This window comes from Alligator mississippiensis, chromosome 6 (genome assembly GCF_030867095.1).
Source record: "Alligator mississippiensis isolate rAllMis1 chromosome 6, rAllMis1, whole genome shotgun sequence".
NCBI lineage: Eukaryota > Metazoa > Chordata > Crocodylia > Alligatoridae > Alligator > Alligator mississippiensis.
In genome coordinates this window covers 22,163,172-22,307,350 of record NC_081829.1, presented here as the reverse complement: position 1 = coordinate 22,307,350, position 144,179 = coordinate 22,163,172, and the positions used below count along the sequence as shown (strand labels likewise).

Genomic DNA, 144,179 nt, shown 5'->3' with positions numbered 1-144,179 from the left:
GAAGCAGGAGGGTGCACAGTAGTGGTACTCACCTCCTCGGCCTGGGGTCATGCTAACTTTTCTCCAGCCAGAGCTTGCTCATAGAGGTCATTGCCATATATAGCACAACCAAAGGGGAATGCAACCACACCTCCAAACCCTCCTGGATCTGCCCTTGCCAGAGAATGCCCTAACCACCAGACTATAAAACAGGCAAGGGGGCTGCCTTCTACCCTTCCTGTGGAGGTTGGGTGACTCTACAGCCAGGAATGCAAGAATTCTAGCACTGGATTGTGAACAGAGGGCTTGATTGCAATCCAGTGAGAACAGCACTCTCACTTTCCTTGGAGGAGGGAAGTCCTAGCTTTCGGAAACTGTTTTCAGGATTATTTCTGGTTTTTAAAACAATTACCATCTAAAAAAATACATGAACATACAGGGATTAGGAAACAACGCAGGACTTTCCCCTCCTAGTGAAGGGCCCTTATCAATGAGCTACAGTGTCATGTTCCTTGTTGCATAGGCAGTCAGCCTGATATTAACCATACGTACCTGTTCACTAGAAAATAAATTCATCTGGTTAGCAGGGCCAAACCTTAAAAATTTGCCTCACTACATTGTAATGTTTTTTATCCAGTTAGGAGCTTTTAACAGTAGCTATGTAAATTAGCATTTCTATAGCAACCAGTATATCACAGTAACTATGCTTTTAATATTTAAGATCTCTGAGTATTTTATTTGGTTTAGGTCAGTGGTGCTCAAACTTCCAGCCTGCAGGCTGGATCCCATATAGCGTCAGCAAGTGGGGTCATCAGCAGGGATGATCCAGTAAGCCTGACATCACATGCTGACCTGAGGCCACATCCTTAGCCATCCTGGCATACCAGATCTGCATGCCAGGTCCAACTGTTTGCCAGATCAGACTGCCTGAATCCAGCTGTGGAGGAACCCTGTGCACCAGGCCTACTATGCGCTGGCAGGCATGATCTAACATGCAGGGTCACTTTATCTGGCCTGTGGGGCTCCCCACAGGTCCAGAAATTTGGCAGCAGGGGAGCAGCAACACCGTCAGATTTCTGGACCTCTGAGGAGTTCCGTCGCCCAGACAACAGGTCTCTGAGGGCTGGACCTGGCAACATGGTCTGAATTTTGAGCACCAAGGGATTAGATTAAACCAGTTATAAACCAAGTTCAGTCAGACTAAAATAAATCATTATTCAGCCTATACAAAGATGTGCACTAATTTAACAAAACCAATTTTAAAAAATCACACCTTTAGATAAACAGGTGCCACTTTCTTTTATAGACAAGTACTATGGTTCAGAGAAATTAGATCCCAAGGTCACAAAGGGAACATATGGTGAAAACAGGAATGGAAGTTTTTCTAACTTCCAGGGCTTTATCATGCCAAACCAGTCATCAGACTACACAAAAAGCTCCAGAGGAAGATTAGCACATTTTATCTACTACAAATTGTACTGGGCTTATTATAGGTTTATTCTGTGTCAGAGGTGACTTTTATGATGCCCTTCGAGAAGAAAAGGTAATATAACCAGAATAATAAAGGTTCTTCTGTCTGCTGCCTCACCCAGACTCATTGGCAACACGTAGCAGGTGCGTGCAGGAGCACGCACATCCCCTGAGATCAGCCGCGCCCCCTGGAAGCACCAGCCGCAAAACCAAAAGTACCAGCGGGTGTGCACTCCTGGTTTCACTGCTGGCTCTGTGATCGGCCACTAGGGGACCCCCCCTCTCCCTATTGGAGATCTAGTGCCCCCCCAGACTCAGGAAGCACCAGTCACCCATGCCCAAACTGTCTCCTGTGATCATAGAATCATAAAAAATTAGGGTTGGAAGGGACCTCTGGAGGTCATCTAGTCCAAACCCCTGTTCAAGGCAGGACCATCCTTAATTAGATCATCCCAGCCAAAGTGTTGTCTAGCCAGGTCTTAAAAACCTCCAAGGATGGAGATTCCACACCTCTCTGGGTAACCTGTTCTAGTGTTTTACTATCCTCCTAGTAAGAAAATTCTTCCTAATATCTAACCTAAACTACTTGTAACTTCGCATGCCATTAACCGGTGCGTCTTGTCCATATGGGTTTTAGGGGCTTTGCTATTGCTTGGGGAAGGGACAGCCTATTATTGGGTTAGATTCCAAAGGGTTTTCAGAGGTTCTCACCTGCTATGTCTTGCTGTAATAAATTTGTTTAGTTGGGAAGAAGATAATATATCCTGTCCTTCCTGGTCCCCTCCTTCAATCTTCCTGTCCTTCTTCCCATTTGGGGCTCTGCCTCCCCTCCACCCCACCTAACGCCAAACAACAATGTTGAAACCCGATCTTCTGGGTGTGGTTCTGGTATGGTTCAATTTATCTTGGCCTTTCAAAATGTGGTAGACACGTTTGGATGTCAGTTCGTCCTGCTTTGCTTAGGCCACAGTGGGACTGGCCTAGACTCTTGCCTGACCCTGGGTTACCTTGCTTCCCAGTGCCATTTCTTCTCTCACTGGTTTGTAGTCATCATGGTTCAGACCACTGTCTCTCCCTCTCTCCTTAGGTGCCTGGTGGATACAATCCAGTTCAGAGACATCGGAGATCCACAGCTCTATATCAGGTGAGTATTTTAGCCCTCTTGGGCTCGGTTCTTCTCAGAAGCCGCTTCCTGGGGCTGTCACCACTTTCCTTCAGTGAGGCTTTGCTCCTCTTCCAGCCACTCTGTGCCCACCAGGGAATCCACTTCTGGACCCCCCTGCCCGTCAGGGTGGAAAGCCCTGCCCACGGAAAGCCCTGCCCGTCAGGACTTTTAGTCCCCCTTCAAGGGGTCACCCAGAAAATCAGCACCGGCATGCTGTTATGATACGCACCCATGCCAGCATAGGAGCTGGTCCCAGATTCTCTCAGGCTGGCTGCTCTCTTTTTTTTTTCTTTTTCCAGCACAGCATTTTTCCCAGCTGCAGCTCCATTCCTGCTGTTCTTTTGGCTCAGCATGGCCTCTGGTTGGCTCCGTTTGTCTTTCTCTTTAGGTGAGTCTTCCCCCGTGGCCTTGTTCCTGCCACACTACCCTTGCTGCAATTTCAGACCATTGCTCCTTGTTCTGTCATCTGCCACAGTTTAGCTCCATCCTCTTTTGAACCCCCTTTCAGGTAGTTGAAGGCTGCTGTTAAATCCCTTCAGTCTCCTCTTCTCTAGACTAAATAAGCCCAGTTCCCTCAGTCTTTCCTCATAAGTCATGACCCCCAGCACCCTCACCATTTTTGTTGCCCTCTGCTGGAACCTCTCCAATTTGTCCATATCCTTTCTGTAGTGGCCAGTAGGCCTGTGTGAATAGGGAAGTATTCGATTTGAATTTGGCTGATTCAGAGGACAGCGATTCAATTCAGAGATTCAGATCACTGGCCTGAATTGATTCAGCCAAATCAGCTTCAAAAGATTTGGCACTGATTCGGACAGATTCGGTGATTCGGGTCAGCCAGGGAGAGGCAGGCATAGCTAGGTGGCTCCTCCAACTGTGCCTGCCTCTCCCTGGGTGGGGGGAGCTGTGGGAGAAGCCCCCATGGCTGCCCTGCCCAGCCCCATCTCACACTTGGCCCTAGCCTAGACCCAGCACTTAAAAAAAAAAAGCCCCACACTCACTGGCTGCAGAAGTGGTGATGGGGACCTCTGGCCACTCATGGCAGAGCACCCACACACAGCACGGGGCAGTGGGGGGGCAGCAGGGATTGCCCCCCGCCACTTGACACCTGCATGGCAGCTGCCCCATGGTGTGGGTGCAGCATAACTTGGCAGGGTGTGGAGTGCTGCCTGGGAACTGGGTCTGCTGGATCTGAGCAGTGCCAGGCTCTGGCTGATGGCTGGAGCCGCCCCAGCTCCCAGACAGCGGGCAGTGCCCTGCTAAGCCATGCACCCACATCATGCGGCAGCTGCCATGCAGGTGCCAAGCGGGGGGGTGATCCCCACTGCCCCCACTGCCCCATGCTGCATGGGGGGGCTCTGCCACAAGCTCTCAGAGACTCCAATCCCTGCTGCCAAAGCTGGTAAATATGGGGCTTTTTTTTTTAAGGTGCTGGGACTAGGCTGGGGCTGGGCAAGGGATGGGGCCAGGCAGGGCAGCCATGGGAGTTTCTCCCATGGCTCCTCTGGCTATGCTTGCCTCTGCCCCGGTGTGGGGAGCCACAGGGGTTATGCCCTGCTTCTGCTTCCCAGCTGGGTGGCAGCTGGGTATAGCCCCTGTTCTGAGTGCTGTTGCGCCCATATCAGTGCTGGGACCAGGGGCTCTGTCCTGTTGCTGCTTGCCAGCCAGCACAGAAAGCACAGGATGCGGGCATGGCAGCACTGGGAGCAGGGGCTATGTCCTGCTGCCATTTGCCCCCTTCCTCCTGGAGTGAGCTGCGCCCAAATCCTGGCCCCACTTTGCCCTGGCTGGGCGAGTGGCACCAGGGCAGAGCCCCTACTCCCAGTGCTGTTGTGCCCACATCCCACACCCCCCACCCCCTTCCCCAAGTAATGCATCCACCGCAGCTGGGCAGCAGCCCCATCCCCAATCCCTCCCTCCCCCATGCCCCTTCCCGCTCCCCTCCTGGAACTTTTACTTGGTCTCCCAATTCAATTAGAATTTGGAGATTCGGTCTCTGAATCAGGCTAAATCTCCTCCAGATGGAATCAGCTACCGAAGCTTCACACAGCCCTAGTGGCCAGACCAAAACTGAACACAGTACTGCAGATGTGGCCTCACCAGCGCTGAACAGAGGGGAAGAATCACTTCCCTTGACCTGCTGGCAACACAGATACCAATGCAGCCCAGTATGCTGTTAGACTTCTTGACAGCAAGGGCACATTGCTGGCTTATATTCAGCTTATTGTCCACTATAACCCCCAAGTCCTTTTCTGTAGATCTTCTGCCCAGCCAGTCACCACCCAGCCTGTACTGGTGCCCAGGACTGTTCCATCCTAAGGGCAGGACTTTGCACTTGTCCTTATTGAACCTCATGAGATTTCTTTTGGCCCTCCAACATCCTCCAACTTGCCTAGGTCACTCTGAATCCTAGCCTGCCCTCCAGAATATCTACTGCACCCCCCAGGTTGGTGTCATCTGCAAACTTGCTGAGGGTGCACACTATGCCATCTTCCAGGTCATTGATGAAAAAATTAAACAAAACCGGCCTCAGGACCAACCCTTGGGGCACGCCACTTGATATCAGCTGCCAACTAGACATTGAGTCATTGATCACTACCCTCTCAGCCTGATGCTCCAGCCAGTTTTCTACCCACCTTATAGTCCATTCATCCAGTTTGTACTTCCTTAGCTTGTCTGTGAGCATGTCGTGGGAGACCATATCAAAAGCCTTGCTGAAATCAAGGTATACCACATCTACTGGTCTCCCTGCATCCATAGAGCCAGTCATCTCATCCTAGAAGGCAATCAGGTTGGTCAGGCATGACTTGCCCTGGTGAATCCATGCTGACTGTTCCTAATCATCTTCTCTTCCTCCAAGTGCTTACAAATGGATTCCTTGACGATTTGCGGCATGATTTTTCTAGGGACTGAAGCTGACTGGTCTGTAGTTCCCTGGATCCTCCCTTTTCCCTTTCTTACATATATGCACTATGTTTGAGAGATCCAGGACCTCTCCTGATTGCCATGAGTTTTCAAAGATGATGGCCAATGGCTCTACAATTTCATCAGCCAACTCTCTCAGCGCCCTTGGGTGCATCCTGTCTGTCCCCAGAGACTTTCATAGATTCATAGATGTTAGGGGTTGGAAGGAACCTCATGAGATCATCAGGTCCAGGCCCGCTGCACTTAGGCAGGAAAGACTGCTGGGGTCAGATAACCCCAGCAAGGTCAGAGTCCAGACATTTTTTGATTTCCAGAGTAGGTAATTGTACCACCTCTGAGGGAGTCTGTTCCAGACCCTGAATACTCAAACCATAAAGAAGTTTTTCCTTATGTCCAATCTAAAGCAATCCTCTAGCAATTTGTGACCATTATTCTTTGTCTTCCCCTGGGGTGCCTTGATGAACAGTTGCCCTCCCAGGCCTTGATGTGCGTCCCTCATATACTTACAGGCTGCCATCAAGTTCGCTCTAAGTCTTCTCTTCTCCAGGATGAACAGTCCCATGTCTTTCAACCTCTCCTCATATAGCCTGCTCTCCAGATCTCTAATCATATGTATAGCTTTCCTTTGAACTCTCTCTAGCTTCTCAACATCCTTCTTGAAGTGTGGTGCCCAGAACTGGACGCAGTACTCCAGCTGCAGCCTCACCAAAGCTAAGTAGAGCAGGAGGATGACTGACACCTTTAGTCTTGTTTGAGATGCATTGATAGATGCATGCCAGTGTCTTATTCGCTTTGCTGGCTACAGCATCACATTGGTGGCTCATGTTCATTCTGTGATCTATCATGACCCCCAGGTCTCTTTCAGTTGTGGTGCTATCAAATGTAGCACCACGGAGCCTGTAAGTGTATTGCAGATTATTTTCCCCGATGGAGCATTTCTCGGTGTTAAACATCATCAGGTTTTGATCCGCCAACCTGGCAAGCCTGTCCGTGTCAGTCTGTATCCTCAGCCTGTCCTTCAGCGTGTCTGCACTCCCGCATAATTTGGTGTCATCCGTGACTTGTATTTGTCCAGCTTTTCACAGATTCACAGAAGTTTAGGGCTGGAAGGGACCTCATGAGATCATCAGGTCCAGCCCCTTTGCTCTCAGGAAAGACTGGTGGTGTCAAATAACCCCAGCAAGGTGTGAGTCCAGTCTCCTTTTGAAAATTTCCAGGGTAGGTGCCTGCACCACCCCTGCTGGGAGTCTATTCCAGAGTCTGGTCACATGAACTGTGAAGTTTTTCCTTATATCTAGTCTGAAACCTTCTTCTAGGAGTTTATGACCATCGCTCCTGGTTTTTCCCTGGAACACTTTGGTGAAAAGTTGTATGCCTAGCCCATGATGCTCTCCCCTGATATATTTGTAAGCTGCCACCAAATCCCCCCTGAAGTCTTCTCTTTTCTAGGCTGAACAGTCTCATATCTGTCAGCCTCTTCTTGTATGGCTTGCTCTTCAGGCCTCTAATCATAAGAGCAGCTCTTCTCTGGACTCTCTCAAGCTTCTCCACATCTTTCTTGAAATGCAGCACCCAGAACTGGATCCAGTACTCCAGCTGAGGCCTCACCAATGCTGAGTAGAGCAGAAGAATAACTTCCTTAGTTTTGCTTGAGATGCATCAGTTGATGCATGCCAGCATATTGTTTGCTCTGTTAACTGTAGCATCACACTAGTGACTCCTATTCATTGTATGGCCAATTATGACCCCCACATCCCTTTTGAACGTGGCACTTGCTAGAGTAGCACCACCAAGCCTGTACATTTGTTGCAGATTTTTCCTCCCCAGATGGAGCACTTTACACTTCTCAATGTTGAACAGCATCTGGTTCTGGTCCACCCAACTAACTAATCTGTCTAGGTCCACCTGCAATGTCAGTCTACCCTGATGCATGGCTGCACTTCCCCAGAACTTAGTGTCATCAGCGAACTTTGCCAGTGCACTTTTCACCCCCACATCCAGATCATTGATGAAGATATTGAAAAGCACTGGTCCAAGTACTGAACGCTGGGGCTCCCTAGTGGCTACCTTCCGCCAGGTCAACACAGATCCATCTGTTAGTATTCTCTGGGTCTGACCCTGCAGCCAGTTTCCCACCCATCTGACTGTTGAATCAGTGAGCCCATAGTTCCCTAGTTTTACCCTGAGAGCCTCATGGGACACCAAGTCAAAGGCCTTCCTAAATTCAAAGTAAATGAGATCAACCGCATCTCCCTTATCCAGGTGGTGAGTAACCTGGTCATAGAAGGAGATAAGGTTAGTCAGACATGACCTACCCATGACAAAACTGTGTTGGCTGTTGTTCAGAATTTTGCCTTCTACTAGCTTATCATGTATGGACTCCTTGAGAAATTTTTGAGGATTTTTCCTGAGTTTGAGGTCAGGCTGATCAACCTGTAGTTCCCTGGGTCCTCTCTCCTCCCCTTCTTGAAGATGGGCACAACAATGGCCCTCTTCTGGGACCTTTCCTGAGCACCATGAATTCTTGAAAAGGTTTGCCAGCGGTCCTGCAATGACTTTGGCTATAGTTTGTTCAGCACGCTCAGATGGAGTTACTAAATAGTCCCTAACCTGTTCTTTCACCACTGTTGGCTGCTCACCTCTTCCCCAAACTGTGCTGCCTGGTTCAGTAGTCTGGGAGTTGACCTTGCCTGTGAAGACTGAGGCAAAGAAAGCATTGAGCACTTCAGCTTTTTCTTCATTCTCTGCCACAAGGTTGCCTCCCCCATTCAGTAAAGGACCCACACTTTCCCTGATCCTCCTCTTGCTACAGACATACTTGTAGAAATCCTTCTGGTTACCCTTCACATCCCTTGTTGGCTGCAACTCAAATTGTGCTTTAGCCTTCCTGACTTCATCCCTGCATGCCTGAGCTGTCCTTTTATACTTCTCCCTAGTTATTTGTCCAAGTTTCCACTTCTTATAAGCTTTCTTTTTGTAACTTAGTTTACTGAAGGGTTGCCTGCTAAGCCAAGTCAGTCTTCTGCCACGCTTGCTTATCTTCCTGCACGTTGGGATGGTTTGTTCCTGAACTTTCTGTAAGGCTTCCTTAAAGTATTGTCAGCTGTTCTGGACTCCTCTCTCCCTCAGACTGGCTTCCCAGGGGATCCTGCCCATGAGTTCCCTGAGTGAGCAGAAGTTTGCTTTTCTGAAGTCAAGGGTCCTTACCCTGTTGTTTTCCATCTTTCCTTTCCTCAGGATCCTGAACTCAATCATCTCATGGGCACTGCTGCCCAAGTTCTCATCCACTACTATATTCCCCACCAATTCATCCCTGTTTGTGATTAGCCAGTCAAGAAGAGCACAGCCCCTAGTTGGCTAATGTAGCACTTGCAGAAGGAATTTGTCCCCAATACTCTCCAAAAACTTCCTGGATTTACTGTGCACTGCTGTATTAGCCTCCCAGCAGATGTCAGAGTGATTGAAGTCTCCCATGACAGCCAGGGCTTGTGATTAGGAAACTTCTGCTAGCTGTTTGAAAAAAACCTCATCTACCACTTCCTCTTGGTCTGGTAGTCCACCCTTGTTGCTCTCCCCTCTAACCTTAACCCAGAGATTTTCAACAGGCCTATCTCCAGTTTCATTCTGGAGCTCTGAGCAATCATATGGCTCTTCTATATACGTGCAGCTCCTCCTCCTTTTGCCACACTTTCTGGGCATTCTTTTTTTCCAGGAGGACTTACTGGCCCTAGAATTTTGCAAGGGCAGTAGCAAGACTGTTTGTTCTTCCCTGTAAGTAGTTCTGTACATAAGTTCCGGTAAATAAAGTGTTATTTCCATACCACAACCCTCATTAAGATAAGATCAGGAGCTCACTTGCTGTTTCAGTCACAAGCTAGCACGCTCAGTGAATTGGTATGGCAGTGAGAGGTTTAACTCAATATTTCTGCTTGCTGAGCCAGACAAGTTGCCCCTTCTTAACAGCTGCATGGCATGTACAGTGTCTCCAGGAGTGCTCTTTTTCCAGTGAAAAAAACCAGCTTCCCTGCTTAATGCACATAATACCTATCTTAGGCAACTGATTTGGGGGGAAAGGGGAGAAGGTGTGTGCTGTATATGAGGAAATAAGGCACCCACCATACTAGTACCTAATACTATATACACAGCTAATTAATAAGTTGTGCAATTACTTTTTGGTGACTGTAATCCCATCTTCAGTTTCAAGGGGATACCTTCTGTTCTAAACTGCCAGCCACTGTTTCTGGGCACTCTTTCATCAGCTGGCATGTTTCATTCAAAGAGTGACTTTTGGGTAAACTCTGGGGTTTTATAAATAGATGATAATGTCATTCTATAGGAATAGGGGAACCACAGCAAAGAACCTCTCTCAGGAGGAGAGACTCTAGTTTCAGTATTTGAATTTAAGGGCAGTTAGTTGTGGGTGACATGGTTGTGATGAAATCCTTTGTATGAGACTTACACAAAAGCAAGCAGATTAATTCAATCACTAGAAAAGAACTGAAACTCAGCAGTAGATGAAACATGGAGGATGAATTATTGTAAAAGAAAGAAAAATGAGGAAGATAAGGTGGGAAAAGATGACTTTACAAAGTGTACAGCAAGAATGAAATGCAAAGAGGGAATTTGCCAAGCAGCCATTGCCTGCTTCTACATTCTGTGTGCCTGTTGACTCCACTGGAACTACTCAGGTAAGAAATCATTACTGGAATCATTACAAGTTTATAAGATCAGGCTCTGTATTAATAAAACTGATTGGGTTCTTCAAAACATCCTGAGGGAATTAGGCACCAAAATCCTTTTGAATTTGATGGGGATCAGGAGCCTACTTTCCTTAAGTCCCTTTAAAAATTTTATCCGTGGCCAGTTAACTTCGTTTAAGAACTAGCCAGATGAGTATGAACAGAAACAATAGGCCATTTCCAAAATAATTCTTGCACACCCAAAACATGACTTGGGTGGATTCTAGACAAACAAACCCTAGAGGCACCCTGGAATCACTGTGGCCATCCCTGCTTGACCTGAAAGCTCCCTAGATACCGTTTTTCTTCACCAACTGCTTAGTTCCTGCCTAAGCATCTCCTAAGATTCAGAAACCAGGTGGAACAGTGCCTAAGTACCTTAGAAACATTGAAGTATTCCTAGCATACACCAACTACACTGAATTCAGCAAAAAAACCACAGCAGCCATAGTCACTTCCATTCAAAAACAGCAGAAGGAACTAACATTTTAGATAAGAGCCTAGGGGTTAGAGCACTCACAGAGTGAGACATGGGTTATAGAGCCTCAGCTTGAGGGGATACAAATCCATATGATCTACCTCTCAGGAGTGTCCAAACCAATAGGGACATAGAATGGGCAGAGGAGAGGGCATTAAATGCAAGAGTAATGGAACCAGAAGGTGAGCCCACAGAAGAGAACCTGACTTCAATTAGGGCACTCAGCAAACTCAGGGGAAAGTTCGTCTCCATATTATTTCTGAATTTTTTATGGGGTTTTTTTTATGAAAGTTTGACTTTCAGCCATTATTTTCTACCAGGAATTTACACCCAGGACAAATTCATTTAGCCCTTTGTCATAATATAGTAAAACAAGACCAGTACTGTCTGTTCTTCCATTGCAAAGCACTTAGAAAGACCACAATAGGTCAGAATGGTTTTAACACTATAGATTCCTATTTGCTTCTGCCATGTTTGTACACCTAACAATGGTAACATTGTGTGGCATTCCACAGCACTCTTGAAATGATCTCAAGGCACTCTGATTGAGGATCACTAGCATAAGTAGTCCAGGCAGGAGGGACCAGTACTGTCTGAACCTGAATTTCAGTTACCTGCCCAGGTCCAAATGAAACACCCCACACGTTCTGCCTGCACATGATATCTCTGATGAACCGACATGCTCCACATTCACCTGCTCTAACCTTATACTGCATAATCGCAGGTAATCAAACCTTTTGTCTTTGCAGTTAGTTATTGTTTTTCCAGGGACAGTGTCAACCATTGGACACTTCTACACAGCAAGATTTAAGTATTAAGTGTAAAAGATTAAACCACTCATAGGTTCAAAATGTAACATGTGTTTTGTCATGTTTAGATCAACAAGGCAGTTTATATCTTACTGTTACCAGAAGCTCATTGGAAGGAAGTTGTACAACACTTAAAAAGATGAACCAAATAGATATGCATCTGATCGCTATTACAGAGAAAAGTCTCTCTTAGCTATGACTCTCCCTAGCAGAGTCTAGTTAGAAGGAGCACGTGGGCAAATACTGTCCATGTGGATGGGCTTACTCTGCGAGTGTGGGCAGTGATGAGTAAGACTATTCCTAAGTAGTGATATGTAAGTTTTTCACCTCCACTCCATGCCCTGCCAACCATCTCCCAGTTTATTGTCAGTGTTACTGCACAAAAATACAACTCCACCTCCTACATGATTAGGTGTCTGAGGCCTTTCAACGAAAGCCAGTGCTGCTGACAAAGAGTGAAAAGCAAATATTACGTTCTCTTAAAACAACAGGTGCCATTAAATAAGACCTTTATTTTTTTCCCCCTTTCATTGTTCATTTGACAGCCAAGGAGGCAATAGGTGAGCTGAGCACAGGAACTGGGGAGGCAGAGGTGAAGCAAGGCTGGTTGTGCTCTACCTTTGCACCTCCCAGCTTCTGGGTGCAGGGGAACTGGAGAAGATCATGATATAACCTCAAGGGCTACCTCATCTTATGCTCCATGTGAAAAATCCCATGGGATAGTACAGCAGCCCATCATTTCTGGACTTTGCTGCCTTGCCTAATACTCCGCCAGAGTTCCACAGAACTGGGGGTTTTGCAGGAGTATCCCACAGCTCCATATCCCATGGAGGACTCAGTCATGCCAGAAATATTCCCTGATGACTGGTTTTGTGTTAGGACTCCTTTGAAGTTGAAAGTTGATAGATGATACCATACAAAAGAAGAAGAAGGGCTCCTTTGTGACCGTTGACCCAGCAAGTTGGCCAGAATCCAGAATCATGCCCAATGCTTCCTCAGAACAAATCCAACAGTGATAGTGATGCAAGTTCCCCCAGCCTGCTCATTTGCTGGCACTGGCTGAGAAATGGTTTGGTGACTTATCCTGCTAGCTGTGCAGGGTGTTAGTGTTTTTGGCTAACAGGTAAGCACTGCCATGATTGGTGCAGTTTGTGACAGTTTGACCAGAAATACTCAAATGGCAGTGGAAACTATAACCCTAGGTTGGTCATCAACATTTGGCATCTGAAAAATGCTGCTAATTAGAACATCTTTGACTAATCCTGTAATAGATAACAGTCCATCAACACTGCAACTGAGTAACCCCTCCACCTTCAGCTGCAAGTCTGTTGCTCAGTCTGAGTCAGGTCTGTAAATTATTTCACAACTATACTCCAGGAGTCAGATAGCCTTTCAGCCATTATTTTCTCCCAGGAATTCACTCCCAGGACAAATTCATTTCGCCTTTTGTCATAATACAGTGAAACAAGAGCTTTTACTTGGGGAAATGGATGGCCTAAGTATCTAGAAAGACTCTATAAAGAGTCTTCTGCCTCTAGATTATGGCTTCAATTATCTATAGGTTCTCAGTGATAGAAGATATTGCCACCTGATGCAGAATCACCCAAACTCCTATAAAATGAATTAAGTTAAATGAGACTGGTGTGTTCCCAGAATACTTTTTGGTTGCTCTGATCCCCATCCACCTCATAATCTAAACAGGGAAGTCAAGAACTGAACAGACCATTGAGGATGAATTCTTATCCCCTTGTCATCACTCCCACCCTTCACCTCCCTCAAAGATCCTACCATATCAAATATGTTTGAGGATGAAGAAGGAAGCTTGCACTGCTGCTGCCACTGTGGGGCTCATTCCTTGGGGAAATGGAAGACTAGTCCCAAAGCTGTCCAAGCAGTTCTGACCCTGGTCCCAGCCTCTGTTCTCAGCTTTGTCCAAGCTAAACCCTACGCGATAACTCTCCAGGGTTGGAAAGGAACTTCATAAAGTGTAGCTGGGCCTTTTATGTAACTTCTATTCCCTAAAGCAGAGATTGGTTGTTGGGAAGCAGTGGTAAGCTCCTAACTTCCAAGACACAGTTTAGTTTTTCTCAAGTCTAGCACTAGAATGCTTACAACCTCTTACTGTTTCAGTGATCTTTCATCTACCAATCTCAGCACATTTCCAAACCTTCTGCTTTTGTTCAAGTACTATGAATGGAAATATAAACTAGATCTGCTAGTTTCAGGCTGAGATCTTCCCTTGCACAGTACTAGGGAGAACAGTTGTATCAGGGACATCTTTCACTTGCATTCGCTGAGCTGGAGCAGATAACAATACCAGTTCTCATAAATCTTCAGGAAAGAAGCAGGGATAGGTAGGGTCATGCATCTTATCTTGGACTGCTCTGCAGAGGAGAAAGGGTTATGCACTGAGAGACGCATTCTGTACTATCAATACTGATGGAGTATTCTGAAAAAGATGATTCTTGTTGGAGACACCAACAACTTTCCACATTTCCTCATACAGGAGGGTTGCATGGTCTAGTATATAGAAAGTGATTGACATACTCATGAGCCTCAAGTACATGACATCACTCTGAAACCCTCAACATAGCTTGTTCAGGCACAGAGATTGTTATGGAGACACATGGGTATCTCTTGTGATAAGCTGTTTGCCCACCAGCTCTGCCAGAGAAGATAGCACCCCAGTGTTGCACTGGCCAACCTGTCAGGTGGGGCTTGCACCTCTGTCAAGAAGAAGAAGCAAATCATTGTAAGGGGCTGTAAAATACAAAATGGCAATACTTTATTCTGCATGCCATCCTGGGACCTGTGTGATTGAAGCCTTTGGGAGACCAACAGTTTTTTGTGGTGCAGCCAAGCCTGAAGCTGGGTATACAGTGCACAGATGTACATGCAGAGATGTACATTAGGGATGTGAGAAATGGCAGCGCTCCGTTTCAAATTTTGTTTTGATTCAAAACAGCTGTTCCGTTCTGTTCCATCGAAACAGTTTCACTGTTTCAACCCCGTTTTGACATTTTGTCCATAGGATACAATGGGGAAGGTCAAAACAGCCTATAACTTTGTTATTTTTGGCCTGTTTTGGATGAAACTTGCAGGAATGATAGCCCCTTCTGAGGGCATGAGGTCTGCCAAATTTCAAGAAATAGGTGTAGGGGGTTCAACAAAACTGTGCCCCAAATTCTTGAAAGCAAAGCTTGTGTCATGTGTATGTGTTAAACCACAGCGAGGTCAAAACTGCAGGCATGCTAGCCCCTGCTGGGACCACGAAGCCTGCCAGGTGTCAAGGAGATAGGTGCAGGGGTTCTGGGGCCCTGCATCTCTAGCTGCTGAAAGGCAAAACTCACGTCATGGGTGCTTGTGGGACTGTGTCTGTCTTGGGGCAGAGGGGGATGAAAACTGCAGCCTGCTAGCCCCTACTGAGGCCACAATGCCTGCCAGCTGTTAAGGGGATAGGTGCAGTGGGGTTCTGGGGCCCTTCATCCCTAGCTGCTGACAGGCAAAACTCGTGACATGGGTGTTTGTGCAACTGCTGCCTCTCATTAGGCAGCAGGTCTGAAGATCCCCCAACACTTGCCATCACAGACCTAGGGGTAATAATTAACCACAGTATGAACATAAGCCAACAGTGCAATGCTGTATCCAGCAGAGCCAACAATATGGTGGCATGCATCAATTGATGTATCTCCAGCAAAACCATTGCAAAGAAGTGATTCTTCTGCTCTACTCGACTCTACTCGGCATTGGTGAGACTGCAGCTGGAGTACTGCATCCATTTCTGGGCTCTGCACTTTAACAAGAATGTTGTAAAGCTTGAGAGAGTCCAGAGAAGGGCTACCCATATGATCAGAGACTTTCATGGCAAGCCATATGAGGAAAGGCTGAGGGACCTGGGACTCTTCAGCCTGAAAAAAGCTGAGAGAGGACTTGGTAGCACCTTACCACTACATCAGAAGTGTACATCTAGGGCTTGGTGAACAACTGTTCACCAGGGCACCCTTGGGGAAAACTAGGAATAATGGTCACAAACTCCTGGAAGATCATTTCAGGCTCATTTCAGGCTCAACATTAGGAAAAACTATTTCACAACTAGGGTGTCCTGACTGTGGAATAAGCTCCATCCAGAGGTGGTGCGATCACCTACCCTGGAAATCTTCAAGAGGAGACTAGACAGTCACCTTGCTGGGGTCACCTGATCCCCAGTTGTCTTTCCTGCTTGGTGCAGGGGGCATGGTCTTCCAAAGTCCCTTCTGGCCTTACAGTCTATGAATCTATGAGTGACTGGAGCCTAAGTCTTAGCAGATATGGCTTTGAAACAGTTCTTCCAGGCCCCAGAACCCCCCTGCACCCATCTCCTTGACAGCTGGCAAGCTTTGTGGGTGCAGCAGGGCCTAGCAGGCCTGCAGTTTTCACCCCCCTCTGCCCCAAGACAGACACACTCCCACAAGCACCCATGATGTGAGTTTTGCCTGTCAGCAGCTAGAGGTGCAGGGCCCCAGAACCCAGAACCCCTGCACCAATCTCCTTGAAAGCTGCCAGGCTTTGTGGCCTCAGTAGGGGCTAGCAGGCCTGCAGCTGTCACCCTGCTGCGCCTGAGCACACACAGTGTCACCCCTGTCATGAGTTTTGCTTGTCTGCAGCTTGAGTACAGTTTCCCCCAAATCCCTCATCTATTTCCTTGAAACTTGTCAGGCTTTGTGGCCTCGTTTTGTTTTGAGGCTGTTTCAATGATATCTGTTTTGTTTTGATTTCACTGTTTCAACCTCAAAACAAGTCAAAACAGCGTTGAAACAAAACTGGTGGCAAAATTTTGCACAGCCCTAAATTGTACATGTACAGCGATGGAAGAAGGAAGCAGCATTCCGTTCTGTTATGGGCTTGAGATTCTAGACTGAACTGGGGATAGAGGTTCCAGTTCAGATCTGGCAGCACCAACCATTATCATGGGATATCCATTATCTCAACCTATATTTGACGAAGGTACAGAAGAGAGTACCTGTCCTTTTCCTGTTCGAATCGGCCCTAAAGCCAAAACCAACAGGTATGGATTTATAACTCAAGGTTCTGAGCTCAGATCTTCCCTGCTCCCCAAGGACCGGGTTTAGGGTTCCAGTCTCAGTCTTTCTACTCTGTCAGTATCAGCACAGTGAGTCTCCTAGCTCAGGGAAATGACATACACAAAAATAGGACCTTCAGCTTATTCATCACCCAGGGACCACAGGCCCTAAGTGTGATAAATCCTTAACCATCCACATATAGCTGTTGAAAGGCTCATTAGCCTGGTAGGAGGAAAAGCTGTGTGCAGCGGAAGCTAACAGGGGACAACAGAGATCTCAGGTGCTTGAGAGGTCTGAGAGGCCTGAAAGAGGCTTTGTGTAGCTGGGTACAAGTCTCAGTTCCTCTCCCTAGGGTAAATTGTGGCCTGTGACCACTGAGGGTCCATTGGAAGTAGACATATCACATCACAGAGAGGCCAGACTTGGGGACAGAATACAGAAGTGTTTTCACACATGAAATGAAATCCTAGTCCTTTGGACTCCAAGAGTGGGAAGAAGGTGTGAAGCAGGAATGTATTAGGGAGGATTGCATCTGTATCTTTCACAACTCACCAGCTGCACAGAGAGGGTGTGAGGAGCTAATTCATTCAGGAAGTTGGATCAACACTCATCTTCTTACATGCATCTCCCCAGCATATAGTGCAGCTAAATATGGAGCAAGCCTAGAAAGGCAGAAGCAGCAGGCTTCACGTTGAACTGAAAGGCTTTCCTCCAGACTGCTGATGTTCTGAACAGCTATAGCTGTACAAGCTCAGGCAAAGCTTGAGAGAATCCAAAGGAGAGCCACCTGCATGATCAAAGGCCAAGAGAGCAAGCCTTTCGAGGAGAGGCTGAGAGACATGGGACTCTTCAGCCTGGAGAAGAGAAGGCACAGGGTGGGAACTTGGCAGCTGCCTATAAGTATATAAGGGGGTGCACCAGGATCTGGAGGAACAGTTGTTCACCAGGGGACCCCAACAGATAACAAGATCTAACGGCTGCAAACTTCTGGAAGGCTGATTTACAGTGGACATAAGGAAAAACTTCTTTACAGTCAAATGTCCAGGTTCTAGAACAGACTCCCCCCATAGGTGTGCAAGCACCCACTCTGGACTAATTCAAAAGGCATTTGAATGCATATCCTGCTGGGATCACTTGATCCCAGCAGACTTCCTGCTTATGGCAAGGAGGGATGGATTTGATGATCTTGCGAGGTCCCTTCCAGCCCCTAACGTCTCTGAAATCTATGAAAGCTCTCCATTTGGGCCTAGGCCTGGGACTGCTGCAGAGGGAAAGGACCCACCATCCTCCAAACCCCTTGTGCTCCAAGTGCTTTAGCTTGGACCCTGCTTGCAGTGGGGGCACAATGCCAGGGTCACATATTCCTGCTCATGTAGATTGGGACAGTGAGTTCCAGGCCCACATGCAATGCCCAATTAATAGCATATGAGGCACCCATCAAACACAACACAGAAATACACTTTAGGGCACCCTCTCTGAAGGTCTTCCCCTTCTGATGTTATTTCCACTTAATCTCCTGGCTGTATACCCAGTAGGCTTGATATAGCACCAACCGCCCTAAAGCCATGGAAGAAACAGTTCCCTGCCCCAAACACTCTTGTTATCATTAGCCATACTTGAGGACTACACAAAACCCACCACTTTAGTTTTGGTAGGTTAAAGAACATTTTCCTTCAGTTTCTGACAGATTTAAAAATCCACATGCACAGGGACTGATCCAGAACCCAGTGAAGTCAATGAGAGTCTGGACACTGAAGTAGTCCTAAAAAACATAAGTATGTGTGTAACTTTCTTCAGATGGACTGTCATCTTCATTTCAGCAGAACTGCTCACATGAGGAAAGTTAACCTGTTTTCATGAAGCCACTCCAAAGCCTGGAATGAGTTTTGCGTTCAGCATGTATCATGGAGAGGTATTTGTCCTATGTTTGAGCTAACTTTACATTTAATCTCTTTTCAAAAACAAATAATAAGCTCTATTCATTTTTATTACTTTTATTGCTACATGGATCATGTTATTCTGTATGTATTTATTGTAGCAATTTTGTGACATATCTTAATCAAAAGGCTCTAGCCTGACCTGCTGACAAATGTGGTTCTCTCTAACTAATGATTATTTGCCTGTTTGAAGAGCATACCTAGTAAACAGAGGGGAGGTGAACTTCTTAGCTGTCAATGGCCAACTGCTTAATAAGGACAAGAGCAATTGTCAGAGGAACCTAGATTCCCAGGCACCTTGAAAAAAGGGCTATCAAAACAGGGAGGCAACTAGTTTCTGGGGTGAGTACCTGAAATATCGTTCAGCTTGGAATGAGAAGTGCTAGTTTCACACAGGAGCAACAACACTCCCAGGGGAAGTCCATATTCCCTAGGCCGGAGACAGTGCTCTAAAGACTCTTGCTCCCTGGGAAATAGAATTGTAATAAATGGGTGTGGGGAGGGGGAGAGAGGGCTGTCTTGAAGGTATTTAGGAGGTGATGGTTGGGAAGTTGTCTTTGGAATTTACCACACCTTGTGATGTTTCCTGGTGCCCAGCTGTCAGAGCTGGTAGTCCGCAAATACTCAGAAAACACTGACAGAATTCTCTGAAGGGCTATGTTGCAGTAAGACAGGAGGGCGAGAATTTTATTAGTTTTATTTTTGTACTTGCCTTCAAATTCTATGGTCACTTTCTTTTGCACGGTTCATTTCTTCTATATACCAGCTTTTCTTGCATGCAACATACCCTGGAGTATAATACACACCTCATTTATGAAAGGCAGAATGATGAAAAAAAGATTTTTCCAGAAATATAGTCACAGAGCCTAATCTTCAGCTGACTTACCCTCTGTGTCCTACTTAATGAAAGCTGAAACCCTAACTGCTTGTAAAGAGAGTTGTAGTCTCCAAGGCAGTGAAATGGGAAGAGACAGATCAGAAGCAGCTAGCAAACAGAAAAATTGCCTTAAGAAAGGTTATCTTGATTAGCAGAACATCAAGACTATGAAAAAGGAGAGATGATCATTTACACCTCTGGAATGAAGAACAATGAGCCAGTAAGTCAACTGACTCCCTCAGCTACCTGAACAGCAGTGCAAGATCTGCTGTATTGTGGAACAAGAATCAGAGCTGGGTTCTTCTAGCCCAGTCAGGAAATCAGCTTCCCTATGCATCTAATATACATCCCATTTTTGAGGGGGGAGGTGGAGGGGGAGAAGGTATTCATTGCATTCAAGAAAATATGGCAATAAATCTTTTGCTATTCTGTTGCCCTACTGGTTGTCCATGGTAAATTTTGATTTCAGAGCAGCTGAGAACTCAAACTTGCCTCTTCTTTGGAGAAAGGGACCCATAATTTTGCACAACCCAAGGGCAAAGACTCTGGTGCTGGCAAAGGGTTTCCCTATTGCAGCTCTGTAGTCAGGTATGAGGGCAGGTGGAACTAAGGATTGTGGGGATGAGAAATGGACAGGGAAAACCTTAGACTGTTCTCTGATAAGCTGTAGAAGCAGTAGAACAGTGGGGAGAAACCTGGGGCTCTGGAAGCACCCTGACTGCTGGGTTTGTAACATATTTGCAGGATTGGGACCATAATGGCTACCACATAGGCTGGCATTAATGATTTTAGGCCCTGGTCTTGCAAGCACCACTTCGTATAGAACTCACTGCATTGACTTCTGTGGGACTGCCCCCATGCATACATGTAAGAATGTACATAAGTATTTGCAGGGTTAGGACAGGCCTGTAAGTGCTTGCAGAAGTGGGAACAAAGGGATCCATTTAGAGTTTACCAAATCAAAATGAGTCTTGCAGTTGCTTCCAAATAGGTTTTGGATCAGGCTATAGGATATTAAGAATAACATTTTTAAAGAAATCTAAGAGACTCAGGAACAGAGGTCGCATGTCAAGTGACTTAAGACTTAAGAGATGCTGTCCCATTGCCTTGTTGTTAGATTCAGGTTCCTAAAACATTTAGGGCCCAATCCAAAAAGATATTGAGGAATTTCAAGGGAATATATCTGTCTAAATGTTTTTTATGGATCTGGCCCTTAGAACATTTGGAAATGATACCCTCAATGTTTTTGTATATCTATCTTTTACTTTTCTAAAAGGAAGCTTGTCAATTCTCCTTTAACTCTGAATTTCCTTCCATTAGTGTTTTAATTTACAGTCCCAACAACACTAAAAGGCAGGTTTTTGTGGTCAAATATATTGCTACATTAATACATTGTGAACATGACATGAAGCATGAAAAGAAAAGAAAAGAAAAGAAAAGAATATATTAACAGAAGAAGCTACATGGCACACTAGAGAATTGAAGTGCCATTTTATTACATATACCTTAGAGTTAAAGTTTTAATTTTCTTTTAAAAGATAGCAATATATCACTTTCATCCACTGTGTTAAAAAAATAATAGAGGAAGCGATCGGTTCTTTGTTTTAGAAACAAGAAATGAAAAGGAAAAACCAAGCTATGCTTGGGCAACATTAACCAAAACCCTGCGATTTCTCATTAATAACAACATTATTGATATTATTAATATTTGCCCTCATATACACCTCTCCTCTGAGAAGGAAGTACCATAATTCCTCCAAAGATTTTGAAGCATTTTCCATTTCAAATGAACTAAGCACAATTCCCTTGTAAACTATTACAAGTTCTAATTCACAGATGGGGAAACTGAGGCAATACACAGTTAAAGGCAACCAATTTTCATTTGGTGCTGAGCACCCATGGTTCTCATTAAGTAGTCTGGCTATGATCGCACGGCTAGTCATTGGTAGCTCCAGAAATAGAAGCCAACAGTGCTGATTCCCAGCCCCCTGATTTAAGCATTAGCTCACAGTGCCTGCATGTCTGTATGTATAGCAACATATGTATATACAGTACAAGTACAGTAGAGGCTGCCACTTCACATGCTTGACTCGTGTGGCAGTGCAGGCACTGGGGAGTTTTTAAAAGTAGAAAGGTATTTGAAGGCATGTTTTCTTTACAAGTTGCAGACACTTGCCTCTTATCAAAGAAGGTCACAGTCCCGGCAGAGGGATCTTGGTGGCTATAAACCCAGCAGTTTCCAAATGGTTCCTCACTCTAGCAGCATTTCCCACTGCCTTATATTGCAGAGTGTTGGAACTATAATTGGAGACAAGCACAGTATATCACTTTCCCAGGAGCCTCTGGTAGCATAAGTTCAGAGCCTGTTGTCATGATGGACACCCACATCTGTGCCCTACAAGCGGGGAGGTCAGCCATCATTCATGAATGCACACAGACCACTTACAATCTAGTTACAGCTACAACATGTTTCTCACCCACTCTGCTTTCCCCCAGTAACCTGTTACATTTTTAATGCCTGCATTAGCTCTTGCAACAATTGATAACCAAAGATTTTCTCTGTTAGCTTAAAAGTGTGGAAATGCCAAGCCATGAGCAGCTTTCAATCAAACACCAAAGAGCCAAGTATTTTGCAGGTACGGTTCCATCCCAGAAGAGAAAGTCGACCTTCCCACCCCCACATTTATTATAATAATTTATTCTTATTTATGAAGTGCTATGTATTACAGCGAGTAAGTTCTGGCAATAATCTTCACTGTTCACTCACCTCCCTTTGATGGGAAAATAAATAAATAAACAAATAAACAAATAAACGAAGGATAATTGCAGGTCTTATAATTGATCTTTACAAGGTGAATTACTGCTTCTCATTCAAAACAAACACAAAGTGATCACTGTAACAGTGTTCCTGACCAGAGCCCTGTTACTTAAGGAAATCCCCGCAGCTGACAGTCATGATGCCCAGGTGGGGGCACGGGGGGAGATTCCCCATGCCACCGGTGAGCCAATGGAGCTTGGCTTCCGGGAATATAAGGAGGATGAGGCCCTGGGAAAAATGCCTGCAAGCACTGAGAGAACGAGAGAGGGATCGCCCAAGATCCCAGGGGAAGACTACCCCTAAACACAGCGCTGAGATGCGGAGAAAGGACCACACAACTGCCAGGCCCGTAAAGATGTCGGATACCTGCAACGGGACTCCAGACACCGGCAGTAAGTTGAAAGTGGGAAGAAGTTGCAGGTCTGGGCAGCAACAGGACAAGGCGTCCCACAATAGTAAGTTCCCGGTGGAGATCCGGAAGGGAAGCCAGCAGTGGCTCCAGAGCACAAGGAGTAGACAACTGGGACCTGCCGTGCCGGTGTGGACAGTGGGGGAGCTCTCAGAGACGAGGCTACACAAACAGCTGGGAAGCAGAGAGAGACACGGCAAGCCTCCGCCGCTAACAAGGCTATTAGTGGGCAATGAGCTGGCCCAGGTGGGGGCGGCTCACATTCAGGGTGGCTGATTCAGAACTTTAAGATTTTATTAGCCACATCAGAGGGAAAACCGGGACTACTCTTCTGCAGGAATGGGTGCAGGACAAGGCACCATCTGTATGAAATTCTAGAGAAGCAATTAGCATTAGGGGACACTGGTTGGTACTTACCTCTAGAACTGCAAAGCCGGTGATCCTCTCCGGAGCGTAAGTTGGACGTGTTGCTACCTACAGACCAGGCCACTGTAAAAGACAAAAGAAAGAATAAAGCACCCGATAATCATGTGGTGGGTCAAGTGCTATTACTTCGTGGGTACCTACTGACATGTCATCTCTTTCCTCCCTCTTAATAAGATCAAAGTCGTGGCAGGCAAGAACCAGGGGGACAGGCGGTATCCCGCTGACCAGGTAACAAACTGGTGCATTGGCTAGGAACCGCGGGCTCCATGATGGAAGCAATGGACACACAGGCTCCCACTGATTGGCAGCAAGCTCACAACCTGATGTTAAGACTCCTCGAAGGCCAGCAGGCCCGGCTTGAGGAGATGGTAAGGATGCGAACCCAAGAGGCCGAGGGAAGAATCCAGCTGTTTGCTTGCCAACAAGACCTGTGCAAAAAGATCGAGGCACAACAGATGCTAATGGTACAAGAGGGTGGTGGCTCAGGGCTGCCTCGGATGATGGCTAAGGGTGACGTAGAAGCCTATCTGGAGTCATTTGAGAAGGCAGCAACGGCCACAAAGTGGGACCCGGGAAGTTGGGCGGCCAGGTTGGGGCCTCTCCTCATTGGGCCAGCATAAGCTGCCTACCGAGCCGTCAGCAGAGCAGAGGCCCAGGACTAGAATAGGGTTAAAGAAGCAGTTTTATACCATCTGGAGATCTCACTGGAGACATACCAACACAAGTTCCAGGCACAGAAAGGCCCTGAAGTAGGATGGCCTCGATTACTGGCCCAGACCCTCCAGGACTTGGCCAAACGCTGGTTACAGCCAGAAGCACACACTACCCAATAAATAGTGGATATGATAGTTTTGGAACAGTTCTTGACAGACCTCACGGGCAGCTCCCAGAGACGGGTATGGTGCCACCAGCTAAAAACTATGGAGGAGACACTACGCCTAGCTGAAAATTATGCATCGGTGGAAGGGGAAGGGGAGAACCCCAAAAGGGACTGAGCTGGCAGCCGTGCTCTGACCCCATGACAGACCATCGCAGGCCCTCCCCGATGTGGAGAGAGCACGCGGAGGGAGGGATGTGCAGGGAGCTACTGGGAGCTAACCTGCTACTGCTGCAGAGAGAAGGGCCACATGTCCCAGTCCCCAGGCCCAAAACACTGTGGCCAATGCATATGATGAAAAGATGGATTGTAGTTTTGGGGGGTACAGAAGTCTGGGCCAAAAGAGCAAGCCCATGGTAGAAGTAAGAATAGGTGACACAATCATACCTGTGGTCATGGACACTGGCTACTCCCAGTCAATGATACGTAAGGAGCTTTTTCCCCACATCTAGGGAGCCCTGGAAGCCTGGTGTCCATGATATGTATGCATGGTGCCGCCTATGCAGATCAATGGAAGGAGGTAAAACTCTTGGTGCTGCGGCGCAATGAAGAGATTCCTGTGGGGTTGGCGGAGACGTTACCTTGCCCCATGCTGTTGGGCATGGATTGGCCACACCTGGAAGAGGTTATTTGCCAGCTGATTATGGAGACACACAAGGAAGAAGAAAGGAATCCCCAGGCTCTTTGTTTCAGGGATCCGGAGGAAGACCTGGATGTGGACAAGATTATAGGAAAAGGGGACTTTCATCAGGAACAACATCAGGAACCCTTATTCAGGAATATTTGGGAATCCCAGCTCACCAGAATTGAGGAAGAACCCAGAGATCTGCAGAGATCCCTCCAAAATCCATGATACGAGGTAAGGAAAGGCCTTTTTTACTAGGTAGAGGATCAAGAGGAGGGAGAAGAGAAAGCCCAGATCCTGGTCCCCTGGGAATATTGGGAGGGCTTGCTGCGGGTGGCCCATGCTCTGCCCATGGGGAGGCACCTAGGAAGTGATAAGACGGAGGCCAGGCTAAAGCACAGGGTCTTTTGACCTGGCATATGCAAGATGGCACACAAGTTCTGCATGGAACGTCCAGAATGTAAAAAAAACGGGGAAGTAAGGCCAGCAAGTGTCCCCCTGATACCAATGCCCCTGATTGTGCAGCCATTTGATCAAATTGCACTGGACATAGCCAGGCACTTCCCACGTAGCAGGATGGGGTATCAATTCATTCTTGTCATCATTGACTATGCTACCCGATTCCCTGAAGTGGTACCATTGAAGTCAGTAAAAGCTCCGGCTATAGTGGGGGCCCTGCTGAGATAGATTGCCTGGGTGGGGATACCCTGCAAAATCTTGACGGACCAAGGAAAACATTTCATGTCAAAGATTTTAAAGGGGGTCTGCCAGGTGCTGAAAATTAAACAGCTGTGCACTTCAATCTATCATCCTCAAGCCGATGGCCTAGTGGAGCGGTTGAACTGCACCCTCAAAGGAATGATCAGGGCATGCATTCAGGGGGACCCCTGGGAATGGGATGCCATGCTACCCCCACTACTCTTTGCAATAAGGGAAGCCCCCCAGGCTTTGATTGGGTATGCCCCATTTGAATTAATCTATGGTCACAGTCCTCGAGGACCATTAGACGTAATATGTGAGGAATGGGTGCACACTGGGACTGACCCATCACAACCATGGGTGGTGGAGGAGTTCAAGAAGCAGCTGTAAAGGGCCCAAGAAATAGAACAAAAAAACCTTATCCAGTGCCAAGAGAGACAGAAACAATGGTACAACGTCCGATCCATCAAAAGGGAACTTCAGGTAGGAGACTGGTAGTGGTATTGCTCCCAGTCAACACCCACAAGATCACTGATGGCAAGACCCCTTTCGCGTGACCCAACACACAGGGCCTGTGAATTACGAGGTGTTGCGAATGACACTGACATGGAGAAAGCAAACACATCACATCAACCTGCTGCAGAAGTGGTGTCAAGGAGACGGGTGGCTAATGAAGCCAGTAGATGAGATTGAAGAAGAAAATGGGACAACCCTCTGGGACCTGACAGAGGCTCAGGGGGAACCAAAGATAGGCATCCAACTGGACCCAAGCCATCAAGCTGAAATAAGAGCACTGATTGCCGAATTTCATGATGTATTCAAAGAAGTGCCAGGAGAGGCTAGAAGGGTCAGCCACCATATCATGACCCCACAGGGACGCATAATTAGAGATCACTGGAGGAGGCTACCTCGCCACCTGTGGCTCGCCATCAGGGAAGAAATCAAACAAATGAAGAGACTGGGGATTATCGAAGAGTCTAAAAGCCCCAGGAGAAGCCCCATAGTGGTAGTGCCAAAACAGGCTGGGTCGATTCGTTTGTGCATTGACTATTGGAAACTAAATGAAATTGCCTTCCCAATGCCCCAAATTGACGACATGTTAGAGAAAGTGGGACAGGCTCGATATATATCCACCCTGGATCTCACCAAAGGGTACTGGCAGATCCTGATGGCCATGGAAGAGAAAGAAAAAACGGCATTTGGCACCCCATGGGGCCTCTTCCAATTTAAAAGAATGCTGTTTGGGTTACAGGGGGCTGCCACCTCCTTTCAACGGTTAATGGAACGTACACTTGCCCCACACCAGGACTATGCAGCAGCCTACATAGATGATATTATTTTTTCACCTGACTGGAAAGCCCATCGATGACACTTTTGGCAGATATTGGAAAGTCTCAGGAGGGAGGGGCTCACTGCCGATCCCAAAATATGAACACTAGGAAAAAGGGAGATGCGATACCTGGGATTCTTGGTAGACCAGTTGGTCATAAAGCTGACGACTGACAAAGTGGCTGCCATAAAACAGCACCCCTTATTAAGATGTTGAAGCAACTACGATCCTTCCTGGGGTTTGCCAACCACTACCGGTGTTTTATCCCCAACTTTTCAGAAAAGGCAGCACCACTGACGAAGTTGACTAAGCGGTGGCACAACCCAGTCCCATGGGATTCAAGAGCTCTCAGGGCCCTTGACCAATTAAGAGAAGCCTTGTGCCAGCACCCGGTTCTGTATACACCCAATTTCTGAAAAACCTTCTTTTTACAAACAGACACCTCATCAGTAGCCCTGGGGGCCATACTATTCCAAAAAGAGCAGGGAGCAGAAAGACCAGTGGCATTTGCCAGTAGAAAGTTCAACCCAACAGAAACCTGTTACTCCACAATAGAGCGGGAATGCCTGGCAATGCAATGGGGCATAGAGCTCTTTCAGTACTATCTGTTGGGCAGGGAATTTGTGCTCATCACCGATCATGCTCCCCTGCAATGGTTGCGGACAGCTAGGTTGAATAATGCAAGACTTATGAGGTGGTCTCTGGCCTAACAGCCATTTTGTTTTTCAGTAGAGCACCGAGTAGGCAGAAGGAAACAAGAATGTAGATTTCCTATTCTGCCCCGGAGATGACCTCGACAAGGACACAACCCAACAAAGACGACACGCAGAAAGATCAGTTACCAGACCTTGACATTATAACCTTCTAACCCATACAGGGGTTTCAGAGGAGAGGTTTTTTTTCTCCCTTCTTCCCCACCTCTCCTCTCCTTTTTGTTGTTCTCTCTTTTTTTTTGTTTACTCCCCTTTTGGAGCTCCCCGGTGACCCCTCCTCCACAATGAACTATCTGACACCCTCCAAAAGGTGGGGGCGTAAACTAAGAGACCAGAGGGGGAGGTGTGTAACAGGGTTCCCTACCAGAGCCCTGTTACTTAAGGAAATCCCCACAGCTGACAGTCATGATGCCCAGACAGTGGGGGAGATTCCCCATGCCACTGGTGAGCCAATGGAGCTCAGCTTCCAGGAATATAAGGAGGATGAGGCCTCGGGTAAAACACCTGTGCCTGCAGGCACTGAGAGAATGAGAGAGGGATTGCCTAAGATCCCAGGGGAAGAGTACCCCTAAACACAGCGCTGAGATGTGGAGAAAGGACCACATGACTGCCAGGCCCATAAAGACGTCGGATACCTGCAACGGGACTCCAGACACCGGCGGTGAGTTGAAAGTGGGAAGAAGTTGCAGGTCCAGGCAGCAACGGGACGAGGCGTCCCACAATAGGGAGTCAGTTCCCAGTGGAGATCCAGAAGGGAAGCCGGCAGTGGCTCCAGAGCACAAAGGATAGACAGCTGGGACCTGCCATGCTGGCATGGGAGCTCTCAGAGACGAGCCTACACAAACCACTGGGAGGTGGAGAAGAGATGTGGCGAGCCTTCGCTGCTGACAAGGCTATTAGCCAATGAGCCGGCCCAGGTAGGGGCGGCTCACATTCAGGGTGGCTGATTCAGAACTTTAAGATTTTATTAGCCATATCAGAAGGATAGCCAGGACTGCTCCTTTGTGGGAATGGGTGCAGGATGAGGCACCATCTGTATGAGCTTCTAGAGAAGCAATTAGCACTAGGGGACCCTGGTCGGTACTTACCTCTAGAACTGCAAAGCCGGTGATCCTCTCTGGAGCATAAGTTGGACGCACTGCTGCCTGCAGTCCAGGCCACTGTAAAAGACAAAAGAAAGAATAAAAGCACCTGATAATCATGTGGCGGGTCAAGCGTTATTACTCCGCGGGTACCTACTGACATGTCATCTCTTTCTTCCCTTTTAATAAGAACAAAGTCGTGGCAGGCAAGAACCCGGGGGACAGGCGGTACCCCACAGACCCGGTAACAATAACGTTAGAGCACAAGGTCAGTAAAGTCCATGTTTTTAGTTTTTATGTCCAGTGAGTGACTCTCAGCTGAGCTCACCTTACTAATTAATCTCTTTTCCTTTATCTCTGCAGGTCCCACTCCTAGTGGTTGGCAGATCTGCATTCCCCTCCTTGTTCCTCGGAGGAGTCTCACCTTTTCTGCACAATTCAGTTAAGTACCTCCATGACGCATGAGGTTTCTTTTGCCTAGATGCTGCTGCAATATTTTCGTGCCTCCACACAGGCTGACTCAACCCTCTAGGTTGATCTACACTTCTCAGTCCCCTTCCAGGGGTTGATTGTTGGAGGAAATGTCCTTTTAAAGGCATTCCCTTGGTTCTTTTCCAATCTGTAATTATAAGTTCTTCTTGGTTGTTGAGATCTCCAGCCAGGAGATGCCACTTGATGATTTCATCACCCGTGGTTGATGTCTCCAGTCCTTGGTAAGTTTTTCTTCCCTCTCCTTCATAACAGGGTCAGTAGGTGCCTTGTTACATTCCTCCCCTTTTAATTCCTTTGGCTAATGCATTTTCAGTTGCTACCTCATTTTCTTGGAATCGAATTTCAGTTCTCTCCTGTGATGTCTTCTTCTCTTCTGTTATGGAATGAGACAGAAAGTCAGCAATTATATTCTTTTTTCCAGGTCAATGCTCTACAGAGAAATGGAATGGCTGTAATGCCATTGACCACCACATTATACACGCATTGTCCATTTTTGCTGATTGAAGCCATCTTAATGGAGAGTGGTCTGTAATTAATATAAACTTCCACCCTAACAGATAATATCTAAAAAGCTCAATTCCCCAGCAGATTGCCAAACCCTATCTCTTTATGGTAGAATATCTGACTTCAGCCCCTGAAAGTTTTTTGCTGGCATAAACTACAGGTCGTTCTTCTCCTTGAAATCTTTGGAACAGCACAGCTCCTATAGCACTTCCTAAAGCATCTGTTTATAATAAAAATAATTCCTGAAAATTAGGTGTGTAAAACACTGTTTTTTTACACAGTACCTCCTTGACTGTCTTAAAGGCTTTTATAGCTCGTTCGGACTATCTCAACTAACTTACTTTCCCTCTTGTCATATCTGTCAATGGAGCCACTGACTCTGAAAATCCTTGAATAAACCACTGGTAGTAATTAGCAAATCCTAAAAAGGACCTGAGCTGCTTTTGGTTTCTAGGTAACCTATAATCCCGGATAGCAGCCACTTTATCTGCTCTGGACTGTATATGACCCTGTCCTATGTGAAACCCTAGATATGGGGTTTCCTTCTGACTGAGCACACATTTCTTAGGGTTAGCAGTTAATCCCGTAAATGTTCATTCTTGTAACACTGCCCTCAAATGCTGACAGTGTTGTACCCAATCCTCAGAAAAGATAATAATATCATCTATGTACACTGTGGAGTAACTTTCATGTGGAGATAGGATCTTATCCATCAGTCACTGAAATGAAGCGGATGCCTCATGTAACCCAAAGGGCATTCTTTTAAATTGGAATAAACCCCAGGGTATACCGAACATGGTTTTCTCTCCATCCTGGATGGCCATAGGGATTTGCCAATATCCCTTTGTTAAATCAAGCATTGAAATATACTTGGCCTGGCCTATTTTTTCCACCATGTTGTCAACCTGCGGCATTGGAAAAGCATAAAAAATTGCTACTTCATTTAATGTCCTATAATCTACAGAAATCCTCATTGAACACCAGGTTTTGGTACTATAACTAACGGACTTCTCCGAGGGCTACGTGACTCTTCTATAATGCCTGGTTGTTGCATTTGACTGATCTTTTGTCTTGCAGATTGACAAAGGTGACGAGGTAAACATCTCCAATGATTTCTTACTATACACTCCGCAGTGGGTTTTATGTGGTGCTATACTCCTTTAGCCTCTCCTGGTGTCTCACTGAACACCTATTGGAATTCTCATATCAATTCCTCTAGCTTTCTTTGTTGTTTCAGTAATAAGTTCTTCCCCATCTTAGGGTCTCCGTTTTTCAATTCTGATAATGATGGGCCCCTATCACATCCAGGTCTTGAGACTCAACCCTTCCCTGCATAAACCATCCTTCTTCATTATGCCATTTCTTGAATAAATTAACATGATAGTTCTGTCTCCCCCTCACAGGTTCTGTCTGTTGTACCTCATAATTCATTGGGCCCAGTCTACGTGTGACCTCAAATGGCCCTTGCCATCGAGACAACAATTTATGATTATTATCTAGCAGCATTACTAGTACCCAAAAACCTTCCTTGAATTCCCTATTTTGGGTATGCACATTATAAACTTGCTTGTGTCTTATTTGGCTTCTACCTAAATGTTCTTGAGCCAAGTTTCTTACCCATTCTAACCTTTCTTTGAACTCCTGTACTGGGCAAAGTTGTTGTACCTCTGGAGGGCCTTTTTCTAACCACCCTTCACAGATTATATCCAATAATCCTCAAGGTTTGTGCCCATAAACTAATTCAAATGGTATGCAACCTGTGAAAACTTGTGGTACTTCCCTAACAGAAAACAATAATAGTGGGATTATGGCCTCCCACTTCTAAGGATTCCCTTGAATATATGCCCAAATCATGTTCTTTAGAGTACAGTTAAAATGTTCCACTGGTCCATCTGTCTGTGGATGATACACGGAGGTCCTTAATTGCTTAATCTTAAGTATACTACAAACCTCTTTCAACACATTGGACATAAAGTTTTTCCCTGGTCGGTAAGAATCTCCTGTTGTATACCCACTTGCGATACCCATTTTATGAGCTCCTCTGCTATCTTTGTTGCTGTAACCAATTTCAGAGGTATAGCTTCAGGAAACCTTGTTGCATAGTCTATTATCACAAGAACAAATTGGTAACCTGCGTTGCTCTTGGGGAATGGTCCCATAATGTCTAATGCTATACGATCAAATGGCCTGTCTGCTAACGGTAACAGCACTAAAGGTACACGTACAGGTCTTCTATCAGAAACTTTCTGACATTCAGAACAGCCTCGCCAATATCTTTCTACTAACCTATACATATATCTCCTATGATTTCTTCTAAATTTATCTCAACATCGGGATTACTACTTCAGTTGTTTCCTTCTGAGTCTATCCCTATAAAGCCTCTGTCTTGGTGATTCCTGAACCCATCTATTTTGAGATTCCTCATAGCTTGTCCTACTACTTCCTTCAAATAAGGCCAATCTATACCCAATAGTATAGGGCATGGCAGAGTATCTGTGTGGCCTATTACCGTTAATCGCAATTTTTTCCTCTTATAAGTGTAGGATGCTCTGTAAATGCACACCATGCTTACGGATGTCTCAGTCTTGCCTACCTGTGAGGGGATTAAGTTACTTTTAACCATGGCTTGTGTACATCCTGTGTCTACAGTGGCAGAAATTATTAAATCCCCTATTTTAACATCTACTATGGCAGGGGTTTTCAACCTTTTTTAAGCAGGGTACCCCTTCTGGTGGGTACACCTTCTGGACACAGAGAGGGCGGTGGGGGGGTTGCTATCAGGTGGCCAGATGCAGAGCTGGTGGTGCAAGGAGCTCACACGTGGCTGCCACTGCCATCTATACACTCCGTGTCACCACTGGGTGCTGTTTTCCTGTGCCCAAGTATCCCTGCTTCTCTGCACTGCCAGCTTCGTGTCTGGCCAGCCATCAGCACCCCTTCCCCTGACAACCATCTATATACTCGTGCCACCACCAGGGAAAGAGGGGGTGCTGATGGCCAGCTGGATGAAAAGCCAGCAGCGTGGAGAAGCAGGGATACTTGGGCTCAGGAAAGCGGTGTGCGGCACCTGGCAGCAGCCCCGCCCCCCCATGCTGCCACTTCCCAGGTATCCCTGCTTCTCTGCATCAACAGCTTCACGTCTGTCTGGCCATCAGCAAACCCCCTCCTCCCCCCCCCCCCCCCGGCTAACTGAATACGAAGCTGGCAGCATGGAGAAGCGGGGGTACTTGGGCATGGGAAATGGCACATGGTGGCAATGTGGAGTGATGGATGGCGGCAGCAGCCCCACCCCCATGCCACCCCTTCCCAAGTACCCCTGCTTCTCCGCACCACTGCCACATACCCCCTGGGGCCTTCCCAAGTACCCCCAGGGGTACACATACCCCCTGTTGACAACCCCTGTACTATGGGTTTAGACTTTTTCCAAGGGCCCTTGTGCCTGCCAAAGCTGCAATCCATCTGTTCCTCATGTAGAAGATCCTGCACCTGGTCACTTATTCTCTTTTTTGGGCAAAACCTAGCAATATGCCCCTTGTCCCCACATCTGAAGCATACTTCTTTTGCCTCCCCGTTTCTGACCTCATGACTAATTGTTTTCGAACTCTCAATTTTGTGTCCCTGACTCATGTTGTCTTGTTGGCCAGCAGCCACTGAGTTTCCACTTCTTCCTCGCAGGCTCAACTTCGTGGTTGACAGCCATGAAATCTTCCACTAATCTTAAAGCTTCTTCCAGTGACCGTAGTTGATGTCTCTTTACCCATCTCTGTGTATTACTGCTTAAATCTGTGAGAAATTATGCAGAGCAGTAATGTCCAATATCTCAGCTATGGATTTGTTCTCTGGCTGGATCCATCTCTCGAGTAAATCCCTTAATGTCTGTGCTAATAGCTGAGGTCTCCTTTCTTCTGGATTCTTCTTAGCCCTGAAGAGTTGCCTATAGGATTCTGGAGATATTTCCACTCTATAGAGTATAGCATTTTTAACCTTACTATAATCTCTTGCTTCCTCGTGAGATAAGGGGCTCTATTAGCAGCTTGGACTGGGCCTATAAATTAGGGCCCAAGTTGTGTTGTCCATCCTGCCAGATCCCAATTCACTGCTATCACTGCCCTCTCAAAGGCTTCTATAAAAGCTTCTATATCATCTTGGGGTGTCATTTTGGGAAGCTTTGTCCCGTCCCTGTCCTACGCCATCATTATTTGCTTTGCCTCCAACTTCTCATTTAATTCCTGTTGTCTAGAAAATATCATGATGCAAACCTCCACCTCCTGGGCTCTAACCCTTACCAGCTCTTTCATTTGTGCTTGCTGGTTTTGCAAGACCCTTAGGATGATGGTGTGGGCTTGCTGCCAGTCCCCTGGTGGCTTCACATCTCCACTTCTCATATCCATCTTGTTAGCTGTTCCTGGCCAATGCACCACTTTTGTTACAGTAAGTTCTGGCAATAATCTTCACTGTCCACTCACCTGCCACCCCATTTGATGGGTGAATAAACAAACAAACAAATAAACAAAGGATAATTGCAGGTCTTATAATTGATCTTTACGAGGTGAATTACTACTTCTCACTCAAAACAAACACAAAGTGATCACATTAGAGCACAAGGTCAGCAAAGTCCATCTTTTTAGTCTTTATGTCTGGTGAGTGACTCTCAGCTGAGCTCTCCTTACTAATTAATCTCTTTTCCTTTATCTCTGCAGGTCCCACTCCTAGTGGTTGGCAGATCTGTGTTCCCATCCCTGTTCCTCAGAGGAGTCTCACCTTTTCCACACAGTTCAGGTAAGTACCTCCATGACGTGTGGGGTTTCTTTTGCCTATACGCTGCTGCAAAGTTCCCATGCCTCCGCACAGGTTGACTCAACCCAGAGGGGTTTTTTGCCTCCGCAAAGTACCTCCACTTCTCAGTTCCCTTCCAGGGGTTGATTGTTGGAGGAGGTGTCCTTTTTAAGGCATTCCCCTGGTTCCTTTCCAGTCTGTAATCATAAGTTCTTCTCAGCTGTCAAGACCTCCGGCCAGGAGATGTTGTTTGATGATGTCAGCACCCGTGGTTGCTATCTCCAGTCCTTGGTAAGTTTTTCTTCCCTCTGCTTCGTAACAGGGTCAATAGGCTCCCTGTTACACTATGAATGAACATGTCTCCCACAGCAAAATTCTGCACTGGAATATGCCTATACAGTCCTGATGTAAGGCAGCCTTGGTAATTTGTGGTTTTATTACAAACTTTGACAGCTTTTGTCACTCCTGAGGATGAGTTTAGGTTAACTGATAACTTTTATGATAAATGTTCAGTCTATTTACAGCAGTGGGGGCCAACCTTTTCAGCAGGAGTGCCACAAATTAGCCCCACACCTTTACCAGGTGTCACTCTGATCCCTTTCCCTTATCTGATCTGTTCTGCTTTCTGTTCCCTGCCCCTCCACAGTCTACTACATGCCACACACATGGGCTTGTAGCGTCTGTCTGCTGTTACTTGTAGCATCTGTGCATCAGGTTGACCACCCCTGATTAACAGAATGGATAATGGAGTCAAGCAAGTATAGGGAATTATAGGGAAGAACCTCAGTTTTTGTTTACAGAAATCAAGTTTCTAGCCCTTGTGATTGCACAGAAAAGCCTGCAACAGATTGCCCCTGAAGATGCACAAACCCTGCCCCCCCGAAAACAACCCCCCCACAAAACCCCAATCCAATAAAAAAGAACCCCAAACATGTTATTTTATTTTAATATAAACTGATTATTTTGCACCCTGACCTAAGACCTATGTTCTGTTATGACAGAAAATGATGATTTCCCCGCTGATCAAGTCTATGATCTGAGAAATCACACTGGGCTCTTAATCCAAGCATCACTAGCAGTAAAGATCATCAGGTTTCAGTTCACAGTTTGGTGTGAATGTGCTACCCAGAAGATACTCAAACTGCTTGCTCCCTCCTAGCTGTGTCAACTCTGCAGGGGTAATGGGAGTAAGAAGAGGTAAAATCATATTTTTATCTCTGAAGGGAGCAGTTCTGATACTACACACAGTTTGAGCACCAATTTAAATCAATTTATAAACCAATTTTGTTAAATCTGTTCAACCCCCTGGTGTAGTTACTTTGATTTTAGCTTGAGATCTTTATTTCAGTATGAAACCAACTTGAGTAAAATCAAAGCAGGGCATTAGCATCACCTGCACAAGACAGCTTGCACCAATTGAACCCTGGTCTACACGTAAACTTTAGCTGATTTAACTAAAGGGGTGATGTTAAATCCAATGTAGTTAGACTGATGCAACTTTCTGTGGGTGGACATGTTTATATCATTTTTAATCTGGCTTGCCTCAATTTGAAGGCAGGGCAGATTTTCACTTTATAGACTAAATCAGATATATAGAATCATAGAAAATTAGGGTTAGAAGAGACCTCAGGAGGACATCTAGTCCAAACCCCTTCTCAAAGTAGGACCATCCCCAACTAAATCATTCCAGTCACAGCTGTGTCAAGCCAGGCCTTAAAAACCTCTAAGGATGGAGAATCCACCACCTTTCTAGGTATCCCGCTCCTTGTTCTGTCTTCCCCCAGAGAACAGTCTATCTCCATCCTCTTTGGAACTCCCCTTCAGGTAGTTGAAAGCTCTAACAAATCCCTCCTCAGTCTTCTCTTGTGTAGATTAAATAAGCACAATTCCCTCAGTCTTTCCCCATAAGTCATGTGCCCCAGCCTTCTAACCATTTTTGTTGACCTCTGCTGGACTCTCTCCAGCTTCTCCACATCCTTTCTGTAGTGGAGGGCCCAAAACTGTACAACACTCTAGATGTAGCCTCACTAGTGCAGAATAGAGGGAAATAGTTACTTCCCTCAACTTGCTGGCAATGCTCCTACTAATGTAGCCCAGCAGGCTGTTAGCCTTCTTGGCAACAAGGGCATGTTGTTGACTCATATTTAGCTTATTGTCCACTGTAACCCCAAGGTCCTTTTCTGCAGAGCTGCTGCTTAGCCAGTTGGTCCCAAACCTGTAGCGGTGCATGGGTTTCTTTCTAAGTGCAGGACTTTGCACTTGTCCTTGTTGAACCTCATGAGATTCCTTTTGGCCAATCCTCCAACTTGTCAAGGTCACTCTGAATCCTAGCCCTACACTCCAATATATCTGCTGCTCCCCACAGCTTGGTGTCATCCACAAACTTGCTGGGGGTGGAATCCATCCCATCTTCCAGATTGTTCATGAAGATTTTGGACAAAACCAGCCCCAGGACCAACCCCCGGGGCACTCCACTTGATATTGGCTGCCAACTAAATATTGAGCCATTGATCACTATCCATTGAGCCTGACAATCCAGCCAGCTTACTGTCTAACCCATTCATCCAACCCATACTTCCTTAACTTGCTTGCAAGAATGCTGTGGGAGCTGTAACAAAAGCCTTGCTAAAGTCAAGAGATGTCATGTCCACTGCTCTTCCTGCATCCACAAAGCCAGTCATCTTATCACAGAAGGCAATCAGTTTAGTCAGGCATGACTTGCCCTTGGCAAATCCATGCTGACTGTTCCTCCTTCTCCTCCAAGGGCTTAGAATTGGATTTCTTGAGGATCTGTTCCATGATTTTTCTGGAGACTGAGGTGAGGTTGCCTGATCTGTAGTTCCCTGGATTCTCCTTCTTCCTTTTCTTAAAGATGGGCCATTTTTCCCTTTTCCACTCATTCGGGACCTCCCCCGGCCGCCACGAGTTTCAAACATGATGGCCAATGGCTCTGCAGTCACATCAGACAACTCCCTCAGCACCCTAAGATGCACTGCATCTGGCCCCATGAACTTGACCATTTTCAGCTTTTGTAAATAGTCCTTAACCTTTTCTTTCAGCACTGAGGGCTACTCACCTTTTCCCCAAACTGGGCTGCCAGGTGCACTAGTCTAGTAGCTGAGCTCATCTGTGAAGACTGAGGTAAAAAAATGGCATTGAGTTTCTCAGCCTTTTCCACATCATCTGTCACTATATTGCCTCCCCCATTCAGTAAGGGGCCCATTCTTTCCCTTATCGTCCTCTTGTTACTGGCATATTTGTTACTGACATAGCCTTCCATCCCTTGCTAGCTGCAACTCCAATTGTGCTTTGGCTTTTCTGATTTCATCCCTGCATGCCCGAGCAATACTGCTATACTCCACCCTATCCATCTGTCCAAGCTTCCACTTGGAAGCTTCCTTTTTGTGGTTAAGCTTACCAAAGAGTTTTCTGCTATGATTTGCTGCCATATTTGCTATTTTTCCTGCACATCCAGGTGGTTTGTTCCTGTCCTCAGTAAGGTTTCTTTAAAATATAGCCAGCCCTCCTGGACTCCTTTCCCACTCAGACTGGCCTCCCAGGGGATCCTGCCCATCAGTTCCCTGAGGGAATCAAAGTCTACTTTCCTGAAGTTCAGGGTCCATATTCTGCTACTCTCCTTTCTTCCTTTTGTCAGGATCCTGAACTCAATACCTCCTGGTCACTGCTGCCCGAGTTGCCATCCACTTCTACATTCCCCCATTAATTCTTCCCTGTTTGTGAGCACCAGGTCAAGAAGAACAAAGCCCCTAGTTGGTCTCTCCAACACTTGCACCACAAAGTTGTCTCCAACGCTCTCCAAAAACTTCCTAGATTGCCTGTGCACTGCTGTATTGCCCTCCCAACATATGTCAGGGTGATTGAAGTCCCCCATGAGAAGCAGGGCCTGTGATTGGGAAACTTCTGCTAGTTATCTGAAGAAAGCCTCGTCTACTTCATCCTCCTGGTCTGGTGGTCTATAGCAGCCACCCACCACGACAGCATCATTGTTGCTCTCTCCTCTAACCAGAGGCAGAGGGATAAAATATTATTTGGTGGGGCTGAGTGCACACACCCTACCCACCATACACATACACCCCTCCCCCCAGCCCTCTGCTATACACCCAAATCCCTGCTGGCAACACCAGCTGTGCAGCCATGCATTTATTTATCTGCAGGATGCGTCTGCTCCTGCCCAGGCCCTTCCTCTTGACCAGAAGGACTGGAGAGAATACCACCTGTGCCCCCATCTCCTTCACCCTTGCGCTCAGAGCCCTATAGTCACTCTTGATCTGCTCAGGGTCACCCCTGGCAGTATCACTGATTCCCATATGGATGAGCAGCATGGGGTAGTAGTCAGAGTGTTAAGATGAGTCTCAGTAATCCTTCCGTGACACCTTGGATCTGGGCTCCAGGCAAGCAGCAGACCTCCTGGGACGAGAGGTCAGGCCACCAGATGTATCCCTCTGTCCCCCACAGAAGGGAATCTCCAGCCACCACCACCCATCACTTCCTCTTTGTGGTGGTGGTCTCATTCCTTCCTGCCTTGGGGATTCCTGACCTGGCCTCTTCCACCAATGAAATGCACTCCTGCTGTGCTCTCCAGGCATACCACTGCAGATGGGAATGATGATTTCTTGCTGCCAGAGGTCACAAGCTTCCACCTTCCACTTTCCTGGGAGTCCATGCTCTCTTCCTTTTCTAGCACTGCCTTTGGCAGTCCTTCCTCCACAGTCCTAGGGGTTTCCTCCAACATGGAATCGATGAAGTCCTCATGGTGGAGGATGCTTTGGAGCCTTGCTACCTCCTCATGTGGCTCTCTTGCCACCTTCTTCTGTAGGTCTTTTGCCTCCTATCTGAGAGATACCATCTTGAAGATGCTAGAAATACAGATCTGATTTTTTCAACTAGAGTCCACCTCTAGCAAAAGTTCAGATATTTAAACACAACACTTGGTATTCTCTGTATACATGCTGACATACTCAGTCCTTTTAGCCACAGCAGTGATGTCTTGTTATATGTTACATTCTGAACAAACATAATACTTCCAAAACAGTAAACTTTCTATTGACACAGACACTGAAAGGTAGAGGCACAGCATCTAGCCTACTTTGAATTGTTACATACCTTACATACCCTTTGCAGTTAGCACTCCAAACATATTTCTTAAGAAAGGAGACCATTTTTGGCATTGGCTCTATTATTGGCCTTAAACACAATAGCTTGTACTTCTCTAGTGCCCTTATACAGAGAAGATTCCCTAATCTACATAACTCCCACAAGAATCATTTCACTCCCTGCTGACATGTGCCCTGGGTGGCTTGGAACATAGCAGTGATTTAACAATGCTCAGCAGTGTTATAAGCTGAAAAACTTAAGTCTACTAGTAATTAATACTCTCCCATTGAAACTAAGAAGAAAAATGTAATTTGGCCATATGTCTAAGCCTGCAAAGAGAGCCATGGGGTCTTTGTGACCACAACTCTGATTTTCAGCTTTCTCAAAAGTAGCAGCCCTGGAGGAACAATGATCCTAAAGCCACCAAGGAGCATTGTTGTAGCGAAGAGGAAAGGACTCAGTCTAACAAGTAACCTATACCATTTTAATACCACTTTGATTTTGACTCAAAAGCCCACTACTAAGGGGTTAACCAGGACCATATATGCTTGCTTGATCCAAAAGACTATGGAGAGCATGATGCGTCTGGGGCAGAGATGCCCCAGAAGGTGACAAATATCTTATCTTCTCTGATGCTCTTTTTAACAGGTTTCTAACAGAGACTTTAAAGGAAATTGCATGTCCATTATAGCTGGGGGGAAAGAACACTGAGATGCCTGGTCACGAGATCTGTACTGAAAATACTAGGGCATACCATTCCTAGGGTATCTGGTAACTGATCGGGAGATGTCTGTTAGCTACTGTTTATGAGAAAAAGGTTATGAATTTCTGTAATATTAATTGTGGTTTTACAGATACAGCATACATGAGCCCTGAGACCTGACTAATGTGCACACCTTTCATAAATGCTGATAATGCTGTAAGTAAATAAATGAAATATTAATCATCAATATCATCAAAATCCTGGAGTGATCCATCTTTATATTATTTGGAGGAGACTGTGTGATAATATCAACCTTGCCATTGCTGGAAATTATTAGAGCTATATAGCTGGTCTGAAACTAAGCAAGGAAGATTGCAATTTTAATGCATATTAATAGGACAAATGGGGGGAAAAGGAAGTTTGTGTGATTCCCTTATAGAGCAAAATGCTAAATAAGAGGATTCCAGCTGTGCAACAGGAAAGTTAAAATGGTTTGTTTGGATCATTAATATTGCAATGAAAACTAATTAAACCTAGAGCTACAAGGAGGAGCTCATTAGAGATTTGAGCAGAGGCAGCACAGTATTCAAAGGCCTCCAGTTTTAATGGTTTCTTTTAACACCAACTATGGGAGCAGAGCTCATTGCATAGACAAAGCCAGGGATTTCCACAGAATCATAAGAGAGGTGCTCTTTTCTCACTAAACTGCAGAAGCTCAGTGCCTAACCCTGTCAGGGCCCTCTTGAAAATCCCAGTTGTACACTGTGCAGCTTTCTAGACTAAGATCTAAGTGCCTCTTCCTGTGTCTCTGCTCTGACTCTTAACTCATCCAGCAGGTATCAGGTTTCTGATCTTGGGCCTTGTCACTGATGAGATATGATCCTGAACTATAGATATGCACTGCCTCCTCTGCTGACATATCCTCACCCCAACCCCAAACCCCCACACCCAACCTCCTGCCTGGCCTCACCAAGAAAACTTGCAGTTTCATTTAACTTCCTGAAGATAAAGATCTCCAATGGCTGTGACAGAAGAAGCATCTGCTAACACATTTCTGTTTCCCCTGACTCCCTCTTTTACTCGGAAAGAGGTAGCTAACCATGTTAGTCTTCTACTCTGTCTCTTAATTTGACTCCACAGTTTACAGTCTTGGCTTGAGCCTTAACCCAACACTTTCTTTCTGCTACATGTCATAATTTGTGTGGCAGAAGCCAGAATGCTGTTGCCTCCACCCAGAACTGCAAGCCTCCTCTTCCAGGCACTTCTATCTTCATGTCTTACCTTGGGAACTTCCCTTCTCTTCTCTCCAGCCTCCAGCCATAAAACCCCTGCCCTGCTGTATACATCTTTACACACAAAAAGAAGCACATACACATATACCTTTATACTCAGGCATTGATTTCAGGAGATGGTATCATTCACCTTCAGTGTTTAATAAACTCTTCCCTTGTTTTGCATGAACCTTGTCTCTCCTTTTTTCTCCACTATTTTCTTTTGTATGGTCTCTTTTATACCCCTCCAGTCACACCTTTTGGGTATGAAAGCCTTCTCCTCTACTTCTGCCAGGATCCACAGAAGTTCCTTCATTTCTTATCTACTCTGAGTTTCCTTGTTTTTTCTATGAGACTGAAAACTTAGGGCTTAGCCATTCAGGTCTGTAATGCAAGACTGGAAGTTTTTCTAAATGGGATACTGTTGCTCAGATGGAAGTTATGGATATGATACAAAAATGATGGAGAGAAGTCCTTTTGACTGATGCAGGAGGTCAAATGCTCCCAATGCTCTTGCATACATTAAAAACAAAGAAAAAATTAACTAACTCCAGTTATTTGGCCAAATTCCATTTTAGTTAACTGTGTTATGCTTCCCTAAATATACCTTGCCACCTCAAAGAGATATTGTTCTCTTAGCTAACCTGTTGCCTAGTGTAACCTGTAAGCAGAATCCAGCACTGTGTGCTACACTTTTCAAAGTAGGAGATTCCTGTACATGCTGAGACTGAGAAGAGCTCTCTTTCTGCTTCCTGGCAGTGGATGTGGTAGGTCTGACTACTGGTAATACACAAGGTGTGCATCTACATGTGCATTTTGCTGTGGAGCTGACTAATTAGCTCTGCAGTAAAGCATCACCGTCTACATATATGGCACTATTAGGTCACAGTAAACTAATTAACACCACTGTAGGATAGTACTGCCCAACACAAGTACTATCCTATGGTGGAATTATTAAATGCATCACAACACATGTGTAGATGGTGACCAGGGCTGGCTAGGGCATGAAGGTGCTACAGTGGCATGAGGGTATATGCCTGCCTGCTGGATAGCCCCACACTGTAGCCCCCTTGTGCCCCAGCCAGCCCTCTGCAGCATGTTGAGCCAGGGCAGAGCAGCTTTAGGCTGGCAGGCTGACCCCACAGATCCCCTACCAGCCAGGGGTGCGCCATCCCAACAAAATGTGCTGCAGTCACAGGTGCATATGTTAACACTCCACCCAGGAGCAATAAACTCCTGCACAAACTGTGCCAGAGTTTATTCAGGCACATTAATAGCACGTGTAGATGGACCCAGGATGATCTATTCTCTGCTTTGCTGCTGCTATTACCTATATTCTCAAAGGGAAATCTCTTCCACAGTATACACAGTCTCTTAGCTCTGCCTGGCCCATGTGAGAGGCTTATTCTCCAGGGAGAGTTCAGATTACAATGAGCCCACAGAGACTGAGCCCAAATCAGGAAAGGGTGTGTTTGGGATTGTCCTTGGACATAGGAGACCTGACCTAAATATAGACTTCTGAATTTAAATTGACCCAGGCTTACATTAACCATCAAAATTCATGCCTAGAGATCCAAGACTACATGATTTCTTCTGTTCCCACCCATTTTCAGGAGCAGGTTAATCATCTTATTCAGTGATTTCAGACACTCTTCACTCTAATTAGACTGTGATTCTGAGAACAACCATTCCTGTTTGTCATTTTCTTGTGTATTGCTACCCCTAATCCAAAACCTTTCAATGCCATAGTTTTGAGATGACAAATACCTGCTCAGGCTTGAGTGACTGTAATAAACTTGCATCCCCTTTTTGGTGTAGTTCACATGGCCCTGGGGTACCTAGTTCAAAAGCAGCCTTTGTATGTTTCACATTCTGGTTGCATTACTTTCTCCTTGTGCAATGGTACCTTTAGAATAAACCCCGATTACCTCTTATCTTGAAAGAGGCTGGTGGCAGGCAAGCAAGAGACATGTTACTGTTATCTTCAGCTTGCTTCTTTTCTGCCTCCCACTGTAGTTTTTACAAAGAATTGAAAACAGTGAAAGTTTTGCCTATGCACTTCTCAGCCTTCAGACTTGCTGATGGATGATGTATGCCCCAAGAAAGGGCCAATATGGGCTGCACACCTCACTAAAATATTTTATAAGAATACTTTCTTACTTTTGAAGCACATAAGCCAATTTTGTTATCTGCTCTCTCACAGGAGAGGGTAAAGAGCGAGGAATGTGGTGATATTTGATTGGGGATGGAGGTTTTCTGGGTAGATGGAGGCTTGAGCTTCTAGTGGGTCTCCAGGGGGACATCGAATTAGCAGTGGAGGTGGTCTCTATTTAGGTTGCCCCTACAAATTTAAAGGCTGTTGCCCAGGTAGGATTTAGTAATACAGTTGAAATCAGATGTCTCAACTATTACTAGGACACACACATAGTGATGATTTTATTAACAAGCAGCTATGCACAGAGATGAGGGTTATGGGAATTGACACTGAAGCCTTTAAGAAGCCTCAAGCCTTATTAACAAGACTGATGATAACGGTCATGTTTTAAAACCCATGTGCTAGGGTTAGGCACCTAAACCTATGTTGAGGTACATATATTCTTAGTGGGGAAGTCCCTAACTCACTACACAGTTGCTTAAAGGAAGCTGTAGGTAGGTGCAGATGAATTTACATTTCTAATACCAGGCACTTAAGTTTGGATTTTGTTCTCCTGTCTACACTACTCATCAAAGGGGAGAGAAAAGCAGACTCCCCCATTCAGTGACCCACTCCTCCAGCAAAACAGAAGAACCTGAAATGACCAGTGCCTGAGTTTTTTTAAATGAATTTGGTGCTAATAAAATGTGCTGGTTTCATTCTTCTACACCAGTGGCTCTCAACTTTTTTTGTACCAGGACCCATTTGTAAACATTCATGGCTAGTCTTGACTCAGTGCCCCTCACTCCCGACATGCTGCCCCGTCTCCAGGCCCCCGTCCCACAGTGTGGGGGGCAGAGACTGGGTGTATGGAGCAGGGAGGAGGTGTGGAGTGGGGAGGGGCGGCCGGCGGCAAGCAGTCTCTTGCAGGCTGGACAGTCTCCAACAGAAAAGCCATGGTTTCCCATGTTTTTCTCCTCAATAGAAAATCCGTTTTTAAAGTTTGTTGATCCATTTTTAAAGTTTGTTCACAACCCTTTCATATATTCTTGTGACCCACTTTTGGGTCCTGAGTCACAGGTTGAGAAATGCTGTTCTACGTGACAGAATCCTACATGTGTCCACAGAGCAGCAACAGAACAGGTTCTCTGACACTGTCTAGCCAGAACGAGGTTCATTCAGTCCTACAGGAAACACCTTTGGGGCCAGTTTCAGCCTGAATGGACATTTTATGCATCTCTACTGGGGGACAGGTTGGTGGCAATAGGTGGTGGTTGTTGCTGTAATGCGCATGCTGCTCTCACTTGGATCTAGATTGAGACACCACATTTATTTTCCACAGGCCACTGAATAACTATTTGCTGATACCTTAATAGAAGCAATGAGGGACTAGGGTGGTGACTCACAGAAAGGAACTTCAGTGCAGAGAACAAGAGGCAAAACAGGAACAAGCGTAGGAGGGAAACCAAGAAATTCATACGTACTTGTTTTATGTAATTGAAATAACATATTCAAGGGGAGCTTGATTGTCCTCTCAGATTTGTGCAGACTGCTTTCTAGGATCTGAGTGGTAGATAGGCCCATACATCTGAGGGGATGATGACCCTAAATATTGTCAGCTATTGGACTACTGAGCTACACTTGGGCACATTCTCTACTCAATATGCCTAATGTTCCAAGATGATACACATATAGCCCCATCATGCGAGGTGCTGAGCCTCTTAGGAAGTGATGAAGTCCCTCAACCTCCACTGTAGCTGAAGGCCTCCAGAGGTGTTAAGCATTCCACAACGTCACATCTGTGAGCAGAACAACCATTTCTCAGGGGGAAGACAGCCTATTTGAGGGAGCATGCAACACTTCTGTATGGGAATGAAAGATGAATGGCTGTTTTATTTTTACTTGGTGTTTCTGGAAAAGCCTAATGGCTTCTACTGCTTTTCAATGTTCATTAAATGTAAAAGGAGAAAAAAACCCATAACTCTAATCCCCTAGCAGGGCAATTGGCTTGCTTATGCCTATTAGAGCCCATTAAAGATGCAATATCTGCTTTGTCTCAGGAGAAACTCCAGATTATTTATGCTTAGTATTAGGGCAAATATTAGTTAGTATCAAAACAGGATGCAGTTAAGTCTAATCTGATATCAGCAGTATAGCTCAAATTGTAAACAAAATAAGTGGCAATTACTTTTAAGCAGAGCTGATTAAGTGGCTCTGCTTTATGTATATTCAAAATTTTCATTTCAATAATAGGATTTCAAGAATAAAATACAAGTTGAACTGTTATTCAGCAAGACAAACGTGTATACAGGATTCCCTTCCACAGAGTTCATTAACATATTTCTAACAGAAGAAATTATCACTATTTTTAACTAGCAATTTAGATCAATTTTTTTAATTACTTTTGCATAAGTAACCAGGGATGATTTGAAAATGTTTTAGTTTTATGTGGAAAATTCTGACTTAGATTCTCAGAAAAGAATCTAAACTGAAAATGTGTATTAAAAAGTTGTTGTGGTGCCCCACAGGAATTGTAGCTTCAGTGCTTCATGATACCTTCTCCACTGACTGGGCTCTCTGGCTGGATAAACATTTCCCAGGATAACCATGGTCACTCTTAATGGTAAAGCACTGTAGGCATCTTTAGATACAAGGCACGATGAGAGAAGCTGTTCAGCTGGGACCTGGTCCATGGGGAAGAACAAACACAAGGTATCTGAATTACAAGTCTCATGGGCCGCTTCACTAATATTTCCAAAATGAAACTTTTCACTACTTGGAAATTTGTTTTTGTCAAAAAATATCAACATTTTCCACAGAAAGCAATCTGTTTACCACTATGTAATGAAACAAAATTAAATGACTTACAAAGATTGCCAGAAAAGTGTCTTTTCCACACAAAAAAAGACATTTCTTCTGTCAAATTCTGCTTTTTCAGTCCAAGTAACAGCACCCTGCTTGGGTCATCTGAATGGACTAAACCAAAGAGCTTCTGATTTTAAAAAAATAGCTCTACAGTTTGAGCTAAAAGAACAGGCTAGCATGGAAGCAACAGCAGACCCTCACCATTATCTAGCTACTGGACCAGCAAACATTCACCCTGACTTAGTATGGAGTTACCACATAGCCTCATCCACCTATCCATCCTTATCAATATAAGCTGACCTTTGAATCATATCCCCCTACATCCTTCAATTCAGCCCTTCCAGAAACAAACAGGAAAGCAAATGCTACAGCATGCCCAGAAAGTAAAAAAAAAATAGTTCCTGTCAAATTAATATGGGGAAATGCCAGAAGAAATCACCTGTCTTCTGTTCCTGCTTTTAGTAAAGAATAGGTCCGTTAACTCAAAATACCTCCTTCGACTATAGTTGTGGCAGGATGAGAGGTCCAACAGGCTATGCCTTGACCAGGAAAAGTAGTCAAGTTTCAGCTGAGTTAATCAAATCAAGACCTTACTCTTGACCTGGCCTGTGCACACTTTTTGTTCTAATTAAACTGTATTGGAATTAGGAGGAGGCAAGTTTTATACCATTAGGATTGTATACATGTTGGTAGTAAAAAAAAAGAGAAGGTAACATTTCCTCCAGCACCAGTGAGCCTCTGGGCTAAGTAAAGACAGTCAAAAATAATTCAGTTTTTGTAGGTTAGTCTAAACTGCAGAGATTAAACTGAGAAACAACTGGACAAACATTTTTTTTTTGATTCAGGAAATTCAGCTACATGTCTGTAGTGGCTCAGGCCAGAAGATCTCTAGCACATAGCCAGCATGGGCTATGTATTCACTTCCTTTTCCTGCTTCCTCTGAGGTTTCTGGGATTTGCAGTCCAGAATCATAACAGCAGGACTCTACAGGGTTGTTCATCACTTCCTCTTCCTGCTTCTGGGATTTGTAGTCCACAGCCAGCAGTAAGTTTTTAGCAGGGCAGGGCAGCTCTGTACTTGGGGAAAGGGAAGTTTAAGCCTCCTCCCTGGCCCCAGACTCCAGCCAGGGTTTGCCTGAGGGGGCAGGGCAGTCCCTGCTTCTTCCCGCTCACCCCGTCTCTGCCGGAACAGACAGCACAGCCCAGCCCAGGGCTTTAAAGCATGCTGGGTACTGTGATTTAACTTGAACCAGGAAGGGGTCTGGGACAAGTTTCATAAACTAGTTTGATCCAAATCAGTTAAGTCTGATACTACATTCAACCAGGTTTATCTTAAACTAGTTTCAGCCATTTTTAAACTTGTTTATGTGCACTGAACTTCTGTTCTGTTTAAACTAGTTTAAACTAATTTGGATCACTTAAACCAGTTTATGTGTAATTTCTGTCCCTGGTTCTTGTCACTGCAGTATACACTGCTGCAATATTTCCCCACTCACAAGCAATGTGTCCTAGAGATTAACCACCAAAAAGGACTTTATTAAAAGGAAAAGGGAAGCATGGTTAAGCAGCACTTAAGGGAAATCTGAATTTAAATTGTGGTATATGAGGTAACCCCCCAAGGTCTTTCATCTATAGTCCCAAACTACAGTTGGGAGTAGCTGTAGTAGCTAACTACTGCCCTCCTCCTTTCATTATACTCATGTCATGGTTTGTTGTTGCGACTTAGAGACATCCAAGTGTTTGGATTTGCATCCAAAACTGCAGATAACATCAAGTTGTGTGGAATTACAAATATTTTAAAAGGCAGGGATAGGATCCAGAATAACCAGGTTAGACTGGAGAAATGGTCTGCAAGCAATCAGACATAGGCGATGCATGGGTGGGGCATGGGGTGGGGGCAGGCGATCGAGGCACAGGGCTGAGAAAGAGCTGCAGGGGAGGGGTCTCTTCCCAGTACTCTGCCCCGATCAGCCAACCTGGGCACAGGGCTGGGAAAGAGCTGCGGGGCAAAGGCAAGTAGCAGCCCCTTGCCCCAATCTGCCGATGGGGCAGCTAGCAGTTCAATTTTTGACCAGATAATCCTGCTAGTTGCCCCACCAGTGGGACAGCTCCCAGACACTCCCAGCTGAGCAGGGATTCCTGCCCAACCAAGGGCTAGCTGCTAACTGCCCCACCAGTAGCTTCCTAATCTCAGTATTGCTCAGCTCCCCACTCTGGAGAGCCAGGAGTCCCACAGCACCAGGAAGGAGTGGGGCAGAGAGAGACCTGGTCTCTGTGCTGATCAGCTCCTAGCTCCTGGGGAAGCCAGGAGTTGAGCAGCACCAGGACTGGGCCCCCTGCTGTGAGGCTGACTGGGAGCATATATGCTCCCACTCAATGTCTACATCAGGGTTTTTCTACCTTTTTAAATAAGTGTACCCTCAGTGGCCCCCTTTTTAATAAGTGTACCCCTGGGGGGGTGGCGAGCAGCTAGACGTGTGGGGGGGGGCGAATGGCCAGATGCGGAGCAGGGGCATGGTGAGCAGCAGAGCAGTAGCAGCACATCGTCTGTGCGGCCCTGTTCTTGCCCTGTCTTGGCCCTGCTCCTGTGAGGCAGTGGCACAGGGTGGCGGTGCTCCATCCCTGCCCGCCCCCGCATACCTCCTAGGACCATCCAAAGTACCCCCAGGGGTATGCACACCCCTGGTTGACAACCCCTGGTCTACATGAGCCCTACTGTGCAGTATATTATTCTTCTGTGCTGTTAATTTAGTACCTGCATTCACAGGTACTAGCTAAGTGCACAGTAGACTAATTTACTGTGCAGTAATTTATTAGCACGGTTACTTGGTGATGTTTTAGAAGAAACATCTGCTACTGGGCGGTAAAGTGTCTCATATAGACACATGCATTGTCTTCTACAGGTTACAGCTTTAGCTTGCACAGATAGCAAACTTCCCAAAGACTCCATGGAAAAAATGCAGACGGGCAGAAGGAAAGTGCCAAAGATGTAAGCACTACACATTTATTCTGTTTTTTACAACTTCAAGATTTTCATAGCCAGAGTCTGTGAATTTCCAAGTGCCCTTACTAACACCAAAGACTTTTTTAAATCCAAAAATCACGTAAGGTACAGTGGAAAGACATGACCCAACCAGCACTTAATAATTGAGTTAGGGAGTTCAGGATCAGACCCTTCTAGGAAGGAACAATGAAATGCAGGCTGGAGTTATTACATGGGTAAAGTTAGGGCCTTGTTTGTTCAGTTCCAGACATTCAGTGGTTTTAGTTTCTTCTAAGTATAATATTAACTGTGAATTTCCTGGGTTTCTAATGCTTGGGATTTTGATAACCACAATGTTCTTGCACCATTTTTACCTTTAAATTACCTATGTGAACTTTCACCTGTGACTTCCGTTTAATCTCTGTAGTTTGTCTGGTTACATAGAGCACATGTACACAGACACTCACTGTGTGCCTTTTTTAAGGTCTTTTCATGGAAAGCCATGATATGCCTTTTTATTTTTAATCTGGAATATACTTGGACTGCTCATTTTACTCTGCACATTGCCATTCACGTGTAAACACTCAGCTTTGTTTAGAAGTTGCCTAGGAACTCTTCAAATTATCATCATGTACTTGATACCTATTTTAAGATACAGTTGTGTTAATCAGAACAACAACAATGACATGGCCAGGCTTCCTGGGATGTTTCTGTCATGCTGTAGGCAAAACTGATGAAGGAAACATTCCAATGACGATGCCTCAGCAAGCGAACTTTATCAACACAGAGACAGGGTGACAAATCCAGGGACTGAGGAGCATCTGATAATCAGGGGTCACTCACCCAGTTTGTTTTGGAGTTTTCCTAAAGGAGAGACCCACCCCTGCCTCACTGATCTGATTATGAGCAGCTGGCATCTTGCCCGGAGCTAGTTTGTAGCCCTGGTCCTACAAACTAAAGGTGGTTATAAATCTTGCTCTAGACTCACAACCCATTCTAAGATGTTCTTCTACCCCAGAGCTGTGCAACTGCAGTCTGTGGGTCACATGTAGCCCCTGAGGGGTTAAGCTGTGTCTCTCAGGCTCCTGGTCTGGGTGCTGCTCCCTCCTCCCCCCCCCTCCCTTTGCTTTTTGCTGCTGCCACCAGAGTCCACAGGCTCCCCTTCCTTCCTTCAGCTTCCGCTACTTTTCCCCCTACTTGGGGGCAGGGCAGGGCAGAACCCATGGCCAGAGGGCCTGGTGGGATCTGGGGACACTGCACAGCATCTACATTGGTGAAGTGCAGGCGGAGTTATTTGCTGCTTGGCAAAGAACAAGAGGGCAATTGGGTGGGGGGGCGCTATATGACACATCTGTACATGTAAGACAACTTCATGGCATGGCAAGTCCTCAGAGTGGAGACCCATATGGTGCAGCGGCGGAGGGGGAGGAAAGGGGAGCTGGTTTGCAGGATACATTAGGGGCCCCTGTGGTGTGGCAGGGGAAGTTCACATGACACATTAGAGGCCCATATGGTGTGGCTGGGCAGAGGGTTGTTTTGAGCACATTTTAATAATTTTTGCAGCAGCAGGACACTGACTACCACAGTACAGCTGCTTTACCTGTAGCAGGTTAGAGTGCTTTTGGTGCCTTTGGGCATTATGCCTGGTAGATGTGCAATAGGGTTGATTTTGCAGTTTTAGGAATAGGTTAGACAAGGATGGTCGATGGGATGGTTTGGATAGGGATAATCCTGCCTTGAACAGTTGGAGTAGATGACTTCTGGAGGTTCCTTCCAACCCTACTTTTCTATAATTCTCTGATTCTATTAATTTAAAAAATCATTTGCACGTTCCCCCTCCCCACCATGTTTTGCCCTACTCTGCTAAGGAAGATCCATGAGCACTGCCAAATCAATTTCTGACCAGACAAGTAGGACACATCCAGATGAGCACGCACATGTCTCTTGCAGCATCTCAAACCCTTTTAAGACTCTAAAAGATGCGCGTGCAGGAACAAAAAAATATTCCCCATACTGCAAATTCACAGTGCCAGGGCACAATCAGACCCAGTGAATGAGTTAACCAGCAACGATTAATGCCTACAAAACCACAAACTAAGGAGAGGAAATAATCAATACAATCAACTGCCCCAAGACAGATACAGCCCCACAAGCACCCATGTCATGAGTTTTGCCTGTCAGCAGCTAGAGGTGCAGGGCCCCAGGACCCAGAAGCCCTGCACCTATCTCCTTGATAGCTGGCAGTCTTCATGGCTGCAGCAGGGGCCACCATCTCTGCAGCTGTCACCCTGCTGCACCTTAACACACACAGTGTCACCCATGCCACAGGTTTTGCTTGTCTGCAAATTGAGGTGAAGTTGCTCCCAAACCCCTGCACCTATCACCTTGAAACCTGGAAGGCTGTGTGACTTTACCATGGGCTACCACCCCTGTAGTTTTCACCCCACTGTGGTGTAACACATAGATGTGACATGAGTTTTGCTTTCAAGAATTTGGGGTGCAGTTCCTCCTGAACTCCTGCACAAATCTTCTTGAAACTTGGCAGGCTTTATGCTCTCAGCAGAGGCTACCATCTCTGCATGTTTCATCCAAATCAGACAAAAAACAACAAAGTTATAGATATTTCATTGATTCCCCATTATACCCTATGGCTGGATCTCCGAGGCGGCTCCGAAGTTTCGGAGCCACTTTGGCCAGATCGAAGCGGCAACCGGGTCTGGAGCTCTGGATTGGATTTCTGGTATCTGAAGCGTCCGGATCCAAAGTTGGATCGAATAGCTGCCTATTCTCACAGGCCTAATATCCAGGGGTAAAAAAAAACATGCCATGAAACAGCAGGGCAAAGCACAGTCCTGCACCGTGCTCTGAAGCAACCAGATGCTCCGGCCCTCCACAGAGATGTTCTGGTAACTAGCCAGAGTGTCTCTATGGCTGGCCCTTGCCCCAGTGAAGCATGCTGCCTGCCTGTGCAGGGCAAGCAGTATGCCAGCTGCAGGGACTTGGACCCAGGCTCCATGCAGGGTAAGTAGAAAGTGGAGGGGGCTGGAGAAGCAGAGAGGGGGGGACTCCCACCCAGCCCTAGCTCCTGCTTCCTCCCGATGGCTGCCCTGCCTGGTCCCATCCCCCGCTCTCTTCCCCAGCCCCAGCCCCCAATCACTGCCCCACTCAGCCCCAGCTCCCTGGCACTCAAAAAAACCAAACAAACCACTCACCGGCTGCAGCAGAAACCATCGGGGCTGCTGGGGACTCATGGCAGAGCCCCCCTGCACAGCAGGGGCAGTGGGGAATGGCCCCAACCACCTGGCAGCTGCATTGCTGCTGTCAGAACATGCAGGTGCTGCATGGCTCAGTAGGGTGCCAGGCAGAGCTGTGCACTGTCTAAGAGCTTGGGGTGGCTCCAGCTGTCACCTGGAGCCTGGCGCTACTCAGCCCCAGCAGCTCCAAGTTCCCAGACAGTGCACAGCACCACGCAGCACCCTGTCAAGCTGCGCTGCACCTGCTCAATGCAACAGCTTCAGCGTGGGTGCCAGGTGGCCAGAGACAATCCTCGCTGCCCCGTGTCATGCAGGGGAGCTCTGCCACAAGGCTCCCGTGGCCCAAATGGCCACTGCTACAGCTGGTGAATGCAGGGGTTTTTTTGTTGGAGGGGCGGGTTGAGTGCCAGGACACGGGCCAGGCAGGGCAGCGATTGTGAGCTGGGACCAGGCAGGGGAACAATTGGGGAGGAGCGGGGGGAGCAAGTGGGGGATGGGGCCACTCTCTCTATATAGTGGTCTTTTGTTTTACTTGTGGAAAAACATGGATTTGGGGGAATTTTAAAGAGTGACTTCGAGATTTTTTTACCAGGGATTTTGCAGTTTTTAAATAGGGAAACCGGAATTCCTGCTACGGAGGCAAGTGGCAGGACCCAGGCAGAGGAACCTGCTCAGAGCTGGCACCCAGGACCCAGCTGGAGGTGGCTCACCTCCTGCCCACTTGGGGCCAGGAGGACATGCTTTGACAGTTCAAAGCAGGCTACTACATGGGAACATCTTCCAGGCAATAGCTGCCCAGATGGCCAGTCAGTGGCTCACATAGCAGCAGTGCCACACAAAGTCCAACTGTGCAGCCACAGCCCACTGGCAGCTGGCCCAGAGGTGCAGATGCCTCTAATGCCATGCTGTCCCCATCTGGGTCTGGCAGGTGTGCAGCCTTGGGGCCACATGCTGTTGCAGGTGGCAGTAGGTCACAACCAGGCAGCAGCCCCCACTGCCAGACTGCTGCAGTGGGTAAAGGGTGCAGGGAACTCTCAGGGCTGCTTCAGCAGCCCAGCAGGCACAAGGGGTAGTGTCCCCAGGTGCAATTGGCTGGGACCCAGAAGCTCCTGAGAGTGAGCAGCCCTGAGCTACTTGCCAGGGCAGCTTTTTATACTGCTGGGGCCAGCTCAGGTGCTGGCCCCAGGCTCTAGCCCCACCCTGACTGCAGATCTAGAAGAAGCCAGGCAGGATTATTTTGCCCCAGGTGGCACAATTTGCCCCACACCAAAGTGCATATCTGGGCATGCGCACTGAGGCAAAAAGCCCAGGCTCAAATTTGCACCACTTCTATTTGAGCTGCTACAAGCACATGTGCCTCCATGTGTGGACACGCCCATAGCGAATAAAGTCCTGACCCTAACCTCATTGAACTCCAAGAGAAGCAGTGGATGCAAAAAACAAAAACAAACAAACAAAAACTAATTAATTTTATGTTGGAGTTTGATCAGTTTATGTAGGAGATGATATGACATGTTGCCTATGATACATGGGGACTACAGACAATAATTGACTAGGTCACTTGAAGCCCTATATTTCTATTTATTTCAATGTGCTTTGGATCAGGTCACTAGGCTCAGTCTTAGAAGGTGCTGAGGGAGCTCTCTGGCTCTGATCCCCTAACACACACTTAACAATGTGAGTGATCTTACTGGGATAAATATAGAATAAATTTGTATTCAGCACAGGGTTTGGATATTAAATAAAGCAGGGGCTACATGCTGAATGATGAGGATAAAAAGAGATACTGAATCACTACCTCATTTCCTGAGCATTGTCCACCCATGTGCATTGTATCAGGGAGGGGTCCTGTAGAAGGGGAAAGACCATGTGATCATGGAAATAAATACTGTATTGTTATGCACACAGACAAGGAGATTGTACTAGGTTGGTTCAAGCAACCTTAAATCTGGCATTTCCTAACACGAGAGCTTGACTTTGCAGCCTGATTCAAGTTCTTCTGAAGATCTCTGTGTCGGTCATTTTAGGTTCTTTTTTTAAAGGAAGAAGGAAATTCTGTTTCACTAGAAGCAGGGTTTATACAGCAATGCAAAAATCTAGAACTCTTGGTTCCAAAATGATATCTTTTATTAGACCAACTGAGAAACTGCAAAAAAAAAAATCTTTTTCTGAAAACTTTAGGGCTTATGCGCCCTTCATCAGGCTCAGGGAAAATTCAAGATGGTAAAAAGTCCACATATGTAAGAAATAAGCTTCATTTTTGCACAGAGGAAGCAGAAGCTGGAAATACTGTCCCTCTGGATCCATGAGAGTCTCTTTGTAAGCTTGTTCTTTGTTGTGTAGATCAAGAGGGATTTCTTCCCTGGGGGTGTCAGATGGCAGGCAGGGAGATGTAGGAATCTTTCTTGGTGTTCAGCAATGAAGTTTATAATCCAAAATTGGCTAAAATTCAGCATTTTCCATGTTTCAGGGATGTATGTGGTAGCTGTGCTGGTCTGAGACAAAAAGAAATACAAAAATCTAGAATAGTGAATTTTCAGGACAGCATTAGAGATTTTTAACATTTTAGCAGTCAGCACATGAAATCTATTTTACAACACCAGTGATTTTCTATCATGGTGACATGGCACTCAGGGTTGCCATGGGATCCTTTTAAGGGTACCATAGAATGCTACACAATATTAGCACTGTTCGGTAGGCAAGTCTGATCCAGTTTCTTTGAAGACAAAACAAGACAAAGGCAAATTTACATCGGTGTCCAACTGTATTATGCTTTGCTTTATCTACTGTTGTTTTCTCAGATTCAGAGCAGTGTTGCAAAAGATGCCGTCTCTGCTAAGATAGACATTTATTAATTAGAAGGAAAGAGAAGAAAACAAATGGGAAGGACAAAGATACACAAAGTATGAGATGACAGCAGGAACCCAAGTGTCACAGTCTAGGTGTGATGAGGATTTAGCTGAACCCAGCAGAGAGGGTAGTATATTATATCTTCTGACTTGCCCAATCTGGTCAGGACAACTCAAGATCAGGAAGACAAAGGCCCAGGATCCTAAACTATTAACAAAAGAGTGGTTGTCATGATGAAACATTCTCCTTTCAGTTCATGCATCCACACACCACTCCCAGTCAAGGAGGGCCAGATTAAATGTTGACCTCATTGCATTATAATTAACCAGTTGAAACACAATTCAGTGATTGCAATTATAAAGCCTTCCTCCCACTTCTAGAATCTTTCAGTTTATAGCCCCACCAACCCATGACTTTACTAGGAACCTTGAAGACTATAATGACTAGATGACCTATGGAGGTCCCTTTCAGCCCTTCTTCTCTATGACTTGTCTATAATGAGCAAAAACCCAGCTGAGGCTGATCCAGTTCCAGGCCTCAATCATCCCTCAGGAAAAGGCCCACCCACACTGGCTATAGAAGCATGAACCAGACAGCAGAGAGCTGTCTGGGCAACAGATTGCCGAGCTGTGCCTCTGGCCTGCTTGGAGCTCCTAAACTTGACCCCATATCCCAAATCTTTGGCTTCTGGCTCCATACTCTGAATCTCTGACTTGGACCTTCCTGCTCATTCTTGATTCCTAGCATAAACAATCCAGTTTAAAACGGGCTATTTGTCTCCAACTTTGACTTGCCTTTATAAATAATGTAAGGGACTAAGTCTAAGACTATTTTTACTTTGGAAAACTTAAGGCTTGATTCTATTTTACTTTATGCAGCTACATGGTAGCTGTTGTTGGCACTTATGCACTTTGCAATTCTATACCTGGTCAGCTAAGAGAAGGAGATATGTGGGGCCAGGAAAAAGCAAACAAACCACAGGATATACAGCTTAGTGAGATGGATGCCCTTCTGGAAGGGAAGTGGTCCTGGGTTCTCGTTTGCATCATTGCTCCCAATAGGGTGGAAAAATTCTCCGTCTATTTTATTCAATTAATATTAAATGCAAAGAGCTGTGGTTCAGCTTCAAGGGAAGGGCTAGATACAAGCCAATATTATGCCAGTCCTATGGTCTAGTGGTTAGAGCACTGTTCTGCAAAGAACCTCTAGGCTTCTCATTTCCTCACTGAATGTGCTAGCCACTAAGTTATTGGGCTAAAACATGGGAGAGTCCTCTTCCTCTTCCATTCCCACTACCTTATTTCTGGCAGATAGCTATGTGGAATGAAATGCAATTCAAAATTGTCCATATTTACACAGCTGGATAACTACCATTTAGATATGAAAAAGATGCTGCCCTTAGGCCCCTGGCAGACATGCCACTTAAGAAACAATTAACCAGTTAATCACATCTTAAATAGTAACCCTGCCACACATTCAGGTAATTAATGGCACAATAAAACAGGAAATAAGCCATAACATTATTCTACAAAATATGTGTAACAATTTTGTGGCTGGTTTTCATCACAAATTAAATTGAACATGTGACAAGGTGGATTTCCAACTGCCCCAGTGCAGTCCCCACTGGCTGATAATTAGCCGATTGTTGGCTGGACCTGGGACCACACCAGAGTTCAAACTGGCTCCAGTGTAGTCCCTGCCATCTGATGATTAGATGATCATCAGTTGAATTGGGATGGCTCTGAGGCTCAAACTGGCCCCAGTGGGGATCCTGCCAGCTGACAATCAGAAGATTGTTGGCTGGACTTGGACCACCCCAGGGCTCAAACTTGCCCCAGATGCAGTCCTGAATCCAGGTGAAGATAAGCTGATCATCAGCTGTCAAGCCGTCCTATGGCCCTGATCCAGTTGACATTCAGCTGATCATCTTCCGGCAGGGACCCCATAAGCTCCAGTGTGGCCTTTCAGCCAGCTGTTGATCACCTGATAGTCAGCTGGCAGGGAGCACATTGGGCAGGGCCTGTTTCAGCCCTGGTGCTGTACAGAGTCAGCTGAGCACCACTTGGTAGGTTTCTGGGATGGCACTGGGACTGGAACCACCCCCAGTTGGTCTCTAGAGCCAACTGACAATCGGCTGATAGTTGAGTGTTCAGCTTTCAATTTGTCTGTGCAGGGAGACCCTGGGATCATGATCAGTGCTGGGCTTCCCCTGCATTGGCAAGAAGGGCATGTTTGGGATCTGATCCCTAATCCCAAAACTGCATGTCCTGCCATGCATGTATGGCATGGCAGGGGACATGATTGTTGGGATCAGATCCCATTGCGCTTTACATGGACTTCTGTCAGCTGCCAGAGTCCAGACCTATGCAGAGCTGTTCCCTTTGGTCAACCATTGTAATGCAGGAGAAGGGGAAAACACTATGTCATCACAATATTGCCCCTTGAGTGTCAGCTCTTTATGATATACTAGAGCAAGATGCCAGCATGCTGAACATGCACACTACTATGGAATGTTGGAAATACTGGGTGAGTCTACATGTTCATTAATGTACTTTTGGTACCGTGCATTAAATTTAATACCTCTGATGTGAGATACTAACTAAATATGCAGTAGGCTGCCCTAATACACAGTAGCAAAAGTGCATGCTTTTTTAGTGATGCTTAATTTGCAGTAACCTAATTTTACTGTGCTTTAACATATTAGCATGGTTTTGCCGTGACGCTCTAATGCACAGTAAAATAGGCTACTGCGCATGAAAGCACAAATGTAGATGCACCCACTATTCCTGATCCCAAAAAATTTGAGCAACAGCTGGAAAATGTTGATCTTCAACTGCTTATCACTTGACCAGATCATGAGCAGGAAAAGACACCTCCCTGTCTTCAGGGTAACACCACCATTATCAAAGTTCTACTGCAACCCACAAGGGTATTAGAGCTCATCAAAGCAAGCAGCAAGAATTTTGTGTGCTGCAAATTGTTAGTTCACTATAACATACAGGTTGCTGTCTTTTTTGTTTCTTTGCTCAATTGTTCCCAAGAGTACGGGTATGAATCCTTCCTTACCAATAACTTCAGAGAATTTCTAACTTCACTGTGTGACAGAGGTAAGATGAGAATGTACAGCTTGCAGAGCCTTATGCTAGCATTTCTTATTCTAGGCATTGTGATTGTGGAAAAGGAACAGAAAGAGGAAAATAACAACTCAAACTCCTTTTGTCTGTATTCAGTCCAGAGCAATAACATTATTTTTAATTAGGAAACAATTTCACAAAGTTTATAGGACCAGGGAGCATGCATAAAGTAAAGTTGGAGTTCTCAGATTTAAACAGCCTATAGTAAATTCTACCATGCGTGTAGAGAGAGGTTTTATCCACAGAGTAGGGTATTTCAACCAGAATCTTTGAATGAATGGTTTACAACCAAAATATTTTTTCCCATTCAAGTTGTTCGTGTGTGTTGCACTGAATTGTCTGTGCATCATTCATGCTTCCAACATAGTGGTTTCTATGCATAAAACTTCCAAAAACGGTGACAGGCACTGTTCCCTTGGAAAAATTTCTTTCTTTTTTATCCATTGTACAGCTCAAAATCACTTTGCTTTAAGAGGGCTAAACATGTTACACCCACTAGGCACCAGGGAAGGGAGGTGCAAAGGTGTGTATAGATCAACTGCTATTCAGGGTGAGTAACTAAACATCTATTTGTGATAGAACAACCTAATTCTAAATCTTAGTGAACGTTATATGCTCAGGAAAGAGCCTGTACATTTTATAAACTAAGCAGAAGTCAAGACAGAGCTAAAGCAGCACACGTGAAGAGTTTACAAACTGCTCTGGCAAGGCATTCACTTCTTCTCTTTCTGGTAAGGTACTTTATGGAAATGTGTATGCGTACTGAGACTTTCTTCTCAGTGTCTTCTACCTTGCTTAGTTTATAATAATATTTAACTATAGGCATAGTAAAAGGGATTGTTACGACGTACTGGTACCTTATGTCTAGTGTTCTGCATTCTCAGTTTTTACCAATTTTCACTGATAAATTCCCTGGTTTTTGTTGAAATCATTCAGTTTTTACTGATTTGCACCCATTTTTCAGTTCAAATCCCTGTTAACCAGCACAAGTGGGGAATGGCTCATTCCCCACTCATGCCGGTTAACAGGCATTTGAACTGAAAAACAGGTGGTGCTGGTAAGCTGAAAGTGCCACTGTGCCAGTTACCTGTGGCACAGGTTTCCAACTGGACGTGAGGTGGGGAGGCGGTGGTGGTGGCCACATGCAGAGCGGGGGGCAGGGGTGGCAGTGGCCATACGGGGGATGGCGGACGGTAGCTGAAGCTTCTGCCTTGGGGTGCAGGGCTCTTGGCAATGACCCCAGGTAGGGCAGGAGGTGCCAGTGCCGGGGTTGGTTTCCCCTGCACCTGAATCTGGCCACGTCACCTCCCTCTCCCCTCAAACACCAGGGCAGCCCGGCAGCAGGCTGCTGCAGCACGAAGGAGGGGCATGAATGCAGCCAAGGAAGGAAGGCAAGGTGCAGTGCCATGTGGTCTCTGCTGCTGATCTGGGGGTACACAGCCCCTGGGAAGAGCCTGGCACATGCCCCGCAGCCTTCCTGCGGGGCGTGTAGCAGCATGAGCAGTGCCCTGTGCCCTGCACCCACTGACAGCTCCCCCCCCTCACTTTGCTCCCTGCTGCAGCCCCGGGAGTGACTGAAGGGCTGTGCTGTGCCCCTCCCCCTGCCCCTTCCCTAGTCCAAGCCTTACTTCCTCCCTCCCTCACCGCTGATTTTTCCCTGATTTAAAGTGATTTTTTTCCTTTTCTTCCTTTTATCCTGATTTTATCCTGGTTTTTATGTTTCAAAGATAAACCCCCAAAAATTCCTGGATTTTTTTTTTTTTAAATAAAAACTGAGAATGTGGAACTCTGCTTATGCCACATGACAGGAATCTTCATGCATCAAGCAAGAGAGAAAGAGAGGATCAGAGAAAATATGTTTGAATTTTTGACTCAGAGACTCTTATATTGAAAAGCATTCCCTCCTCATTCTTTTACAGGCAAGAAAAGGAAGGCACTGAATAATTGGCTGGGGTGTGTTCTCCTTTGTTAATACATCGAACATCTTTGACTTGGTTGCCCTGCTAAGATGTGGAATCCCCACAGTTGTTCAAGAGTCTCAGTCTTGACAGCTAAAGGAGGATACTGAAAAAAGAGCAAAGGAAGAGCAGCTGTGAATTCTCAAACATAGTTGCAATTTGTTCTGGGTGCCAAGTGCAAAAGAGCCCTAATTTTTGGCAGTTACCAGCCTGAACATGTTTCTTCAATTTGTTCTACACTGTGATGTATTAATATAGGCCATGCTTACACACACACACAGCTTCCCATGATTTGTCTAACGTATACACCTACCCACAAAACTGAGTATATATGATGCTATAGTTTTCCTCAGACCACAAGAAAAGAATTTGCCCCTTCAAACTTGATTCATTGAGTCCTTGTTTTCAACTGAAGACAATGGAACAGAGGAGTGACAAATGGAACAGAGCAGTGGTCCATTTAGCACAGCACTCTGTCTGTCAGCCAATAACAGGTTCCTCAGAAGCCAGTACAAATGTATCTGGAGTGGACAATTATGGGATAACCTGGCCAAGGTGTAAGTTTTTTTCCTGACCCTATCATTTTGGTTGATGTATGCCCTATGGCATGCTTAAAAAAAACCCCAAAATAAAAACAAAATAATCCAAACAAGCAAAAACTTTCTAATGTAACTGAATGTTTCTGCAACCTATACAAATGTCTAAATTCTTTTGAATCTTCCTAAGCTCTTGTCCTCAAAGGCTGTGTCCAGACTAGTACAGACATTTGGTTCCCCAGGGACACCTAGCAGTGGGACACCTTGTGCCACTGCTAGCTGTCTCTGGGGAATGCCTGTGCCACATGCCCTCCAGTGTGTGGCAGCTAACCCCAGGTGGGATAGGGGAAGCTAGGACCAGCACAGTTGCTGGCCCCAGCAGCCTTACCTGGGGTCCTGGGGGCCAGGAAAGCCTCAGCCAAGTCACTCCTACAGCTTGGAGCCTGGCCGGCAACTGGACCATGGCTCCAGTTTGGGGCAGCATGCACTGTCCCCACATGCACCACCCAACTTTTTTTCTGCACAAATTTTTTTTGACCCCTGGTGCTGCAAGGTAGCACCACAGGAAACACTTGAATGTGGTATGTGATCTGTGGTGCCTCATAACACACAGCCATGCTCGTCTGTATGTGGCCAAAGAGATTTTGTCACAGTAGATCCCAGAGGTTAATTATGAAAAAACAATTAGAAGTATTCTTTTTTTTAGTTTTGATTGTGTTGCTTTCAGATTTCTCTGAATGCCCGATTGTTCTCATTTTATGAGAGAATGATTAGAAGTGTCCAATCTACCTTCACTATAGACACTGATTACTGGCACACTTTGATTCTTTACATAGGCTGCCTAGCTCTTTACGTAGTTGCATCCTGCAGACCCTAGACGCAACTTTAACAGAAATAACAAATATTAATCCTATTAATCATGCCTCCTCTTCTTTCCCTTCTCTCTAAATGAAATAATACTATTCTTCTAACTAAGAATAATACTATTCTTCTATACTAACTTCTCCTCATGTGGCAAATTGTCTTGACTAACCTGAATATGTTTTATCATCTGCAAATTTTACTATCTCATCATTCACTCTCTTCTAAAATTATTATCAATGGAACTTTGTGACACTTGAACACAATTAGGTTTTTGCTTTGCTGCAAGCTGACCATTTACTCCTCCACAGTTTTTTGTCTGCTGGCCAGTTTCTAGCCTTTAATGGAGTAATACCTCTCATGCCACAAGTATTTAGATTTGAAAATAGCTTTTTAGAGAGATTTTGTCACAAGCTTGAAAAAAGTCCAAATAAATTTTATCTACTGATTTCCTTTGTCTATTAGTTTCAGGAGATACCAAATGAATTCTAGGGTATTGGAGGAAACTGATTTTCCTTTACAGAAGCTATGCTGATTTTCCACACCTCATGCTTGCCTAGTATATATGAATCCTAGCTTTAATTATTGGTCCAAACAGTTTATCTAGCAGTTAATGGCAAAATAAGTCACCTACTGAGTTCTCAAGTCAATCATTCTGAGGGTCATCCATAGCATTTTTGTTTTTAAAAATCATTTTAGTATTTACTACCCTCTAGTTCTGAGGTGGTATCGTTGATTCCAATGAGACAGCTTTTTTGTTTTAAGAGCTGAGACATTCAAGAGTGGGACTATCAAAAGAACATTGCCTCAACTTAACATTTCCAACCTCCTGATGTCAATGAAGTCAAGTGTAAAAGTCTTATCGATTTCCATGGAAACAGAGAAGAAATCAACTCTATCTATTTGAAAATCCCACTTTCTTTGTCAGCTTTTTCTAAATTCTTGGATGTAAGCATCTAGTCCCAATACTTTGCTGCTATTCAATGTTTCAGTTTGTGCCAGCAGTTCTTCATCTGACACTCCAATCTTGAGCAATGCCTTTATGATCTGAAAAGAACAGGCAACCCTAACATTTGGTTTGAGTAGACTAAAACAAAAAGAGTATTTAGCTGAGAAGCTACTTGGTAAGACCAGTCCTTCAGTAGTTCTTTAAGGAGGTTCAAACTCCTAGCCTTCTCTCAGTAAGTAGTCCCATTAGCTTCAATGGAAGCTCTCTCATGAGAAGAGCTACTGCATTGGGCTACTTACTATGAGAATGCCCTGTACAATTTCATGTCACTTCCCACTCTTTTGTCAACTTCTAATATAGAACTAGGTATAAATATAAAAATCAAAGTTTGCTAGCAGGAGAGATTTTTCCTTAGCCTCCGATGGAAGGGAAGGAACAGCATTTTAGCATGCTTCTAATTACAGCCACCATGACAGTTCATATGTGTGGCAATAAAAATAACCATAAACCTACCTAATCATTAAAGTAAAGCAAACAACTCCTCACTGTATCATCAGGCACAGGTACTGGAGCTGCTAATAAACCAGGAAGAGCATTGGGGCACTGAAGGAGCATCTTTCCTATCTCCACAGTTTCTTAAACAACTTTAGAGGCATATTTTTATTAAGTATATGCAAGGCAGATGATCTTAAACCTCAAGAAGAGTGTGTATAATAATTGTGTGCTCTTCTAATGCTCTCCAAAGACCTATTCAGAGTCCATTCTGAAAGACAATAATATATCAAGAAGTTCTGCAAACTTCCTCCTAATGAACACATGCCAATTTGAGACCAAGAATTCTGGCCTCGGAGGACAAAATAACCACTGCTCTTAGTCTCTGGGTGTTTTGCTACTTTATTTCAGAGTGATTCAAAATCTAATTAAATTTCTAAACTCTAATGAAATTACAGAAGAAAAATCATTTAGGATTATATTATATACAATTACTCACAGCTGAAAATTACAGTTAGCCTCTTTCACCAGGATAGAGTCTCCAGAGGAATCCTTGTTATTCACATAACATATAAATCTGACACTACTCCTACTATTTACAGGTCGAAGGTAAAAGCAGAATTAATTAAACATATATATCCTGCCCAGTGGCCGGATGGTGGGGAGTGGATAATGGAGTGGAGGGCTGAGCAGTAATGACTGTGGTTGAGTCCACATTTCCCAGTAAGGTCAAGAATCAGGATAAACATATTGTATGTAAAAGCTCACTTTGATCAAAGCTCATCTAAAGTAAAGGTATGAATGAGAGCATTGAAGCATCCATAGTCATTTCCTTAAGCTAGTTGAAACATTTCAGTTTGAATGACAAGGTAAATGACCTCAAAAACTTCAGAGTTTTATCAAATACTCAGTCACCTAAATGTTTATTCACTTCTCTGAACTACTGGAACCTCTTGAGGCTGCAAGAGGTTGATAATACTTGTAATATTTGGCATTTATATAGTCCTGTCCATCTGAGGATCCCAAAGTGTTTTGAATGATGGTTCACATGCTTAAGAGTGATGTGGAGCAAGTAAACAGTGAGATTTCTCAGTAGGATTCTGCTATGTTTTGCTTCCAACTGGGCCAGATATGCAGTATTTTTGTATTTCTGATTCTGATCCCAGACTGAAAAAAGATGCAGAAGAACACATGCAAAAATAGTCAGCCAACTCTTTTTGAACCTTGACAAAAATGCTGTAAGTTCTGGATCTGTTTTTGTCCAAAACATTTTGTCCAAACTTAGGAGAAGGCTATATCCACATATTGGGCTAGTGTGCGGAGCCAGTCCCTGACTAGACCTATCATGTGGCCCCAGACCCAAAGACTCCAGACCTCAGGTAAGGTATTGTTTCCTTCTTGGGACCTTCTATAAATAGGGTGTGTTTTATTTGGGGGTGTCCTATATGTAATAAAATATGGTAACAACAACACATTATATTTATAATTTAAATAATACCTTATAGATCTCCTTCTTTGACAAGTAACTACTTGGGTGGATGAAGGGAATGCTGTGGATGTAGTGTATCTGGATTTCAGCAAGGCTTTGACAAGGTCCTGCATGACTTTCTCACAAACAAATTCAAGAAATGTTGACTGGAAAAAACTACAGTAAGGTAGATAGATAACTGGCTCAATAGTGGCAAGCAAAGGGTAATTATTAACAGAACCACATCAGAATGGCAGGAGGTTTTGATTGGAGTCCCACAGGTGTCTGTCCTGGGCTTGGTACTGTTTAACATGTTTATTAACAATTTGGATGCTGGCATTAAAAGTTTCTTGAGCAAGTTCACAAATGACATGAAACTGAGAAAGAACGTGAATATGGAGCAGGATAAGAGCACAATTCAGAAGGATCTTGACAGATTAGAAAGTTGGGCTAGAGCTAACAGGATGAAGTTCAATGCAGACAAATGGAAGGTGCTGCACCCCAGGAGGAATAATCAAAAACACAAATATAAAATGGGTGACACCTGGCTGGATGGCAGCACTATGGAAAAGGACTTGGGAATCTTGGTAGATCACAGACTCTAAATGAGTCTGCAGTGTCATGCAAAAAGTGAGTGCAGTTTTGGGATGCATCAATTGAAACATTAAGTACAAGGCACATGAGGTAATAATGCCTCTACTTGGCACTGGTTAGGCATCATCTGGAATACTGGATGAAGTTCTGGGTTCCACATTTTTAAAAGGATATGGAGAAGTTAGGGTCCAGAGTTTGGCAACAAAGATGATAAAGGGCTTGAAAAGAAAGTATTGTGAGGAGATGCTGAAGAATCAAGACATGTTCAGCTTGCAGAAAAGGCACTTACAAGGGTACATGATAGCAGCCTTCCAATACTTGAAGGGCTGCCATTAAGAAGCCTTTTGTACCTTTTGCTGCGAAGGATGTGGACCAATGACTTGAAGTTGCAGCAAAGTAAGCTTAGATTGAATATCCAGGAAAAAAACTGTGAACTCTCCATCTCTGGAGGTGTTCAAAAAGAGGCTGAACAGGCACTGGTCAGGGATGATTTAGGTGTAGCTATGCCTGTGTTCTAATATGGGTGTTTCCCATGCTTCTGGGTTTGCTGGTTGCCCCCATATCCCCTCTTGCCCCACTTTCTGCTACATGTGTCAGGGACCTTCCTAAGGGGCATTGGCTACAGCCAAGGCTGGGGACTGGCTGGGGACTGGCTCAATGTGCTGCACCCCCTGGGCTCACATTCAAATGGTGCACCCAGGAACAATAAACTCTAGCACAGTAAGTGAAGGTATTAATTTCTTTGAATTAATTGCATGTGTAGATTCTGATCAGTTTCATTCCATTCAGAAATAGCTTTGAACCCAAGGTAAAAAAAAAAAACCAGCCAACCACAAAAAATAAAACAATAAACCAAAAGGCCTCTGTCCTTCTTCATACATCAGGAGAGAGGCAATTTTAGCTCTGGGCTTCTCTCCAGCACCCTGCCCTCTTCTCTTTCAGCACTTCCTCCCAGAGTTTTTAAGCCTCCTGGGCTAGGGACAGACATTAAAAAAGCCTGAGCCTGATTTAATTTAGTCTTTGCAAGTTAGTCTAACCTGGCTAGGCTAAATCAATTTGTAACTGCATAACATCCCAGAAATGAAGGCACATGCCTGCAGTGGCTCAAGCTAGAAGCTAGGAGTCACTGGAACAGCCCTCCCTTCCCTTCCATAGTGCTGAGCTGAGGGGGCATGGCCAGGTCTTGTAGGACACTCTGATTAGGGAGGGCCCCCCTCCCCTTCTGACCAGCCCAGCAGGGAATTGATATCACGGTGTTTATCACTCCTAACTCAGTGTTTAGCACCCCATTAAGAAAACAACAGAGGGACATGACCAGCTACCTGTTGATTCTGCCCTTGTCCCATCTGCCACCGCATGGACTGTAGCCAGCATGTGGTCTGCTAGCTCATGCTGAGCGGTATCTGTGTAAGGCAGAGGGAACAGGGCAATCCCTGCTTAGCAGGGAGTGGGGAGAGGAGTGGGGGGAGCATGGAGAAGCTAGGCAGACACCTGCAGTTTTTGCTGAGCTCCAGCCAGGGAGCAGAGGGGAGGGGCCAGCCCTGCTATGGAACAGAGAGCCCTGCCCAGCACAGAGAGCATGCCAGGATGCTGGGAGAGTCTGGTTTAACTTAAGCCAGGAAGGGGTCTGGGACAGACGTTGCATAAACTGGTTTGACCCAAATCAGTTAAGGGTGATACATTCAACCAGGTTTATCTCAAACTGGTTTCAGCCACTTTCAAACTGGTTTATATGCACTGAACATCTGTTCTGTTACAGGTTTAAACAAGTTTCTGATCACTTAAACCCATTTATGTGTAATGTCTGTCCCTAGCCCTGGTGGCTCTATTTTCATTAGTGTTTTATCATGTCCAGCTGGTCCCCAGCCTGCCAGCCAGGCACACTATCAACAGCTGACTGCCTGAAGCTGGGTTCCAAACCCCTCCTTACATGCATGTTGCCTTTCTTGGGTATCATCACCTGGATCAACTTTTCTTAATCTCCAGGGCTTTTTTCTTCTTTCCAGATAATGTGACAGAGTATGCACAACTGCCTGTTCAGATCATCATCTTGTGTTACGACCTGCTCAGCTGGTTTACTGGTCACTCTTGGACTGACCTCCTGATTGCTCTCCTAATCTCTTGCAACAAAATGGCAAACTTCCTTTCCATGTTTCACTGGCAAGTTAGTAGATGTCTTCTGAATTCAGAGCTTCCCATCTGCCTTCTTGCTCTCTAGTACATCTGAGGTGACAAACTGCAAGGCTCACTTAATCTTTTCTACCTATTCCTCAACACAGCTCTGGAGGGAGTTCTTTAAGCTTTTGGCTGACCCTATCTTCATACTTTCTTTTTACCTCTGGCCTAAAGAGGAACTTGAAATGTTTATCCAAGATGTTTCTCAGACTGTGCCTTCAAGAAAATTGAAAGGTGACAACTACAAGGTATAAATACTTTGTAATAAAAATAAATGATCAGATACTAGAAGAGTTTTTAATCCATTGGAGAACGAGATAACAAGTTGCAAGATAGTCAGGCAAATTCAAATTGGAAATACAGCAAAACTTTTTTAACAGTGAGGATGATTAAGTCTTGAAACAAATGTAAATTTGTAAATAGTACTACATAGTAAATACTGTAAATAGTAGTAGTGTCAGATTTATATGTTAGGTTCTCCATCCATTGGTGTTTTCAAATCAACACTGGATGCCTTTTTGAAAGACATACTTCAGTCAAACATAAGTTTTGAGGCTTTTGTTCTTTGAGAGGTTAGATGAGAGAACCAAATTGTTTATTTCAGCCCTTAAAATTTATCAAAAGATCTTTGCCTTATTAGAAACAAAAACATAGCACAACATGACTCCTTGGCAAAGTCTTTGAAAAAATTATCAAGGCTCACATATGCGAGAGCCCGGCAGGACAAATTATGCTGAGGGGAAACCAGCACGGGTTCGTGGCAGGCAGATCGTGCCTGACCAATCTAGTCTCTTTTTATTACCAGGTTATGAAACGCCTGGACACAGGAGGAGGGGTGGATGTCGTATACTTAGACTTCAGGAAGGCCTTCGATACAGTATCCCACCCCATACTGGTGAACAAGTTAAGAGGCTGTGACTTGGATGACTACACAGTCCAGTGGGTGGCAGATTGGCTAGAGGGTTGCACCCAGAGAGTCGTGGTGGATGGGTCGGCTTCGACCTGGAAGGGTGTGGGCAGTGGGGTCCCGCAGGGCTCGGTCCTTGGACCAATACTCTTTAATGTCTTCATCAGCAACTTGGACGAGGGAGTGAAATGTACTCTGTCCAAGTTTGCAGATGACACAAAGCTATGGGGAGAAGTGGACACGCCGGAGGGCAGGGAACAGCTGCAAGCAGACCTGGACAGGTTGGACAAGTGGGCAGAAAACAACAGAATGCAGTTCAACAAGGAGAAATGCAAAGTGCTGCACCTAGGGAGGAAAAATGTCCAGCACACCTACAGCCTAGGAAATGATCTGCTGGGTGGCACGGAAGTGGAAAGGGATCTTGGAGTCCTAGTGGACTCTAAGATGAACATGGGTCGGCAGTGTGACGAAGCCATCAGAAAAGCCAATGGCACTTTATCGTGCATCAGCAGATGCATGACGAATAGGTCCAAGGAGGTGATACTTCCCCTCTATCAGGCGCTGGTCAGACCGCAGTTGGAGTACTGCATGCAATTCTGGGCGCCGCAATTCAAGAGGGATGTGGATAACCTGGAGAGGGTCCAGAGAAGGGCCACTCGTATGGTTAAGGGCCTGCAGACCAAGCCCTACGAGGAGAGACTAGAGAAACTGGACCTTTTCAGCCTCTGCAAGAGAAGGTTGAGAGGCAACCTTGTGGCTGCCTATAAGTTCATCACGGGGGCACAGAAGGGAATTGGTGAGTATTTATTCACCAAGGTGCCCCCGAGGGTTACAAGAAATAATGGCCACAAGCTAGCAGAGAGCAGATTTAGATTGGACATTAGGAAGAACTTCTTCACAGTTCGAGTGGCCAAGGTCTGGAACGGGCTCCCAAGGGAGTTGGTGCTCTCCCCTACCCTGGGGGTCTTCAAGAGGAGGTTAGATAACCATCTAGCTGGGGTCATCTAGACCCAGCACTCTTTCCTGCTTATGCAGGGGGTCGGACTCGATGATCTATTGAGGTCCCTTCCGACCCTAACATCTATGAATCTATGAATCTATGTATCAGGGCTTGTCTACACAACAAAGTTTCATTGGGTTTTCTAAAATCAGTTTAAAAACATATAGTTAAGCCATTATAGATCCCTGTGAGAGCACTTACTATCACTTTAAAATTATATTGCCTGTGCCTCTCCATTTACAGACACAAACCAAATGGATACGTGAACAACTAAAAATCTCAGTCTAAACAAACCAGTCCATGTCACAAACAATTTTCTCCCTAGGGAAATCATGAAAGAAAATGAACCACACACAAGAGCAGTTAGTTGTGTCACTTATTGGCCAGAAGATACACCAGAAGATACTCAGATACTGCAGTGACGCAGGCAAGATAAAGATAAACATAAGAATCAATCTAGAATAGAATCAAGGTTTGAAAAGCCCCTGCACATGGTTCTGCACCAGTTTAACATGGCATATCTGGTTAAACTAATGCAACCTGGCATGAAAACTCATACTTCACATGCTGGGCTGTGTTGAGATCCACTACTACCTTGTTTCCTGCCTGCCTAAATGGGATTCATCTCTGTTCCTGTTCTATTTGCCATGACCACTACAGCCTGGAGAGTCCTAATAGTTTCAGGTTAGGACTAAGGTATCCTCCCCAAATCTCTGATTAAACAAGGATGCTCTAGAGCTTTGAACTGCCTAGTGAAGGTAAAGCAGAAAAAGAGTGACTCCCCCATCCCACATGAAATCTCTTGTCCATGAGAACCAGAGGGCTAATGAGATGGTCCTTTCTCATACTCCCCAAACATGACTAATTCATACATAAACTGTGGTCATATGATGCAGGAATCAGCAAACCCTTACCTTTTCCAAGACTTCTGTTGCATGAATGAGACCCATCTGCTTGTTCTTTTCATCCTTAGTGGTTTATTAACATTATCTTCAAGAGGAAGAGGCTATTTTTATATGAAGTCTGATCTTCGCCTGTCCTTTGCTAATTTCCATGTCAAAAAGGCCTGCAGCCAGAAGAGGCCACCCAAATACTAGATATGAATACAACAGTAAACATGAATTGCACTCTCTTGACCTATCAAAACAACCAAGCTTTGAATAGCTTCAAAGCAAACTTCATAATTTTGACTCTGTAAAAAAATTATGGAAATTTGTCCACAAAAGTCCTCGTCTTGTGTTTGTTTAGCCCTGAACAGAGTACATCAAGAAGGCCTGCGATGGATTCCCCCTTCTAGACTAGGTTTGGGCATAGTTTATACTACAACATTTTGGCACCAGATTTCCAGTTCTTCTGAAAAATTTGACTTCTCCCACATCTTCAGTTCCTCTGCAGCAGTGGAACCAGCCTCCTTGCCAGCATGATTACATCACCTCTGTCAAGTAGAATAAAGCTTTTTCTGTCTGGCAGCTGACAGAAAGTACACATAGCCATTCTTGCGCTTTCTGCTAGCTACTGCAGTCTCTTTAGCAACTGGTGCCTTTCCAGGGTGCACTTTGCACTCTGGTAACACAGCTGCTGACTGGAGATATGTGGAGCCACCAGAAACACATGGATATGCACATACTTTGGCAGGTTGCTACTGGCAGCTGCCAGGGGCATAACTGGATGCTAGCGGAGCCTGGGTCACAGCAGTGCATGGGGCAACATGAGGGGCTGCAATGCTGGTAGCAGCAGCATGGACAGATCTAGGATTTTGAAAAGTGGGGTGCAGATCGTGTGATGCATCATCCCACATAACACAACACACATTTTTCTCCAGTTAGAAAGAAACTAGAACCTTCAGTAATAAGCCTAGGGCTGTATTATTCAATTTAAGATTGAAGCCAAGGAACCCACCCCCACCCCCCCATTACTTTATAAGAATGTGCATTAATTCTCTATGTCAGATATTACGCGCACACACACAGACACACACACACACACCAAGCTAGGCAAAAGTAATCAAACAATTTTCCTTCTTTAGTCCTGCAATCATTATAGTTAAATGTATGTCTCTTTTTCAGATTCATAAAACACAATGTAGCTGTCTTGAGTATCTTGACAGTGCATCCAGCGCTTCACTGAAAGTTAGTTCCACACCTCAGTTAATGCTCACCTGAGTTAACATTTCCATACCTGAGTTCAAGCTTTTACCTCAAGTTAAAAAAAGTTTAGAGGGCTGTGAAATAGGAGCTATGTTACTAGGAGTAGCTAACAACAGAATCACAGAAGTAAGGGTAGGTTGAGTCATGGAACCATTAAAGACCATAACAAAGACAGAAGGTCATTAACACTGGTGGAATTAAAAATTTAGAAGAAATCAGGTAGATTATAATGAACCACAAGGTCAAGTGACTCCCTCACTGCTGCCTGAACAGAAATGCTACTTCCATACCAGGCAGTTGGTTTTAAACTTTGGGTAGAGCAGGAATCAAAGGGGAGTCCTTGAAACAAGACTACACCCCACAGATCCATCCCTGACAGCATAGTGGTGCAATTTTTGCATCCCTTCATAGTAAGTGCCTAGGGCTTATGTCCTGGCCATATCCCTTTCTTATACTGCTGGCAGCCTCTGTCTGCCTCCACAACTTCTGGCAGCAGATCTGTGTGAATATGTATAAGACCTAGATATCCCAACTACAGGCCTTCATAGAAAAGTAGGTTGGGACAGGACCTCCAGAGCTCACCTAGTCTAACCCCCTGCTCAAGACAAGATTATCCCCACTCAAACCATTCCATAGAAGTCCTTGTCTAATGTATTCCTAAAATGATGCAGCCAACCCTGTTGTACAACTAAAAGGCACAATAATGCCAAAAGGCATCAAAAGCACCCTAACCTGCCACAGGGAAAGCAGGACAAGGACAGTCAGTGTCCTGCTGCTGCAAGCGTTATTAAAATGCACTTGAGACATCCAAAGAAGAGGGCCATGGCCCCACTACAGAAAAAGGGAAAAGAAGTCACAGTCCGTAGCAGTCCAAATTCAGTGATTGGTTTGACCTTGAGTGGAGAGGCAAGACTCTCTAAGCAGGAACCTCAGGATTTAAATCCGAGACAGAGCAGTGGAACTCCCCAGTCAAAGTCTCCAGCTTTGGATGCAGCCAACACACAATGCTTATGAGTAGGGACCTGCTGAATTCATAGTAGAAGTGGGCCACACAGCAGTTCCTTCCATCTTGCATGTTCCCCCGTACACCACTCCCTCTCATTCCTGATTGGCAGGGGAGGCAAAAACTGCAGTTTTAAATATGACACCATTTTTGGTTCCCAGCTGGTCAGCAACAAGCAGCAGGGCCACTGAGGCCCCTCAGCCAATCAACAACTGGTGGGGAGGGGATGCACAAGGGAACCTGCAACATTAAAGGAGCTGCTGCACAGCCCACTTCTGCTGTGAATTTGGTAGGTCACTACTTATGAGGAAGGTGAAAAAAATACCTTGATGCCTCTAGCAATAGGAAGGGAAAAATTGCTTCCCAGACCCATGTAACAACCAGCAAAGCCCCAGAAGCATTGGGGGGAAAAAACACCCTCCATTCTTTTCTACAACATGGTGACAGAAAACATAACTCCAAACCTCACGCCCTCTAACTGGATAGCACTCTTCTTTCTGTATCCTGTCCATAAACTTACCTTAGCTCCTTTAAGCTTTCATAACTAAGCTAGCTGTTGAGCTCTGCTTTATTCTCCTGCTGCTGAGCTTGGTTGTCTCCAATATCTACCTGCTCTAGGCTGGAGAGTGCTCATTATCTCCCGCGGGGGGGGGGGGGGGGGTGTGTGTGTGTGTGTGTGTGTGTGTGTGTGTGTGTGTGTGTGTGTGTTTCAAATGTTGCTTTTTACTCCAAGTATAGCTACTTCTAGATCATCCCTGCCTAATGCTCATCTAACCTCTTTTTGAAAACCTCCAAGGGTGAAGATTTTAGAACTTTCCTAGGCAGTCTATTTCACTACCTCACTGTTCTAATAGTGAAGAGGTTTTTCCTGATATTCAATATAAACTTTTCTTGCCCCAGCTTCAAGCCAGTGCTACATGTCCTGCTCTCTGTAGCAAAAAATAAAAGGTGTTTTCCCTCTTATTTATGACAGCCATTCAGATATTTGAAGACTATTAGCATATCCCCTCTCAATCACCTTTTCTGCAAGCTGAATATACCTACTTTTTCAGTTCTTCCTCATATGATTCATAGATTCATAGGTGTTAGGGTTGGAAGGGACCTCAACAGATCATTGAGTTCCACCCCCTGCTGAGGCAGGAAAGAGTGCTGGGGTCAGAGATTTGCTTTCCAATCCCATTATCATTTTTTTGTCCACCTCTAGATCCCCTTTAACTTCTCCATATTAAAATATGAAGCCCAAAACTGTACACAGACAAGGCCTAACCAATGCTAAGTAAAGAGGCCCTATCACCTCCCATTTTTTGTACCTAGTATTCCTATTAATGCAGCCCAAAACATCGTTCTCCTTTTTTGCATCTTTGTCACATTATAGCCTTATATTGAGTCTGTGATCCAACAAGACTTCTAGATCTTTCTCTGTAGTGCTGCCATGCAGCCCATTGTCACCCACTTGATATTTGGATTTTTGATTATTCTTTCTGAGGTGTACCACCTTGCATTTGTCAGCACTGAATGTTACGCGTGTGGCAAAGTGGGCCCTATTTGATTTGGATTCAGATTTGGTCCAAATCAGGGACAGTAATTTGATTCTTTGATTCGGATCATTGTCCCTGATATGATTTGGCAGAATCCAAATCTGAAGATTCAATGCTGATTTGGAGAATCAGTGATGTGGACATAGACACAGCTTTAAAGTTTTTTCTATATACCTTGAGGTAGCAGGCATCGCTCATGATCGCTACAATGCTGGGGTGCATGGAGCATCCCACAGGAGTGTGGGGGGGCCCTCCGCATACTCGGCAGTTAACCCAGAAGTGGTCCAGAAGGCACCAGTCATCGAGCTGGGAGGTGCAGGGGGGGCACCCCGGTGTGCTCCCCGGCAGACCCAGAAGTAGACCAGAAGTGCTTCTGGTCTACTTCCGGGTCTGCTTCCGAGCGCACTGGGGAGCCCCACATGCTGCTGTGGGACACTCCATGTACCCCAGCACTGCAACACTCACAAGCCCCTGCTACATAAAGGTATGTAAAAAAAACATTTAAAGCTGTGTCTATGTCTGAATCTCCAAAAAAAAAACATTTAAAGCTGTGTCTATGTCTGAATCTCCAAAAAAACATTTAAAGCTGTGTCTATGTCTGAATCTCCAATTTTTTCCGAATCTCTCCAAATTGATTTGGAGGGTTCCAATTCAATTCGGAGAGATTAAAGGTCCTCTGATTCAATTTGGAGATTTGGCCACCAAATCTCCTAAGAGCTGGACCAGGAATTTGCCAGGGAACTGACTGAGGCTGCATGCTCTTGGTGCATGGTTCATAGATTCATAGATTCATAGATGTTAGGGTCGGAAGGGACCTCAATAGATCATCAAGTCCGACCCCCTGCATAAGCAGGAAAGAGTGCTGGGTCTAGATGACCCCAGCTAGATACTCGTCTAACCTCCTCTTGAAGACCCCCAGGGTAGGGGAGAGCACCACCTCCCTTGGGAGCCCGTTCCAGACCTTGGCCACTCGAACTGGGAAGAAGTTCTTCCTAATGTCCAGTCTAAATCTGCTCTCTGCTAGCTTGTGGCCATTGTTTCTTGTAACCCCCGGGGGCGCCTTGGTGAATAAATCCTCACCAATTCCCTTCTGTGCCCCCGTGATGAACTTATAGGCAGCCACAAGGTCGCCTCTCAACCTTCTCTTGCGGAGGCTGAAAAGGTCCAGTTTCTCTAGTCTCTCCTCGTAGGGCTTGGTCTGCAGGCCCTTGACCATACGAGTTGCCCTTCTCTGGACCCTCTCCAGGTTATCCGCATCCTTCTTGAAGTGTGGCGCCCAGAATTGCATGCAGTACTCCAACTGCGGTCTGACCAATGCCCTATAGAGGGGAAGTATCACCTCCCTGGACCTATTTGTCATGCATCTGCTGATGCACGATAAAGTGCCATTGGCTTTTCTGATGGCTTCGTCACACTGCCGGCTCATGTTCAACTTGGAGTCCACTAGGACTCCAAGATCCCTTTCCACCTCTGTGCCACCCAGCAGGTCATTCCCTAGGCTGTAGGTGTGCTGGACATTTTTCCTCCCTAGGTGCAGCACTTTGCATTTCTCCTTGTTGAACTGCATCCTGTTGTTTTCTGCCCACTTGTCCAGCCTATCCAGGTCTGCCTGCAGCTGTTCCCTGCCCTCCGGCATGTCCACTTCTCCCCATAGCTTTGTGTCATCTGCAAACTTGGACAGAGTACATTTCACTCCCACGTCCAAGTCGCTGATGAAGACATTAAAGAGTATCGGTCCAAGGACCGAACCCTGCGGGACCCCACTGCCCACACCCTTCCAGGTCGAGACCGACCCATCTACCACGACTCTTTGGGTGCGACCCTCTAGCCAATTCGCCACCCACCGGACTGTGCAGTCATCCACATCGCAGCCTCTTAATTTGTTCACCAGTATGGGGTGGGATACCGTATCGAAGGCCTTCCTGAAGCCCAAGTATACGACATCCACCCCTCCTCCTGTGTCCAGGCGTTTCGTAACCTGGTCATAGAAAGAGACTAGGTTGGTCAGGCACGATCTGCCCGCCACAAACCCATGCTGGTTTCCCCTCAGCATAATTTGTCCTGCCGGGCTCTCACAAATGTGAGCCTTGATAATTTTTTCAAATACTTTACCAAGGATGGAGGTGAGACTGACCGGCCTATAGTTGCCCGGGTACTCCTTCCTCCCCTTTTTGAAAATGGGGACCACGTTAGCCCTTTTCCAGTCCTCCGGGACTTGGCCTGTGCGCCACGAGCATTCGAATATTCCCGCCAGTGGCTCTGCAATGACGTCGGCCAGTGCCTTCAGCACCCTCAGATGGAGCCCATCCGGGCTTGCCAACTTAAAGGCATCCAGTTCTTCCAAGTGACTCTGCACCACCTCAGGATCTACGCATGGAAGTCTGGCGCCTTGCTGCTGCCTCTCTACAACCCCAAGTTGTCATGGGAGATTTCAACTACCCAGACACCTCATGGGAAGAGCACTCGGCCAAATCCGATTGGTAACAAAGCTTCCTCACGTGCGTGGACGAGCTCTACCTGACTCAAGAAGTCTGTGGGCTAATGAGAGGTAAAACGTTGTTGAACCTGGTACTGGCCAAAGGGGATGACACAGTCAGTTACATAAGAATTGATGGAAAGCTGGGTGATAGTGACCACGAGCTGATCACCTTTACTATCCATTGCAAAGCTGACAAGTCAGTCAGCAATTCAGAAGTCTTCAACTTCAGGAAAGCTGACTATGACAAGCTCAGGAGGCTCGTTGTTGAGGCCCTAAGGGACCACGACTTGACTGGAAGAGGAGTCCAAGAGAAGTGGTTGCTCCTCAAGGGAATGATCCTGACAGCACAAGGGATGACCATCTCAGAGGAAGGGTAGCAAAAGGGTGCAGCAACCCCTTTGGTTCAGCAGAGAACTTGAGGACCTCCTATGCCTTATAAAGAGAGAGAGAGAGAGACTTATAAAGGATGGAAGGTTGGAATTACCACCAAGGAGGAGTACTCAGCACTGGCCCATACCTGCAGGGAGTGGATCAGGAAAGCCAAGGCTGCAACCGAGCTCCATCTGGCTTTACATATCAAGGATAACAAAACGTCCTTTTTCAGATATGCAGGGAGTCGTAAAAAAAGCAAGGGTTACATTAGACCCCTGCTGAACCAAACAGGATAGCTAATAACCAACACCCAGGAAAAGGCCAACCTGCTTAATGGGTACTTCGCATTGGTCTTTCATCAGTCCAATGGGACCACCCTGCCTAGCAAGATGCGGGATGGCCAAGGTAAGGGCGTATTTATACCCAGCATCAGTGTTGATCTAGTAAAGGATTACCTTGGGAGGCTGGACACCTCCAAGTCAGATGGTCCTGACAGATTACACCCTAGGGCACTCAAGGAGCTGGCAGGTGTCATAGCCCAAACATTGGCAAAAATAGTCAAAAATTCATGGCACTTAGGTGAAGTACCTGAAGACTGAAAGAAGGCTAATGTGGTACCCATCTTCAAGAAAGGGCAGAAAGTAGATCCTGGGAATTACAGGCCAATCAGCTTGACCTCAATCCCTGGTAAGATTCTTGAGAAAATTATCAAGCAGACCCTTCTAAATAAGCTGGCTGAGGGCAACATCCTGAGGGATAGCCAGCACAGCACAGGTTTGTCATGGGTAGGTCTTGCCTGACCAATCCTATCTCCTTCTATGACCAGGTGACATATCACCTGGACAAGGGAGAAGAGATTGATGTCATATACCTGGACTTTAAAAAAGCCTTTGGTCTGGTGTCCCATGACCTCCTCATAAAAAAATTGAACAACTGTGGCCTCAGCTACACCACAGTCCATGGCTGGGAAATTGGGTCCGAGGTCGGACCCAGAGAATAGTGGTTGTTGGCAGTGAGTCATTATGGCGCTCCGTGACCAGTGGCATCCCCCAAGGCTCTGTCCTTGGACCGGTTCTCTTCATCATCCTTATCAATGATGTGGACATTGGTGTCAGAAGCGCACTGGCTAAGTTCCCCGATGACACTAAACTTTGGGGCATAGCGTCCACACCTGAGGACAGGCTAGTGATCCAGGCTGACTCGGATAAGCTTAGTAAGTGGGTGGACACAAACCTGATGACGTTCAATACCGATAAATGCAAGGTACTCCACCTCAGGGAAAACAACCCACAGCATACTTATAGGCTCGGCAGTGCTAGGCTTGCTAGCACCACTGCTGAAAGAGACTTGGGGGGTCATGATTGACCACAAGGTGAACGTGAGCCACCAATGCGATGTCGCAGCTGGTAAAGCAAACAAAACCCTGGCTTGCATCCATAGATGCTTCTCTAGTAAATCTCAGGATGTCATCCTCCTGCTGTACTCAGCCTTGGTGAGGCCTCAGCTGGAGTACTGCATCCAATTCTGGGCTCCGCAATTCAAGAAGGATGTTGAGAAGCTTGAGAGAGTCCAGAGGAGAGCCACGTGCATGATCAGAGGGCAACAGAATAGGTCTTATGAAGAGAGGCTGAGAGCCACGGGACTCTTCAGTCTGGAAAAGCGCAGGCTCAGCGGGGACCTGGTGGCCACCTATAAGTACACAAGGGGTGTTCCTCGGGATCTGAGAGAATGTCTGTTCACCAGAGTGCCCCAAGGAAAAACAAGGACTAACGGTCATAAATTCCTACAAGACCATTTTAGGCTGGACATAAGAAAAAAATTCTTTATTGTCTGAGCCCCCTAGACCTGGAATAGACTCCCTCCAGAAGTGGTGCAGGCACCTACTCTGGACTCATTCAAGAAATGCTTGGATGCTTATCTTGCTGGGGTCCTTTGACCCTAGCTGACTTCCTGCCCCTGGGACAGGGGACTGGACTTGATGATCTTCGAGGTCCCTTCCAGCCCTAACGTCTCTGAAAACTATGAAATCTATGAATTGGGCCGAAACTCTGCTGAATCGAATCAGGGACCAAAGCTTCACACAGCCCTACTGAACATCATCTTGTTGGCTCTAGCCTAGATTTCCAACCTATCAAGATCCTTTTAAATTGCACTCCTATGTTTCAGTGTGCTTGCAATCCTTCCCAGTTTTGTGTTGTCTGCAAATGTTCTCAGGAAGCTCTCTATTGCAGTATCCAAACCATTAATAGACACATTAAAGAGCATCAGGCCCAGAAAAGACCCATGCAAGTGACTCCTGCTGTTCTGATATGGAACCCTTCATAACTGCCCTTGGCTTTCAGCTGTTGAGACAGTTGTCTTTCTACCCTGACCTACTTGTGTTTATCCTACACTTCTCCAAGTTATGAGATGGTCATGTGTCAAAATCCTTAATGAAGTCTAGATATACTATATCTACTACATTCCCTCTAGTCATCCAGCTCATTTGGTTGAAGAAAGATTTGTACCGTAAACTCTCTGGTAACCAGCACCTTACAAGCCGGCATGCTCTGTTAACCGGTTTGCGAGGGGAAATGAAACCGGAAGTACCCACTGTGGCACTTCCGGTTTCTCCGAGCCCCGACGGCCCGGTTTAAAGCAGCGTGCGCAGCTGAGCCGCCACGGTGCGTGGGCATAACAGGCTGCGCGGGACATGCCTCCTTGTCCTGTGGGGTGCGCAGGGCCCGCGATGCTGCGGAAGGGGCGGAGGGATGCCCCGGGCGCGGCTGGAGAAGCAGCACCTGGGGCGGTCAATTAACCGGCATATTTTGGTTTCCAGCATGTCCCGTCCCTGCCGGATGCCAGATAACAGAGCTTTTACTGTAGTTAGCAAGTGCATGCTGGCTGTTTGTGATCACAGCCTTTCCTCCTCCGAGGCTAGGGGCAGACGTTCAAAAGCCGGAACCTGAATTGATTCACCATTTGCAGGTTAGTCTATCTAGCCTGCCGAGGTAGAGCCAGTTTGTAACAGGACAGACGTTCTCTCTGCAGCGAGGCAATGCTGGCACATGCTGCAGTTGCTCAGTTCAGGCGCTGGGGGGCACTAGAGCCCGCCCTTGACTGCCTGGACCTGTGTTGGGGGAAGTAGCCAGTCTGGACTGAACTGGCAAGAGAGGGGTTTAATTCCCCCCTCCCTGTCCCACTGGCAGGGACCTGAGTTGGGGCTGCTGGACATCCCCCACCTCACTGCTGCAATAGTGGGACACCATGGCTCCTGAGGCAGAGGGGGGTTAGATCCCCTCTACCCCCACTGGCAGCCAAGCTTGCCTGCCATTGCCACTGCGCTCACTCCCTGCAGCCGAATAAGCCCCCTGCTGCCCCTTCTGCCAGAGGAAGGGGAAATAACCCTCATCCCTACCCCCCCCCCCCAAGGGGCCCTGTGCTGCCTTGGCGATGTGCCCACTGCACGTGCACAGATCTCCCTGAATACTATAAGATTTTTGGATCTCAATTCAAACAATTCCAGACTGTTTCAGAAACAGGTCTGATCCACTGAATCCACATCCCAAGTATTTCCAATACCTGGCTTGGGGTTTTATTGTGGTCACTTGGGACAGAATTCTGTTATCCTTTGTGAGCCAAAATAGCCATTCTCCAGCTGCCAAAGTGGCCTTTCTGGCACTCGGGGGTGGGTCTAGAGAGGGAGCAGTGGGATGGTCACCTTCCTTTTTGGATTGTAGTGATCCCTTTTGGGTCACAGGAGCAGCAGGGAGATCTGTCACTTTGCAGAAGATTTTTGGAAAGACCATTTCACTAGTGTTTACATATCTGCTGTTGCCTGAACACGCAAGACTTGTTTGGGTTGGGGCTGTTTACAATCCATCATTTCTGTGTAACTTGTTGAGTCACAGAGGTTACTGCTTTCTTGAACTTAATCCAAAAACGGAACTTGCATTTGCAAAAGCAGAAGAACTCAGGATGTGACTACCATTTCCTATTACAATCATTTAACCCAGCCTGGCTCTCATTTTTCTATGCTTAAAGGAAATCAGAAAGTTTGGGTGAAATTTCTGTCACCAAAACTCAAAATGGTCTCACTGACAAGCTGGATTCCTGTCTACATAACTATTCTTCTTCACTTACGTAAGTGACTAAGTGTGTTTCATTTCCTAGTAGTTAATTGGACTTTATATTTAAGATCAAGGGAGAAGCCATGCTGCTTATCTCTTGACTGTGCTAATGCTGTTTATTTCTCAGTCATGTTATGTGCATTTTGTGTTTTAAAGTTGATCTCTGTGCTAAATGGAGAAGGAATATTTATCTAGGGAGTACTGTTATTTTGCTGAGACTTCCACCTAGCAGTGCATAGCCTGAATACAGCACTGTACAGTTCTAAAGACACAGTTTAGTTACATGCATGCCTCTGCTAGTGAGGTAGCCGAGGGCTTCAGAGCATCCCCTATTTGGGATTTGGTTTACAGTGTAATTAAAAAGTAATAGCCCGTATAAATTCTTTTGAAACCTCTTTCTTCCCTCCCATGCATCTTGTGCAGAAGATTCAGGTGCACCCTCTGACCAACTCTAGGCAATGTATACTCATGTTTTCACTATGAGCATATGCCATCCAAGAATCTCAGAGGGCTTTAGGCATATTCACTCTCACAACACAATTGTTATTAGACGGTTCAGATTGATCCATCCTCACTTTACACAGGGAAAGTGAGGAGCGTTTTGTGTAGGTCTCAGAAGGACTGATTCAAACAAGATGCTGGAAGGGGCAAAGGAAAGTCTGCAGCTGATGAAATCACAAAACCAGTACAGCAATTGCCCTTGTTTCAACAGATGTTGGGGACTGAGGGAAGCATCCACTGTTGTAGAGGGCTGCATTCCTTGCAAGGTAACAAGCTTACACGTGCTTCCACTTGAATGGGGATATTTATAGCAAACCCAGTAGTCTTGTTGGTTCCTGAAATACTGTGAAAATAGGGAGACAAGGTTCTTCGGGTAAATGTGATACCACATTTTCTTAGACCACCTAAATAGTTGGAAAAATTGTTCTTTGCAAGCTTTCAGGTACAAACACCCTTCTTCAGGCAGGGGGAGAGTCTACAGTTGTAGTGTGCTCTCCTGGATAGGATAGAAGCCAGTATGCAGGAATGCAGGTCAGGCATTTGCATTTTCACTGACCTGCAGTCGTGCATACTGGCTTCTATCCTATCCAGGAGAGCACAATACAGCTGAGCCATGAGTTTTCAAAGACGATGGCCAATAGGTCTGCAATCACATCAGCCAACTCCCGCAGCACCCTCAGGTGCATCCCATCTGGCCCCATGAACTTGTACACATCCAGTTTTTCTAAGTTGTCCCTAACCTGTTCTTTCACCACTGAGGGCTGCTCATTTCCTCTCCAAACTGTGCTGCCCAGTGCAGTAGACTGGAACCTGCCCTTGCCTGTGAAGACTGAGGCAAAAAAAGGCATTATGCACTTCAACCTTTTCTGAATCCTCTGTCACAAGGTTGCCTCCCCCATTCAGTAAGGGACCCACATGTTCCCTGATTATCCTTTTAATGCCAGCATAATTTTAGAAACCCTTCTTGTTACCCTTCACATCCTTCCCTACCTGCAACTCCAACTGCACTTTGGCCTTCCTGACTTCACCCCTGCATGCCCGAGCAATACTCTTATATTCTTCACTAGTTATTTCTTTAAGTTTCCACTTCTTATAAGCTGCTTTTGTGATTTAGTTTACTGAAGAGTTCCCTGCTAAGCCAAGCTGGTTTTCTGCCATACTTGCTAGTTTTCCTGTACATCAGGATGGTTGGTTTCTGCACTTTCAGTAAGGCTTCCTTAAAGTACAGCCAGCTTTCCTGGACTCCTCTCCCCCTCACTCTGGCTTCCCAGGGGTCCTGCCCATGAGTTTCCCTGAGTGAGTCAGTCTGTTTTTCTGAAGTACAGGGTCCTTACTCTGCTGCTCTCTATCCTTCCTTTCCTTAGGGTCCTGAACTCAATGATTTCGTGGTCACTACTGCTTAAGCTGCCATCTACTACTACATTCCCCACCAACTCATCCCTGTTTGTGAGTGCCAGGTCAAGAAGAACATGGCACCTACTTGGCCACTCCAGCATTTGGACTAGGAAGTTGTCCCCAATACTCTCCCAAAACTTCCTAGATTGCCTGTGCACTGTTGTATTGCCCTCCCAGCAGATGTCAGGATGATTGAAGTCCCCCATGAGAACCAGGGCCTATGATGAGAAAACTTCTGCTAGCCATTTGAAGAAAGCCTCATCTATCACTTCCTCCTGGTCTGGTGGTTTATAGCAGATCCCCTCCACAACATCACCCTTGTTGTTCTCCCCTCTAACCTTAACCCAGAGACTCTCAACAGGCCTCTCTCTAGTTCCATACTAGAGCTCTGAGCAATCATATGGCTGTTTTACATAAAGTGCAACTCCTCCTCCTCTTCTTTCCTGCCTGTCCTTCCTGAACAGCTTGTACTCATGACAATGCTCCTGTCATACAAGCTATCCACCAAATCTCTGTTATTCCAATCGCATCATAATGCCATGACTGTGCAAGGACTTCCAGTTCTACCTGCTTGTTTCCCAGGCTCTGTGCATTTGTGTACAGGCACCCGAGGTAACTAGTTGATTGCCCTGATTTCTCAGGAAGTTTGATTGCTCCTCCCCTATTGTCCCCCCCCCCCCCCCCACTTGCTCTTCCTCCAGGTCTCCTGCTTCCCCACTTACCCCAGAGCTTTGGTCTCCATCCCCCAACAAACTTCATTTAGAGCCCTCCTCACTAGCTTAGCGAGCTTGTCTGAGAAGACGCTTTTACCTTTCTTCATCAGATGGATCCCATCTCTTTCTAGCAATCCTTCATCTTGGAACAACATCTCATGGTCAAAGAAGCCAAATCCCTGCTGGCAACACCACCTGCACAGCCAGGTTTTCTTCTGCAGGATGTACCTGCTCCTGCCCAGGCCCTTTCCCTTGACCAGAAGGATAGATGAGAATACAACCTGAGTCACAGACCCCCTCACCCTTGTACCCAGAGCCCTGTAATCACTTTTGATATGCTCAGGGTCTCCTGGCAGTATCATAGCATGGATAAGCAGCACAGGGTAGTAGTCAGAGGGCCAGATGAGCTTCAGTACTCCCTCCATGACATCTTGGATCCTGGCTCCGAGTAAGCAGCAGACCTCCTGAGACAACAGGTCAGGTCAGTAGATGAGTCTCCAACCACCACCACGAGTTGTTGCTTCTTGATCCTACTCACCTTGGTGACGCCAGGCCTGTCCTCCTCCACCAATGGAACATGCTCCTTCCTCTCTGCTGCTAGAACTGCATATCTGTTCTCCAGATGAACAACTGCAGGTGGAGGTGAAGATCTCTGCTTACAACTGGAAGTTGCAAGGCTTCAGCTTCCACCCTCTTGGGAATCCATGTCCTCTCTCTTCTTTAACGCTGCATCTGGCATTTTTCTCCACAGTCCCGGAGGTCTCCTCAAGCACTGAATCGATGAACGCCTCATGGCAGAGGACGCATCGGAGCTTTGCCACCTCCTCCTGTAGCTCTCTTGCCTGTTCCCTGAGAGACAAGAGAACTACAGGAGGAGGTGGCAAGGCTCCAAAGCATCCTCTGCCATGAGGCGTTCGTTAATTCAATGCTTGATAATTTGACACGGTTTATTTTTTCAGTTTTTCAAGACGGAGGTATGAGAAATAAACTACTGGTAGTTTCTCAAGGGCCAGTGCTGTACCTAGGGACCTACTTAAATCACAGTGAGACTAAGCAATTTTCATGGGTTGGTCATAGCATAAAGACCAAATTTTGTGGATATTTCCTGGATGTGTTCTGCCAGCCCCACCCTTTGGTGCTGATTGGTGGAGAAGCTGTGACATGGGAGAAGGGACGAGGGTGCACCTGCCATCTTGTCTACTGCCCTTCATCCCTTCCCACCACCTTGTGCCTCCCCACCACCTTGTGGCTTCCCCCCTCAGTGGGCTGTGAGGCTGGACCACAGCAGCAAGGACCACAGCATTTTAATTCTGTTGAGTTTCTGAAGTTGATTTTATGGACTATTCTGGATTTCATGGTTTCCACAAAATCCATGAAATTACAAATTGAGTAGACTTTTAGCTATTCACAGACTGCACCACACAGCCACTGAATTCCTCTGCATCTTGATATGCAGAATCAAGCTGTTTCTTACGGTAGCAGCTCAATATATGACGCACTTATCTATGATTCTGTTTTCTGTGTACTGCACTTTTATTTGTAAGTTCTAAACAGAGATTTGAATTAGGCTCAGTATAGAAATGGGGTTCAACCTTGAGACTGGATGTGAATTATGACTTCCCCTAAATTTGTTGGCATGTTTAATCCCTCGACTGACATGTTTATAAATGTTTTAATCTAGTTTGCATCTGTGACTTGCTAGAGAACAGATGAGTCATGCGTGATTTCTAATTTGGTCACCTTCATCCCATTCTTGTTTAACTTCAACCCACATGCACATGCACACAGACTCATAAGCAGTTGGTATTTAAACAGTATCTAATAACTGTTATTAAATCTTAATCAAATCCATATTGAAGACTATGAATTGAAAACATTGCCCCAGTTCCTATGGGGTTTCAGAGGTCTCCCTCCCTCTTTAAAAAGAAACTAATAATTAAATCTCAATATATTAAACCGACTTACATTAAATATTCCATGTAAAATATTATTTCTGCCATAAAACACATAATCTGTCACTGGTTTAATTCCATTAGAAAGCACACATTAAAGTCTATGTATTATGATGATTAGGATAATAAAAGTAATACAATATTACTTCTATTATATTTGAATTTAAAACATTCTTCATATGAGCAGAAAGAATAGTTAAGTGGGTGGGTGGAAAGAAAGCTTTTTATAATTTATAATGAAATGAAATTCACATGCAGAAGCAGGGAGATTTTGATTAGTTTTTAATCTGGCACCCAAACAGTTGAGCTTTCCACACCCCTCATGCAGTTTTAAACATCCTTTTTCATTTTCTCCTTTTTTACTCTGATGCTGCTAATTAGGGTTGTCCTTATAGCCTTCAGTGTACCAACCATCCATAATGTAAACCCTTCAGCTTGATCCCAGCAGCCAGACATTGGGAGCTCTGTTGCACTTCAGAGCATGAAGTTAAGCCTGCTTATAGCCAACACCACCCTGAAGTGCATCTGTTAACTCAGCCTGATGTTGGAAGTCACAAACACAGGAAATCAATTTATCAGCAAACCTTAGTTTCCTGTTCCTGACTTTCAGCCCTTCTGTACCTCATGTCTCATTTCTACTGCCAACAGTTATTGCTAAGTACAGAAGGGGTTCGCAGACTTATGTCCAGAAGGGCTCTGCTCAAGAAACAAGAACCATGATATGGACAGAAGCTGCGCAGGTTGCTTATAGACATGGAGGTGTAATTTACATGACTCAGACTAAATTAAGGTGACCTTGAAGCTAGGCCCCAAGTATTAGTGTAGACCAGGAGTAGGCAATGTTTTTTGGCTGGAGTGCCAAAAAACACCATAATGCCTACCTCGGAAGGTGCCAGAGTGCCAACATGGCAGAAAAACAAAATGAGGGCAAGGGGTATATGGCAGGATGTCCTGCTTGTGCCCCTTGCCCCCCACCCAAAGCCTCTGCCCCCCAGTGTGGGCTCTGTGGCTGCCAGCAGCTACCCCAGCTCTGGGTAGCTGCTGGAGCCTGGGCTGCTCTGAGCAGGGCTTGCAGCATCCCAGCTGCCTGCTGGGAGCAGCTACCCAGAGCCAGGGCAGCTGCAGCTGGGAGGCTCAAAACAGCTGCACCGGTGCGTGCACCTGCGCCACGGAGCAGATGGTGGGGGTGGGGCCTGAGGCAGTGCAGCCCCGGTCTCCCCTGCTTCCGGTACAGAGGTGATGAGCCCGGTGCAGGTGTTTGCACTCTGTGTGCTGCTTGCTGCAGCTGCCCAGAGGCCAGGCTGGCTACAAACAGCTACGCCAGGCTCATCACCTCTGTGCCAGGAGCAGGGGAGAGACCGGGGCTGCACTGCCTCAGGCCCCACCCCCACTACCTGCTCTGAGGCACGCCCGTATACACCGGTGTGGAGCTGGTGCCGAAGCCTGGTGCAGCTGTTTTGAGCCTCCTGGCTGCAGCCAGCCCCGGCTCTGGGTAGCTGCTGCCAGCCGGGAGCCTGGGATGCTCTCACCAGGCACCTGGGATGCTGCAAGCCCTGCTCAGAGCAGCCTGGGCTCCGTCACTCGCAGCAGCTACTCCGAGCTGGGGCTGGCCGTGGCGTGCCAAGGAAAATGGCCTCACATGCCACACTTGGCATGCGTGCCAGGAGTTGCCGACCCCTGGTGTAGACTCACCCAGTCCTTATCATGCTATTCTTGGTGTTTTTTCTTAAAGCTTGAGGCCTTGGAGTTATGTATCATAGTTTCATAGTAGCTAGGGTCAGGAGGGACCTGAACAGATCATCTAGCCTGACCACCTGCCACAGACAGGAATGAATACTGGGTTCACAAGACCCCAGACAGGTGATCATCCAACCTTCTCTTGAATTTGCCCAAGGTAGGGGCGAGGACCACTTCCCTGGGAAGTTGGTTCCAGATTTTGGTCACCCTAACTGTAAATATTGCCTTCTGATCTCTAACCTAAACCTATTCTCCATCAGCTTCTTACCATTATTCCTCGCCACCCCAGGTGGTGCTGAGGAGAAAAGGGCTCTACCTATTTGCTGTTGATCTCCCCTGATGAGCTTGTAGGAAGCCACCAGGTCCCCCCTCAGCCTCCTCTTGCTGAGGCTGAACAGGTTCAGGTCCCTCAGTCTCTCCTCATAGGGCCTGTCCTGCTGCCCTCTCACTAAGCTCTCCTCTGAACCCTCTCCAGGCTGGCCACATCCCTTTTGAAATGCGCGCCCAGTGCTGGACGCAGTACTCCAAATGCGGCCTGACCAAAATCGCATAGAGGGGGAGTCTCACCTCTCTGGACCGGCTTGAGATGCACCTTTGGATGCATGACAGGGTATGGCTGGCCTTGCTGGCTGCGGTCTGGCATTGGCGGCTCATGTTCATCTTGGAGTCAATAATGACTCCAAGATCCCGTTCCGCCTCTGTGCTTTCAAGAGGGGAACTCCCCAGCTTGTATGTATGCTGTGGATTCCTTCTCCCAAGGTGCAGCACCCTGCATTTGTCTATGCTGAACCCCATCCTATTCTCGTCTGCCCACTTTTGTAGTCTGTCTAAATCTAGTTGCAGCCTCTCTCTCCCTTCAAGTGCGTCCACCTCGCCCCACATCTTAGTGTCATCAGCAAACTTGGACAGCATGCTTTCCACCCCCTCGTCCAAGTCGTGGATGAAGATGTTAAACAGTGCGGGAATGAGGACCAAGCCCTGGGGTATCCCACTGCTCACATCTCGCCAGGTTGAGTACAACCTGTCCACCACTACTCTCTGGGTGTGCCCCATCAGCCAGTTTTTTACCCATCCAACTGTGTAGGCATCAATGCCACACTCGCTTAATTTATTGATGAGGATGGGGTGAGAGACAGTGTCAAAGGCCTTCTTAAAGTCTAGAAAGACTACGTCCATGGCAACACCATCATCCAAGGATTTAGTTACTTGGTCATAAAAGGCAATCAGGTTGGTCTGGCAGGACCTGCCTTTGATGAACTCATGCTGGTTGCCCCTGAGCATGATCTCCCCTGCAGGCCCCCCACAGATGTGTTCCTTGATGATTCTCTCCAAGATATTCCTGAGCACCGAGGTGAGGCTTACAGGTCTATAATTACTTCGGTCCTCTTTCCTCCCTTTCTTAAAAATGGGGACATTAGTTAGTTTCCAATCCCCTGGCACCTGGCCAGATGACCACAAATGCTCATACAGCCGGGCCAAGGGCTCCGTGATGACCCCTGCCAGCTCCCTCAACACCCTTGGGTGGAGGGCATCTGGACCTGCGGATTTAAAAATGTCTAGCCCTTCCAGAAGATCCCTAACTATATCTGCGCTGACTGAAGGCCTGACAGAGTTATCCCCAAGATTGTCCCTACCTCTGGCAGGAGGGATGTCCCGGTCCCTGTTCAAAAAAACAGAGGCAGAGAAACTGTTAAAAATATCAGCTTTCTTGTCTGGTGTAGCCACAAGATTACTATTTGCATCTTGCAGGGGGCCTACATTGCCTGGTGCCCTTGCTGAGCCATGGGGGTTTCTGAGCACTCTTACCCCCCTTACTTCTTTCTCTCTAGTAATGTGATTATTAGAGGAATATTATAATTTTTTTTAAGTAAGCTTGCAGACAAATTGGTGATAGAGAAAAGTTTGAAAATGTAAAACCTAACGAGTCAAAATCAAGCAGGCAAATAAAAAAGAAGCTAAAATCTATTTGTCTTACAGTCCTATGATTTTCAAACCAGTCTAAAGCTTTTTGAAGCCTGACTGAACACACAATATTTAAAGTGTTTGAGTAATGGTCAAGTAACAGAGGCCAGGAAGTAAAAGCTAGTGTCTTGCCAGTCATCCTGCATGTCAGATGTTTCTGATACGGTGCTGGAACTTTCAGAGTTCACACTGACTTTATCTGAAATGTAAGGTGCACAGCAGCTGTGAAAACTAGGCTCAAGCAAGACTTGCAATAATGAGGCCACTTCTGTAAAGTTTGGTCTTAACAAAATTCCTCTATGGTGCTAGAATGTACCTTCTACAAATATTCATGTGAAAAGTGTCACTCACATAAAAACAGCTGAAGAGGAACAAAACAAAATTCTGCAATGCCTGCTTTTTTTGAAGGCTCCATCTCCTGGCCTGGAGTAATGCGATGATGTGAAAAGTCAGCTTCAATTTAAAAACAAGTAGGTTCTTGAGTTTTTGCCTGTAAAGAAAAGAATGATAACCAGAAGACAAAAACAAGTAGTATTTTGTATAATCTCACAGTTTTTCAGCCAATTTGGTTTTTTTGAGCAGCCTGAACCACAAGTTTTGAATGTTCAACATGTATTTAATGCGGGGGTCGGCAAGCCCCGGCACGTGTGCTGAGCATGGCATGTGAGGCCATTTTGCTCCACACACCACGGCCAGCCCCAGCTCTAGGTAGCTGCTGCCAGCAACAGAGCCCGGGCTGCTCCCAGCAGGGCTTACAGCATCCCAGCTGCCTGCTGGGAGCAGCCTGGGCTCTCAGCTGGCAGCAGCTACCCAGAGCCAGGACCAGCTGCAGCTGGGAGGCTTCAAACAGCTGTGCCAGGCTCCAGCATCAGCTCCATACTGGTGCGAGCACCTGCGCATCGGAGCAGGGGGTGAGGGAGGGGCCTGAGGCAGTGCAGCCCCAGTCTCTCCCCCGCTTCTGGCACGGAGGTGATAGCAGGGCTCCAGAGCCTGGTGCAGCTGTTTGTAGCCAGCACGTGCTCTGGGCAGCTGCAGCAAGCAGCGGGCAGGCTGCAAACAGCTGTGCTGGGCTCCACAGCTCTGGCATCATCTCCATGCTGGCGGCAACTGCATGGCCACCTCAGGGTGGGCCCCACTGTTCACATGCCTGTCTGCCTGTATCACAGGGGCTCAGCATGGCGCACCTTCAGCTCCTGTACTTGCAGCAGAAAAGCCCCACACTGGACTCGGGAAAGCAGGGGGCAGGGCTCCCTCCACTCACGGGCTGAGTGTGGGGACCTGCGCAGCAGGGGCCAGGGGAGGCAGCAGGCTCCAGCATGGGGCTTCCCCTGTTGCTAGTGTGGGAGCTGCATGTGCACAGCATGGAGCCCTGATGATAGAAGCAGCCAGGCAGGCTGCGGTCCTCACCTCTCCCACCCCTCCCCCGCCTTGTGTGCAGCGCAGACTCCACACTCCACCAGGTGCCTGCGCCATGCATGAGCACCCTGACCACCCCATCTGCTGCTGCTGCTGCCAGGCAGTGAGTTCTGCACACCATGGCGGGGAGGGGGGGGGAGTGTGTGGTGGGTCCCTACACCCCCACACTCTCACACCTCACACACCCACACCCCGCCCACACAACCCCCATCAAGATGTATGTACACCTCAATATACCCTATGCCCCCCTACACATCCACACCTTCTCACCACCCCCCCCCACAAACCTGCCTCCACACACACTCATACCCCACCACACACACTCTCACCACCATACACACACACAATATAAAAGACTGACACTTTATTTTTGGGTTATTTTGCAATCCCTTCTATATATAGTACACAATCACAAGTCATGACAAATATCTTTTGTAATAAAATTAAAGTATATTACAATAGGTGTTTGACTTCTAGTGTATGATTTGGGTTTTTTCTGGTTCTAAGATGGCAGGTCCCCCCCCTCCCAAAAGGAGTATTTGGAGGGGGAGAAGGGCAACAAGGGGAGGGACTTCCAGTGGCAAAGGTCAGGGGTTAGGGGGCAGGACTTAGTCCCAATGTGGTGACCAGGGTGCAGAGCAACCATCAAGCAGCAGAGCTACCTATGCAGCCCCCAACAGCTTGCCAAAACTTGTTAAGAGGCCCTCCACCCAAAATAAGTGCACGTCCCTGGCTTAGATGCTTATCAACATACAGGTTTCCCTCAATTTATGCTGTACATGTGTTTCCAGAGAACGGCTCATAAATCAAATTCACATAAAGCAAACCCAGTTTCCAATGTAACAAATCAGGATAGGTTCCCATGACAGTAAGGGAGTGAGGCTGGGACTAGGTAAGGGACAGGGAGAGGGGTGCCATTCCTGGGGCTACACAAGGCAGCAAAGCAGAGGGAACAGAGTGGCACTCACCCCAGCCACAGTTGCAGTGGCCCCAGGAGTGGTTGGCACCAGCTGCCTGCAGCTGCTGGGCTGCATTGTGCTCTGCCTGTCCTCACTCACCTGTGCTGGGCTGTGCTGTGCCCTGGTGCAGGCAGCAGGTGTCGGCTGCTCCCAGGGCCACTGCACCTGGGGCTGGGGTGAGTGCTGTGCCCTGTGCTACCCGGGGCTCTGCTTGTTCACACTCACCCCAGCCTGTGCTGGAATGGCCCCCGGAGCAGCTGACACCAGCTGCCTGCACCATGGTATGGTGCAGCCTAGGAGCTGGGGTAAGCCCAGGTGCGGGGGGACAGGTGGAGCATGGTGCAGCCCACAGGCAGCTGGCACCGGCTGCTGCAGCCCGGGCTGGAGTGAGTGGGGCCACAGCCCTTTCCCCACTCCCCACAGACTTACCTGCTTTGGTGGGGGTGCGGGGCATCTGTGCTGATCTCATAAGAGTGAATTTGCATATAAACAACCCGCATAGATTGTGGGAAACCTGTATAACATGCACACATTTTTCGCAGGGACAGGACATGTGATCAGTTTCATGCTGGTGTAAATCTGTTGTTAACCATGATACTTTTACATCTGAAATTAGCCCAGACCTCAGTCTCTGTAGTTCTAAGCCATTTGTGCCTTAATTAGCAGGCTGAAAACACAGAAAAATGAGGCTAGATGCTAAATAACATATGCATGGGAGAAAGTGATTCCTTTCGGGAAGCATTTAAAACCAGTGCTCACTTTTGTATTAAAAGCCACCTCAGTCCCTGTTTGTCTCATTCATGCAGGTGCTACTGCTATGATTCTGATTGGAACTACTTCAAAAATATTCTCGATTTGCTTATTTCAGCTTACATTTTCAGTGATAAAACAAATTGAAAAAAAATGTTGGTTCATTCTAGGTTCTTCAGAATTCTCCCATTAAATAGCCTTCCAATAACACATCTGTTCTACAAAGGCCTAGATACATTTCTTAAATTTTATTGTCTGACAATTAATCACTAGTAATATCCTGGCATGATCCTCTTAGGATTTTCAATCAAGCATGATATTACCAGATACATATGGTCACTAGCTGAATACAGTACACATTGTTCTACATATTTTGATGTGCCCAATCTTTTCTGTTTCAGATATCTGGAAAGCAAGGGTTTATGCCTCTGGAACATCTGAAGAGGATGGAGTAGGTGAGTCTATTTTAAGATGTTACCTTCCCTACAGGAGCCGTAGGCTAAGACAGGGTGGGCAAAATATGGCCTGCGGGCCGGATCCAACCCACCAGGCAATTCCATCCAGTCTGCAGGTGGGTGCCCACTAATTAATCATATCCAGCTGAGCCTGTGGCTGCCCCTCCTGCAGTCACATGTGACCGAGCCTCACCCACTCCCACTGGGGCAATGTCCTGCGCTCCCACCCTCATGGACGGGAGAGCCACAACCACAACCCTGGCCCCAGCCAGCACGCAGGTTCCAGGCCGGGCTGCTGCTGCCACTGCTGCAGCCACCCAATGAACTGCTCAACTCCCCTGGCCTCCAGCGGCTCCTCCTCATGTCCCTGCTGCAGCACTCTGGGCAGCAGGTAGGGAAGCAGCAGTAGCTGGGGGAAAGTATAAGTTGGCCAGGAGCACAGAACCAAGAGCATGGGCCCTGTACCCAGCCGGGTGTGGGGAGAAGCAGAAAGCCTGGGTAGGCCCAGTTCCATTATACAGGGCTCCCTGTGGCTCACATACATCTCCTGGTACTCGCATGCCATAGTGGGGAGCCTAGCACAATGGAGCTGGCAGCCTTTCCCACTCCCTGTCACCATATGCAGCTCCTGGGACTCCACCAAAAGTGGCAAGGAGCCCCACACAATGGAGCCCAGCAGGCTCAGCCCCATTCCCTGCTTCTCAGTGGAGTCCTGGGAGATGCACCTGATGGCAGGAAGCAGAGTCAGGCTGCTGGCTCCATTGTGTGGGGCTCCCCCTGGCCCCACAGTGTGTAGCTTTGTCTAGGTCTTGTGAGCTGCACATCAGACATGGGGAGATCCATGTGCTGAAGCCAGGCCAGCCTGGCCCCACTCTCTGCCACCATGTGCAGCTTCCAGAACTGGCTGGAACTGTGTGCCACTGGGCAGCTCCGCCTGCATGGGCCATGAGCACTCCAAGGGCCTGCTACTGCCCCTGCCCTGGCAGCGTGGGCTGTGTGCCATGGAGGGCCATGTATGTGAGGGGGGGGCTCCACATGCACACCCCACCATACCCATTCCCCACACCCCCCACAACCTCACAGGCACCCCTCACAAACCCCACACACTCCCCCCACAAACCCCACACCCCATCACACATATCCCACCTCCTAACCACTTTACACAGTCCCCCACACACATTATACAAAAGTAAGACTTTATTTTGAGCTATTATGCAATCGCCTCTGTATACATTCCACATACTTATATAAATAAGGACAGTATATTTTTAAAAAATAATATTAAAATATATTATAGTACATGTTTGATTTTTAGTATGTGATTTGTTTTTTTTCTGGTTCCAAGATGGCAATTCCACCCTCCCGCCCCAAGGGAAGGGACTTCCGGTGGCAAATGTCAGGGGTTAGGAACAAGACTTCCAGTCCCAAGAAGATGGCCAGGGTGCGGGCACCTGTCAAAGGGCAGGGCTACCCTTACAGCCCTTGATAGCTCATCAAAACTAATTAAGCAGCCCTCAAGCCAAGATAATTGTCTACCCTGGGGCTAAGAGAACATGGCAACAAAAGCAAACACATGCTAAGGATATTAGATCTTGTTATTTTATATAGATCTTTTTATTAATGGGAATACAAAATGGAGCTCCAAAATTATGATGTTGATTATGATTATAATTATTATTATCATAATATAATGATCATCTGCTTATTCTGTGTTTGTATGGTGTCTATTATAATGAAGCACCAGTCTGTGACTGCTGCCTCCAGGCATACCTGTAATAAAATTAGAAACATTAAAAGGCATATTGGAGCCCCAAAGACCATGAAAGTGTGCACCGTGTAGTATTAAAGTTTGATGTGAAACCATGATGTGACTGTGATGATGCAGAAGAGTAATACACCTGATAATACATACCTAAGGGTGTTTATATACATTCTCTGGGGAGCGGGGAGGGAGTACTTTAATTAGAGTGGCTCCAGGAGCCACTTTAATTATAGCGCTTGGAGCGTGACGTGTATCAGCATCCTCGCATTGAAAAATGGCAAGTAAGGCACTTTAAGTAAAACTCCTCAAACAAGCTTTAGTTAAAGCACACCCGCTGCCATTTTTCAGTGCAGGGATTCTGATACACATGACACTGGAGTACGCTGGAGCATAATTACCGGGCTCCAGCAGACTCGATTAATCAAGTCTGCTCCAACGTGCTGTAATTACAGCACGTTGGAGCAGCCTCCCTGCATGTGTATAATCACCCTAAAATGCTGCTATTTCCCTTCTACAAAGATTTACTATTAGAGTCTTCCAGTGAGAACTTCTGGTACCACCACTTCCTAACTTTATTAAACCAGGTACTAGAATCTTAGAAAGTAATGCTATAATCAAAATTAAAATGTTACTGCCAATATATACCATATTTACCCAAATACAAAAAAAATGAGGTTTTTTTTCTCCCATTCAACCAGGAGAAAAAACCCTTTATATTGGATGCAAGGATGAGCCTTGGGCATGCAGCTGCTGCAGCTAGGGGAGCTAGAGCCAAAGCTGGAGCCACAGCCACCAGCTACTGTGGATCAGAGACACTGTGGCTGGTGTGGCTGAGGTAGTGCAGGGGAGACTGTGTAATGGGAGGATGAAAATGGAGGAGTACAAGGGAGACCATACAGTGCGGGAGGCATTAGGGAGACGATGCAGTGGCAGGGGAGCTGCTGGGGCTCTGGATCCAGCTCTGGCTCCAACCTTGTCCCAGCGCAAGAGCTGCAGCCAGGTCCGGCGCTGCCACTGCTGCTGCCATTGCCACTGGTACTTAGCCAGGCCAAGGCCAGAGTCACCGTGTGCTCTGTGCCCATGGCCAGAGCTAGAGCCGGAGCCAGGGTCAGAACCATTGCCCACAGTAAGCAGGGGTAGGGGGAACAGGCAATAGGAGTAAGTGGTAGCGGGCAGGACAGACAGTGAGGGGAGTGGGGCAGGTGAGGGGCGGTGAGGGGTGTTTGGCAAGAGGGGCATTGTGGAAGTAAGTGGCTGGGTGGGAAAAGTGGGGGGGGGGGGGGGGGAGGGGTCAAGGCATCTCTTTCCCTGTCACAGTGGCCGGAGGGAAGAATTTAAATAATGATCTATGTATAGGAAATAATTATTGGAAGGTTGTCTTAAATTTGAAGTCATCATGGTACGTAAGGAAACTGTACCTAGTGCAGCTGTAGCCTGCCCTTTTAAATGTTATTTATATTACAGTAGCACCTAGAAGCCTCAGACAAAGTTGGTGCCCTCCTTGTGCTGTATGCTGTCAAAATTACCTGGCAGAATCTTAAAAAACAGGGTTGGTAGATACCCCAAAGAGGACAGCTGGTGCAAGCCCCCCTCTACAGCATCCCATGTAAATGTTGTTTTCTACCCTGCGCTTACACTAACAACAAATAGCCCTGCCCAAAAGAGCTCTCACTCTAAATAGACAACACCTCAGAGGAATATTCACATAACCAATATCACACAGCAGGTCCTAGCAGAAACAGAAAGAGACCACATGTCACATGCAAACCAGCTGCCTATTCTCCAGCCCACACTGGTTCTCCTAATGTCCCCCCTTTTACTGGAAGTTGTTCATTCACTAATTTACAAATGATAGAAACCTACAGTGGGTTCCCTCATAAGGGATTTTGGTTAGCTCAGTTCTACTGTGTGTATGGATGGTGTAAATTTGTATTGTACATGTGGTTAAGGAAGCTCATAATCTAGCCCTTCATATTCAGCTTTTTCTTGTGTGAGAGAATTCATGTGGTCATCTTTCAACAACAATATTCATTCTGATTCTGCATCCTTCTCTTATGCCATTAACATACCAACATTAAAATGCCAAACTATTTTCTTTATTATTTTACAACATATAGTCTATCATTTATTTTCATTTATTTTGCAGATGTCACATATGTTATCATAGGAGTTACTCTTGGAGCCATTTTAGCTATTGGTTTTATAGCATTAAAGATCTGCATGATCAAAAGACAATTGATTGACAATATCCTTGGAGGTAAGAGAAACATACTTTTGTTTTTTGACCCACAGGGAAATTCTTCTGACATTTCAACATGGCAGACCTGAGTAACATTTATGTATAGGAAGAGCTGAATTAAAGCTTAGATCTCCAAGAAAAAACAGTGAATTTTGCCCTGAAAACAATATGAATATGGGTCTGAATTTCAATTCCTTGAGGCCACTTATAAATTCTACTATGATCAACTCAGTTCTCTAGGCTTACAAGGGAGATAAATTCAATTCCATGCAGTTTTGTCTTTGGAATTATTAATTTTTTAAGAAAAAATACAATAGGACTTTAGCTATAAATAAGGAGGACTTTGTTATAATTTCGATCCTAGCATCCTAGTCACAATTTCCATTTTTCACACTGTTCTGATTCTGGCCTTCCCACTCAGATATGCTTGTCTGACTTCTGTATACAGAGCTTGATAGAACATCCATTCAGGTATATGGACAAATTCCCATTGACTTCCAATGGTAGCTGGAAGAAGCAGATGGCTTGTAAGGTGCTGTTGGGTTCTCTAGAATGGTATTTGCTACGGGAATGTGTTCTTTTGTTAGACAGACAAGGTTCCTTGGGTGAATCTGATATCTTTTATTAGACCAACCCAAATAGTTGGAAAATAATTATTAAGCAAGCTTTTGTGTTCAAAAACCCTTCGTCAGGCTAAGGAAGTTTCAGCAGTTGGTGTGTGCTCTTCCTGGATGGAATGAAAAGTAAAGAAGCCAGCGGCTGGGCTGGTATGCATACAAGACAGGTAGTCAGTGAAAATGTAGATTGAGGAGTCAATGGGTGAGAGACAGGATGGGGGGGGGTGGGAGGGGGAAGAGAGAGAAGTGGGATGCAAGTGGTGAGATACCCGGGGAGTCAGATGTCAGGCAGGTTATAATGTGTCATAAATCCAATGTCTATATTTAGTCCATGATTTTTAGTATCCAGGAGGTTGACGAAGTGGAGTTCCTAGGCTTGTCTCTGGGAAGTGTTTTGTAAGTTTTCCTTCTTTTGTTAGAAGTATTATTTTAGTCTGGGGACCTCTGTAATCTAACTTCACAGTTGCTTATTGTAACACTTCCTTTTGCTTTGACATGGATTCACAGCCCAGGGTTTTGGATTTAAATTCAAAATCTTAAATTAAAACTTAGTTGAAAATGCTGGGTTTTTTTTAATCCAAATGTACATCAGTGTAATGAAGAACAGAATTTTGCTTCTTCACTACACTAGGGGCAGATTGTAACTCAGTGGATGCATCTACACATTCATTAATGTGCAGTAGCTACTGCATATTTTAGTTTAATACTTTCTTAATGAAGTACTAATTAAATGCGCAGTAACTACAGTTACTGCGCAGTAGCTCTGGTGCATGGTTTTTTTAGTGATGCTTACTGTGCAGTAGCCTAATACTACTGCACAGTAGCTTATTAGCACAGTTTTGCCCAGCACACTACTGTGCAGTGTTATAGGCTACTGCGCATTAAACATCTCGTGTAGATGTGCTCATTGATTTCATTTGGCTCTGAATGTGGCCCACAGCTCCTCTTACTCAGAAAAATTCTAAAACACTAACAAATTAAGAGGCAGAATCAATACTGGGATAATTTCTCCCAACTGAAATGCAGTTGAAGTTGCCTTCAATATGGTTGAACATGGTAAGAGTGCCTAGCAATACTTCACAGTAATTCAGGACAAAAAATAAAGCAGCATACTAAATGCAAACAAAAAAACCAGGCAAATGTGAGGAAGCAAGAAATACCCAGATTGAAGAGTAGTTCAGCTTTCATAGAATCATAGAAGTAGGGTCGGAAGGGACCTTGTAGATCTTCAGGTCTGACCCCCTGCCTGGGCAGGAAGAAAACTGGGCTCAAATGACCCCAGCCAGGTAGGCATCAAGCCGCTTCTTAAAGACCCCCAGGGTAGGAGCCAGCACCACTTCCCTTGGAAGTTGGTTCCAGATCCTAGCCGCCCTAACTGTGAAGTAGTTCTTACGGATGTCTAATCTAAACCTACTCTCCAACAACTTGTGGCCGTTATTCCTTGTTATCCCGGGGGGCGCTAGGGGAAACAGGGTCTCCCCCAACCCCTTCTGGTCTCCCCTAGTGAGTTTATAGATGGTCACCAGGTCCCCCCTCAGCCTTCTCTTGTGAAGGCTGAACAGGTTCAGGTCCTGTAACCTCTCGTTGTAGCGTCTGCCCTGCAGTTCCCAGATTGTGCGGGTGGCCCTCCTCTGGACCCTCTCAATGTTGTCCACATCCCTCTTGAAGTGGGGTGCCCAGAACTGGACACAGTACTCCAGCTGTGGCCTGACCAGTGTCGCGTAGAGGGGGAGGATCACCTCCTTGGACCTACTTGAGATGCATCTGTGGATGCACGATAAAGTCCGGTTAGCCCTGCCGACCGTGACCTCGCATTGTTGGCCCATGTTCATCTTGGAGTTAGTAATGACTCCAAGATCCCTTTCTGCCTCCATGCTCTCAAGAAGGGAGTTTCCCATCTTATAAGTGTGCTGCTGGTTACTACTGCCCAAGTGCAGCACCCTGCACTTGTCAGTATTGAAACGCATCCTATTTTTGTTAGCCCACCCCTGCAACTTATCCAGGTCTTTCTGCAGTCTCTCCCTCCCTGCTAATGTGCCCACCTCTCCCCATATTTTGGTATCATCAGCAAATTTGAACAGGTTGCTTTTCACTCCGTTGTCCAAATCGCTGATAAAGAAATTGAACAGCGTGGGCCCAAGGACCGAGCCCTGGGGGACTCTGCTGCCCACTTCCCCCCAGGTGGAATATGACCCATCCACCACCACCTTCTGAGTACGACCCTTCAGCCAATTTGCAATCCATCTGACTGTGTAGGCATCGAGGCCACAGTCACCTAGTTTTTTAATGAGGATGGGGTGGGAGACAGTGTCAAAGGCCTTGCTGAAGTCCAGAAAGACTACATCCACGGCGACCCCTGCATCCAATGCTTTTGTGACCTGATCGTAAAAGGCGATCAGGTTGGTCTGACATGACCTGCCCCTAATGAAACCGTGCTGGTTGCCCTTGAGCATCATCCCCAATGCTGGCACATCACAGATGTGCTCCTTGATGATCTTCTCAAAGAGTTTCCCCAGGATTGAGGTAAGACTGACATGCCTATAGTTACCCGGGTCCTCCCTCCTCCCCTTTTTAAAGATGGGGACCACATTGGCTATCTTCCAATCATCTGGCACCTGGCCCGAGCACCATGAGCGCTCGTAAAGCCGTGCCAAGGGCCCTGCAGTAACCCCTGCTAGCTTCCTCAACACCCTGGGGTGGAGAGCATCTGGACCTGCTGACTTGAACACATCCAGCCCCTCCAGAAGCACTCTGACCTGGTTCTCCTCAACCTTAGGTCTTGAGGCATTCCCCTTGAGTCCATCTTGAATCATGGTGGGGGAGTCCCGGTCCCTGCACAAGAAAACGGAGGTGAAGAATTTGTTAAAGAGGTCTGCCTTCTCCTCTGGTGCGACCACCAGATTGCCCAGCGTATCTTGCAGGGGCCCCACATTTCCCAGCGCCTTTTTCATCCTCCCTATATATTTGAAAAAGGACTTTTCATTATGTTTGATCTTAGAGCTAGGGCTAGCTCTATGTCCGCCTTAGCTTTCCTAACAGCCCCCCTGCAGGCCCGTGCAGTGGAGGTATACTCCTCTTTGGAGATCTCCCCCCTTTCCACCAGGTGTATGCTGCCTTTTTGGCAACCAAGCATTCCCAGACGTCCTTGGTGAACCAGGGAGGCTTTTGGGCACTCTTGCCCCCCTTGCTTCTAGTTGGGATCGTCACCTCTTGGGCCCTGAGTATCTTCTCCTTAAGGAACGACCACTCATCTTGGGCACTGAGTTCCCCTGCCCTCGAGAACCCCAGCACCTCTCCCACCAATCTCCTCAACTCCTTGAAGTTGGCCCTCTTGAAGTCTAGGGCTACCGCCTTACTGCAGGCCCTTGTCACCCTGCACTGGATGATGAATTCCAGCAAGTGATGATCACTATCACCCAGATGGTCAAGGACCTGGAGCCCCCCTTACCAGATCATCACCTCTGGCTAGGACCAGGTCCAACAGGACATTTCCTCTGGTGGGACTGTGCACCTCCTGAGTTAAGTGGAGGTCCTGTATCTCGGCCGGGAACCTCCTGAACTGGTCCAACCTAGCTGACTGCTCCTCCCAGCAGATGTTGGGGTAATTTAGATCACCCATGACAACTACATCCCTTGCCTTAAGTGCCTCTGCAAGCTGGCCCAAAAATTCCCGGTCCAGCTCCTCCCCTTGGTTGGGGGGTCTGTAGTAGACCCCCACCATTACATCCCTCTCCCCACGACCCCCTTGTATCTTGACCCAAAGCACTTCCTCTGACCCCATTTTGCTAGCAGAGAATGTGAATTGCTCTTTGACATAGAGCGCCACACTCCCTCCCTTCCTTCCTTTTCTATCCCGCCTGTAGCCCCTAATGCTAACTGCCCAGTCGTGGGATGAATCCCACTACATTTCTGTGATCCCTACTATGTCTGAGTTTGAACTGGCTATTCTGAGGGCGAGTTCCTCCTGTTTATTCCCCATTCTCCGAGCATTAGTGTAGAGGCACCTGAGGCCTCCTGAGGGTGCTTGTGCCCTCCTCCCACTCCCAGGACAGTTGTGGCCGCCTGCTCCTCAGACGTTTATACTTACCTGTGCTTCCCTTCCTCTTGTCACCCTGCGTGCTGGTGAAGCATCCTCTCCAGTCGAAGCGGCCCCTTCCCCCGGTGAAGCTAGTTTAAAGCCTGCCGTATGAGATTAGCTAACCTAGAGGAAAAGATACGTCTGCCGTTAGGGGAGAGGTGAAGCCCATCCCGCCCCAACATGCCCTCCTTACAAAAACCTGGGTCGTTGGTTTGTTTCACTTACCACTGGGTAAGATTAGACACACAGACAATTATGGAACAGCTGAAGTGCATTAAATTGTTTTCCTCTGTTAAATCACTAATCTGTGCATTCATCCATGTTCTTATAGGAAAACCATATAACCTACTGAATCACTAGAACCCCACCACCCTGGGTGCCTATAGATGTGTAGCAAGGCTGCTCCAACACTGTAATTACAGTGCATTGGAACAGACTCAATTCATTGAGTCTGCTGGAACATGGTAATCAATTAATTGAGTCTACTTAAGCATGGTAATTGCTGCACTCCAGCCAACTGCAGTGTCATGTGTATCAGTGGTCCCATGCTTCCCCACCCCCATTTTTCAGCATGGGGATGCTCATACATGTGATGCTCTGGGTACTTTAGCTAGAGCAACTCGCAGAGCTGCTTTAGTTAAAGCACCGCCCCACCCCCCAATGCCCAGAACATGTGTATAAATGCCCCCAGTGTCCTGGGTTTTTCTTGGATGCCTCTTGTTGAAGCAATATTGAGCTGGGCCCATACTAACAGCCCAGACTGGTACTCCTCACAATTTAGGGAATTCTTCTTGGAAAGCCCCCTCTCAATCTGGTAGTCTGAATTCTTTGTTACCATAAATTACAGAATGTTGAGTTTTAATATCTGTCCCAAGTCACTCACCCCAAAAAGAGTCATCTTGAATTGCATGATAGTACAAAATGGAGCCATGACAGAATTCCATATAATATGATGATGGAAAAAAACAAATTAAAGGAAAGCATTCCCACTGAGGAAAATGGGATTACTGTAAATGAGAGAGGATTTGTTACCTAAGCAGTTACTCTCTGTAATGATATTTCTGTGATGAATTTCTCATGGAGATATGCATGACCAATTACATGTAAAGGGCCATTTTTCAATCATGAAAGAAATGGTATGGATCTAATGGTGGTCTGGTCAGCCTGTGACACGCATGCCACAACTGTTATGAGCAGCTTGTGTGTGTAGCATGCATCAGATCAGGAAGGGGGCAGACAGCGCAACAGATAGGGCAGGCAGCAGAAAGCACAACAGCAGTTCAGGCATGGGGCACAGAACAAGGAGCAGAATCAGGCAGGAGAGGTGGATTGAAGTGGTACTCAGGAGGGGTTCAGGGCTTAATTTGTAGCATGTCTGACAAAAAGTTTAGGCTAGATCAGTGAGACCCATCTCTTAAGTGGAAAGAAATTTTATAAGATAGCTAGTTGTGCCTTTATGGCATCCATTCATCAGCAAATGATGGTGGATATTGCAGCTATTCTACTGACTGGTGGTACATTTTCTCTTGTGGCTGTAAAGATTGATGTTAGACTTGCAGGTCTTGCTACAGTGGTTACAGGTGTACATAATGTTGGGGCTACTGTACTTACAGGCTGTTTCCTTTGGTCATGTTTCTGTTGTAGTTTGAGTGACCATTTCTTATCGTGATGTTAGACTCCATGATTGAGAAGAGAGTGCAACTTTGTCCTGTCTCCTGCTAAGGCCTTCCAAAGGTTTGGGTTGATTCCAAAAGCCTTCATATCCTGCTTGCAGAAATCTTTGAAGTGCGACTTTGGGCACCCTAGTCTTCTCTCCCTGCCTGCAATTTTTCCATAGAGGATGTACTTTGGGATATGCCAATCTTCCATCCTGCAAATATGGCCAAGCCAGCATAAGTGCCGCTGTTTGAGTAGTGCAGTGATGGTTGGCAGGTTGGCTTTGGCGATGACCTCTGTGTTGGTGATTCTGTCTTGCCACTTGATGTCAAGGATGCACTGTATAAACAGCATAGGTGGAAGCTGATCAGCTTCTTTTCATGATATGCATATGTTGACCATGTCTTATTACTACTATACATAAGGACATTGAGGACACAGGCTTTGTACACAAGCAGCTTAGTTTTGATTGTGAGTTTAGTGTTGTTCCAGACTTATTTGTAGAGTGTACTGAAAGTGGTAGCTGCCTTTTCAATGTGTACATTTAGCTCTTCATCCAGTGATAGGTTGTCACTCTCTGTGGATCCAAGGTAGTAGAACTTGTTCACTGCCTTGAGAAGTATGTTGTCAAAGCTGATAGATGGTGACCAGTGAACATCCTGTCCTAGGACCACAATCTCCTTGATGCTGATGGTCAGGGCAAGCATCCTACAAGCATGGGAGAGGTGATTCATGAGTATTTGTAGTTGGCCTTCTTCATGGGTGGTGAATCCAGTATCATCAGCAAAAAAGTGCTACAAATCCAGATATTATACAAGGAAAATATTGTGAAAGAGCTCTGAACAAAATGAATGTTTAAGTCATGAGGGCAAGGTGAGAGTCATCCTAGAATACTCAATGAAATAACTGACATAATTTCAGAGCCATTGGCTGTTATTTTTGAGAACTTAGGAAAGTCCAGTGAAGTCCCAGAAAACTGGCAAATGGCAAATATAGTGCTGTATTTAAAAGAGAACAAAGAAGACCCAAGATTAGTCATTCTAACTTTGATATCTGGAAAGATACTAGACCACAGGGTTGCCAATCCAAGACTTTGTTACTGACCATCTGCATATTTTTTACGGACAACACCACTTTTTTACTGACATATGTTTTACATAATGTAAATATAGCCCTTTTGCTAGGTCCTGGATAGCAATACCATGGGCACAGTTCAAATTTAGGAATTTAAAACAGTCTTTCTAAATTTGGCGTGCGCCCTAACCCAGAAACCTGGTAAAATAAATTTTAATTTTCCACACCTCTTTGTCCTGCCTGGTGCCTCATATTGCCCAGATGCCATGTGGTCCTGCTACCTTAAAGGTGAGAAGCCATTTGTTATAGGAAGGCAATAGGTAATGGAATGCAAATGGCTGGGGAGGGGAGGAGGATACAGAGCCTGCTATGGGCTATATAACCCTGAACCCTGCAGGGTGCCATGCTGCACTCCTGCTCAAACACAAGCGCTCTTCTGCTCTGTCTGTCCATCAACACCTGCATCTGGCTTCATTCTAATGATGAGTCTTCACTCAAACTCATGGTTTCTTAGTAGTATACAAACAGGTCAATTTTTTTTATGGACTTTAGGGATAAGCTTTTTTAGCCTTTTTTTTTTTTTTCCTCAGGCTGTAAACTTACAGACAGTTTGCAACCCTGCTAGAGCATGTAATTACAGAATCTATTTCTAAGCACCTTGAGGATAGCAATATGGACTTGCCAAGATCTCTTGAGTGTATTTTTACAACCCCTGCAGCAGCAGGATACTGACCACCCTTGTCCCTTTGCTTTACCTGTGGTAGGTTAGAGTGCAGTGCCTTGTAGTTGCATGAAATTCAGTCCAGGAGGACTGTAATGATGTGAAATTCAATAATAACAAGTACAAAGTGACTGCACTTAGGAGAGAACAACCAAATGCACAGATACAAACTGGGGAATTACTGGCTGGGATCCAGTACTGCAAACAAGGACTAAGGCCTTATAGCAAACAGCAAGTTGAATATGAATCAACTCTAGATGTAAAAAATTCATTTAACAGGAGTGACAAGTCTAGGGAAATGATTCTTCCTCTCTATCCATGTTTCAAGAAAGATTTTATGATTGTAACTCAGAGAGAGCATATGGATAGTATATGCTTGGCCCTCCATTGTTGGTGTCTGACAACATTTGCTTCTGTTGTTGGAATGCTGATAATCACATTCAGTAAAGAAGCAATATTTTACCATTGTGGTAGTCATCTAACCCTGTAAGGGCAAAGTGCCAGAACACAAGCAGCTTCAGCACCAGACCCACTTTTGGCTCAGCAGCTTCCCCTTCAGCATGACAATCTGAAACCACAGGGTCAAGTCGTATGGGAGTTCTCTCAGCCCTTCCTGCTAAGGAAGAGAACTTGATTCTATGGTAATTATCATCAGTGGGCATGTCCAGACCAAGCACGTGTGTGCCTCTTGCCCTGTCTCAAACCCCTTTGAGGCAGGGTAAGAGGCACGTGCGGGAATGAAAAAATGTTCTCCGCGCTGCAAGTTTGCAGCGCGGGGAGAAAATTAGACACCTGGATATCCAGGGATCAAATAAAAACTGTTCCTCAGAACAGCGGAGCAAGGCATGGTCCATGACCATGCCTGGAGCAAGCAGGGAGTCAGTCCTCCAAAAGAGACGCTCTGGTTTTGGCCAGAGCAACCCTTTAGTGCTCCTGCTGTCCCGGTCCCCAGCGCTGTCCAAGGTAAGTGGGGGGGGTTCATGGGTGAGGGGTGGCAGGGGGATGGGGGGGGTTTGGGGAGTGGCAGGGGGGATATCCCCAGGACTGCGGGGGGTGAGGACCTGGCCCAGATCAGTGCAGCTTGTTTGTCTGGCTTTGTACCGGAGTGGGTTGCACAGCTCCAGGAGGTGTGTGCAGGAGCCACGCCTCCCAGAGCCCTATGACCTGCTCTGGTGCAAAGCCAAACTAGAGAGCCACATGGGATTGGGCCAGGTCCCACCATGCACCACCTCTCCGCAGGGACAGCAGGACAGAGGTGGGACCCAGTGCGGCGTGCAGGGACCACGTGCCGGGTCCTGCCGGCCCTGGGGCCTCTCTGCCACCTGCTCAGGCCGGTCCCCCAGCAGCAGGACCCAGCGCAGCTGGACCCATCCAGGTCCTGGCCCAGCCATGTGCCAGGCCCAGCCAGGACCTGCCAGCCCTGGGGATCTTCCGCCGCATAGCTGGGCCGGTCCCTTGGCAGCAAGACCCAGCGTGGCACATGGGAACCGTGTGCCAGGCCCAGTCGGGTCCTGCTGGCCCTGTGGCTGCTTGTGCTGCCCAGCTGGGCCAGTCCCAAGGCACACAGCCCTGTGCACCATGGGACCAGCCTACCTGGGAAGCACGAGCAGCCCCAGGACCAGCAGGACCTGGCTGGGCCCAGCACGTGGTCCCTAAGAGCTGTGAGCTGGCAGCAGCAGGCTCAGAGCGCCCCACTCCTGCTGCTGCTGTGAAAAATAAGTTATGGGCCCTGGGCAGGGGGGCTGTGGCCCTCCAGGGGGGAGCTGAGACCCTGGGCGGGGGGGGCTGGGGCCCTGTTCGGGGGGCCATTCAATGTGCTGTGTGGGGGGGCTGCAACCTGTGGGGGCTGGGGACCCACCTCTCCTGAGCAGCCTCTCCACAAGGTCCCCCACACCCACAGTCCCCCCAGCAGTTGTCCCACACACCTGCCTGCCTTCCCCCACACCCGTTCCCACCCTCTTCCTGCAAACACATAATTTATTTTGTCATGATGGTAGAGACACTGGTAGGCTTCCAAATTGCTTTAACATTGTAAATATACCAATAAAGCACCGTCCAACTGATTGCTGTCTCTCTATCTTTCTCTGTCTCTCTCTTTCTGTAGATACATGTGTGTGTGTGTGTGTGTGTGTGTGTGTGTGTGTGTGTGTGTGTGTGTGTGTGTGTAGAGTGGTCTTTTGTTTTAATTGTGGAAGAACATGTATGTTGGGGTATTTTTAAAAATGGATTTGGGATGTTGCTGCAGCAGTCCAGCTGGCACAAGGGGTACTGTCCCCAGGTACCAATTGGCTGGGCCCCAGAAGCTCCTGAGAGCGAGTAACTCTGAGCTGCTTGCCAGGGCAGCTTTTTGTACAGATGGGGCCAAGACAGGGCAGCTTTTTATACTGCAGGGGATAGCACAGGTGCTGGCCCTGGGCTCTAGCTCCCCCTGGCTGCAGATCCGGGAGGAGCCAGGCAGGGTTATTTTGCTCCAAGTGGCACAATTTGCTCCTCAACAAAGTGCGTGTCCAAGCACGTGCACTGAGGCAAAAAGCCCCGGATCAAATTTGCACCACTTCTATTTGAGCTGCTGCAAGCGCACATGCTTGCATGTGTGGATGTGCCCCATGTGGGCTTCTGAAGGAGAACTTTTAAATTAAATGTCATACCTTACTCTATATGGATACTGACAACCCAGTGGCACTTGCTGTAAGGGCATCCAGTTTTTCCCTAATGGTCAATAGAAAACAACTCTAAAAATCAGATCAATTTATCTTAATTTCTTGACCACCTAAATACCAGTTCTCATTGTTTTTTTCACTACATTTGATGCTGATACATCAGCCAAAAATAGCCACCAAAAACTGGATATAAAATAATATTAAAAAGAGATTTGGAAAAATATATTTGCCTAATTTTACCATCTCCAGCAAGGTTTCCTGCTGAACTCAACAAGTTTTGCCTCAGAAGGATTGCTAGGTAAGAGCCAATCTATCATAGCAAGGTTCTCATGGACACATCACCTTAGTATATAAGCAGGCCTATCTCCTTTGTGTTTCTATCTCTGAGAACTTAGCTAACCACCTCTTCTTACTGTTTTTTCTTAGAGTCAGACGGCAAAATGGAACGAAGGTAAGGGTAATTTCTGTCATCAATCTCTGTGTTGTTTTGGGCACACAAAATATGAAGTTTAAAACCTACTCTCCCCATATGCATAGTGGCTAACAGGCTAACAATGAAAATGCTTTGAATAAAAATATATAACAGCTATCTAGCTGCATGTAAACCATTAATAGCCAGATTTCCAGATCTGTACTGCTGTGGGGAAAACAGAAGACCCATTTTATGCAGAATTTTGAGATTTTCAAATCTGTTTTCAATCCAAGTAGAAATGAAGCCCAAACAATATACAATTCTCAACAAAAGAAAATTCTCTCTGAAATTTTGATTGACTGTTTATTATACTATATAATGCATATTAAAGTCTAGATAGAAATGAATTTAAAAAGGAAAAGATAAAAAACTTTTATCAGAACTTTTCTCTGGCTGTTTCTTTAAAACAGAATTTTGGCAATATTGTTTTAAACTAGTTTCTCAAAACATTACAACTGCACTCTGCAGTGAAAAAATGGTTCCACCACAGTTCTTCCAATTAGAACTTAAAGGGATTTTAAAAAGAATGTAAGCATGTTAATGCTTAATTCCCAGGGAAATCAATAGGAGGCAAGATGCCTTTGAAAATGTAGTTTTGTTAGACACATAACCTCAGAAATGGAATGAGGTTTTATAGATCCCAAGTGAACAGGAATACTTAATGTGTAGTCTGACTTAGGTGTCTAAGGGTACAAACATTTATTACCTTTATGCCACCATAAAAACTTTTATGATGGCACAAGCTGTGAGCAAAATGACACCCTTGCCTCTTGTCACCCTCCAACTGCCCCAAATGTTGCTGTGACCAAAGGTAATCACAGTTTGTGGCACCTTAGGTGGGAAGACATCTCTTTTCTTATTGTGCACCATGGGAATTCTGCTACAGGGGTATTCCTGGGCATGCTTGCAGATGCACACCCCAGGAATGCCCCTGCAAAAGATTCCCATGGTGCATGTATCAGATTGCTATACCTTGCCTCAGGGAATGTGTTTGTAAGCTTGCTGAATTGGGATTTAGCAATGGGATACACATACTGTAAGAATCCCATGCAGGGAATTCCTATGGTGCCCATTTTCAAGCAGGGGACCCCTATGTGAGTTCCCTCTTTTGCAGACACATGCTCTGAGTTGGGGTGCGGTAGCCAGGGCCATTGTCCTGGAGGATCGGGCCCGTGAAGCCCCAGGAGTGGCAAAGGCCTTACCTGTGGGACAAGAGCCCTGGTGATATCTGTAGATGCCAATGAAGTGGATCAGCCCTGCCAGGATGCATCCCAGTACAGCTGATCCTACTTCAGAGATGACACTTGTTTACAGCCTAAGCTCCAGAGAGAGGTGGGAATTCAGACAAACTCCTGACCTTAGTGTTTCTTACTGGTCAGCTCTCAAAATCTTCAGGGTCTCTGAATTTGACCTTTGGAAGTGCCTATCTCGTCCATTCTCTGTATAGAGAGTTTTGGTGTCAACCTTATTTGGATCACTCTTCAGAAGCACCTAAAGTGCATGTCTATACTGTAACACCAGTGTTAATTAACTAAATGTTCCAGAGCACACCTTGTTCATGTACTGCTGCTGATGTGCTCTAAGCTGAAGAGTATGTTGCTAAAGTCACTCCAGGGTTGTCTCAAGTAACTAGCCTCAAGCATACCAGAGACCAAGCCCTAATGATGAGCTGGAGAAAGATGCTCCAAAGTAGTCTCACTGCTATATTTCCAGGTTTGAAGCATATCACTGGCAGCAGGTGGGTGTAGACCACTCAAGAACAGTCCAGCTGAAGCACAGCAGCCACTGTGTTGTTGACAAGTCCAGAGTCTCTCCATGGACTGTATAGTGATCCCAGATGTCTAAACTTGATCATTTGGTTCAGCTTCTTAGGGCCAGGCACTTAGGCTGCATATACACATGCTCAGAGGTGGTAGTGGTGGGGAAGCAATTTAATTAGAGCAGTTCCCAGGCAGCCACTCTAATTAAAACACCTAACCTAAGCCCCCACACATTTAAAAATGGCCTCAGGCTGCTTTATCCAAAGTTCCCAGGCTCTGTCCCTGTTTGAGCCTGGGGCACTGAGCACAGCCCAGGCCCCATAGCAGCTGTGCAAGCTGCATGCTGCGGCTATGGGGCCAAGCTGAGGCCATGCTCAATGCCCCAGGCTGTAGCATGCCCAGGCATTGGGGTGACCAATGCACACTAATCTTTTTTTTCTTGAACAATATATAATCCAAGGTCACTTCTTTAATCTTGCGTATCACTCAGCTTCACTGCAGGGATGAGATATTTATTGTCAGTTTTTTGTTCCATTTTTGCCTCATTACATCTGTATTAACTCTTTGGTGGGTCATTCAGTAGTCATGCAGCACAGCTGCCAATCTGGGAAAATAGTATAGCTCTCTACAAAATTTGAGGAATTCTGGTACTTTGGGCAGTGAAGAGACAATTCTGAGGTGAGTGAGCGATTGATTTGAAAATGATATTATATTGCAGTCATTGGCAAGCTGTGCTGGATTTGGACAGAATGGAACAGAAGGGCCCTTTGGTTAGTAATAGCAAGATCTATAGTGGGCCATATTCCTCCCACTTTTTCATCTTTCTGTCATTTGTATTATGAGATTCTTCTAAGTGCAATCCCTTACACGACCTGGAATTTCCGTTTGTTTGCCAAAACAGATTATATCTGATAGGTAGTATAAGATGGTAGGGAATAGATCTTTTCTAGTAATAATAGGATCCCAAATCTAATGTAGCCATTGGAGGCAAAAGTTAAGCATAACAGGGTGGTCTGTCCCCTTGGGAAAGATCAGCCCTGTCAAGGCCATTCAGCTGTGGGACATTGTGTAATAAGAAGGGAGTGTCCCACTGGGAGCTTAAAAACCCAGAGGGGAGAGCAGAAGAAGAACAAGCTGTAATGGAAATCTTGTAAAGAGAAGAAGCAAGGCTGTTGTGCTGGGGTGAAGCCAGAGTGAAATAAATATGTGTCATCCTGTGTCCAAAGAAGGTGGAGGATTTTGTTTTGTTCTGTTAGAAACTGAAGTTTGTTTGGTGGAAATTGAACTGCCTGAGGGACTAAAAGCAGAGCTAACTGGCCTGCAAAAGGCAATAGAGTAAAGGACCCTCTGATACTGAGACATATAGGCATTGTATGTGACACCAAATGCTTGTTACATGACCTGGCTTACTACTAAAGCATTATATTACCTCCAAATTGGGATTTGACACCCTCCCAGTTCAACTTCTCTGGTGAAACTTAAGAGTTATGCAGGAGGTTCCCTGCTCCCCAAAATCATTGAAGGACATCACTGATTCTTTTCTAATACCATAGTTACTCAATTCCAAGGTGATATCCCCTCCCCTGCCATGTTAAATGGGCGGGGGGGAATCCCCTCATCTTAGAATTCAGTACAAGGGCAGTGTGGGGAAAAGGGGGAGAGGCAGTGGCTCCAGTTCTGGCTCCAGCTTCCTACCCAGCATCAGAGCTGTAGCCACAGCTGCTGCCTGCTCTCCCACCCCCTGCCACCTCTGCATCTACCATTTGCCCCCTCAACCTATTCTTCCCATCTGCACCCTACACATAGCTTCTGTTTCCCTGTCTGCCCCTCTGCCCTCCCCACTCACCTTTGCTCTGTCAGCAGGCTCCTTGGGGAACTGAGCAAGGCTCTAGCCTGGCCCCATAGCAGCAGCATGCAGCCCTCACAGGTCCTACAGGGCCTGGGCTTGGGCTGTGCTCAGTGCCCCCGGCTCAAACAGGGATAGAGCCTGGTGGCAGGGAACACTGCTAAGGACTTTGGGGGGAGAAGGGAGCAATGAGGCTGGGGTGGGATAGGGAGGAAGGGGAAGTCAAGAGGCTGGGGGAGGAGGGAAGGGGAGCAGAGGCTGGGGGGAAGGGTAGGGGGAAGTTGGAGCAGAGAAACTGGGGAAGGGTAGGGGGAAGCAGAGACTGGAAGGGAGTGGAGGAGCAGAAGGTGGAGCAGAAGTGGAGGGGGGCAGGCACAAGTAGGGAGTAAGCTGTTTAACCTCCCCACATCACCTGCTCCTGCACTTCCTGCCCCCCTGCAGCTCCAGGGGGGATGAATGAAAGATGATCTTCAAATAAGTAGATTCTAGACATTTTTAATTTTTCCATGTATGAATCTGATTACTGGGGGGTCATCTTACATTCAGAGTTGTCTTCATGACAAGTAAAAACAGTAGCGTTGGGAGCCCCCAGAGAGTATTTATTAATCCAAGCACTGCACTCATTTTTATCAGATTTATTTTTTGCCATTGGCTTAAGGGGATGCTTCCTATTTACTCAAGCCATTGGTGATTTGTGTGATAATTAGGTCTATATTATTTTTATTACTTGCTTTAAATCTCCCTGGATTAGAATTCCAAGATAATTTTATGCCATTAGCTGCTACTGCAATTCCCACTGAGTTAGCAAGACCTAGAATACATTTGAGCTCATCCCAATGCTTTACCTTGTTCCAGATATCTTATCCCAGATAAGCATGTGAAGCTTTCTGTGAGATCTGATAATTGGTGTGCATTGCCTTCTGTATGGCCATATTTATTACTGTTAGATTCATGTAGCTCCAGGGTGTGCATACGCACTGGTACAACACTGTCTCAAAAAGTTGCAGGGAACATCAGCCCTTATTTGGTCTTCTCTGTAATGAGACTGGTTAAAAAAAGTAAGTGACTGGTAGTCACCCACGAGGAGAAGTGAGTTTAATTCAACTGATAACTTGTCACTGAATCAGTGTTCAGCCAGAGTTTTCTTTTAATGTTGTCTCATTACTCCTTATTATGCCCTTCAAATTAATCAAACTGACTTCTGTCCCCTGTTGGGTCAGACTTTGAACTGATGTAAATCTGCAGTTTCATTGAAATAAATGGAGCCACACTGATTTACACCACCAAAGTGTCTGGGTGTGTATTGTCTTCTGTTTGTTTGAAAGACATATACTAGGTATATAAATCCACTAAAAAATATTAATGAATAAATAGGTAGGTGGCATTTAACCAGTCTATGTTTACTTAATTCACACATTCTCTTAAGTTAATACATCTAGGCTCCTGTTCCTCTTTATAGGATTTCTCTGAGTTTCCCCACAATTTGTTAATATTTTTGGAATTAAAAAAAATGCCCAGAATTAAGCACTATATCAAAAAAACAGAAAGAGCTGTCCCCTCCCTGATGAGTTGCATGGTATTTAAAATATAAATGTAAGTAACCCAAAATCACATTGGCTGTTCATTAGGAAGTAATTAACAGCTCTTGTCTGTTTATTTGCTAATACTTAAGAGTAAGAGATTTTTAGGCATCATGCTGTCAAGTTAGCAAAACAATCATTTAGATGTCAACTGACAATTATTTAATGTCTTTTCTTAAAAAAAAATTAATAGCTCTTGTCAGCTTCAACTGCCATCTTGATGTAAGCTGGGTAAATTATAATGCCTAAAATTTCATGCAAGTTTAATGTATTAATAAAAATGTCTGGGGACATTTAATGTTGGCAATATTTTGACTTAACTACAGTGCACGGCAGCCAGATTTATTCTGACAGAAGGAGACAAAGAAAGAGGCGAACAGAGGCAAGGAGAAGGACAGAGAGATTAAGAATGCTTACTAAAAAAAGAAAAAGTGCATATTTGAATCTATTGCAACAGCAACCAGGAATCTGTTGGCTCAACATGTTCTGAGCAACAAAACACCCCAAAGTCCTTCCTATGGCTCAACTGGAATATACATTCGCCAATGTAAATCACTCAGCACAAGATCAGATTTTAAATGCAGTGTGTAGATCATTATGATATTTGAAGGAGGAGGGAAGAACCTTGGCAGCTGCACAGTACAAGCATCGAGTGTGGCACTGATTTTTCTTTTGCTATCATGTGAATATTAGCTTGTTTCTCCACCTCCTTTCTCCCAAGGTATCTCCTTCTGCTGGCTTTACTAGGCCTTCTGGACTTGCCTGTAAGACATAGCTTTGCTCCTATGGGTCACTGCCTTCTGGCATGTTTTTGCTCTACTGACCAACATTTTGGCATGTGAAATTAATTTGAGTATATATTATGTGCCATCTTCTGGATAGAATCAGAGCTGGTCAACCATGTGTCACTGACCCTATACTACCAAGACCACATAGAGGTTTTTAGTAGGTCAAGTGGTAAGGGGCTGTGCTTTTCCAAAAAGAGGATCTGTGTTCTGTTCCCCAGCATTGTAACCCTCTTGGTTCTGAGCTCCAAATGAAAGCAAATGTCTTATATGCAAGAGATGAGTGAACAGCTGACTATTCTCTGTATAATCCTGCAACATATACAGTTCACTTGATTACAATGCACGTGCTGTCTGTATAGTTTAAGAGAAATCAGGAGTCACAAAAGGGCCACTTTTCAAATCAAATGTGATCCACAAACTTCTGCAATACGGCCCATAGCCTTCCTCGTTTCTAACACAGAGAGGGTGCCTTTGTAGCTGGCCTCCAATTTTATTCTCCGCCTTAATTGACTCAACATCCACTTTAATCAGTATTGGACCCTGTTTAGCCATGAGTTAAACCTTACTTTTTTTTAAGTCAATGGAGACTGCAGTAGTCTGATCTATTTTTTTCCAGTTTGGGAGTGGCCTACCTGTTAAACTGCCACAGTAACCTTTAGCTCAGAAAAGTCTGGATATCTCTGTCCTAAATATTGAGTAAGCTCAGCACATGGAGAAATACACAGTGGAAGTGCTTTAAAATTACAGCTTTTTACCACTGCTCTGTTGTAGATGTTTCATTTGTTCACTCTATTTAGCAGAGCTTAGCTACAGTGCGATGTTGGAGTACCTCAGTTAGGCTGGGTCTGAGTATATTCCATCTGCCCATTCCTGCTGACATGCTCCAAAAACCAGAATTACACCAGTGAGGATGCTTATAGGCATCCCTTTGAGATCATTTTGAGACCTCTGTATCTAAGATGTTTGAGAACGGTCTCTTGGCATGGCTCTGGAGTGGTTTCCACAGGGTACTTTCAGGTTTAGGGCATGCATAAAGGAGTGGGTGAACAGTGTAAGGTCAGGGCATGCTCTGGAATAGCCCGAATAGCACACACTGCTGCTGCTGTGATATAAACCAGTTGCACCCACCCTTCTGGTCCCACAGTCTGTAGTTGGCATGTGCAGTTGGTTGAGCCTGAGCCTGAGCCTACACACCCAGATCTGGTGGTACACCAAAATGATCTAGCATGTAGGGCCATGTTATCTGGCCCACAAGCTTTGCAATGAGTCCAGAAATTTGGCAGCAGGGGAGTGGCAATTAACACTACTACTTATACCTTGCTGCCAAATTTCTAGACCATCAGAGAGCCCTTCAGGATGGATGACACAGCTTTGTGGGACAGATTTGGCCTACAAGCCAGGGGTTGAGCACCACTGGTATAGATAAATCCTTGGTGGCAGCAACAGTCCCTCACAGTTGAGGATGCTCACTCCCATGGGACAAGTAAAGGGTTGTAGATGAGGCTGTTGATGGCTAAAAAGGCCAGTATTACAGCCACAGACTCTATGGCAGATGCTATAGGTGGTAGTTAAAAGGAGGGTGGGACCACGGATTTCTTGGTCTTGTATCCTTTTTTTCCATTTCTGTTGTTTTTCTGCCTCCAAGCCACGACAGTTTTCCTCAACATATGATGTACCTTCTCTCACAAGCCATCATCATATAGCCGTATCCTGGCCTAGTCTTTCCCAATTTCTGAAGCCAATGCCACACTTCTTAATGTTCACCTTGAGGTTGTCCTCAAAGCATTTCCTGTAGCCCCTGTGTGTCCTTTGTCCTTGGCTAAGTTGGAGTATAGCAATTGTTTTGGTAAGCATATATCAGGCATGTGAACACAATGCCCTGTCATAGAATCATAAAAAGTTAAGGTTGGAAAGGACCTCAGGAAGTCATCGAGTCCAGCCTCCTGCTCAAAGCAGAACCATCGCCAACTAAATCATCCCAGCCAAAGCTTTGTCTAGCTTTGTCTAGCTGGTTTTGAAAACCTCAAAGGATGGAGCTTCTGACTTGACATAGGATGGTTCTGGCAGTCACAGAAAGCTTTTCCCTTCCCATCAAGAAGGGTTTTTATCTTTGTGATGTTTTCATCAAACCAGTCCTGATGGCATTGGGTGATAAAGCCAATTGATTCCATGCAAGCCTCATGGATGGTCTAGATAAAACCTATGTGGGAGCTAAACTGATGTATTTTTAAATGTTTCACCAGGATTTAAAGTAATATTAGTTTAGCTCAAACTAAATGTAGAGCAGACAGATAATCTATATACATTAGTCTAACTTATGAATGTTCTTAAGTGCTAAATAGTACCCTTTCTTTTAAAACAATTTAGTGTGACAACAGCCCACAGCCTTAGAATATTACTGTTGAGATGATAAGACTTGAGCTTGAAACAAAGAATTTTGCTGAATGTTCAGAATCATGGCTCATTTGTTTTGCTCATCATCCTAAATTAATGGCAAGGAGTAGTCACCACCTGTCATGGATCAACTTCTTTTCAAGGGGAAGCTTTGCCTCAGGACTCCCCAAAAAGCCTTGTCCAATCTCCCTCCTGATGGAACTCCTGAAGTCAACCATGGCATGGCTTTTAGGTTAGGGACAGACATTCAAAAAGCCTGAGCCTGAATTGATTCAATCTTTGCAGGTTAGTCTAACCTGGCTAGGCTAAATCAGTTTTGTAACCAGACAAAAATCCCAGAAATGCAGGCACATGCCTACACTGACTCAGGTTAGAAGCCGGGGGGGGGGGGGGGAGGGGAGGGCACTAGAGCAGCCCTCCCTTCCCTTCTACAGTGCTGAGCTGAGGCGGGGGGGGGGGGGTTGGTCCAGGCGCCGGCAGGATGCTCTATTTGGGAGGATTCCCCCGTCCTGACCAGCCCAGCAGGGAATGTTTATCACCCCTAACTCAGTGTTTATCAGTCCATCAAGAAAACAGTAGAGGGATGTTACCAGCTATCTGTTGATTCTGCCTTTGTCCCATGTGCCACAGCTCATAGGTAGCCAGCATGTGGTCTGCTAGCTAATGCTGGGAGGTTTCTGTGAGGGACAGGGGAATGCCTGCTTAGCAGAGAGTGGGGAGTGGAGGGGGGGAGCAGAAGCCCACACACACCTGCAAAGACTGCCAGAGCTGCAGCCAGGGAGCAGAAGGGAGGGGCCAGCTCTGTTATGGAGCAAAGAGCTCCGCCCAGCCCAAAGAGCATGCTGGGATGCTGGGGGAGTCTGGTTTAACTTAAACCAGCAAGGGGTCTTGGACAGACATTGCATAAACCAGTTTGACCCAAATTAGTTAAGTGTGATACTACATTCAACCAGGTTTATCTCAACTGGTTTCAGCCATTCTCAGACTGGTTTATGTGCACTGAACATCTGTTCTGTTATGGGTTTAAACCAGTTTCTGATCACTTAAACTGATTTATGTGTAATGTCTGTCCCTAGCCTTAGAGAGGCAAGCTGCTGGCTTTGAGACTCTGGCTGTTCTTTTCCCTTGGCTTTCCTGGCTATCAGTAGCACCTATAGCATGTAGAGAGTTGCTGAGGCCATGAGGAGGGTGTTGAAGTGCAGGTGGCCTAAACAGCATGGCAAAAAGCATCACTTGAAAACAGTCTTTATTGTACTCCCACAGTTCCCCCTGTCCTCCCTGAAAGTCTTGATTTCTCTCCATCCAGCTTCCGCAGACTCTCTCTTTTTCTCCTCAGGCACAGTGAACTGCAGTAGCAACAAAACTGTTAAAAAACTGTATCAGTTAACCCAGGGACTCACATTCACCCAATAAAATGAAGTATGATGTTATCAGGAATCAATGAGAAAACAGTTTCTAGGGCCTGCTGCTAGGCCCAGACTGTCATCCTCCCCTATGGTGAAAAGGTCATTTGATGTCCTCCTATGAAGCTATCTATAAACTATATCAGTGACTCTCAACTGAGGTGCTACAAGAAAAGTTTTGGAGGGGTGCCTTGAGGCTAAAAAGGTTGGGAACCACTGATCTACAGCAAAGCATGCTCACACTGAGCCCTCCACAATGTTCCTCACAAGAACTCCAGGCTAAAAGTCAGCCAACCTAACGTCTTTGGTCACACCACCTCCCTCTTAAAAACGTTGTTCCCTTAAATCTAAAAATATCTCTATAAATTAAATTGATATAAAAAAACAGCCATTTGGGATACAACTTGCAGGGACAATGGCTCCACAATATTTAGTTTTGGATGAACAAGCAAAAACTTGGATGCTGATGAAGGGGCCCTGAGTTCTGGCCTGGTCCCTGTCTTCAATGAGAGAGAAACTATCTCACTACAGTTTCTTCATTTTATCCAAGAAATATTAAACATAAGGTGCAGAAAAAACATCAAAATATGAAGAACAGAGACCAGACCCTAGAGCTCCCATTTTTCTGGAGCACCATCTACCCCACTGAGCTACCCTTCCTCTAATATGATTGTCTGCTCCTGGTCTTGATCTAACCCAGGGGTAGCAAATCCACAGTATGTTTGTTTGGCGTGCAACAGAGAAAACGAGAACAGCTCCTCCACCCCTCACTCACTCACTCACTCTCTTTAGAGGCTGTTCCTTTTAAACTGCTACAGATGTTTTGTCTTTTTAAACTGCTACAAACGTTTGTGCTCCTACGTTTTGGTTCTTCTGAACAAAGCCAGTTACATATGCTTAATAAGAAGAAAAGCAGGTATCCCCAGAGCCAACAGTTTTCAAGTGTTGCTGGGGTGACTTTTCTAAAACCACTATTTCACTTGTCACTTGTTTCTTTCCAACTGCTTTCTGGTAAACTCAGCCAACATATTTTATAAGTATCCAATAACCAGCGCTCATCAATTACTTCAGCATGGCTCTACACCTCTCGCATTGCCCACATCCCCTCACCAATGTGGACCTTCAAAGGGGAAAAGGAGAACCAGCAAGGAACTTTGGTGTGCAGTTTTGGCAAAGAGCTCCACTCTGCCAAACCGCAGCTTATGGCTCAGAACAGAGATCCTCTCTGAGAAGCCATAGGATGCTCTTGACAGATTCCCCTCACTAGGCTTTTCCTCTGGCTGAATCTCCGCTTTTCTCCCCTCAAAAAATTGTTCCTCTGTGGCCTGCTTTGTCTACATGACTTAACTTCTGCCTTTCGTATTGCCAAATGCTAAGAAATTATCAGTGGGGCAGGTGAGTGGGACAGCTGCAGGCAGGGAACTGGAGCTTACAGCTCAGCTAATGAAGCGAACCATTCTTTATTTGTCAAACCTCCTTTGTTTTCTGAGAGTAATGCCTAAATTTTAGTAATGCCCAATTCCCAACTGAGCTGTTCATGCAGGAGACTGAGGGAGGAGGTGGCATGCTAGGTGAACATGTGATTTTCCTAACAGACTTTCTCAGCTTGCATATATGAAATTGAGTGTAATTCACAATCATAGAAGCATAGAGAAATAGGGCTGGAAGGGATATCCAAAGATCATCTAGTCCAACCCGCTGCCTGAGGACAATACTCATAGTTTGCTCAATTAGACATAGTGCATGTCCTTGTGAATAAAAAAAATTTAAAATAGGAAACCAATCAAAAGTACTCCATAAATATAAAAGAAATGAGCAAAGGCTCTCTGAAAAAGTCATTAACACCATTTGCATAACGTATCTCAGAAACAAACAACAAATACTTATCTACTCTATTGAGAGACATGCTGGCTAGACCACTGGGCTCTGCCACTGTTCTACTGTATGACCTTAGCCAAGTCACTGTGCCTTAGGTTTCTTATCTGTGGGCACATCTACACATGCTACGAATGCTATAAAGTGGGGGTTTTCAACCTTTTTTTAACAAGTGTACCTCATTCAGTCCCAAAGTTTCAGCTCATGTACCCCCTTACATTTTCTTCCCATTTTTAATGGTGTGGGAGGTAGATTGAGACCCCTGTGGTGAGGGAGGGAGTGAGGATGGGGCTGAGGCAGGCACTGCCTAGGTGAAGGGAGAAAAAATTATTTGGTTAGGCTGAGCATGTGGGGGGCCTCGATCTTCCCTGCCATGACGGTGAGGGAGGACATGGGGCTGGGGACCGAGCCCTCCACAGTGTAGGAGGGAATGGGACGGGTGAATTGCCCCCCATGCTCTCCCAGGGGCACGCGTAGCAGCGGCGCTGGGGCGAGGGTCAAATGGTGGGGAGGGGCTCGCATGCCCTGCTTGGCCGCGTGCCACGCTGCTTTGCCATGGCCAGTCATGGCTCTGCAGGCTACTGACTGGCCTCGCATCCAGCCAGTCGTGCACCTCTGGGGGCAGCACAACCCCGACACCATTCTGGAGAGTGAGCTGGGGTGGGGAGCAAGGAGAGGCCACAGTGTGCTGAGAGAGGCTGGTAGCATCTGGCACATCTTACCCCCAGGTAAGAGAACGCTCGGGGGGAGATGCTGCTGCCGTGCCCCAGGGCATGCTCCATCCTTGCCCACCCATGCATACCCCCTATAACCTTTCTAACTACCCCTGGACTACCCCTGGTTTACAACCCCTGAAAGGCTTACTGCACAGTAAAATACTACGCAGTAAGCCTTCTCTGGGAGCAACTTTATACGTTCCCCTCTTGGGAGCACCTTGTACAGGGCTGCTCCTACCCTGTGTGATCTCACTTGTTTGGTTTCTTCGTGGGTCTCCAACCCCACCTTTACTCCACACTTACCACATCCTGGGCCAGATCTAGCGTTGTTGTCTTGGAGTTCACTTTGTCCAGGTGATATCCTCTCACCCAAGCTGCCCATTGCTTGTAGAAGAGTTGCTCCCCAGCCGTCGGCTTGTCCTCAGCCGTTCCTTGGCTGGGACTGACATCCCTGCAACTAAACTCATTATGGTTTGGTGTACTACAGTTCTTTAAATGATAACTTAAGAAAACTAACTTAAAGATGATCAGCCTCCACTGGTATACCCTTGTGGCTACCAGATCCTCACCACCAAACAAATTCTAGGGCTCTTCAGCATCTTGCTGTGCCCTGTTCTGATTGGATCCTCTTTGGGTGCCTGCCCTGTTGGCTGCTGTTCCTGGCCTCGATGCCTTCTGGGGTTTCACATCCTGCCCTGTTTCAAGGGCCTCCATCCTCCACAGGGACTGTTCTCACCCTGGTTAGTCCCTCCCGGGCTCAGACCCATCACAGGGGTGGATGGGTTTTTCCTGTCAGGCCTCTCATTGCCTCCCGGCTCCTGTCCCTGCACCTCCCCACCAGGTACCCCTGGGTTCCAGCATTGCCCATCCTGTTGGGACTCAGCAGTATTGCTGCACCAGAGCCTATGTCCTTCTCTCTGTCGTGCAGAAAAGGGAAAGTGGGAAAAAACCCTACTGACAGTCTCTCCCCCCTTCACACTCAGGAAGCCAAGAAACAGCAGAGGATGAAGGAAAGAGCGCCACATCCTGGCCAGCAGCTGTACTGCCACCCCTTCCTACACCAGGGCACCACCTGTCGTATCTGTAGAAAAACTTGCAGAGCGCAGATTGGGTTCTTCAGACATCTTAAAACTCACCAATAATGCCCCTACCCCAACAGACATCATCCTTGTATAGAGAGAGAGCCAAAGATAGAGCCTGGTCAGAGCAAACCTGGCTAGCCCAGAGCCCCGGAGGCAAGCCCGCGAGCCTTGAGCTGCTCTGACCGGCCTCAATTTGCTGCGGGGAGGGGCTGGTTGGGGCATAAGGGGACTTCAGTGTGGGGGGGCTGGTTGGCAGGCAGCCTTCACACTGAAGCACCCTTGTTCCCCAGTGAGCCACCTCAGCATCTACACATGTGCTGCTGCACATGAAAAAGCTTTGCAGCAGGGTAGTACTTGTATTTACAAGTACTAACCTGCTGTGAAGTTTATTAGATTCCTGCACCTTAATAGTGGTATACGTGTAGACGCTGAGACTTTTACTGCACAGATAATTAGTCAGCTCCACAGTAAACATCTTGTGTAGATGTGCCTTGTGCTGCAGAGAGTGTAACAGACTATATAGCATTAGTAAAGCAGAGTTAAGTGTAGTTCAACTGCGCTTCCTATTAATGCAGTCACTAAAAATTGAGAAAAATCACCAGTTCGAGAATATTGGCATTGGAAGCAGCTTTAACTCACATACCTTATTGCTTGGTCATAAATACCTTAGGACACTTAGGATAAAATTCTGTTTTCCTTTGTACATACAAATGGTAAATTGCTAGCCACATATGTCATGGATTTGACACTTATATGAAAGTAGTCATTCCATTTTCCCTGCATTGTGGATATGTAAAAATGCACATATAGGCTAAGCGTGCACAGAAGGCTATAAAGCTGCTTGGATAGGTGCACAGCTACCTGTGTGCCCCTTCTGGATGCATAGCTGTAATTTATACCATGAAAATTTAACCAGCCAGAAGCCCATGGTTCGAAAGAGGGCTTTCCTATAGTTCAGCTGCAGTGACTCGCTAGTTTGAAGGCATTTACTCAAAGAGCCTGGAAATTTAGGTTTCCTCTTCCCAGGAGGAGGTTTAAAGCTATATCTCTTTCTGTTTTCCTAGCACAAGTTAGGGATTAGCCAGTGTTCTCTTTTTTGAAGCTGGCCCCTAAAAATCCCAGAGACAGAGATGCATAGGTCCAAGGAGGAACAGAACAAGCTGGAAGGTCTGTGGCTCAGTCAGATGGTTGCTGCTGCCCTAGAAAGACCTATGTTTTTGCTTCTAATAGGACAGATGCTTCTCTACTGCTCCGCTCTTCACCCGTTTGAGGCAGTGGTTCAGCCTCATAAGAACTGGAATGATAAAAGTTATAATTTAGAGATGCTCCCTAACTAAGGAGACTGAAGAATCTGGTAATTTGGAAATGGTCCCTGAGTCAGGGCGTAGCCTAGAGAATCACTCTTTTGTGTCAGAAGTGTGAATAAGAAAGAACTTGGGAAAAAAACCTGAGATTCAAACAAAAGAAATTGGAAACTGAAAGCAAGCGGTGCAGTGTAACCATATGGAAAGACAAAGGCCTCTGTAAGCATTCTGTATAGAAGACAATTTCTGTCATTTCATAGAATCTGATGAGCTAAGCTCAGCCTTACAAAAGCTTATACTCTACATCTCTGATTTAGTTAGTTTAAAAGGTGCAAATCTATCCTGCATTCTCTCTGTATAGCCATTGTTTAAGTAAAAGGACAGTAGTCATGGAAGTATTGCAGCCTCCACCTGTCCTTCTGGGTGCCCTGAGATCCTTTGAAGAGTGCTGTAAGGTGTGAGGAGATAGGCCAGGTGTGAGAAAATAAGCAGATAAGCACAAACTCTGGCTCCATCCCTGCCTGGCTGTTCCCCTGCACCCGCTGCTCAGCCTCTTTAGGAGGTAAGCACTGTAATAAATAAGTGGGGTTTTTTTTTAATGGCGTGATGCTTGATTTACAAAAGTTATGGAGGGGTGCTGAGCCAACTGAGGGGTGCATTGAGTCTAAAAAAGTTGAGAAACGCTGGCTTAGACAGAGGATTATTTATGGCATTGCTGACAGTGCGTTACAAGAGAGGTTATTGCATGAAGGAGACATATCCCTACAAAAGACTATCCAGATATATAGGGCAGCAGAAGCTGTGAAGTCCCAGGCTGTAGAGCTGAATGCAATAAAAGGAGTCGTTCATGCATTAGGCATGAAAGAATGTGGCCAGAAAAATCCACCTCACAGGGTAAAATTTTCCACTGGTAAAATGCCATCTCAGAGGGTGGAATTTTCTGTTGGCAAGAGAGAGAGTTTTCAGACAGGCGTGCAGCAGGTGTGGAAGGCAAAATAGCTCTAACCATGCTACATTTGATAATTCTGTTATAACTGTGGTAAGAGAAACCACTTTGTAATCACTGCAGATCCAAAATACAAAAACCTCGAGTGCATACAGTGGAACAGGTACCAGAGGAGGAGTTTTATGTAGATATGGTAGAACCGAGCAAAACCAATGGGACAGACTAGATTTTGCCAATGGAGGTGCAAGGAACAATGGTTTCATTTAAATTTTGGTACACACTTGTTTTGTTTTGTTTTTTTACACAACATGTAGTTAACTTGTGAGATTCATTGCCACAGGATATGGTAAAGGCAGATAGCATGGCCAAGCTCAAACAGGGACTGGATAAATTAATGGATGATAGATCTATTAATGGCTATTGAACAGAATGGTTGGACATATTTCCTCTGGCATCTCTAACCCAATAAATGGTGAATGCCTGGTAGGGTTTTGAATAGCGAATAGATCACTATAAATACATCTAGTTTAATGCTTTCTTTGTATAGCATCCTCTCCTACCACTGTCAGAGACAAGCCTATTTGAAGTACAGAGTTGTGGGTGTGAGCCCACAAAGAAACTGCTAGACCCCTTGTAATTAAGAGGATGTCACAAAGTATAAATAACAGATTCCAGAGGACAACAAAAATACAAGTAGGGATGCGAGTGGGTGTCAAAGGTTAATAACAAGTGCTCCAAGAGGAGACACCGAGCAGAGCACACCAGCCAGAGCCCAATGGGTCTCATATGAGTCAAGGAGCTAGTGGACAGTGCCCAGTGACACTCTGCCTGGACACCCGCATGGATGAGGGCAGGGCCAACCCACAATTTTTTGGGGCCCCCTGCAAGAAATAGTTTTGGGACCCCCTGATGCGAAGAAGCCACCAGCGGCGGCAGGGGGGTGGGGTGTGGTGAGCAGCTGAAGAAGCCAGCAGCAGTGGTAGCTTTGTCTGTGGTGGGAGGGGTGGTGAGCAGCCGGATGTGAAGCCAGCAGTGGCAGGCGGGGATGGAGGACGGGGTGGCAAGCAGCCAGATGCAGGGGGCCCCTTAGCTGCAGGGCCCCCTGCAGCTGCAGGTTTTGCAGGCTAGGATGGGCCAGCCCTGGATGAGTCTGGACACCCTGACTGAAGTTTTTCCTGATGTTGAGCCTGAATTAGACTTCCAGGAGTTTGTGGCCATTACTTCTAGTTTTCCCCTCAGGTGCCCTGGTGAACAATTGCTCGCTGAGTCCTTAATGTACTCCCCTAGTGTAGTGGTAAGCTGCTACCAGGTCCCCTCTCAGCCTTCTTTTCTTCAGGCTGAAGAATCCCAGATCCCTCAGCCTTTCCTCGTATGGCTTGCCATGCAAGACTCAGATCATGCAGGTGGCCCTTCTTTGGACTCTCTCAAGCTTGTCCACGTCCTTGTTAAAGCGTGGTGCCCAGAACTGGATGCAGTACTCCAGCTGCAGTCTCACCAGTGCTGAATAGAGCATAAGAATCACCTCCTTGGTTTTGCTGGAGATGCATTGATTGATGCATACCAGAGTATTATTTGCCCTGCTGGCTACAGCATCGTACTGCCAGCTCATATTCATACTGTGGCTCATATTCGTTACTCTGCGTGGGGTAGAGGAGGCTGGGGCCAGCACTTGAGACTGGCCCCAGAAGCCTTACCTGAGGTCCTGGGGACCTTCAGGGGCTGCAGCTGTAGTGATCCTGCGGCAGGGAACCTGGCCAGCAGCTGAAGTATGACTCCGGCTGGCCAGGTTCCAGTTTAGGATGCTGTATACAGCTGCCACGTGCATTGCCCCACTTTTTTTAAAGTGCAGGGTTTTTTGACACCAGGATCTTCTGTCCAGCCTCTTCCCCCGCGCCCCCGCCATGCTGCAAATTAGCAGCGTGTGGATTGCCTGCGTGTGAAGTGCATGCAGTATGTAGTGCCACAGATGGGGTTGTGACGCCACATACCACACGTGTGCACTTGTCTGGATGTACCCTATGTGAGTAAACTTAGGCATCTCATAAGTTTTTGCAACATCAAGGCCTTTGCTTATGTTTTAAGGTATCTCAAAGGAGAATAAAAGGTTACTGATCAAGTTATATGTGGAACAAGTTGAAAAATACTGTGGAGTAGCTGTAGCATCTCTGATAATGACAGAGGCAGAGGCATTAATAAAAGTAATTACATACACCTATAAACTGCCAGCTTTGTATTGCAAAACAACTATGAGCTATATTCTCTAAAGACTTAAAAAGAGTTACTCTGGTCTGTGTCATTTGAACTTGCCCAGTATCCTGGACTAAATCAGAGTGCAAAGACACAGTGGTAAGACCAACAGACTAGCATGAATTTCTGCATTTGTTTCCATGAACTGATATGCACTAGTGTAACTGAATGCAGAATCCTGAACACTATTCCCACATCTGTGATTAGCTTCTGTACCCTAGAACAAGTTACTTTTTTGTAGTATGGAGTCTCAGAACTAATAATACTTAGTGGCCACAGGGCTTTTGTGAAGCCTAGCTGCTGCTTGTAAAACACTAGGATGAAAGGTTTTGTAGAAATGCAGTGCACTATGGGTCAAACACCACCAATATTCTTGTTGCATAGTAGTGCTCTGCAGAAACCAGTGGGTCTGTTTATGGTATACATGCTGTACATATGGAAGAAACTGGCACCAGGGTGGCATATAGAACTAACTTACCAAGGGCTTGATTCTCCTCTTCCTCCAGTTTATACTGATCTACTTATATGGACTCCAGTGCAGTTACTCTCAGTTTATGCTGCAAACAGTTACGCATATGCTTAAATTTAAGCTAAGGGCTAGGGTTTGCAGCATAAGGGCCTCATTTATGAGAAGGCTTGAGTAGTAGTGTGTCAGGCCTTGCTTCTTTCTTTAGACTCTGATAGCAATTAGATTTTACAGGAACAGAAACTCTCAGTAAAGTTTTCTAAAAAAATATTTTAAAAAGAAATTTAGAATAAAACTGCTTGAGGCAGAAAAACAATTGTGAAAAGCAAACTATTGAAGAAATATACTCTGCTTGCCAAAGCTCTTCAGAACTTCTTTTAATGTAGCTGTCTGAAAAATGCTTTAGTAGTGCTGAAGGAAATGCTGAATTCAAGTTTCTAGCAACTGACACTAGGTGGAGTAAAAATGAATGAAAGTTTGAAGAAAAATAAAAAAAGATTATAAAATTAAGGGAAGAAAAGATTTGGTGTCTTTATCCCCTCTAAATGTGTTGATTCTTTAAATGGTTTTTGATGAGTTGCACTAACAGTTCTTGTATGGCTTCGTTGCACTTTGTAGGTCACAGCAAGGATCAAGTGGGAACAGGTATGTTTCACAGAAGGGACAATTTGGGAAGAGCTCAATCTGATGAAACAGAAATGGTAGTGTAATACAGAGTGTGACAGTACCATGAGTCAGACAGAATCTGGGGAATATTTCTAAAACTGCATAGATTCATAGATGTTAGGGTCGGAAGGGACCTCAATAGATCATCGAGTCCGACCCCCTGCATAGGCAGGAAAGAGTGCTGGGTCTAGATGACCCCAGCTAGATGCATATCTAACCTCCTCTTGAAGACCCCCAGGGTAGGGGAGAGCACCACCTCCCTTGGGAGCCCATTCCAGACCCTGGCCACTCTTACTGTGAAGATGTTCTTCCTAATGTCCAATCTAAATCTGCTCTCTGCTAGCTTGTGGCCATTATTTCTTGTAACCCCCGGGGGTGCCTTGGTGAATAAATACTCACCAATTCCCTTCTGTGCCCCCATGATGAACTTAAAGGCAGCCACAAGGTCGCCTCTCAACCTTCTCTTGCGAAGGCTGAAAAAGTCCAGTTTCTCTAGTCTCTCCTCATAGGGCTTGGTCTGTAGGCCCTTAACCATATGAGTGGCCCTTCTCTGGACCCTCTCCAGGTTATCCGCATCCTTCTTGAAGTGTGGCGCCCAGAATTGCACGCAGTACTCCAACTGCGGTCTGACCAGCGCCCGATAGAGGGGAAGTATCACCTCCTTGGACCTGTTCGTCATGCATCTGCTGATGCACGATAAAGTGCCATTGGCTTTTCTGATGGCTTCGTCACACTGCCGACTCATGTTCATCTTGGAGTCCACTAGGATTCCAAGATCCCTTACCACTTCCATGCCACCCAGCAGGTCATTCCCTAGGCTGTAGGTATGCTGGACATTTTTCCTCTCTAGGTGCAGCACTTTGCATTTCTCCTTGTTGACCCGAGGTGCAGCACTTTGCATTTCTCCTTGTTGAGAAATAAGCATAGTTTGATAATAGAAAAAAAACAAAGTTGTAAGACACACAGATACACACACAATAAAAAAGGTGATAGCTACCTTAAGAGCTATAACTGGAGTCTAGAGAACTATGTTCTGTCCCAGAGTCCGCCACAGATTTCCTGAGTGCTTTGCATTGTAGCAGCGGTGTGTCCTAGTACCGAGGGGCTCAAACATAGCCCTCTCGCCTTCCCACTCAAATGGAGGTGCAGACTGCTTTGAATTGCAAGTATGGGTATTCACATAGTTTTAACTGATCATAGTCATCTTTCATGGACCCCTCAGACATGGTCTGTGGACTGCCAGGGGTTTGCGGCCCACAGGTTGAAAACTACAGTTCTAGGACATACGACCGCTTTGTTGTAGATAAATCCTGTGTGGCATAGGGCAAGTCACTGAAGCTTTCTGTGCTTCAGTTTCCCCAGCTGTAAAACCAAGATACAGCACTACTTACCTAATGCGTAGGAGAATTCAATTAGTCTATAATAGTGGTGCTCAACTTCTAACCCACAAGCAAGATGTAGCCCACGCGGGGCCCCCCCAGTCTGGAAATTTGGCAAGATACCCTTGTTGGAGCAGCATTAATTGCCATAGCTTTGGGAACTGCAGCAAATAACATTGACACTGCTCCTCTACTCCCAAATTTCTGGACCTGTGAGGAGCCCCACAAGCTAGATAAGGTGGCCCCACGTGCTGCAGGCTGGTGCACACCAGATCCAGCATGGAGGATCAGGTCAGTGTATGCCATGTAGCACCCACAGACTGGCCCCACTGTGCCAGATCCAGCTCTCTGGGATAGATAGGTTGAGTACCACTGATCTGCGACGTGCACTTCTACCTTGACTTCTGCAGTTAGCTAAACTGAAATAGCTAACTGCCTCTCTCCAGAGAAGTATTGTGAGGCTATTTGGTTCAGTGTTTGGAAGTGCGTTCTGATCCCTTGATGGAAGCAGGCACAGAAGCCTAAAATGATTTTATTATGCAATGTCATCCACTGATGTGGATCAGTAACAGATGGGATATTTAACATGCTAATCATATATTCATAGAATCATAGAAAAGTAGGGCTGGATGGGACCTCTGGAGGTTAACTAGTGCAATGCTCTGCCAGAGGCAGGATCATCCCTATTCAAACCATCCCACACAAATCCCTGTCTAACCTATTACTAAAACTACACAGCCACTCCTGTCATACAGACACAAAGCATAACATCCTAATCTGCCACAGATAAAGCAGGGGGACAACAGTGGCCAAGGTCCAGCTGCTGAAAAGTTTCTTTAAAATTCACTCAAGAAATCCAAAGAAGGCCATGCCCCCCACCCCCACTACAGAAGATGGCAAAACCCCCACAGTCTGCACCAATCTGACCATGGGGTAAAATTCCTTCCTGATCCTAAATGTGGTCATCAGTCTAACTTTGAACAGAGGGGTGAGACCCTCTAGCCAGAAACCATCATGTTTTAATGGGAGCAGGCTCACTGGCATCCCCCAGTCAAAATCCCCAGCATTGGCTGCAGCTAACACCCAATGCTTCTGAGAAACATGAAGAGAACCCTGGGCATGTGTAGTTATAGGAGGAGAAAAAATTCCTTCCAGACCCCATGTGGCAATCAGCAAAGCCCAGAACAATGGGAACTACGCATAGTATAACATAGGCATATAAAGCATTGGTCGTCCCTGGCCAATGCTTTATGTAAACTTTCCTTCTGGAAAATTTTGCGTACACATTATTGGTGGATTTTGAATGATGTCTGGAAAAATTAGAATCCACAAAAATTAAGTATAAGAAGTAAACAGCTCACACACACACATAATCCTACTTTCCTATGTAACTTAAAAAGAAAAGTCTGTCTTTATGCTGAAGACCAACATTATAAAATAAATATGAAACACAACCTATTTTATAAAATTAAAATAAAATGGGAATCAAAAAGCAGATTTCACCTTTGCATTATTGTTCCAAAAGTGTGTAAAACCGGTAAGAAACAAATCCAGAAGACCATCTACCTTATCTTCCTTTAAATCCTTTGCATGCTGTCATGCCTATAAAGCACTACCAACTAAAAATGGCTATGGAAATGGTGAGCTGCTTATAGTGTAATAGCTTCCTTCTTATCTGTTAATTTTGTGCACCCCTTCCTCCTCTTCTGTTTGTTTCACACACTACTCAAGCTTTCTCATAAATGAGGCCCTTATGCTGCAAACCCTAGCCCTTAGATGAGCTTAAATTTAAGCATATGCATAACTGTTTGCAGGATCCTAGACAGTTAACTTTTAGGGGCAAGTCTTTTTTTTACTGTTTATCAGTACCACAGGTCCTGATCCTTGATGAAGATCATTAAGAACAACTGCAATACAAAAAATAAAATAATTTAAAATCTAAAAATGTAAGCAAGTGCTGCTATCTTTTATTGTCTGAATGCATGTAGGTATCCTTGTCTTTCCTTAGAAATATAAATGTGAAAACCAGAACTGTTTCAGATGCTGGAAATGATCTTTATAATTTTAGGTGCTAAATTGATTAAGGAGTTAATTTTAGTTTTGAAAATCAGAACAAAGACCTCTGAAGCAATAAAATCCCACTTAAACAACACTCCCAGTATTTTGCATTTTCAGAGCATTCTACAAACATTAGCTAAGCCTCACAACCCCTCCAAAGAAAAGCGATCGGTATTATTATCCCCAGCTTGCAGGAGAAACTAAGGTGCAGCAGTAACTTGACATCAGCACATATATCAAGTCAGCTTCATAAATAAGCTTAAGTCACATGATTTCTTATCTCCCATCCCAACAATGTTTGTGCTCAGTTCTCCAGGCTATGTGCTGTAAGAAATGCTAGACTTGCCATTAGTTGACTTCTTGCAGCTGGAAATAGCATCTGCAAGTCAGTTATTTTCACAACTAATTCCACAAGTTGGGATATCCATGACAAAGTTAACTTGATAACAGCAAAAGGAATCAGAACTTGTAGTAGAGGTGATATCTTTAATTAAACCAACTAGATTTTTGCAAAAAAAACCCTTTAATTGCAAGCTTTCCAGCACAAGCACCTTTCTTCAGGCATAGGGGGAAAGATTGTTCTCCTAGCTTGCAATTAAAGAATTTTTTTTGCAAAAATCTAGTTGGTTTAATAAAAGGTATCACCTCTACCATGAGTTCTGATTCCTTTTGCCTCTAGACCAATACAGCTACAACCTGGATACTTAGTAAGAGCAAGACAGTTTTGAAGAGAGGTCCAGAAAAACAATAGTTAAGTGTCAGGAACTTCATGATTGTAGCTAAAGCTAATCAGATCTTATTAAAATAATTTAATGGATTTCCTGCAATTAAAAAAATATATTTGGCATTCTAAAAATTATTTCTTTAGCTCTAACATTAGGATGTTGCTCTCAATCATTCCAGGGGAAGGGAGAGAAATGAAGTGTTGTTTGTCTGTAATTTTTTTTTTCTTTTTCAGAGAAGCCACCTTACCGAAACCAGAAAATACAAATGATCTCTGACTGTTTTGAACTGGGGTGCATTCAGGCAGAAAGTCACATACTGCTGTGCCTATTCTATTACTCAATGGAAGGCTTTTGTTCGTGGACTTTTGTTGCTTTCTCAACGGTTACAAATTCAGTTACTTAAAAAATTGGAGAGAGTAATTGATTTAAGGAAAGACTTTGTTGTGTGATCTACTGAAGATCATTTGCACTCAGAAAACATTGTGCTCATAAATAGCAGATGTCCAAAGGAAATGTATAATGGAAATACAAGAGATGAGCTTTGTTCAAAACAACTTTCATATATGGGTGTGGTAGGTATAAGATGTATTTGTAAAACAATGAACTAGAGGGTGATCCAAAACTAGAGATGGGCTCAGCTTGCAAAATTCAGATTTGCCTTCAAATATCAAGTACAAATAAGCAAAAAAATTGAACTTTTCATGTTGACAGCAAACAGAAAAAACAGGAAAAATATTAATTCTGGATCAAACCAAAACAGAAAATTTTCAGGTTTTACAATGAAACAAACAAAAAGGCAGAATTGTTTTATGCCACACTGCAACATTTCACTCAACCCAAAACAAGCTGTTTTGTTTATTCTTTCACAGTTTTTCTTGATTTTGTTCATTTTTATAATGAAAATTGCTAGTTTGAAACAGAAGCAAACCATTTAAAAATACTGCAACAAGTTGTGTTGCTATTTCCAAAACTGTAAGTTTCAGGATTTCTAAGATGAAACATTTAATTTTGGAAATCTTGGAACAAAATGTTTTGACATTTTAACCCCCCCCCCCTTTGCACAGTCCAACCCAAATTCATAAACAGTCCTCCCTCCCACCCCACTTCCAGCTGCCAACACCATTTTTAGCAAATTTATTTTTCAGAAAACTATTTTTTCTGGATCTAATTTCAAGCACTTTAAAGATACTTGAAGAGGAAAGGAGAAATCAGAGGTTTGGCTTAAACCTTTGCAAATGCAGGGGCCATTTGCAAAATGTTGCTTCAGGTTTAATTTTCAGCCTCATCCTGCAAAAGCTGTGTGTTTAGACCTGAGATCTCAAATTACCAAAGCTATTAGATATTATATAGAAAGGAGTTTATCCATGTTCGTTCTTAAATATATGTGCTACTTGTTATAAACATTACAATAAAATTTTATTTGAACCATTTGTTGTTTTGCATGAATCTTTTCAGAGCTCAGGTATTTCTATTGCCATAACATGCAAGCAAAACTTCTGGTGCTTTATGCTTAAAATAGGATGTATTTTCAATAAAGTATAATTTCCCTGACATTCGGGGAGCACTTGCTAGGACTAATTCCAAGCTAAATGTCCTCCTTTAGTTCTATAGCTGCCCCCATAAACTGATTAGGGCTTTATGGCATGAGACACAGAGGTTAAAGGCATCCAAAATTTAAACAATGATGTTGCAATATTTTAGACTAGAGATGTTCAACTTTCTGACCTCATGGGCCAGATGAGTGGCATGAGGTTGGTTTCTGGGTTGGATCCCACATGTGAGGTTGTTCCACAGGCCAGATCCAGCATAGGGTTGGCACATCAGCCTAACCGTACGTGCTTGCATCTGGTCACACACTAGTGCAGTCTACCAGGCAGGGCCACATCATCCAGCCCTGTGGGGCTCCCCACGGCTCTGGAAACTTGGCAGCAGGGGAGTGACAATTAATGCTGACACTGCTTCCCCTGGTGTCAAATTTCTGGATCTGTGAGGAGACCCATGGGTCAGATGACATGGCTCCATACAGCAGGGTAGGGATGCAGCCCGGTGCCTGGGGCAAAGCAGAAGTGGCAACTTCTAATTGCTGCAGCAATTGCAATAATGAATACACAGAGCTGCTCTTTTGCCGACTTCCCTTCCCTGCCAAGTAGGCTCCTGGAATGGTTGCTCCTATTCCCTTTCATTTACGCCACTGGCTCTATAGACTCGATCTTGTGGGCTACAGTTTGAGCACCGCTGTTTTAGACCACTGGCATAAAGCACTGCTGTCATTATTGCAAAACATACTGGGTTATTTTTTATTGTAATATTCAGAGTCAGAAGCTCTAATCTGAATACCATAAGCTGTAAGTAAATTGGCTATAGCCATGCATTTAAACTTTTTTAGAAGCTCTACAAAATTTACAAACAAATGGGTTTTGTAGTCTCATAACTTAATCCTAGGCTTGACTGATACTTCTGAACTCTGAACCAACTTCTGTTCTCACCAGTATCGATCAGGAATAAAATGGATGTTGACTGAGATGGGTATATCCAGCTTGCCATTTGGCCATACAGCTTGATGCTTTTCTCTTAAAAAAAATGTGGAACCTCTGTGCTTAGATGTTTATATCTAGCCTGCTCTCAAACACTTGCCTGTGATGATTTATACAGGGATGACCATCCTGTCTTGAGGAGGGGGCCAGGCTAGGTGACCTCTTGAGGTCAATTTCAGACTTAATTTTCTATGATTTCTATTATTTGGTTGAGAATAAATGGAGGTTTTCTAGTTCTACACAAATACAATAGAGCAGAAGATTGTTGTTTTATTCAGCAGAGTGTTTACTGGTAAGAATTAGATTGAATCCTAAATGGAGAGCTCTGCACCTCAAGTTATGGACAGGTGGTTTGAAAAATCATAGATAATAAGCCCCCTATGCAGTAATTAATGTAAGTCCCCACTGATCATGTACTAGTAGGCAATTGTTGATACTTCTGGCTCATGTTGTATGTGTGAAAGATTCCCAGGACCATCAATACATACATCTAGGCAAGAGTATGGAGGAGCGGAGGCTGCCCAGACCTTCCAACCCCTTTAGACCATTGATTCATAGATTGTAGAGTCAGAAGGGACCACAATGGATCATCATGTCCGACCCCCTGCCCCTGGCAGGAAAAAGGACCAAGTTCAGACGACCCCAGCCAGGTGATTGTCAAGCCTCCTCTTCAAGACCTCCAAGTTAGCTGATAGCACCACCTCTCTTAGAAGCCCATTCCAGACTCTGGCCACCCTTATTATAAAAAATTTCTTCCTAATGTCTAACCTAAATCGACTCTCCACTAGTTTGCCCCCTTGGCTGAACAAGTAGCCCCAAGGGGGCTTTTTTTTTATCCCCTTAGCCCCTTTCCTGTGTAAGGGGATAGACTCTGTTTGTGTTACAAGGATCACTCCCTTGAGAAACTTCCAACCCTCTTGGACCCCCATTAGCCCAATGCTCTTGAGTTCAGCCACCTCACTAACTAGGTTCCTAAGTTTAGTAAAGTTGGCCCTTCTGAAGTCTAAAACTCTAGCATCACTGGATATTTTTGTCACCCTTCGCTGGATAGTGAACTCTACCAAGTGGTGGTCACTATCGCCCAGGTTACTGTGAACCCACAGGTCCCCCACAAGATCATCCCCTGTTGCTAGGACCAGATCTAGCAGGGTGCTACCCCTGGTGGGACTGGACACCACCTGGGTTAGGTGGAGGTCCTGCACACAGTGTAAGAACCTCCTTGAATGGCTTGATTTGGCCGCCTGTTCCTCCCAGCTGATATCCGGGTAATTTAGGTCCCCCATGACCACTGCCTCCCTGGCCTGTATAGCATCTGAAAGCTGCTTGGAGAATACCTCATCTAGCTCATCATCCTGGTGAGGAGGTCTGTAGTAGACCCCCACTACCAAGTCCTTCTCCCCTGGCCCCCCCTGAATCCTGACCCACAATGTCTCGGTATTCCCCTCCTCCACTCCTGCATTGATGACAAAAGATGTGTACTGCTCCTTAATATAGAGAGCTACACCCCCGCCTTTTCACCCCACTCTGTCTCATCCATATAACCTGTACCCCCCAATGTCTACCGTCCAGTCATGCATAGAATCCCACCATGTTTCAGTTAATCCAACTAGGTCATACTGCGTGCTAGCAAGCAGGAGTGTGAGTTCCTCCTGCTTGTTCCCCATACTCCTGGCATTTGTGTAAAGACATTTTAGCCCCCCAGTGGGTGCTCTTGGTGTCCCTTTTCCTTGATGGCGCGTGTTCCCCTTAGCGCTTACCTGATTAGGTCCAGTACCTTGTTTGTGGCTTTCTAACCCTGGGTTCACATCAACCACCGGTTCCCCATGGACAGAATCCAAAGGCCAGAATGAACCCTGATGTTCAGTGCCTCAATGACTGTTACGATATGCATATCCAAAACTGAACCTGGGTCCCCTGTGTGGCATATAAGGATTGTACCACTAAACCACAACAGTGAGTCAACTGAATGTGTACTTTAAGTAAAAGATTAACAATTTTTATTGTATCAGAGCCTTAAGGATTAACACATGCTCAATGCTTTGGCATGTCATAATTGCATAGCTGCAATGTCAATGTTTTGTCCTCATGAAGGAAAACTGTGTTTCCAATATGTAAAATCATTTCTTTTAATAGAATTCATTCTATGCTCAGCAAACTGATAGGGTTCCAAATGTGTTAGTGGAACTAGTCACCATGGAACCCTCTAATTTGTCTTGACTGTATTATCCCTTATTCTGAGCAATGAAATATAGGTGCATTTCAAAGCAAAGTGCTATATTAGAATAATTTGCCTCGATTCCCAAGGTGTCTCTTATCCAATTCGATAACACTGCAGTTCATTAGCAGCATTTGCTAACAGATAACCTAAAGCAGTAATGTGATACTTGTAAGTAATTTTGTGTGTAAGAGAGAATAAACCATCGCATAGGGTATCTGTTAATTGATCTGCTTCCTTTAGCATCATTTTAATTAAAACTTCTGGTTTGGAAGAGGAGAGAGAATGTGGTCATGGAGGGAAGCTGTATCTTTATGAGCAACTATTTCATTCATACCACATCGGAACCACATAGGAAATAGAGATGAATATAATAGGACAAAGGAAGTCAGTGAGGACAGGGGAATTAGGTTTAGCAATATAAATCAAGCAAATTTAGAGGACTGAAGAACAACACTAGATGACAAGGAGTTAGGAATGAAAAAACATGTTATGACTAAGACTTGCAAAAGCCTTACGCATGGTATAAGTGTTTTATCTAGACATACCCAGAGAATGGTATGTGTAACACCAGGTCTGATGTTGTCCAAATGAAATCAATAGGGAGTTCAGGACCTCTGGTCCCTTGTACATCCACTGCTCTGTCACAGTCAGAAAGGAATGATGGATAAACAGAGTTTGATTCCATGTATTATGTATAAAAGATATATAAGGTCTTTGCCCTCTCCAGTTCAATCTGTTGAAGATAAGGAAAGTAAGTTTAGATTGGAAATCCAGAAAAACTTCACTGTTAGAATAGTGAGGCATTTGAACAGACTGCCTAGGGAAGTTATAGACAGGAGGTGTTCAAGAAGAGGTTGAGCAGGCACTGGTCAGGAGTGATCTAGGTGTAGCTATGCCTGTGTTCTACTGTGGGTGTTCCCCATACTTCTGGGTTACCTGGTTGCTCCCGCATCCCTCCTCTCCCCCTTTCTGCTACATGTGTCAGGGTAATTTTCCCCCTTCCTCAGAGACATTGGGTGTTGGTTACAGCCAAGGCTAGGGACTTTGACTGGGGTGTGTCAATGCTCCTGCTGGGACCAAAGCTAGAGGTTCCTCTGCTCAGGGTCAAACTGATCACCATATTTGGGGTTAGGAAGGAATTTTACCCCATGGTCAGATTGGTACGGACTGTGTGGGCTTTTGCCTTTCTCTGTAGTTGAGGGTTGGGGGGTGGACTGTGGCCCTCTACCTGGGATCTCTTGAGTATATATTGACAATATTTCATAGAAGCAGGACATTGGCTGCCATGTTTGCCCTGCTGTACCTCTGTTAGGTTAGAGGGTTAGGTCTGTTGTGTCAGGGTTGACAGCAGTTTTATGTAGTTTAGATTATGGATTGTATAGGATGGTTTGGATAGGGATGATCCTGCCTCAGGCAGGGGATTGGACTAGATGACCTCTGGAGGTCCCTTTCAGCCCAACTTCTCTAAGATTATATGAGGATATAAGTAGAAAAACTAAGCAAATAACCCAGGCTGAGGCTTGTCCCTGCCTGGCCAGTCCCAACAACCTGACTGTCTGGCCCCTCTGCAAAAAAGTAAATACTGTAATATAACTTAGTTTTTGAAACTGGATGCCACTCAAGTCATAAAAGTTATGGAGGGGTGCATCAAGTCTAAAATAGGTGGAGAATCATAGATCTATGAACAGATCTGACCCCTATTACCATAGTATTTGAGGACCAACAACAACACGGAGGGGAAGAAAAACATTTCCTAATTTTTTTAGAAGCGGAAATGAGGCTTAGGACTAAGTGCCTTGTCAAATGCTACCTACAGTAAGGAACAGAACCAAGGTTCTTCAAGACTCACACGTGTGCTTTAACCACTCCACCCTTCTTACTTGATAATACTAGCTTGTTTATTTCACTTAAGCCAGTATATGTTTTTCTAGTTCCCAAAAACAAAAAAATAATTAAGTTGAATTCTCTTTTCACTCCAAACAATATCAAACACTGGCAACTCCTGCAAGGTCAATGGCATTATACTAATGTAAATCATTAGGTGGAACGCTAATAGGCTAGAATCTTCAAGTACAAATTGATAAAGCCCATAGAGTCCATGTCCTGGATTCAGCTTAGAAATATGTTCTGTCCATGTAAACTACAGTGCTGCATACAAAAACTGAAAGCTTGGACAGTGTCTCTTGCACAAAAATGCAAGACAATGGCTGGGGCAAGACTGGATTGTGGTAACAAGACTGCCATAAGAAAATCAAACTCCGCTAATGGCTTGCAACCCACTGAGCATCAAGACAGTGGAAAGCTTGCAGTAACCGATACCAAACCCATGCCATAAAATAATACAAATGGTTTAAAGTATAGGTAGATTCCTGACACGCTCATCACATGTATTCCATGCTAAAAGAGCCAAAGGAAAAGCTGAGCCAGCGAAGGTAAGGTAACTACAGATGCATGTCAATTGACCTAGCAGCTAAACAAAGCAAAAGACTAACTATACATTTCAAGAGAAACTTGTAAAAGAAACAAGAGAGATGCCCTGTGACAAACACACCCTGCTCACATTTCTCCCAACAACATCCAATGTCCCAACCATTTAATGTATGTCTGGACAAGCTACTGCAAATGTGCCCCACTGATAAACAAATATCCAAAGACAGGTCCGGTAGCCAGTGCCTCTAAGCATCCTGTTTGACTACTCAAGGCCCATCATCTGTGATTGACCTGTAACTGAAGGGACTGCAGAAAAACACAGTCTTCACACCTAGACAAATCCAGAACAGAAGCCAGGCAATTAACAGTTATCGACCTTTTCCTCCCTGTTTTGTTCAGACTTTAGTCAGCCAAACATCAAGGAAAAATGCTTTGAAGCAGTACAGTTAACCAGTATACAAATCTGCCAGCAAGGTGTGTGCAGTCCAGGGAAGATCAAGAAGCCATCCTGCACCACCCAGCCAAAAGTGAAGGATCCGCACTGTGAGGCTGTACAAGACCTGCTTCCTGCCTGCATTGGGTAAAGATCTCTGTGCAGCTAAGATAATACTAAGGGCTAATAGCTTACTTTATATTGGGAAAGAGTTTTTTCTGTCATTTAGTTTTGTAACTTGTTGGTAGTAATTAAAGCAAGCCTTTCTGCTATTCATCAACTGAGTGCTGTGTCAATTCTTACAGCATTAAGTTTAAAAACCCATTTCTAAGTGCAACAACAGTGTTCATAGGATGGTGGTAATGGGTAGCTTGTAATATTTTCTCTAATGCAGATCTGCGGTCTCTCCTAAACAAGATAATCCACAAAACCATTGCAGATTGTTACTCTTGTAAGAAATCTTTCTAAGGTAATAGATGATTAAGGTAACCTTTAACCATATGCTTCGATTACTCTGTGATACACAGGGAGAACTCCCAAGATAGGGACCAGTTGCCAACATGTTTTCTTGTGGCTAGAAATAGCTGAGATATGTTAGTGGAATACAAAATGCAGGTGAATGCCTTTGTTTTATGGATCAGGGGTGTACTTGGTAGCCGTGTTGGTCTGAGACAAGAAGACATACAAAAAACTAGAACTCTTGGTTCCAAAATGATACTTTTTATTAGACCAACTGGGAAATAGCAAGAAAATTGTCCTTTTCTGCATGCTTTCTGGATCAAAGTCCCTTTGTCAGGCTCTGGGAAAAGTATAGATGTTACAACATGGTAAAAAGGCCCCATAGGTAGGAAATAAATTTCATTTTTGCACAGAGGGAGTTGAAGATGGAAGGCTCCCTCTGGGTCCATGAGAGTGTCTTTGTGAGCTGTGCTGAGTAGCTCTTGTGTAGATCAGGTAGAATTCTTTCCTGGGAAGAGTCAGATGGCAGGCAGAGAGGTAAAAAAATCTTTCTAGTTCTGCAATGAAGTTTAAAATCCAAAATTGGCTAAAATTCGGCTTCTTCCATGTTTCAGGAGTGTACTTGGTAGCCGTGTTGGTCTGAGTCAAGAAGACATACAAAAAACTAGAACTCTGTCCCCATAAAAACTATGGGAACTTTTTACCATCTTGTACCATTTATACTTTTCCCAGAGCCTGATGAAGGGACTTTGATCCCAAAAGCTTGCAGAAAAGGACTGTTTTCTTGCCATTTCCCAGTTGGTCTAATAAAAGGAACCAAGAGTTCTAGTTTTTTGTATGTCTTCTTTGTTTTATGGATTCACTGATAAATCCTATTATTGTTCAATAATTGCTATCCCAAGGGAACAAATGAGAGCACACATGGAGCACACATGAAAGATCCAGTTACCTGTAGAGGCTTCCAACACCCACACCAGACCTCTGGATAGGTGTCTGCCTCCTTTATTACCTAGTTCAGGGGAGGGCAATTATTTTAGGTGGAGGGCCGCTTACTGAGTTTCAGCAAGCCATCAAGAGCTGCATGACAGGCAGCCAGGAGCAGATAAATATTATTTTCTCAATTTTTTTAAGGGGCCCCGCAGGCCGGATAGAATGGCTTGGTGGGCCGCATCTGGTCCATGGGCCACATTTTGCCCACCCCTGACCTAGTTGCTCCTAGACTCCTGTCTCTTTGTGAGGTCACTAACCCCCTAAAATCCTGTGCAGCAAGGGCCCCACCTCAGGTCTCTGAGGTCACTGACTTCCAACTATGTCCGGTTGCTCTGCTCTCCTGTGCATGCATCTGTAAAGTTATTAACCACTTCCTCCTTGAAAACCAAGGATTTGCTCTTCTGTTCAGCTCCTAAGAGGTAAGTGCCACCTCCCCCTCCTGTGGGAGCTCCAAGGAGCTGAACAGAAGGAGAAAAAATGGAACCATGTCTAGCTCCCTTAGACATGCTTGGTCTCTTGTTTCTGGCTCAGGACTGGCTTTCTTCTGCACCCGGATGTCTTACCACTCAGCTTCTTGGATGCTGATGAGAATTTTTTGTTTTTTTTACATTTCTGTATGTAACCCTGGCGGTACTCCAAAAGGTACCCCCTCTCCAATTGAAGGGATCAAAGCAGGTGCACAAGCGCTGTGGGAGGTGTAGGAACTCTCCTCCCCCTATAGAGCAGAGCCAGACCACCAATGGGGACTTAACGATATACCTTTTAATGAGGGAACAATACTGGGAACATAACAGGCATAATCAGGGGGTATAGTGGACACTACGATGCCCCAAGGGGCAGGATTCAACAAAGGTTAGACACTTACAATCATTGGCAAAAGACAGGGTTAACAAAATATAAAACACAAACAGCAGAGCAAACAATACTGGTTGGGGAAATATAAAAAGGCACAAAATACAAAATGTCAAAGGACAAAGAAATATAGGGCCTAGGTACCTGGAAGGGGAAAACACAATGGCCCCTTTCCACAGCAAGAGGAATTTTTTCTTGTTAGGTCACCCACCCCAAGTCACCAAAGCTTAGACTTGAACTTGGATCTCCCATGTGGTAGCCAGAAACACTGCCACACAGCCACCAGTGCTGGTACTGTACCAAGCTGCTAGGGATCTTGACCTTCCTGGAGTCCTGGCCTCACGTTGAGCTGCTTGGTCTCCGATTGGAGGAGCTGGAAGCCGAGCTGGGAACCTCTCAGGTCGCTGCTCAGATCCTTGCTGGAGCAGGGAAGCCTTTCCTGCTGGTCACAGCCTCTCGTAGGTGATCCTGGAGCCCAGCAGGAAGCCTCTCCTGCCGGCCACATGCCGTGCTGCTGAGGGTCCAACTGCTGCCTGCAGGTCCTGCTCCTTCAGGCTCTTCTGGGGCAACTGCTTCCACCCCGCTGGCCCAGCTCTTGCCAGCTCTTTGAAACTTCTTCCTCATAGTCCCTCACTGGTCTCTCCCCTGAGTCAGCGGTGCTGCCCCTTTTATCCCCCTCCAGGTGACCCAAGGGTCCAATCAGGGGCCATGAGGGGTGAGTCTCTGAGACCTGATTGGTGAGGAAAGGGAATCCCAAGTCCTCCAATCATCATTTGCCCTTTCAAAACCCCTGGGCTAGGTCACTGCCAGCTAGCCCGTCACATGTACATCCTGTTTGACTATACTTCCCCAGTTGTTCTAGAGCAGGGTTGGAGGGTTCTTCTCCCTGCCAACCCTGTGAAAAAGTTACTGTTTACCAGAGCTTCCAAACTTCCTTTAGGGCTGAGTGTGGTGGCTGGCAAAACAAAAGCAAATCACTCCTTGCCCAGGAAAACAGCATTCTCAGGTTAAGGTGGGCCAGATAGTTGTGGAGGGATGCAAAACCCACTGAACTGAAGAGGAAACAGAACCCTAAGGAGATCCAAACTAAGTGGTGGATTCATGGGGTAAAGGAACCAGTCGGTTTTGAAGATTTTGGCTAGGGATGGATGTCAAAATAATTTTTGAAGCAAGAATTGATTACAGGATGGGAAACTGACTGATGTAGGAGGGAACTGATTAGGTAGGGAAGGAGATGTTAGGTGGACTGCAAAAATACTTGGTGGGGAGAGAGCTGTAACTATATGACCTCACATTCTACTTGTTGGTGGCTTAGCCTAGATGGGAATAATGATTCAGGAACTAGACTGTCACTTCTCATTATTATAATTAAGCATTTTTAACTATCTGGGGCTTTTCATAAAGCTCCAGCTTATGGAGCTATATGTGTAGTTCAGACTGTCAGTTTTCAGTTAAAAGAAAAGCAAGTTTCTAGCCCTCATGGCTGCTGAGAAAAATGTGAATGTGTTGTCCCACAGGCTGTCCCACAGGTTGCCCCACAGGCTAAGGGCCCAGAAACCAAAGCATATTAAAAATTGTTATTATTTTTAACCCCGCATTATTTTGGGGCCTAACTCATGAATTTTAACTGCTTGGGGTTGACCATGCTGCAGGCAAGCTCAGTGAACAACACAACTGTATCTGTTTGCTCATGGAGGGGCAACCCCTCTCCTGTGGCTGGCATTAGTCTCACCAAGCAGTTTCTAACTTCTCAAGGACAACAAGAATCATAGTCACAGGTCTCACATTTCCTCTTGAAATAATTTCTTGGGACAGAGACCTTTCTTACATGGCAACAGCCACACTGGAAAAGAGCTGTTAGTAGGTTTGCCAAGGAACACTCTCTCACTCAGTCCCTCAGTTAATCTGGTAAAGTATAATGGGGGTGTTCAGTTTGTTGGGGAGCCAGCCATGTATGAATTATTGCCCTCTGAGGCAAAGGGAAAATGAGAGAGAGAGACAGAGAGAGAGAGAGAGAGAGAGAAGGGGAGGAATAGCAATGCAATCATTTGCATTAAATCCCAGTCCTGTAACTTTGCAAATACTCGGAGAGGTCTGTGGCAGCAGGTCTACTTACTCATTGTGTAGCTGCTCTTCACTTCACATTATGACTTAGCTATCTTAAGCCGAATGCCCTCATTTTAACTGTGTTTTTGCTTTGTCTTTCACTGAATATCATCTCTAGCATCTAAAATCACAAAACAAAGTATTAAGGTAGCTGCAACCAAATTTAAAATATGTTCCAAATATGAGCAGTAGAAATATAGAAACCATCCCTATTTGGTACCTTATATACCCACTCTTAAATATATAACAGCCAATTCAATTCCAGATGAAAAAACCCCTTGAAGTTGAAAGTTCTATCTACCCTGCATTGTGCCATCCTGAAAAACCTAAATCCTAAACCTGTACCAGAAGTTCACAGCCAATCCCTGTGCTTATCATGAACCAAATTAAACTAAGATCAAAACACCCAGAAGCATTGGTGGAAGTTTCTAAATCTGGATTCACAGGAATCTAAAATGGTGCCACTAAAATGAATATCTACTGATAAAATAGTCCCTAGATAAACACATTTCCCAGTTGAGCCAATACAACTATTTCTTTCTATAATAGTGATGCCCCTGGAGAGCTTGCATACTAGGGACTTCTGGATCTAAAAAACATACACATCTCCTACTACAACTAAAGCACCAAGGCTCAGATCCACAAAGATATCAGATGCCACAGCAGTTGGGCACCTAAATATGTATTTTGGCTCCATCTCAGTAACTGAATAGAAGTAGC

At 45.7% G+C, this 144,179-nt stretch overlaps 1 protein-coding gene across 2 annotated transcripts; it reads left to right on the top strand.

The window, feature by feature from the left end:
• Positions 1-79,551: 79,551 nt before the first annotated feature.
• On the top strand, positions 79,552-131,807 carry TMEM273 (transmembrane protein 273). Of its 2 annotated transcripts, XM_014605133.3 has the most exons (8): positions 79,552-79,637; positions 79,793-79,941; positions 80,998-81,096; positions 92,870-92,923; positions 96,832-96,942; positions 108,157-108,181; positions 127,228-127,254; positions 131,671-131,807. In XM_014605133.3, exons 3-8 carry the CDS (start codon positions 81,042-81,044, stop codon positions 131,711-131,713), a joined length of 315 nt encoding a protein of 104 aa, XP_014460619.1. In that variant the 5' UTR covers positions 79,552-79,637; positions 79,793-79,941; positions 80,998-81,041; the 3' UTR covers positions 131,714-131,807. The 2 variants fall into 2 exon arrangements, with proteins under 2 accessions (XP_014460619.1, XP_014460624.1); XM_014605138.3 differs by lacking the exon at positions 127,228-127,254.
• The last annotated feature ends 12,372 nt before the right edge of the window (positions 131,808-144,179 follow it).

Bases quoted from the DNA above. Each gene is read 5' to 3' on its own strand.
- TMEM273 (XM_014605133.3), top strand. From the start codon at position 81,042: ATGGTCTCACTGACAAGCTGGATTCCTGTCTACATAACTATTCTTCTT. The intron at 81,097-92,869 runs GTAAGTGACTAA...TTTCTGTTTCAG, and splicing joins AACTATTCTTCTTCACTTAC to ATATCTGGAAAGCAAGGGTT. The intron at 127,255-131,670 runs GTATGTTTCACA...TTTCTTTTTCAG, and splicing joins CAAGGATCAAGTGGGAACAG to AGAAGCCACCTTACCGAAAC.